Consider the following 144179-nt stretch of genomic DNA (forward strand, 5'->3'; position numbering starts at 1 on the left):
GCTATGTGGAACGTACGTTCCGTTTGTACAGTATACGGTCCGGATCCGATCAGGCGGGTCCGGACAGCGAACGCTAATGTGAACCAGGCCTAACACTAAATAATTTATAAATTAATATTGTTAAAAAAATAAGCAGTTTTATTCATTATTTTGACTGCAGCCCCTCTTTAATTCCACGTGCGATGAAGGTCCAATTGGATTCAAAAACAGTTTTTATGTAAAAGCTATAAGTTGGGGGCGGGTCTATAGAAACAGCTCTCCCCAAGTGATCCCCTGTGCTAAAAGGTTCTGCAAACCTGCTTTGTTCTGAATGTACCAAACTCTCTGCACAGAATGCCATAGCTATACTTATTTGTGTTTAGGCTTGTCAGTGGTCCTCCTACTCCTCTAACCACAGCTAAACTGTAACCCAGAAGGAGAATAAAACATTGGACAATTCAGTGTAATTATTGATTTTCGGAAGATTAAGAGTGTTAATTCCTCCTGCCTTTACCAGATGGATGACAAGTATTTATAAAAAAGCAGAGGCTCTGTTCCTCTACAATAGGGAAAGGCACCATCTGCTTGTAGGCACATTTTGTTGCATGGAGAAAAAGGCAGACAAAGTTAAGGCGGAACTAGAACATGGAGAATTAAAATAAACCTTCTTATGCAATTTATTAAAGTAAAGATTAATAAAGTATGATAAAGTTACAAAAAGGCATAAAGTAAAAAAATAATAAAGCATCTGATGCACTTAAAGAGACTCTGTAACTTCAAAAAGATCCCCTGGGGGATACTCACCTCGGGTGGGGGAAGCCTCCGGATCCTAATGAGGCTTCCCACGCCGTCCTCCGTCCCACGGGGGTTTCGCTGCAGCCCTCTGAACAGCCGGCGACAGGCCCGACTATAATTTCAATATTTACCTTTGCTGGCTCCAGCGGGGGCGCTGTGGCTGCTTTCGGCTCGGAAATAGACGGAAATACCCGATCTCAGTCGGGTCCGCTCTACTGCGCAGGCGCCGGAAACTTGCGCCTGCGCAGTAGAGCAGACCCGACGGCGATCGGGTATTTCCGCCTACTTCGGAGCCGACAGCCGTCAGAGCGCCTGCGCGGGAGCCAGGAAGGTAAATATTACGTCACGGCTGTACGAAGGGCTGCAGCGAGACCCCCGAGGGACGGAGGACGGCATGGGAAGCCTCATTAGGATCCTGAGGCTTCCCCCACCCGAGGTGAGTACCCCCCAGGGGACGTTTTGCCATTACAGTTCCTCTTTAAGTATGGTAGAGTACTGTGGTAATGTGCGCGTTGTTATGGTAACTTGCATTACACCACACATTACCATAGCAAGGTGCGTGTTACTGTGGTAATGCACGTGCCTCTAATGGGTTAACAGTCGGTGCTCCCCCTGTATTAGTAATGGTAAAATTGTCATGCGCACCCTGCGCATTCAACTTTACTTTACTTAGTGCATCAGGCCCAAGGTAACCTAAAAATATTGTTGTAAGATCCTCAGTGTTTAGGCGGCGATAGAACGCAGAGACCCGGGCTGCAGCTCAGATTTCTGGGTCTCGGCGAGCCGCTGACGTCACTGGAGCGCAGGGTGGCTCTCAGGCTCCATTGGATAAGTGGAGGACGCGTTCCCAGTACGCGCTCCACAGATGTAAACATTAGTTCACGTGTGCCTGCGCGTCACTGATCAGCTGACACGGTGAAAGCTAGCGATTGGTTTAGTTTCAATTCTGCTTTATGTTGATTGGTTAGTCCTTGTATTTAAGCTCAGTGAGCGCCCCTAGTCATCACCCGATGATAGCATTAGCTGTGGCTTGTTGCTGGGTATGCACTCTCTTCTTGATTGATTCCTGTTGCTGATTACTGCTTTGTATCCTGACCACACTAACCTCTGATTGATTCCTGTTGCCGACTACTGCCTGATACCTGGACTACGCTTTCTAGCTTCCTGGATTGACCTCGGCTTGGACACGGACTTGCATGAACGCTACCTTGACTGACCTCGGCTTACCTTGACTACGCTATCTCTGGAAAGTAATATCTGGACTGCCTTGCCATTCTGAATGCTGTGCCCATTGCATTGCTAAGGTTATCAGGTTCTGTTGGTGGATTACTATCTGTCAGTCTGTATGCTACATCTACCTGCAGGGTGTATTGTAGTATTATGTTAGGTAGGAGTTTTCGCAGTTGTTATGGGCTGGGCTATAGGTCAGTCATATGGGCATACAGCCTGACCTGTAGTCATTGACCAGACAAGCCTGACAATTGTTATGTGTTTATATGGCATCTGCAATTCCTGCAGCACTTAGTAGAGTACAATGAATACGCAATAGAAAAGTTAAACTTACATTTTTGTACACAGTAGGGAGAAATGGCAGCACATCCAAAAGCAGGCTGCCTCTGAATGGCTAAACAGCAAGAGGTGTGCAGAGCCAAAACAGTTTGCATGCAAAAAATGTTGTACTATAGACCCCTCCACCGCAGTGAGGTCATCCAATTGGAAGGGATCCTCACCTCTATTTTAAACAACCGGAAAAGACATGCAATTGTCCATTTGACCTGGGAGCAGCTAGCCATTAAGGAAGAGAGAGGGGTGCAGCGTTGGCCGCACATACTCTTCCTACTGTGTACAGAGTACAATGAATAGTTTTAGACCCATGCTATGCAGGACTGAAATGTGTACTGTCACAGCAGATCAAATGTACAATCTGTTGTGTTCATCAATGTACTTTTTTTGTATGCTTGGTGTCCATTGTAGCACGCCTTTTGACTCAACAAGGGAGACCTGATTTGGGAGGGTTCGTAGGGTGGATTTTTGTTATTTTTGTCCTGTCCATTTTCCAAGAAAGAAGGAGAGCGGTTCAACCTCAGTATTGTCACCAGGTACCAGGTGAGGTTACACAGCAGTGCAGCTAGAGGTGCCAAACTCTTATGCAGATACAGAGGACAGGTCTCCACCTGCTTGAAAGCAATAGCTTCTTTACTGAAAAAGATTCAGTATGCAGACACAGGAAACAGCCCACAAAACCAATGCGTTTCAGATCATTAGATCCTTAATGATGACTAGGTTCAAACGATTTAGAACACGTTGGCTTTGTTCCTTTTCCATTGAAAACTACTTTCTTTTCTAGACTTCCTTTGTGTCCTCCAGCTTACATAGTAGTTGAGATGTCCCAAAAAAGTGGTGCAAGACAGGACTTTGCATTCCGCCACCACCATTTCGACAATGGATAAGTTGAAGATGGACATATCTCAGCGAATCCTGTAAAAAGCATAGAATGCGTTAACATCATCCTTTATCTACATGTCTGTCTCCATTCTAACATATCATCCGTTTTTATGTCTAGTGTGAGCTTAGCCTTTGTCACTGTCTGTCTCTCAGATGCGCTTTAAAGAGAATCTGTATTGTTAAAATCGCTCAAAAGTAAATATACCAGTGCGTTAGGGGACATCTCCTATTACCCTCTGACACAATTTCCCCGCTCCTCGCCGCATTAAAAGTGGTTAAAAACAGTTTTAAAAAGTTTGTTTGTAAACAAACAAAATGGCCACCAAAACAGGAAGTAGGTTGATGTACAGTATGTCCACACATAGAAAAATACATCCATACACAAGCAGGCTGTATACAGCATTCCTTTTGAATCTCAAGAGATCATTTGTGTGTTTCTTTCCCCCATGCACTGAAGTTTCAGGCTGCTCTTTTCTTCCTGCAAACAGCTTTGCCCTTGTTTGTAATTCCTCAGTATGTGAAAGCCCAGCCAGCTCAGAGGAGGATTTATCCAGCTTGTAAAAGATAAGAGAGAAGCTGCTCTAATCTAAATAACACACAGGCAGTGTGCATAGAGGGGCCAGGAAGGGTGAGTTCATAGCAGAACCACAACACTGAAGAACTTGGCAGCCTTCCAGACACAGGCCGACAAGTCTGACAGGGGAAAGATACATTGATTTATTACAGAGACAGTGATAGTAGAAAGTGCTGCAGTTAGCCATAACACATTAGAATAGCTTTTGGAACTTGTAGGATGATAAAAAACAGGATGCAATTTTTGTTACGGAGTCTCTTTAAGCAAATGTCCTTACTTCTAACATAGTCATTGTCTAATGGTGGCCATACACACTTTGTCCAGCTAGTGATCTTTTGACCCCAACTTACCAGATTGATTTTTGAAAGTTTGTCGGTGGAGAGAGTGATTAATCAGGCATGCTGGGAATTTTTTTGCTAAGTAGGCAAAGGGAGGAGTGGTGGGAGTTTAATGGAGCAGGGGCGTAGCAATAGGGGGTGCAGAGGTTGCAACCGCATCGGGGCCCTTGGGCCAGAGGGGCCTTCCCTCAACTTCAGTATTAGCTTTCTATTGGTCCTGTGCTCATAATAATCACTTCTATAGATACCTTGAATAGTGGTAATAATTAACAAGCTGCTCTCCATCCTCTTCATGCACCTCTGACACTGTAGTTGCCTCTGGCAGGTTTTGTTGAACCGTATCAATTGTTATGTATAGAGTGCTTGGGGGGCCCCATCGTAAAACTTGCATCGGAGCCCACAGCTCATTAGCTACGCCACTGTGGCAAAGTATTGTATTATATTGAGCTCTAGCAGGAATTGTGGTACAATAAAGTCTCATATTCTCCTGAATTCTGATGAAATAGGGCAAAACACCGGGGCCCATATGCAATTCACTTATTCTCCTAAGTTTTCTCCTAGGAAATAATTTTTCATGTTCTGTTTAAAATATCTTTTTAGCACTATACAGTTGAAAAGGTACTAAAAAGAAGTTGTAAAAGTACTGTCAAAAGAGTATCTTCTTGCTTTCTTGTTGCTTATGGATACCTAACTGCTACAAAAAGGCAGTTTTACTTACCTGGGGCTTCTACAGGCCCTCTGCAGTCTCCCTGTGCTTGAGCCAGTACTCTAGGATCCTCCGCTCCCCCGTGTAGTTCTACTAGACACTAAGCATCGTTCATAAAGGATCGTTTGGCAAATTATATCATTAGTGGCCACCTTAATGAAGAGATGATGCAGTGGCTGACAGCAAAGGTTAAAGGAACCGTGAGCAGTGAAAAAAAAAGGAAATCTGGACTTACCTGGGGCTTCCTCCAGCTCCCTGTAGCCTGAGAGGCCCCTCAGTGTCCTCTAGGTCCCCTCCGTGGTCCCCGGGTGACCCCGTTGGTCTGGCAACTTCGGGTGAAGTCATGCGCAACTGTGCATGCCCAGCCCATCCACACACCCGACTTGATCTAGCGTGCTGTTAACCTACTGGAACCCTACGGATTATACCTGGAAATGGATCTATAACCAGAGGGTATCTTGCCCCTGATATACTGATGCACCCAGGGAGCGCTTGTTCCTCTTTTCAGTTTCCAGCTGGGAATCCTCTGTCTTTACGTTGTCCTGATTGTAACAATAACCCCTGCAACCGCTGGGGAAGGGGGGAGGGGGAGCTGGGGGCTGTAGGGACCCACTCCTCCTTCTCCACATGCAGAGTAGCACAGGTAGTGGAATAATGTTTACCTTCTCCAGCACTGTGGTACTCCTCCGTGCATCACAGCTGCAGACTTTCAGCTGCTATTTGCTGGCTCTCGGTCACATGACCGGTGCGAGTCACGTGACTGGCAGCTGAGAGTGTGTGCGGCTGTGATGCATAGAGGAGACCTGCAGCACTGGAACAGGTAAATATTACTCTGGTCCCTGTGCTAGTTTGCATGCGTGTCAGGGCAAGGTGTATGCATGTGGGTATGGGAATCGGGTATGGCGGGGAGAAGTTTGGATTCTAGGGGCCCCATGACAATTTTGCAGGGAGGGGGGGGGGGGGCAGATGGGCAGCATAGAAAAGTGTGCTTGCATTTGCGGTTCAGTGCAAATGACTGTATCAAAAAGTTGCATGGAACCACATCCAGTTTTCCTACAAAATATGTGAAGCAGTGCAAATTTTTTTTTAATAATAGTTTTATTTATTTTTTATCCAAGATAATCATAATCAACAAAGATCAAAGAAGATTGATATGTCTACATTGGCACTTCCAAAGTAAAGTACAAAAATTAAGCAAGAATAGATCAGCGGTACAGCATATTAACACAGTTTCCCCTTAGAAAAAAAACCCTACCCAACCAACCATCCTTCCCTATCCCCTAAATTTCTGTTCTCCCCCGCCCCCCCCCCCCCTTACTCTTCTCTTGTAATAAGCCTCGTACACACAAGGTACTCTTAAAAACAATAATGGTGCACAAGCCAGCCTGGGGCCCCAGGAACTCTCACTGCCCGGGGCCCCAGAACCAGCATGCAACACCATATGTGAGCGCAGCCAAGCCCTGGATCTGCCACACCCAGGAGCTTGTCCCCAACTGCTCTAAGACTTACCAAACACACAGGAGATACTCACTTCCCAAACAGTTCTCTGCTGCTTATATAAAGCCTGCAGGCTGCTTGTAAGCCAATCAAGAAGTGCACATACACATGACACCTAGTCTGCAGTGATTAATTCAAACAGAAGCTGAGCTACTCAGCTAGTAATTGGAGAGGGTTTCAGTTGCATATAGACAATGGCTATATGGCCAGCAGGGGGCACCAGCGTGCAGGATATACCCTCTCATCTGCCCCCCTCCTAACTAAACTGCATGGGAATCTACAATAAAATTAAAAACAATAATGGTGCACAAGCCAGCCTGGGGCCCCAGGAACTCTCACTGCCCGGGGCCCCAGAACCAGCATGCAACACCATATGTGAGCGCAGCCAAGCCCTGGATCTGCCACACCCAGGAGCTTGTCCCCAACTGCTCTAAGACTTACCAAACACACAGGAGATACTCACTTCCCAAACAGTTCTCTGCTGCTTATATAAGCAGCAGAGAACTGTTTGGGAAGTGAGTATCTCCTGTGTGTTTGGTAAAACACAAGGTACTCTTGTCTGCTGTTGCCAGCAGACAAGAGACCAGGGAGCGACAGCTATCCACACGTCTTGCCAGAAAGGCAGAGATGCGGCGGAAGCTGTCTGTGAAGGGAGCATCCCCCGGCCGGATGCTCCATTCACTTGCGTTTGTCTCCCGTCGCTAGTCCGCATACACACACAGTACGCGTGGCGGACTAGCGACCATTGCGGAGACAGAAGTTGCCGGCGATTGAACTTTTCAATCGCACGGCAACTTCACTTCCCGGCGACAGTTCGTGGCACCAGCGTCATACACACGGGGCAACTGTCGCCGCAACATGCGCATGCCACGTGTTTGTGGCGACAGTTGTGCCCTGTGCGTATGACCCATTTTTTTTTTAGGATATCTAAACATGAACTTAGGCATCAACTGTCTCCTAAAGTTCCTAATCGCCCCAGTGTGCCTTGCCTTGTTCTTCTATCCTCTTGGGTTGCTGTGTGCGTCCATCTGAAAATGGCGCCTGTGAATAATGGCGCACAGTGTTGCCGCTAATCCGTTTGCCGCTTATCGCTATTTAACGTTAAAGCCTTATTGTTATTTAACGTTAAAGCCTTATCGTTATTTAGCATTAACACACAGAACCCTCTCTGTACCTATCCCTAAACCCCCCCTGGTGGTGCCTAACCCTAACCACCCCCCTGGTGGTGTATATTGTACTGTAACTATACCTAACCCTACTCTCACACAGAACCCTCCCTGTACCTTTCCCTAACCCTAAGACCCCCTGGTGGTGCCTAAAATCCATTCACCGTTTTGCAGTTAAATAACGTCTGCAGTTTGGCTTATGTAGGGGGCTATTGATAAATAACGTTACTGTGTGCCGTTTTTCTTCTTTTTTCCCTGTGCGCCATTATTATGCAGTACTAACGATAAATAGTGATAAGCGTATCTTTTTAATGCGGCGCCATTTTTATGCATAGGCGCTGTGCGCCATTATTCACTGATCCCTGCTGTGTGGAGGCAGCAGTACATTTTAATAAAAACGCACATGCACTGGTGGAAATGAAGTGCATGGTTTCCAGTGAAGAACCGTGTGCACTTTTCTGCAATTGCCCGGTGGGAATGAACCCTAAGAGGTTTCATGTAGTAGTATTCTACAGCGCATGCAAATTAATCTATGGCAAAGCCAACATGTCTGGTAACAAAGCATATGGGAGGATGCATCATGCTTGTACAGTTAGGGCAGCCTTAGGAATACATCAGCAGTTTGCTGCACATATGCCAAGCCTGGCCTACACTGCCTAACCTGCAGCGTATGTACAAACCACCTGTGTAAATAACATGGAATCAAAGGTTTCACATTTCTAATACACATTATCATAGTAAGTCGCAGCATCGAACCCACCGTGCCCAGGTGACACGCCGTCCAGTGTTTTGCCACCAGCCGTCGCACTGTTTCATTCTAACGCTCACGGCTTTTATGTTCCCTTCCCTGCTTCTATTGTCTCTCGCTCAGCCTGATCACGACGTAGCTCTCCCCACTATTTTGTTGTCTCTGGTCCTGTGTTCCTAGTCGCTGGTTGCTAAGCAACAAGATACCGATGTCTGTTTCCCTGATCTATAGCACGGCCTCTGTTCATATGCAGGAAATCATGCAATCTCAAGTTGACAATGTGACTCTCGACAACCAACCAGGGGCCGCCGTCGCTGTGTTATTGGCTGCACGAGATTTCTCTTCTAGCTTATGGGGCTTGGAGACGGTGCTGCACATCATCTGATGCCTTTAAGCTAGTCACATCGCAGCAAGCATGGTTGTCCTGACTGCCCTGAGATCACCCTGTCTGGACGAGAGTAATGGCAATGAGAAGGTGCCCCTGGACTGGAGCGTGGAGGAGGACGAGCTGGGCAACAAGTAATGCTGAATTTTATTCATTTCATGACATGTGGCACAATTCATTCTAAAGCTTGGCGGTAATAAATAATGAACCTCTTTTGCAATGCATGCTGTTTGCAAGATTCTCAAACAATGGAATATCATTTTCTTTTAAAACGCATGCTTTGCTTCTGCATTAAATGAAGTCATTAAAATAAAAATGTGCTGAGAAAAAAAATCATATACTGCATGTTAGACACCCTGGTATCAGCTGGATATGCTGTTTCTTCACTGTGCAGGGATGTTTTCTATTACTATTGGTGTTGTTTTATTGTTATTGTTTATTATGCATTTGTGTTGTGTTGAAACACTCTCTGCAGTGTGTACATCTGATAACTCATGTCAGTAACTATCCCTCAGTGGGGCTCACAAGCTAATGTCCCTACGATTGTCTAGGGACAATTTTGGGGGTTCATTAAACTTCCACTATGTTTTTGGGATGTGGGAGGAAACCGGAGTGTCTAGAGGAAACCCATACGCTAAAGAGGATAATATACAAAATCCACGCAGAGAGTGAGCGAGGTAGGATTCTAAAGTCTACACACTTTAAATTATGATTGGCTAATCACGGACCAATTTTACCACCTCTATGTTGTATGAGGGTTTAACTACACAATCTGCTCATAATATTCAATATCTGTTGACTCTCATGCTACATGGAGGTGGTAATATTGGTCAGTGATTGGCCAATTATTATTGAAAGTTTGTACCATGCTTAATTTTAGCTTCTAGCGTATGTTCTGAGTACCGCTGGCAACACCAAGCAATTTGATTGAGCAATCTTGCCAGCCCAATTATAATATGAGAACCTGTCTAATAGTTGTGCACACATACATCCAATATTGATTGGCCAATCACTGAACAATTTTACTACCTCTATGTAGTATGAGGATCAACAGATTTCAAAAACTGTGTGCAGATTGTGAATCTAAGTGCTCATCATACATGGATGTGTTCAAATTGGCCAATAAAAATTGGATGCGTGTATGCATTCTATATAAATTCAACCTGGCTGAAACAGTTGCTCAAAATAGAGCACACACACCGCAATGTAGTTGTACAAACTTACAATCTCTTTATAACAGTGACATTTTCCTGTATTTGAGATGTGAAATATTTCGATATTTAAAGTAGTCAATTGAAAGATGAGGGCTGCTCAATCAGATTGTTGGGAGAGTGGCCAAGACAAGATTGTGCAGTCAGATTGCTGCATGTGTGTAGATTAGCAATAAACTCTGAGGATGTTTCACCCTTTCATTCCCCCACATGGACCATGGTCAGTACAGTTTCCACACTTCTGAGCAGCAGCATTTCAATCTGATGCACAAAGAAAGATGCAAAGACACCGACTACGAAAATCTGTTACCCCGAGCAACCCAATAGATGTCTAACAGATGAAGCCTTGCTCTGGCAGCCACTGTTGCTTTAGGTTTCTTTATACCTGTCTTCATAAATCTGCAATCTTCTCTAAAGAGTCTCACGGAAACACAGCCCTGATGGGTGAAAGATGGTGTAAATGGCTCTTATGCAAAAGTAAAGCTGTGTTGCATTTGCTAGGAAGCATTCTCGGTTTTAAAAAAAAAGAGATGAATAAGAATGAACCTCCAATTCTGGTCTCTCTTTGTTTGCTCGTTCTTTTGTGTTCTTCTTCGCCTGTCATCCTCAGTAGATAACTAAGATCTGCATTGTTATTATTGGTCCCAGATGACTGGTTTTTGGAGAATATTGGCAGTGGTAAATCATCCTTCAGTAGGTTTATATGTGTATTGACCTGCAGTGCACCAAAGCTGTGCGTCTGTAGCTGTTATCTGTGTGATATTACTGTCTGCAGGCTGCAAGTAATTAGAACCATCCTTGTTGTATTTGGTGTACATATGGTTAAAGCGGACCTGAACTCAGAACTTCCTCTCTGCTCTAAAACATACGCAACAGCATAATAACCTTTTGAGAAAAACATTTCTTTGTTACAGCCGATACAAATCCTGCAATAAATATGAAGTGCTTCTACTTCCTGCTTTCATGGAAGCATCCAGTGCTTTTAAATTAGCTTATCTGCTGTGGCAGTCAGCTGACACAGGGGAGAGATTAAATTACAACTTGTGATTAGACACAGATGAGGGGCATTTAGACAGGCTAAACTCTCCAAATACATACAGGGTGCATTTCTCTCTGTTTTCCTTCTGTCCTGTGCAAGAGTTCAGGTCCGCTTTTACCCAGGAGGGACAGCTCCATAGTGCAAGATGTCCGGTGTATCTTTACCACGCTGCAAGGACTGTGTATTACTGCTATGCCCTGACATGATGCCAAGTGGCACCCAGACACCACCATTAAGCTCCGTGATTTCCTTTTTGTAGCGTTAGTCATGTGTAAGCTACTCCCTTTGTTCCTGCAGGAAAAGATAATTACTGGAAATAATAATAATTAGCACAGGCAGAGAGATGTGATACGGTCTGTCAGAGCTGTGTTTCTAAGAATCTGTACTCTGCGGTGTCCTAGGTAACAGCCGCTTCACGTGCGGAATATATCGCTAATATCTATGACATGTGATGGCAGAATGTGATAGCTTGGATAACATGAGGATTGCAAAAGTTTCTTATAGCCCATCTCCTGGCAAACATACCAAAGACACACCGAGAGCCCAATATAGTGTAGTATGCAGAGGATAAGTTGGTGCAATGAAAAAGTGAGAAGATTATACTCACAAACAAGGGTCACCGCTAAGGCAACCACTGTAAATGCAGGTGAGGAGATTAAACCTGTCCTCACTCAGGGTTAAGATGTCGCTCTCTGTAGAATGGAAGAAAAGTAGGGGTGGGTCCCCCTTCCACCAGGAGTGGACGCTATGAACTCGTGGGTGAACAGAGGCGCCAGCAGGATAAAAACAATCATTAAAAGTTTTAAAACATGCTGGGAGGCAGTGCTGGACTTACCTCCGAAAACAGACTAGACAACTGTCTGACATAAATGCATAAATACTTTCTTGGTACCCCAATGGATGCAATGCGTTTCGCGGGTCAAAAGCCCACTTCATCAGGCAATAGGTAGGGGACAAAACTGCAGATGTCTCACAACACGTATAGCGCCTTGGAGACAGAGGCGCTACACGTTTTGTTAGACAGCTACTGTTTTGTCCCCTACCTATTGCCTGATGAAGTGGACTTTTGACCCGCGAAACGCGTTGCATCCATTAGGGTACCAAGAAAGTATTTATGCATTTATGTCAGACAGTTGTCTAGTCTGCTTTTTGGAGGTAAGTCCACCACTGCCACCCAGCATATTTTAAAACTTTTAATGATTGTTTTTATCCTGCTGGCGCCTCTGTTCACCCACGAGTTCCTGGCAAACATGGTTACCTAGCACTGTGAAGGTACGATGCTCTGTAGAGAATGATTTTTTTTTTTTAATGATTAGAAGCTCTTTGGTCTAGATCAGGTCGGCAGGCACCGCAACCGCCAGGTGTTTTACAGACGCCTGTGTTACATTTTAGCAATTGGGCGTCCGGCTGGTCTTTTGGGGCACCTGATGCAAGTAGTAGCCAATCGCCTTCTACATAGAATTGAATGATTGTATCCCATTGTAGAAGATCAGCTACAACTATTGGTAGTTTGGGCGCCCCGGTTTTACATTAGTGTTAAGCACTTTTGGGGGAGGGGGTTAAGGTTAAGGATTAGGTGTTGGGCACTTACAGGGTGGTTAGGGCTAGGCATAAGGTAGAGGTTCCTCTTTTTAGGCTCTTATGGGGGAGGTTAGGGTTGGGCACTAGGTGGGGGGTTAAGCTTAGTCAACTCCTGGTGGGAGGGGGTAGGCATTAGGTGGGGGGATAAAGTTAGTCAACTCCCGGGGGTTTAGGATTAGGCATTAGGTGGGGGGGGGGGGGGGGGGGTTGGGGGGGGGGATAAAGTTAGGCACTTAAACTGGAGGGTTTAGGTTAGGATAGGTGCCGAGTAAGGCATGATAAAATTTACATTACCAATATTTCACTATTAGCGGCTTATGTGGCACTGCGGTAATACATACTCCTTTAATCAGCTTATGTAAGATTACGGTAATTACTTTTTTTGGAGAGCGAGAGACACACATGCTCCACTTCTAGCAAAACAGATTTACAGAGCTGCACAATGTGATCTTAACAGCATGATGATGCTGCCAAACCAAGCAGTGGCAGCAGACCCAGTGGCCCCGCCCACATGACCCCTATTTGAAAAATGGGATTTTTAGCTTCTAAAGCTTCCCCCACCGCCAAGTGGTGTAGGAATAGGTGATGCAGTGGTTGCGACCACACCTGGGCCCTTGGACCGGAGGGGCCCACTAAGGGCCCTCCCTCGACCGCAGCATTAGCTCTTCAATGGTGCTGTGCTGGTAATGGTCGATTCTATAAATGCTTTGAATAGTGGTAATCATTCATTACCAAACTGTTTCCCTTCTCTGCTTACACCTCCCATACTGTGGTTGTCCTTGGCAGGTTTTGTTGCGCTATATGATTTGTTCTGTATAGAATGCTTGGGGGGCCCAATGTAAAACTTGCACTGGGGCCCAGAGCTCCATAGCTACTCCGCTGCCACACACTAAAAAAAGGTAACCTAAAAATGGTCATTATTTACAGACAGGATTAGTGCATCTGGGTTTTCAGTTTTAGAAGTCACTATATAGTATTGTTTCCTGTTACTGGAGGGACTACAGTTCCCAGCATGCCATGATTTACAGCCTGGAATGGTTTGCAGCGGGTCATATTAGCCCCCCTGATAATCGCAGAGTTGGCGGATTGAAAAGCACTATTGTAATACTCTCATAGCTGCATGTGTATGTGCCTCATTTCCATGTGACTTGCCTCAGAACGCTCATAGCAAAGCCAGCCTGAAAACACATGGAGGCCCGCGTGGCAGCATTACTCACATGGCATCAGTGGAGTCAGGTGAGCTGGAATACATAGAGGATGTGCTGCACGGTCCGATCTGCTGCGATAGCAATGTCCTCATCCATCCATCCATCTATCCATCCAATCCATCCATCCATCTGCAACCCCCCCCCCCCCCCCCAACTATTGATTCATCCATCAACCTATCCAAACATCCCCCTCCATCCTTGCCTTTTATCCATCCACCCCCCCCCCCCCCCATCCATCCATCCCTCCTTGCTTTTTATCCATCCATCCATGCTCCCTTCCTTCCTTCCATCCATCCATCCATCCCCCCATTTATCTATCCATCCATGCTCCCTTCCTTCCTTCCATCCATCCATCCATCCCCCCATTCATCCATCCATCTATCCATCCTCCCTTCCCTCCATCTTACCCCCATCTATCGATTGACACATCCACACACATATAAATCCATCCATCCTTCAGCATCCACCCATAGCTAAGGCATCAGCCAAGGCCTCGTCCCCATCTGTGCGTTGCTGATCGTGTTTTCAACTACACACTGTATACAAAATCCACAAATGCATAGGAAAATGCATAGACCTCACTGTGTGATGTTTCAATCTATGCGTTGCGACTCACAGTAGTATCGCAAGGCATGGTTGCGTGCATTTTTTGAGCAATGTAGTGAAATTCCATTCATTATAAATGAACGGGACTGCAACCATATTAAGGAGCAGGGCCGCGTGTTGCAACAGCCACCTGAAAAAAAAGGTGGCCCAGTATTCTGGGCGCTGGGGAAAACTGCTTGAAGAATATTGGTAAAACTTTCAATATTCTATTATTGGGCAGTGGCTAATTCCAATAGTAGACTAATCGGTAATTTTACTATCACCTAACCCTATTTTCACACAAGGCCTGTTCTACCAATGAGTGGCCAACACCACCCCGCTAACAATATTTATCCCTAAACCTAACCCTATTCTCACACTAACTCCCTTTAGCAACGCCTATTAATCACCTACACCCCTGCTGCAATCTCCACCGATATCAGCACCGCATACTCCCCTTTGCTGATATGTACTCTGGCTATTACTGTATTGATTGGGTGACGGCTCTATCTATTATGGTATTTATCAGGCGCCAGAAGCTCCCAAATTACATGATGAGTGACGTTATTAAGTTTGCGGACTATGCGGCGCACCTTTTACTGCATGCCCGCCAGTGCCCAAATTACCTGCGTTGCATACAGCGCACAAGTGAGGACAGGTTCTAAGAGAGGAATGACTACGTACTGTAGAGTCGCTTTTTGGTGTACAGACCTCTGGAGCATAACTGGAGCAGTTGCAGCCTTAGCCAATCAGGCTTCAGTTGGTAAACACATCATTGATTCTGATTGGCTGTTCAGGGCGACTGCACTACTTTTGTAGTTGTTTTCTTTGCAATCTTTTTTGATTAATCAATTTCTGCAACTTAAAGAGGAACTCCAGCCTAAACAAACATACTGTCATTAAGTTACATTAGTTATGTTAATTAAAATAGATAGGTAATATAATCTCTTACCCAACTTGTTTTAAAAGAACAGGCAAATGTTTGATTTCATGATGGCAGCCATCTTTTTGGTTGAAAGGAGGTCACAGGGAGCATGAGACACAGTTCCAACTGTCCTGTGTCCTGAGCACCTCTCCCAGTTGCTAGGCAACGTGAACAACAACATAGGAAATCCCATCATGCTTTGCACAGCATCAGGGAAAAAAAGCCCAGGCTTTTTTTCTTTGATGGGTGGAGCTTAGGTAAAAATGCAGCTACAAATGATGCTTTAGTAAGAAAAACAAAGTTCTGATGCTGTGAAACTATTAAAGAAACACCAAGCCTTTTCAGTTCTGCTGAGTAGATTTTTAGTCCGGAGGTTCACTTTAAGGATGAACTTTACCGAAAAATAGTACAAGGGGGAAAAAAATCAATACTTTGGTGTAACGATTGTGGAATTCTCTCCGTGGTCAGCGCACAGGATGTGCGCTGACACTGTGGAAATCCTCCACAAGCGTATAATCTGAGAGAACCCAGCAAGAGGTGCAATGCACCTGTAGAGGGGAATTCCTGCCAGCAGATGGAGCCGTGGAGTGCAGAGGAACAGATCCTCTGCACAGCCACAGATGCCAGTTAGGAATTGTACGAGAGAAACCAAATGAGAACGCAATCGCAAGAGCTGCGATTGCCAATGAGAATGAGCACAGGGACAGAATGTATGTGTGTGCACCAATCCAGTCGCCAACCCGCGACGGTGAACACACAACAGCAGAAACAAAGTAGGAACGCAATCGTGAGAGAAGCGATTGCCAGAAGTGACACAAGACTGAGCTTGACAGAGCACGAGAGTAGCAAAGGCACAGCAAACAACAATGAGAAGACAAGGAAAATAACAAACGCTAGCTAAACGCGAACACCGCACTCATTCGCAACAGCGAACGCATTTACGTTGCGGTCTCCGCACGATAAGCGCAACAGAGACAAGCACGCCACCCTAACTAACCAATGCCACAAAAACATGAAACAAGGAACGCGAACGCTTGCTTAACGGTTACCCCACTGAGCCTACAGCAAGCGTTCGTATCAGACAAGACAGAGAGAAGGAGCAGCCAGCAGCAACCGCAACTCTGGCCTACACTCCCAGACAGAGTACAAAAGGAACCACCGCTGCTACCGCTAGAGCGAGTGCAATCCAGACAGACAAATGAACAGAAACAGGAATAGGTCAAATAAGATCCACCGCTCTTCCGCCAGAGCGAGGGTGATCTAGGTTCAGAGACAGGACAGGAAGGTTCCACTGCTCTTTCCGCCAGAGCGAGTGTGAACTAAGTAGGGAAGCAGTTCGAGCAGAGTTAGCAGGATCCACTGCTCTTTCCGCCAGAGCAAGTGTGATCCAAGTACAGAAAAAGAGCTTAGCAGGATCCACTGCTCTTTCCGCCAGAGCAAGTGTGATCCAAGTTCTGGAACAAACGATTCACCATCGCCTACCGCTGGCGACAGTGCAATCGCAAGGACAAACAGAAGACAGAACAGGCAATACAAATAATACAACCTGACTGTACTAGAGGAATGCCTAAAACAGTCCCCAGTAATACTCTAAGATAATCTTTAGCAAACAACAGCAAGGCTGACACTCCAGGAGTGTATTAACAAACCATCATGACCAGCAAAGGATTGTGGGAGAACATGGCTTTTATACTGCCAGCCTTCAAAGGAGGCAGGTAGGCGATTTGCATAACGAATGTATGCAAATTCCTCAGCAGCAGAACAGGTCTGAAACCTGCAAAGCAAAGACAGGTCTCTCTTCCAGAGACCTGCAGCCCACAGACTTGAGGAATGGTCAAACAGCTGTCTGCCTGTGCAGCCAGCTGAGCGGATCATTACAATTGGAAAGTGAGAAGTCAAAAAAGAGAATAGAGACCAAGAAACAATTGATATTCGCTATGTAATTCGTTCAGGTTGTTTGATCCACAATGACCTGAACGTCATCATCTTTACTATTGGCAGACAACAAAAAACTAGAGAGCACCAACTGCCATTATCTTTAACCACACCCCCTAACAATGCGATAGGCTAAAAGGTTACTAGTTACTTGGCCGTTGGAAACAGCTGTTATTTCCCACATTGCAAGAAGGTTCACAGAGAGGAAACTGTCATCACACTATGGGAGGGGTTTCACCTCAGCCATACAGACCCCTCTGATGATCTATTTGAGAAAAGGTAAAGATTTCTCCTGGGGAAGGTGATATCAGCTACTGACTGGGATGAAGTTCAATCCTGGGTTAAAGAGAAACTCCGACCAAAAATTGAACTTTATCCCAATAAGTAGCTGATACCCCCTTTTACATGAGAAATCTATTCCTTTTCACAAACAGACCATCAGGGGGTGCTGTATGACTGATATTGTGGCGAAACCTCTGCCACAAGTAACTCCTCCCACAAGAAAAGTTTGAACTTTTGTGGGAAATAGCTGTTTACAGCTGTTTACAGCTGTTTCCAAATGCCAAAAACCATGCAGCAGCTACATCACCTGCCAACAGTAAAATGTTCACTGGAGTTCCTCTTTAAAGTTCCTGAATTAAAACTTGAGGATCAGATCACGTCTGCTTCTAGATTGTTATCTTTCCTGCCAAGGGCTTTTTTGCCACTTGCCTCAGTGCTCCCACATTATGGAAGTGCTCTGTACATAGATACCATCAACCTCATTTTGTAGTCACATGCAGGGTATCATTAAACTCCCATTACATTGTCTGGCTAATTGCACCCCAGTATGCTAATGAGAGAATAAGGAGATGGGCTCAGAGCCAGTAAAGCGGATCACATTTCTTCAGCAAAAAAATGTTCTATATTAAAAATGTTTTAGCGTTAGGAACAATATGGTATTTTTTTTTCAGTGGCAATAAAAAGAAGGTTGAAAACTGTATGTGAAAACACTGATTCTTGCAGTCTGACAAAGAAAATCTCTGAAGACAAAAAAAAAAAATTACATGCAGCCCTCAACCCTTATTAAAGCCAGGAGTGTACTAACACGGCTATAATTATCTCTATAATTACCTATCACTTATTGTGATACTACAGAAACTGTGGTACCGAAATTGTCCACTAGATGGTGGTATTTCAGCAGTTAAGAAGAAGGCTGAGAATGTCAGGATGACTAGAAGACTATAGTGACATGAGGAGGACACTTGGATGTCAAGAAAGCTCATCCACTTCTTATTTCCGATATTTCTAAGCTTGCCAAAATGTCTTGAAAAACAAACGCAGTCTATTAATTTTGCCATAAGATTCAGCAGAAATAAATTCCTATTTTGTTTCCTTTAGTGCAATTTACAGTTATGTTGTATAGTGTGCATAGTTATGTGATAGGTAGGGATGATCAAAGATATGCAAATACTTCCAAGTTGATGCAAATTTATGCAACTCTGTATGAAAATATCTGCAGTTTGAAAATGGGCCAATCAATTTAAACCCAGCTGCATATATTTGCATAGAAAGTTGCATACATTTATTTGCATCAACTCGGAAGTATTTGCATATCATTGGTCATCCCTAGTCATGGGTGTGAAGGACCAGCAAGATTTTTGTAAGGGACTAAAAGAAATCTAAAGTTCCTTCACTATAAAAGTTATGCTAAATATAAACGTTCCTTCTTAAAACAGAAATTATATGGAATTAATCAGGTCTATGTGAGCAAGTGGGAACTCCCATGATGCATCACTGTGTGAATATGCAAATCATTCCTTTATGTTTGAACCCAGGTCTCCTGGGTCAGATGGCAAAGCCCTTAACCGTTACACGATCCAGCCAAAGCATGTCTATATAAAGGTCTGGGACACATCCAGATGCATAGCTATAGGGGGGCAGCCCAGGCAAATTGGGGAGGGGGCCCCTCCACCTACTATTTACTCAATCCCCAAAACAGAAATCCATCCTATCCTTCAGATTAGGTGTTGTGGGCGGGGGAGGGGGGGGGGGGGCATATTTGCAGATACTCCCATTCCCAGCTCTGCAAGTTGGAATGGGGTGCTACATCACTAGCCCCCCTAGACAGGGCCGGATTTACATCTCAGGAGCTTATAGGCACAGATGTCCTAGTACCCTAAATTTTGCCCTTCATGAACCTACAAACATCTGCTGAACCGCAAGTGTGCTGGCGGGCCCAGCTGTCTCTTCTCCCTTTCCTTGCCCATCATAGGTAGCTACAGGTGCCCCTTAGCATTAGGTAGCCAGAGGTATCCTAAGTATTAAGTAGCTAGTGGTGCCCCCGACTAAAGGGAGATCTCATCAGAGGAATGCAGAGGGCTGGATGAGTAACCTCTCATTTACGCTCTACATGGGTAAGGAGGAAGGGAGGCGCTCTGGGAGGGGATTGAGCCGCTTTTCCATCATTGTGCGCCTGTAGGCACTAGCCTACAGTGCCTTATGGTAAATCTGTCCCTGCCCATAGAACTACTCCTGACCTGGGCAGCTGCAAAAAGCAGCAGGGAAGTCATGTGACCCGCTTCTTCCAGTACTAGAAACTGAGCAATTCACTGATCCTTTCATGATAAGTAGATTTTTAGACTGCTAGTTGGCGGGAAGGGGTTAAAACGGAACGTTACTTGTTCTGTATTGAGCTGTACAATAATTCTGTACTTGTCAATTACACCTTCAGGTGTTTACATAACTCTGAGTGCTGCAGGTAATTGGTGCTAGGCTAGCTTGCATTCAGATTGGGACAACCTGTACCAGAACACAGCCTGCCACTATAGCGGCAGATAAGCGTTTTGTAGTTATGAAAAGACCCCATTATCTGCAGCAATTCATCCATTGGCCCGTGGGAATTCCTGCCTTCTTCATCTCCGGCAGCGGGTGGCACGGTGCCTGCACTGTTATTTTGCAATGTCACTGGGTCAGGGGGGCTGCCGGGCTGCAAAACAGCAACAATGGCTGTGCAATTTCGCATTGCGCAGGCCAACACTGTAATTTTGCTAGGCCTACTTAGTAATACTAGCTTACATTTTCCAAACTGCATCTCGGAGCTGGCAGGAGCTCGGCTCTGTATTATTCATCCGCTGTAAATAAGTAAGAAATCATGGCATGCTGGGGAATGGGGCATAAACAGATCCCCTATTGTATCCCCGGCGCTGTGTGCGCTCCAGTCTTTTCTTCACCAAACAGCCCCAATTTTTCTTTTTCAGTGGCGGAGAAGCAAACCGTGTTCTAAGGAACAACAGAAGCCTGCCTGCGGCTGTTCTTTCTGCTTTAACAAAACAGCTTTAGTTGGTACGCTTGGTAGAACACAAAAACAATCATGATGACATACACTGCACAGAGCGCTTGTACCATCTGCTGTCGACCACTAGATGGCAGTGTGGTTGAAGCCACACGTGGGAAGCTTTGTTAAATCTAAGCTATTGTCAAAGCTTGTTTAGGCATCTGCAAAGTTGAAGTAATTAAATAAATTGGGGGAAAGGCTGCAATTAAAGGGACAGATTTCATCAGAAAAGACGCAAAAGGTTATTATTATTAATACATCTTCCATCTCGGTTTATAAAGTACGCTGAACAGTTCGTATTGGTAAGTGTCCTTAGGGATCCAAGCATCTTTTCTTTTTCTGCACTTTATTTTGTCCTGGTTTTAGCTGTAGGAGCTGCCCCTTTACCCCACCCCTTCCCGGTGCACAACAAACATTTAAATGTAAAAAGAAGAGTTAGAATGTTTTTTTAGTGCTCAGTGCTTAAAGTGCTCAGTTCACTTTAAGAATCCAATGTTACCGCCATAGTTTAGGGCCAGTTTTGGGGGCCCAGAGACAATTCACACAAATTCCATGTAGGCGGTGCTCTGATCGGATTCAAAACAATACTGGCAGGTGATCTCTGCGGAATGTATGGTTAATGAGCGCTCCAAAGCCAGTAGGAAAGATGGTCTTCCAGAATGCTTGGGGCAGGGGGGGGGGGGGGGGGAAGTATAATAAAAAGCCTAGACTAAGCTTCAGTAGGAGGGCGGGGCTACATACCAGTATACAGCAATATATAGCTATAGGAAGTGTTTCTGATGCTGAAACCAGGATAATTACCATAAAACTGTGTTTCCTGAATAATTTGTGCATTCTACTAAGGGCTCTTTCACACTAGAGGCTGCGGTAGAAAAGGCTGAAAGTCAGCCTTTTGCTTAACGCCAATACATAGCGTTTTCAAAGCCTTTTGAAAGAGTTTTACAGCCCATATGAAAACGTCCTTTTTTTTTTCTTCTATAAAAATAAGTGAACAAGATAGCTGTAAAACGCTTTGAAAAGGCTTTGAAAACGCTGAAGTTGGCGTTTTCCATTGACTATCATTGAAACGCCAACAGCCAACTTCGGCTGTTAACAGCCCTGAAAAAGCTCCTGGGAGCGTTGAAATGCAACGCTCCAAAACGCCGAGTTAGATGTGAAAGGTAAAATGAAAGTCTATGGACTTTCTTTTACCTAGCAAAACGCCAACTTCGGCCGTGGCGTTAAAACGCCGAAAAATCCCTCTGGTGTGAAAGGGCCCTAAGTGACAAAACTATGTATCCTGCACAGCGCTGCGGAACATGTCTGCGCTATATAAATACTAATAATATCTAATTACAGGTCCTCTTTAACCAGTTAAGTACCAGCGGTCTCTGCCCCCTTAAGGACCAGAAACCTCTGACTGTACAGAAATGGCAGAATCCTGACAGATAATGACGAATTGCCGCACAATCGCCGTCACCGCCGCACATCGGGATCCTGAGCCAAACACTCTGCCTATGACGGCAGAGTTCCTGTGAGCCGGTCAGGAGCCGCTTTCATTGGCTCCTGACCCTGTCTTTCAATGTAAGCCAATAGGAGCGGCTTACATTGAAAGACAGGGCCAGGAGCCAATGAAATCAGCTCCTGACCGGCTCACAGGAACTCAGTAAGCTACGGCGACAGACGGGGAATAAGCGGCAAGATCGGCAGGAGCAACGGAAATGGCGGGTGCAGGCAGCGGCGGCTGATTGAAATCTACGCCCTGCCAGCCAGGTAACCACCAAAACAGGGTGTAGATTTCAATCGGCTTGGTCCTAATGTAGTTAAAGTAGAGAGAAGGATATGGAGGCTGCCATATTTATTTCATTTTAAGCAATACCAGTTGCCTGGCAGCCCTGCTGATCCTCTGCCTCTAATACTTTTAACCATAGACCCTAAACAAGCATGCAGTAGATCATGGAGGTCTGACATTATTGTCGGATCTGACAAGATTATCTGCATGCTTGTTTCTGGTGTGATTCAGCCACTACTGCAGCCAAATGGATCAGCAGGGCTGCCAGGAAACCGGTATTATTAAAAAGGAAATAAATATGGCAGCCTCCATATCACTCTTACCTCAGGTTCACTTTAAAGTGAATCTGAAGGGAAATTTAAAACAAAAAACAGATACGGTACTTACCTAAGGAAAGGGAAGGCTTTGGGTCCTATAGAGTTTTGCCGTTCTCCTCGTTCCTCCACAGGCTTCTCGGTTTAAATCTCCCACCACAGGAGCACTTGGGCTTCCGAAGACAGGCGGCTCTGTACTGAGCATGTACGAGAGAGAGTGCTCGCGCGTGCGCAGTACGGAATGGCCTGTCTTTGAAAGCCTGAGTGCTTCCGAAGACTGCCAAAGCCAGCCCAGCCTGGAAGAGAGCATTCTACCACCCATGTGTCATAGACCGCTAACGGGGGAACGCGGGGACTGTGAGGAGAACGGGAAGGCTCTATAGGACCCAGAGCCTTTCCTCTTCTTAGGTAGGTACAACAGGATAAAAAGGTGCCCACAGAATGATAAAATGAATTAAAAACAATAAAATAAATAAAGTTTGAGGTGGCTTACCTCAATGGAGACAAAGTCATATAAAATGAACGTTAATAGCACTGGCAACGTGTTTCGTGGGTCCCTACCCACTTCCTCAGGCCAAATAAAGTGCCTCACTGTGTAAAGAGCCAAAGTTTTGAGCGCCTTTCTCCCGGTGTCTCTGTGTTTTTTTGTTCCAGGGTGACATTTCACCCTCTACTTTGTCTTCTTAGGTAAGTATCTGTTTGTTTAAAATTTCCCTTCAGACTCTCCGTGTAAGAGCTAAACTCAAGTTATTGCCCTTTTCGTCGACAAAATGTACAATTTAGCAAGGACAACACCAGCATAGGCGTGTTCCTGACAAGCTAGGAGGTTTTTTTAACCCCACTGCCCTTCATGTACTTTTTACCCATATCATCCACATCTGACAGACATTTTAGGAAGAAATACATGCATATTTCAGCCGCTTCTATCCAATTGCTGCAATCGCTCTTAGTCTGTAACAACGTTGGTTATTGTTTTAGAAAGGCACGGATCCGCTGTTGGGATTACCTTACAGACAGCGTTGGGGTATTTCTGGGTCAGTGGAATGAGTAGACTGCATTCCCATGAACTTCAACCCAGTGCAGAAGATGGCTCTAATTTAACAGGAAGACCTGTGGATGTAGCCAAATAAACATACACTAGGGCGACACCCCCACTGGATATTCTCTGGCAGTTTCCACTCTTAGCAGCCCTCTCTGCTCACAACAGCTGGTAGCAGTTCAGTAATGATCCCAGCCAATAGGAAAAGAATCGAATTTCACCCGTTTACCGCAGGTCATTACGGCTTGCTTCCTGAAATTAGCTTATAGGTGTAATTAAGACCTGCTCTTTTTCCACTTTTAGAAACTGACAAATAAACTTAGATTAAGAACTCATCCAGTTTCATTAGTCTGGTTCTCATGAATGGGTCATTAAGGCACAGCCTCATGTACGATGGCGTTATTCTTCTGCGGAGATTACAGCTTCCCTGCCAACAAGCATTGTGACGGAACTTATCACATAAGCTGTAACTTGCAGTGTCTGCAGGAATCTCAAAATTACCTCCATTACTTGTATAGAGGGGGTCTGATAACATCTCTTTAATAAGGCTGAACTCCAGGAAATGATTTGTGTTAGTTTGGAAGTTTTGAACCGTTTGGAAAGTGGTTAGAAGCATACTATTGGTTTATTGTCACCAATAAAAAAGGACACATGAAGCCCCAGCCTTACGCCTCCCAATTAGGGATGCTCATTCGGATTTCGTAGAATTGACATTTTCGAGTTCCCATCGGAAATCCGAATTTCCGATCGGAAATCGGAAAATGGAACTCGGAGATCGGATTTCTGCAGAAATACTGCATTACTGCAATTCAGTAATTTTAGCCCAATTACAGAACTCGAAATCAATGGACCAATCACAGAATGCAGAAACAACTTGGAAGTATTTGGCCAATCAGAGAATGCAAAAAATGACCCAAAAAACACTACTCGGAAATCGGAAACCGATCGGAAATCCGTGGAACCGCTAATCGGCATTGGCGGAAATCAAAATTTCTGCAGAATCGGGAATTGACATTTCCGACCATCCCTACTCCCAATCCCCACCTCTAACCTGACCCTAGTTATATAAATTACATCCAACTTTGGCAACAGTTGCCTCTTTGGAGAGCCGCACAGCCAAGCATGTGCTCCGACACTGATAATTAAACTGGCTTTACAGCAGCCAAGATGCAAACATGGTTCATAAAAACAGGTGGAAAACTACATAATCATGGGTTACTGCACTGCTTCTCTAAGATTTAATTTATTCTAGAGATTGCATCATGTTATAAGGTAAAGTGGAACTGAGTGAGGAGATAGGGGCTTCCACATTGGTCAGTGAAAACACCCTTCACATTCCATGACTAAAGGTACATACACACGTCGGATTTGTGCAAACGACCCGTCATTTGGACGTCCAAACGATCGGTCGTTCGGACGTCAAATCGGGCGTGTGTACAGTCTGTCGTTCAGCTGATAAGTGCAGACTTGAGCTGAACGACAGACTGTACACACGCCCGATTTGACGTCCGAACGACCGGTCGTTTGGACGTCCAAACGATGGGTCGTTTGCGCAAATCCAACATGTGTACACACCTTAACAGGCTTGTAAGGTCAAAGAGGAGGAACTATCTCATGTTGCTCATGGCAACAGTACGGATTTGCATATTATTCCCCTGGGCAAAAAAAGAAAAAATTAATGCAGTTGTAGCTGTAGGTATTTTAAAGTGGACCTGAACCCTTGCACAGGACAGAAGGAAAACATAGTGAAATGCACCCTGAATGTATCTAGAGAGTTTAGCCTGTGTAATTCCCCCTCATTTGTGTCTAATCACAAATTGTAATCTCATCCTCCCCTGTGTCACATGACTGCCTATGGCAGATATGCAGATAATCCCATTTGAAAGCACAGGCTGTAAACAATATGGGCTTGATTCACAAAGCGGTGATAACTCAGTTATCACGCCTAAAAGACTTTAGGCGTGATAACCTTTGCACCACTGAGTTATCACCGATTTGTGCTGCTCTTCGTCCCAAAGGGCTTAATAGGAGCTTCGCGCGAAGCGCCAGGTGCTGCGCGCGCGAAAACTTTGCGCGCGGAAAATTCGCGCTAGTTACTTCTTATCACGCCTAAACTGAGTTTAGGCGTGATAAAGGGCTTTTCACAGGCGTGCAAACACTTTGCACCGCTTTGTGAATCAAGCCCTATGTCTGCTTCCATGAATCAGGAAGTAGAAACTGCAGATTTATTTTAGGATTTGTTTCAGCTGTAACAAATTAATGTTTCTTGTTTAAAGGTTATTATGCTGTTGTGTATCTTTTAGAGCAGAGAGGAGTTTTGAGTTCAGGTCCACTTTAAATGACTCCAAAAATGAGAGGGTTATGGAGGCTGCCATATTTATTTACTTTTAAACAATGCACATTGCTGGCAGCCCTGCTGATGCTCTGCCTCTGATACTTTTAGCCATAGACCCTGAACAAGCACACAGATCAGATGTTTCTGACTAAGGGCCTGTTCAGACTATATGCGTTCCTAGCCGTTTTCAGGGAACGCGTACTGGTACCAAAAACGCATAGAAACGGCTCGTAATGCTTTTTAATGGGGTAGTTCACATGTATGCGTATGAGACGCATACGTTTCTCATCCGCATTGCTGCATGCAGTTCTGTGCGATACGCATAGAAACGGACGCAATGAAAGTCTATGGACGCGTATCAAAAACGCGTACTATTGCGTTTTTAGCCTCCGTTTTCCTCTGCGGTTCCCATAATTCTTTTTTTCCCCCTGGGTCACGTGTTTGTGCAAAACGCAATAGAAAACGCATTCAAACGCAAGAAAAACGCATGCGTTTTTCAACTTGCGTTTCTTTAAATTTATACGCGTTCTACAAACGCAGCAAGTATGAACAGGCCCTAAAGACTGGATTAGCTGCATGCTTCCAGGTGTGTGACTCTTTTTCAGCCAAACAGATCAGCAAGGCTGCCAGACATCTGGTATTGTTTAAAAGAAAATAAATATGGCAACCTACATAACCCTCCCACTTCAGGTGTCCTTTATCATTACATAGTTATATTGTTCAGGTTTATTTTAGAGTCACTTTAAGCCCCACCACGACAGTTCCCAAACTCATCTGTATTTGCCACATGTAGGTGGTGCTTTATAGAAACATGTTTTATGTTATACGAAACCTTTAAAATGTCAAACAATAAGCAAGCGCTAATATAAAGAAAAGTTAAAATAACTTAAATGCTAGTTTCACAGCCCAAAATAATTACTATGTGAAGAGACAAATCCATCCTTATCCCATTTAACAAATGAATGTTTATGTTTGAATGTATGAATTCATGGTTTAGATCCCTGGGCTGTGATAGAGGATTACATAAGCGTGAAACGCACTCAGAGCTGGGTGTGTTCGCTGAGGGATAGTCATATAATAATTCCGTGCGGAGGGATGCGTCTTTCTGTCTATGTATATAAACATTTGTGATGAATCATTGTTGCTGGCTAATCTGGCCTCATCACAGCCTCCCTACAAAACCTGTTGTAGGCATTCTTGTTGCTTGACCATCATAATGTCATCCAGAAAAACAGCTGCTCTTAATACATGAGGTCCAATCTGCACAACCCTCTGCCTGCGGCCCTCCGCTCTGAGTAGCACGGAACAGCTAAATGCTGCAGGACCACTATGCGAACTGTGTTTGCTAATAGCGGCGGACAGCTTCGGCTCCCACTATTTAGTGGTCGGCCAAATTTGTCTAAGTGGTTTAGGGTTGGGGGAGCGGAAGGGGGGGCGGGGGTGGTTAAAGGACATCCGAGGTGAAAATAAACTGATGATAAAAACAATTGTATCTATCCTCATTCTCCTAAAAATGACTAAGATATCCCACAGTTTTATTTTATATTTAAATCTAGTTTTGAAGTTTTTACTGTTATATTATATCTGCTCAATGACACCTTCATTGAAGTATGTTAGAGCTCAAATCTATGAACTGTTGACCAGTTTTATCTCTTTTCTGCTCTCAGAAGCCATTTACTGACAGGAAAATGTTTTATGGCTGTAATTACGCATCATTGAGGGTTATGCTGTAGTCTGACCCAGTCCAACCCGGTCCTGACCTGGACAGAAACTCTCACTTTAACTTTCAGGCAGAGAAAGAAAAAAAGGAACACAGTCTAGTTATTTGTGTGCTTGGTACTGTATATAGACGTCTATCTCATTATGTCAAGTCACCTCAGTTGTCCTTTAAGGCTAGAGGGGTTATGGTTAGTTGCCAACTGGGGGGTGTTAAGGTTAGGCACCCACAGGAGTTCAGATTAGTTGCACACCAGGGGGAGGGAGGTTTAAGGTTAGGTATCACCGGGGGAGGGGGGGGGGGTGTTTCTGTGTGAGAGTAGGGAGAGGTTAGGTCATAGAGAAATATCGGCAAATATTGCTGATACTTCACTATATCAATTAAGTAGTATAATATCGGCAAATTTACAGATATCCTACTACCGCTATTTCCTGCGCCCTTTCAACCGAATTTTTTTTTTGTTTATGCCGTGTCCAAATGAGCTTGCAGAACTTTTAAATGTATACTAGGCAGCAGGCCTAGTGTAAACTAGCTCTGAATGATCAAACAAAAATGCAATATACAGTCATAGTAAGTGTCATTCTTTACAGCGGAGGTCCACTTTAAGGGAAATTTTGTTGTTGGTACTAAAGGAGGTCAGAAGGTTCGGAATTTGTTTACCCCTTCATGTATATAGCTAATGCTCTTTTCACTTCAATTCCTCTAATAAAGAAGACTCGCAGTACCACCCGTTACTGACTGATGTATGGGAAGCAGCTTTTGTAATGACGTTGATGCCTTTTACCCGGCAGAATGCTTTTCTTTAAAATCTGGTGTTACATGTTCATGGCAGGAAATAATTATGAATCATTCCGGACCGCTTTACCAGGAAAGAAAAAATACATAAACCAGTCAACACATATACCTACAACATGGGAAGAAGGCGCAATCTGTCAAGGCGAAAATAAAGAAGCTGTTGGATTCTTCACATTTAGTTTACTTAATTACACAAAGGAATAATGCTAAGTTAATTTCTCTGCAGTATCTGTGGGTAAATCTGGCCATAGCAGTGAGACCTCGGGATCTGATGGGACCATCAAGTGTTCGCCGTATGGGTTTATCAACTCTTATCACCTCCATACCAAGACAGGCAGCCCCCAGCTGACTGACAGGGCCGGAGCTACCATAGGAAAAAATGGGCAATTGCCCCAGGGCCCCAGAGCCTGTAGGGGCCCACAAGGTGTCCCTCCCCCAACTTAACTGTTGCTCCCCAGGGACTCTGCAGAGTCTGTTAAGTTGGGAGGTGATTGGGGGAGGGTCAGCAGCCAGCTCAGGGGCCCAGGAGGGAAATTTGGCTGCAACAAAGGGCCTCTAATGACGCTTTTTGGTCGGGGGTGTCTGCTGGGGGGGGCCTCCAGGCTAATTTTGCCCTAGGGCCCAATTGTTACTTGAACCGGCCCTGCTGACTGATACTCGAGGAAATAGCTAATGACTGTATTAGACAATTCCTCATTTACCCTCCCCCACCCACGTACTGATGATTGACTGTGTAGCTTGATGGTTTGCAGGTTCTGGAGGATCTCTGAGCAAAATAGGCATTTTTGTGGCTGGCTAGTAATATGGGTGCTGCATAGATCGCAGTGGCGTAACCACAATCCATAGGGCCCGCCAGCTAAACTTTAATGCCCCCCCCACCAATATTGACACCCCTTCCCTTGTCTCCCCTTGGTGCCCGAGGCCCGAAGGGCCACCTCACAAGGGTCATAAAACAAGTGTGGCCCTCACGAGCTTCATACTCATAACAGGTGTAGCCACAAAAAACACCTGATCTGAAGTATAGTCCCCTGTATCAGAGGAAGGGAAGGTTCATAGTTGGGCCCCCCCATAGCTCTGGGTACACTGTGATCACATCCCCTCTAGTTACACCACTGATCGCAGTGTTAATTGTGGCTATAGCAGTGCCCAGTGTATAATTTGGGCACCAGAAAACTTAGCAGCCTCAAACAGCAGCATTAGGTGGTGCAGATATCAATGGAGGGCAAGTTTAGCCACAGAGATTGTAACACAGATATCACTGGGGGTAGGAGTGATGGGTAGGTTAGGTGAAGTGATTGTAGAGTATTTATCCACATAAATTGGTAATATTAGCTTGGAGGCTCTCCTTAATTTTTAACCAGTCCCTCGACAGCAGGGCCAGCCCGCCCATGAGGCGGGGTGAAACTTTTGCCTCAGGCGGCACTTCTGGGGGGGCGGCACCCGCCCGTCCGTGTGTGTGGGGGGCCGCCCGAGCTGGAGGGGATAGCGGGCAGGAAGGGGGGTATTGGGCCTAGCGGCGGGGAGGGGGGTCGGACCCCCCCCTCCCTCGCCTGGGTCCCCCGTCCTCCGCTCCCCTCCAGCTTTAAAAAGGTCCGGGCTGGCTGCAGCTATTTGTAAGAGGCAACGGGCGGGGATTACTCACCTCTTCCTCGTTCCAGGTCAGCGTGCGCTCCACTGACGTCACTTCCTGCTACGCCGCAAGAAGTGACGTCAGTGGAGCGCACGCTGGCCTGGAATGAGGAAGAGGTGAGTAATCCCCGCCTGTTGCCTCTTACAAATAGCTGCAGCCAGCACGGACCTTTTTAAAGCTGGAGGGGAGCGGAGGACGGGGGACCCAGGCGAGGGAGGGGGAGTCCGACCCCCCTCCCCGCCGCTAGGCCCAATACCCCCTTCCTGCCCGCTATCCCCTCCAGCTCGGGCGCCCCCCCACACACACGGCTGGGGGGGGGGGGGGGGGCGGCGATTTCTTTGAGAATTGCCTCAGGCGGCAAAAAGTCTAGGGCCGGGCCTGCTCGACAGGCAAACCGTGTTTCCTCATTCATTGTTAGGCCCAGTGCACACCAAAACCGCTAGCAGATCCGCAATACGCTAGCGGTTTTGGGAGCTGATTTCAGAGCGATTCTAGGTATGTTTAGAGAGGTTTTCTAAACATACCTAGCGGTTTTGGGTGCGTTTTTGTGTAGCAGATTACACATATTGTTACAGTAAAAGCTGTTACTGAACAGCTTCTGTAACAAAAATGCCTGGCAAACCGCTCTGAAGTATCGTTTTTGAGAGCGGTTTGCGTTTTTCCTATACTTTACATTGAGGACGAAACGGTTCAGAAAACCGCAAACGCGCAGCAGGAGGCACGTTTGCGGCTTGGCAAAAACCTCAAACCGCCGGTGTGCACCATCCCATTGCAATACATTAGCCAAGCGTTTTTCCAGGCGGATGCGGCCGGCGGATCGCTCCAGAAACCGCTCGGTGTGCACTAGGCCTTACATTGCCAGGCCTGAACGCACCTGGAATGGTTGGGTTTCTGTGTCTTTAAGCAGCAGACCAGGATGTAGTAAACAACAGAATGCAGATTTTCAGACTTCTCGCCCAGCAGTGTGATTGCCAAAGTGTGATCACATCTGTAACGTGTTAGCAAAGTGTCTGCAGTGAAGCTCGGTGCTGGCATGAGGCAGCCAGCTTTCTAGGCAAGTAAATATTCCTCGCTGGCACATCACGTCATCACGAGACGTGCTGCTGGATCTGTTTGCCATTACGCCAAGCGAAGAGTTAATAAAACTCTGGAGGAGCAGATGATAATCTCAGACCACATGCTCAGACTTGAGTTGAGGAAATAGACGTGCAATATATATACATTCTATAGGCTGAAGCCTTGGCTGACCTCCTTGGAAGAGATCCAAAGGCCGACCCCCACCTTCCCCCAGGCTTGTTACACATTAACCACTCACCTCACAAAGGGGTAGCTTGCATACACATCCATATTCAAGAGGAGGTTCAGCCACTGGTCAGATGTGCAGTCCAGGCTGAGCCAAGAGCAGAGTAAGGGTCGCACACCATTTCCAAGGTTCTGGACCATAGTGGTAGCAATCCAAACAATCCAGAAGGTCTGCATACTCAATCTCTCAGAATAAGGCTTAGATTATTCACATATCGTGACAACAGTCCATTCAAAACAAACCCATCACCGTTTCGGGAGCCACAACAAGTCCACTTTGTCAAGGTATCAGAGCAGAATCGTTACCATTCTCTTCTGATACCTTGACGAAGGGGACCCGCTGTGGCCCCAAAACGGTCATTGGTTTGTTTTGAATGGACTGTTGTCACGATATGCGAATAAACTAAGCTTTATTCTGAGAGACTGAGTGTGCGGACCTTCTGTATTGTTCAGACTGAGCCAAGGATTCTTCTTCGGTGAAATGGCTAGCAGCTCATCTAATGTAGCCGGCTTGCCACACATGGGCATGAGCAGCTGTTTTCTTTGGCCTGTAGACATTGCTGTGTGATGTATAGCCTAAAATACAGGTGCATTTAGTTGGGCACAAGCAAGGGGCATAACTACAGGGGGACACCCCTGGGCACAAGGCATTATAAGGTGAGCACATGCACCGAAAGTGTCACCTGTCAGCAGTGAGTGCAGGCAGCAGCATAGGAAATAAGTGCTGTACAGAAGCATCGCATCAGTACTCCAGAGCAACGGGTACTGTTGCTATAGAGGGGACAGCCGAGAGGACAGTGAAGATTCACCATTTAGCATGTGCTTTATGTTATTAAAGTGAACATCTACCACAACCCACTACAGCATCCAACAACACTGAACAGCTAGTAGCAGCGTGTGGCACCACCCCTCAAGGAAGGCAGCAGACCACTCATAATTACATACCTCCCAACTTTTTGAGATGAGAAAGAGGGACACTTAAGCCACCCCCCTGCCACACCTCCATCAGCGCCACTATAGACTTTAATAGGAATCACATCAATAGTGCTCTCAGTGAGTAACGTCGGCCTGGAGGGGGAATAGTAATTAACACGGCCCGGACTTGTGCAGAAGCAGGATCAGCCATATACCGGCTGTATCCTGCGCCCAAGTCTACCGGCGCCCATTTCAAATGTATGCTCCTGAAGAGAAGGAACATGACAGAAACAGAGGAACTTTAACCAAGGATTGAACTCCATTCCAATCAGTAGCTGATGCCCCCATTTTCATGAAAAATCCTTACTTTTTCTCAGATAGATCATTAAGGGGTAGTCTGTATGGCTGATATTGTTTCGAAACCCCTCTGTGAGAAAACGCGGAAAAGCCGCCGCATGTGCTCAGAACAAGGCGGCTGATTCCGCATCCAACGCGGCGGTTTGCACGCGTAGGCCTACATCTGCCAGTATGGCTGAACGCGGAGAAACCGCCGCATGCCCTGATAGCGGTGCAGCTGGTTCCGCGTCCAGCGCGGCGGGTGGTACGCAACACATGTCTGGTGTGGCTGGGACTGATAGTCCACACAGGTTCAGAAGGACGCGCGCGCGCGCTGAGAGGCAGAACTTTTATGACAGCCAGAAGGGAGTCAGCTGACCAAGCCGGTCAGCTGACGATTCAGCCAGTTCCCATTGGTCCAGCACTTAGGGGAGGCGCTGGAGAGCGCTGTGCTATATATACCGGGCGCTGGTCATTCGCTGGTTGTCTGCCGTTGCGATCACTACGTGGAAGCACTCAGACCTTATTGTCAGAATCTGTGTTATCATTCTGTTATACTTCAGACTAGTTCCAGGGTGTTGATGATCAAGGACCTCACACCCAAGATTAGGGACTTGTGTTATCATTCTGTTATACTTCAGACTAGTTCCAGGGTGTTGATGATCAAGGACCTCACACCCAAGATTAGGGACTTGTGTTATCATTCTGTTATACTTCAGACTAGTTCCAGGGAGTTGATGATCAAGGACCACACACCCAAGATTAGGGACTTGTGTTACCATTCTGTTATATTTCACACTAGTTCCAGGGTGTTGATGATCAAGGACCCCACACCCAAGATTAGGGACGTGTGTTACCATTCTGTTATACTTCAGACTAGTTCCAGGGTGTTGATGATCAAGGACCTCACACCCAAGATTAGGGACTTGTGTTACCATTCTGTTATATGTCAGACTAGTTCCAGGGTGTTGATGATCACGGAGCTCACACCCAAGACTAGGCATTGTTCATTATCTGTTATGACTTACTGCTTTCCTGACCACTCTTCTGTTCACTGATTCGGTACTTTGCTATATCTGATACTCTGTTGTCTAACCCTGCGTGCCTTAGGATTACCGAATCAGCCTCCTGTCTTTGTACTTTGTATGTCCGTGTGTTGCCGACCTGGCTTGTCTGACCTTGAGAGCTATCTCCTCAGTTTAGAGATAGTTCACAGATCAGTCAGTGACATCCTCCTATTGGTGTCACTCACGCTCTGGTCCTTTCCTCTCCCAGTCTGACTCCTCCCTGCGGGAGATTCTCAGGCTGCTGGAAGGTACTCATTCCCTAGTGCAGTATTCCTTACTGCCTTTGTACCTGTCCTCCAGATATTGTTCCTTAAAGTATTACTGTTGCACCAAACCAGTGGCGTAGCTACAAACCTCTGGGCCCCGATGCGGAATCTGGATGTGGCCCCCCCACGGCAACAACAGCCCCCCTCCCCTGGCAACACCCGACGCACACACATATCCAAATCCCTATAGCCAGCTATAGGTCCCCCCAGTATAGGTAGCCAGGCATAGGTAAGCCAGTATAGTTGCCCCCGGTATAGGTTAGCCAGGTAGGTGCCTCCAGCATAGGTAGCCAGTATAGTTGCCCCCAGTATAGGTTAGATAGGCAGGCGCCGCCGGTATAGGTTAGATAGATAGGTGCCCCCAGTACAGGTTAGCTAGTGGGTGCCTCTAATATAGGTAGCCAGAATAGGTGCCCCCAGTATAGGTTAGTTAGGTAGGTGCCTCCAATATAGGTAGCCAGTATAGTTACCACCTGTATAGGCTAGCTAGGTGCCCCGAATACAGGTTAGACAAGTAAGTGCCCCCAGGTTAGATAGGTAGGTGCCCCCCAGTATAGGTTAGATTAGGTAGCTGCCCCCCAGTATAGGTTAGATGAGGTAGGTGCCCCCCAGTATAGGTTAGGTAGCTGCCCCCCAGTATAGGTTAGGTAGCTGCCCCCCAGGATAGATTAGGTAGCTTTCCCCCAGGATAGGTTAGATTAGGTAGCTGCCCCCAGGATAGGTTAGAATAGGTAGCTGCCCCCCAGAATAGCTTAGAGTAGGTAGCTGCCCCCCAGGATAGGTTAGAGTAGGTAGCTGCCCCCCAGGATAGGTTAGAGTATGTAGCTGCCCCCCAGGATAGGTTAGAGTAGGTAGCTGCCCCCCAGGATAGGTTAGAGTAGGTAGCTGCCCCCCAGGATAGGTTAGGTAGCTGCCCCCCAGGATAGATTAGGTAGCTGCCCCCCAGGATAGATTAGGTAGCTGCCCCCCAGGATAGGTTAGATGAGGTAGGTGCCCCCCAGTATATGTTAGGTAGCTGCCCCCCAGGATAGATTAGGTAGCTTTCCCCCAGGATAGGTTAGATTAGGTAGCTGCCCCCAGGATAGGTTAGAGTAGGTAGCTGCCCCCCAGGATAGGTTAGAGTAGGTAGCTGCCCCCCAGGATAGATTAGAGTAGGTAGCTGCCCCCCAGGATAGATTAGGTAGCTGCCCCCCAGGATAGATTAGGTAGGTAGCTGCCCCCCCAGGATAGGTTAGGTGGGTAGCTGCCCCCCAGGATAGGTTAGGTGGGTAGCTGCCCCCCCAGGATAGATTAGGTAGGTAACTGCCCCCCAGGATAGGTTAGAGTAGGTAGCTGCCCCCCAGGATAGATTAGAGTAGGTAGCTGCCCCCCAGGATAGATTAGAGTAGGTAGCTGCCCCCCAGGATAGATTAGGTAGCTGCCCCCCAGGATAGATTAGGTAGCTGCCCCCCAGGATAGATTAGGTAGCTGCCCCCCAGGATAGGTTAGGTAGGTAGCTGCCCCCACCCCCCAGGATAGGTTAGGTGGGTAGCTGCCCCCCAGGATAGGTTAGGTAGGTAGCTGCCCCCCCAGGATAGATTAGGTAGGTAGCTGCCCCCCAGGATAGGTTAGGTAGGTAGCTGCCCCCCCAGGATAGGTTAGGTAGGTAGCTGCCCCCCCAGGATATGTTAGGTAGGTAGCTGCCCCCCCCAGGATAGGTTAGGTAGGTAGCTGCCCCCCCCCCAGGATAGGTTAGGTAGGTAGCTGCCCCCCAGGATAGGTTAGGTAGGTAGCTGCCCCCCCAGGATAGGTTAGGTAGGTAGCTGCCCCCCCAGGATATGTTAGGTAGGTAGCTGCCCCCCCCAGGATAGGTTAGGTAGGTAGCTGCCCCCCCAGGATAGGTTAGGTAGGTAGCTGCCCCCCCAGGATAGGTTAGGTAGGTAGCTGCCCCCCCAGGATTAGGTAGGTGCCCCCCATAGTGAAGGGGGAAGCCGCAGCCGCGGCGAGGGCAGCCCGACCTCTCCCTCCCTTCCTCTCCCCGGGCCCCCCCCCCCCTTCAAATGCAGAGTGCGCGGCGCACGGAAGCGCTGTAGCAGGCAGAACTCACCTCCATCCCTGCGTTCCAAGCGCCGCTGATCTCCTCCCGCTCTGTATAGATGTTGTTACACACTGCTTCCTGTTTAGCCGGAAGCACTGTGTATCAGCATCTATACAGCGGGAGGAGATCAGCGGCGCTTGGAACGCAGGGATGGAGGTGAGTTCAGCCTACTACAGCGCTTCCGTGCGCCGCGCACTCTGCATTTGAAGGGGGGGGGGGGCCCCGGGGAGAGGAAGGGAGGGAGAGGTCGGGCTGCCCTCGCCGCGGCTGCGGCTTCCCACTCCCAATAGCGCGCACGGGCCGCACGGGCCGCACGGGCACCACAAAAAGACATGGGCCCCCCCGGGCCCCTCCCCCGCCTCTTCAGGAGCCGGGCCCGGTCGCCGTGGCGACCGTTGCGACCACAGGCCCTACGCCCCTGCACCAAACACTCATATTACTCAGGTGTCCAGAGGTTAGTAATATATCTGATTATCGGTGATACTGCAGATCATCAATAATCAACAACAACAACAACAAATAACATTTGTAAAGCGCTTTTCTCCCGTGGGACTCAAAGCGCATAAGCATGGCTCCGACCATCGTGGTACAGAGGAAGAATTTTATAAATCTGGAAATGCCAGGCTAAACAGGTGGCTTTTCAGTCTGGATTTGAATAGCTCCAGGGATGGTGCTGTCTTTACTGGATGTGGTAGGGAGTTCCAAAGAGTAGGGGCAGCATGACAGAAGGCTCTGTCTCCAGAGGTGTGGTGCAGCTTCAGCAAGTCCTTCATGTATCCAGGGCCCAGATTGTGCAGGGATTTGAATGTCAGCAGTCCGGTACGGTAATCAGGTACGGTATATATCTGTATTTTTGGTGATACTGCAGATCACCAATAATCAGACCCTCTCTGTGTTACACCGATCGTTACACCCTCCCACAGTGTGATGTCATCACCAAGGTCCTGACAGCTTGCTGTTTGTGAACCTCATTGCATTGTGGGAAATAACTGCTTTTTCCAACTGCCAAGCAAGCAATGCCTCCCTCTGTGCATAGAACTCTCAGTAATGAACATTCCGTACAGATCACCTGGCTGGACTAAAGATGTCACCACCAGTGATAAATTTCAGAATGTAAATCAAGAAGAGGAAAGATTTTAGAATGGACAAACATTTACTTAATAATATATAAATTAATATTTTACAAAATAAGCAATTTTATTCATTATGTTATTTTCACTACAGTTCCTCTTTAACAGTTCTCTTGCTGAGTTCCCAGATCTGTATAACTGGTGCACGTTGTAAAATGTTTTGATCAGTTCCACTTGTGGCCTGACGTTGCCCTTTAAAGGGTTACACTTTTAGAAATGGAGATGTGGACCCGTGGTAAGTCTGGTTCCCATCATCCTCTCTTATGCTATATAGAAACATACATTCAGTCCATACATCAAACCCTCCATGACCTGATGCGGTTCCAGCTCTGTATGCTTTCCGCTTGCTGTAAACCAGATGTATCTCCGCTCCCTCTCCGACAAGACTTCACAAACGGCTTGGAACCGTTTCTGACCCAGAACAGAATGAAGAGTACGTTTTACACATGTGTACATGTTTAGTGATGCACAGAGTGAGATTCTGGCTCATCTCCTCAGCCTAAAGCCCCAGTCATGTCTGCTTTCACCTAGACAAGTTCAACATGTTGCCTAATCCCACTGTTTTTACAACAGATCCCATTCTGATGCTAAAAGTAATTGCATTTCATTTCAAGCAATGTTTGTGCGACCTGGAGGTACGAGCTTTGTGTCAGTAAGAATGCCTGCAGGGATCTCTTTCCAAGCGAAACCTGCAAATGAGTTTCGTCTTGATGGGTGCATTCCTCAGTGTGGCCTTCTAGGGAAACATTTCATGATTAAAATATATCTCTATCACTGAGAGAGATCGGTATAGCTCCCCATGTGACAGGGCTGAAACCCAACGCTAATTATTATTTATATACAGTAGCGTCGACGTCTTCCACAGCGATTTACCAAGTCGAATGTAGTCATTTCACTAATTGTCCCTCAGAGGAACTCTACCATACCTCTATCCAGACTCAGAGCCGGATTTATAACTCAGAGGCCTGTAGGCACAGGCGTTCTGGCATCCTAAGCTCCGCCCCTCAACACAGGCCACACCCCAAGTAAAAATATTCTGAACTGTAATTCCTGCCTTATGTCACTAACTGTCCTTAGAATCTTACACTCTAATCACTGTCTCATGCCATCCTTAGTAACAAGAGACGAGGATTAAAGGACAACCGAGGTGAAAAGAAACTAATGAAATAAACAATTGTATCTATCCTCCTTCTCCTAAAAATGAATTTTTAAGATATGCCACAGTTTTATTTTATATTTAAGTCTACTTTTTAAGTTTTTACTGTTTTATTGTTTTTGCTCAATGACACATTCATTGAAGTATGCCAGAGCTAAAATCTATGAACTATTGAACCTTTTTATCTCTTTCCTGCTCTCAGAAGCCATTTTCTGCTAGGAAAGTGTTTAATAGTTGTAATTTCTTATCAGTGAGGGTCACACTGTTGTCTGACCCATTCCTGAACTGACACTTACATACCTGATATTTAACTCTTTCAGGCATAGAAAGAAAAAAAGGAACACAGCCTAGTTATTTGTGTGCTAGGCACTGTACATACCCATGTCTATTTTATCATGTCACATGTCACCTCTGGTATCTTTTAAGGTGTAAGTACTTGAGGTCAGTGATATGAGGCAGGATTAGACTATAAGATCCTGAGGTCAGAGTGATCTGATGGGGGGGGGGGGGGGGGGGAGGGGGCAGCCTCTCCCACATAAGGCGCCCGTAGGCATGTGCCTACAGGGCCTTATGGAAAATCTGGCCCTGCCTCTACCAATCGAATCCCTATCAAACACAAGCGAACATACAAACTCCTTGCAGATAGTACCCTGGCTGAGTTTCAAACCAGGGATAGCACTGCAAGGCAAGCATGCTATCCACTATGCCACCATGCTGCTGAGCAATTGCAAGTTGTTATTATATCTTGCATAAAACTTGTTTATAGAGACTATTTTGCATAGGCTTCTTTTTTAACCATCTTATTTTCTGTGGGTGCCTCCTCCATTGAATTCCGGTCTGTGGCTATCTGGTCACATGGAAGTGCTCCGGAAAGCATGGAAGTGCTCCGGAAAGCAGACTCAAAATACTGTCTGAATTAAACAAATACATTTATTATTGGTACCCCAAAAGATGCAACGCGTTTCGCAGGCACAGCCCGCTTCATCAGGCAATAAGATAGGGGACAAACAGTAGGTCGTCAGTAGCACGAATAGCGCCTCTGTCTATGAGAAAAGGACAACGCTAACACGAACAGATCAGCTACTCATTTATGTAATTCTGACAACTTTGTGTTCCATTTGCTGTTAACACCTGTCTGGTTTTAAGTTTTGCTCAAAAGGCGGATTTAAATATCTGTTTGGCAGAACTAAGCTTGTAAACATAAATGAATAGAATGCTGTACATTACTCTTAAGAGTACAATGACGCATGTAAGACTTTGACTGTTTCATTGATTATACTTAATCACATGGGGCCAGCTTATAAAGATCTGGTTGATTCAAGTGAGAACAGCATCCACCTTTTTTTTATTTAATTAGTCCTTTGTTTTATGAGAGATCATTCCATGACCTTTTATGGGGCAATGGCCACTGTCTCCTAAGGTAGGGCAACTCAATAGGTTATATTGCACTTGATGGTTGCAAGTATTGTCTCATTAAGCTCATTAAGGTGGAATGTGATCCATTGTTCACTGCTCCCTACTGATCAAAGCACCCCAGGCACACAGTACAGCACATGCACATAAAGCACTAAACACCAAGTTGAATTCCTGAAGGTGAGGCACTCATGACCTTTAGCCTTAGCAGTCCAGCACTATTTACTGGTTGATCCGAGGAAGCAGGGCAATGCCATGAAACATGTTACCTATTACTACACATGCTGGGCCGTGCTCTTGCGGGTGCAGCACGCTCATGCTTGAAGAGGAACATAGCCCAGATCTTCTAGACCCTAGGTCAGGGGTCAGGAACCTTTTTGGCTGAGCGAGCCATAAACGCCTCACATTTTAAAATGTATTTCTGTGAGAGCCGTACAATATGTTTCAAACTGGCACAGTGCGCATGCGCAGCAGAGGGCTCACGTCCCTGTTGCCATGGTGAGGTGTATACAGTTGATCCGCCGGGCAGCGGAAGTGTCAGACACGTCTTCAGCTTCTCTTGGGTTTCAGTAACATCAGCAATTTCCCTGAGAGCCAGACAGGAGAAATACCGACTAACAGCTTGTACAATTAGCTAGCTGACTTGGGGGTTGATCCACTTTGTAGGACAAGATCCCTGCACTTTGATTGGCCCAATAGGCTGCCTGTCACTTGACAGGCAGCCTATTGGGCCAAAGTGCGAAGATCTCATCCTACAAAGTCACTGGACCTGACAGGGTCCAGAGTGGGACAATTAGAGCAGCCGTTCGTTTTGGGGTATCGCGAGTAAGTTAGTAGCGCATGCTACAGCAGTCTCATAAGCCTACTTTGAAAATTTTATTTGTGATGCTACATTAAACTACTGCTTGAGCAGTGTAGCTTAGTAAATCAACCCCTACTGATTTGTATGTGAGCCAGAGGTAGCCATCAAAAGAGCCTCATCTGGCTCCCGAGCCATAGCTTCCCTACCCCTGCCCTACAGGGTATCGGTGAGCGTGGGGGTGGAGGACCAGAGAAGCCTCTACAGGATCCAGAGGCATCACTCTTCTTAGGTATTTCCTTTTCGATACAAGCCTCGGGTTCACTTTAACAGGACAGAAGGAAAACAGAGAAATGCACCCTGTATGTATTTACAGAGTTAGCCTGTTTCTAATCACAAGTTATTATTTGATCTCTCCCCTGTGTCACCTGACTGCTAAGAGAGATAAGCTCATTTGAAAGCACAGGATGCTAACAATACGTCTGCTTCCATGAATGCAGGAAGTAGAAACAGTGCAGATTTATTGCAGGATTTGTATCGGCTGTAACAAAAAAAATGTTTTTCTTTGAAAGTTATTATGCTGTTGCTTATCTTTTATAGCAGAGAGGAAGTTCTGAGTTCAGTTCCGCTTTAAGTATTTTAGATTATTTTGGGCATTCCAGCTGCTTCAGTTTCTTTATCATTACACCTCTGTTAGGGAGGTTATTTTTTAGTTTTCTGTACCTTAATAAATTTAGTGAAATGTATTGATAAGGTGTGATGTGAGAAAATCAGTTAGGAGAATACTAAGGAGAACATGGGAATTGAATAAGTGCTGTTTTTTTGTGTGTTACTTTTCTTTCTGTTGCTGGCAAAACTGCTCACATCATCCAGGAACCTTCTCTCTCAAGTTGTCCTCTAAGGCAGGGCTTTTTAACCTTTTCACTAATTGTACCACTTGTATCGCCTGAAAAATGTCAAGTACCACCACTGTGCCTGTGCAGTAGATCTGACCCTATCGGGCTCGGCTGTTTCTGCTGGAGCCCAATCGGATAGCCGCTGCTGCGCACGTCATGTCAACAAGGAGATCCTTGGGGGCCCCAGCGCTGGATCCCCTCTACTGAGGAGGAAGGGGGAAGCCTATTTAAGATCCAGAGGGAAGTACCACCCAGGGGCAGTTTTTTCATACAGGTAGACTTTAATAAAAAGGGGGGCATATGGGAGAGAAATTGCAGGAGGCATTGGTGGGAACAAGGACTAAAATTAGATTGCTTGCCTACAGATTGCCAATATAGGTAGCCTTTCCAGTTCCTCGATCCCTTCCCTTCTTCAGTATAAGTAGCCTCTCCCCACCACCAGATACCTGGGCAGTGATTCACCACAAAGTTCAGTTCCCCCTTACTTACTCCTTGCTGTGCTGTCCTGCGGAATAGTTCAGAGCTCAGATCAGTAGGAACCCGGCCGCAGTGAAGAGATAACCGGGCGAATGGTGCTGTGACGACACGAAGTAAGCAGTGAAGTCACTTCCTGTGTTTGAAGTTTACCCGCCATCACTGTGCACCATTCACCTGGCTGTCTCCTCACTGCTGATCTGAGGTTTGAATTATGTTGCAGGGCAGCACAGTGAGGAGAGAGCAAGGGGTAGTCAAACTTTGTGGAGACAGGACGGGACCAGGACAAGCAGCAGGCAGGCAGGCAATTAAGTGGCAGTCAAACTTGGAGTGTACCACCTGGCCAACAGCAAATTATCACTGGTGGTACGCATACTACCGGTTGAAAAGCCCTGCTCTAAAGCTGGCCACTAACGGTCCAATTTCTAGCAAAAAATCGTTTTGGGGGGCAGGAGGGGTCGCAGCATAATAGGAGAGTGTGGCAGATCGGTTGGGGGGGGGAATTCCCCTCCCTCACCTCGGGCTCTCCTCTCAGCGCTCCCCCTCCTGCAATCATTGGTGGTGTTTGTGGCAGCAGCGGCGGTGGCGGCAGGATGACTCATTACCTCCTTCTCGCCGGAGCTCTTCCGTTCTCGAAGTTCAATTTCCTGTTTACACAGGAAGTTGAATGAAGCACTTAAAGAACGGAAGTCCTCCGGCGAGAAGGAGGTAATGTATTTATCCTGCCGCCACCGCCGCTGCTGCCACAAACACCACCAATGATTGCAGGAGGGGGAGCGCTGAGAGGAGAGCCCGAGGTGAGGGGGGGGGGGATTTCCCCCCTCCCCACCGATCTGCCACACTCTCCTCTTATGCTGCGACCCCTCCTGCCCCCCAAAAGTCCCTGAGGGGGGCCCGGGACCCCCCCGCGTCGGCAGGGGTCGCATCCCCTATTGTTACGCCAGTGAATACATCGTTCACTACACCATCAACGAACCAATCTTTGCTTCCTATCTATCACAACCAACAAGAAAATCCAAATTTTGGTTAGACGAAAAGTCATTCGGACGACATTTTTTTCACTCGTTCATAATCAATTGTGTCCACCAATGGAGATTATTTACAACCAATCCGATCAGAATTTCTGATTGCTCTAACGATTTTTCGCTAGAAATTGGACCGTTAGTGGCCACCTTAAGGGACAGTAAGTGACATATCTGCATACTTAATAAAGTACTGCAGATGATATCAACGCTCTATAAATACACAATAATGATAATAACAAAATCGCTCTCTGCTTTGCCTGAAACTACTATTAACGTTTGGCTTTGTTGGGTTATCCACTTAAATGATTAGTAAAACACATGTTAAAATACTGCAGACTTGGATTTGGGAAAGCAGAAGCAGAAAAAGCAAAGTGTCACATCCAGGCTGTCTGTCACTTCTGCACTCACATGCTAATTATAGAGGTGCAATATCATGGATTTCAAGTGCCTCTGTGCAGCCTTTGTGTTGGCAGCTTCCACAGTGACATTTTAGCTGGCTGCTCTCTACATCCCATCACAAAAGGATGCTAGAATGTTCTCCTTCCTCCAAGGAAGACCCTTGATATGGACTGCCTGGTGCTTCATAATTGGACAAGACATGAGGGAATAATAGGCAACGTGCATAATGGCCAGCTACAGAGGCATCTGAAATGTGGGAAAAGGCTGTTATTTGGTCCAAGCAGTGGTGCCATGCAGATTCTGTGTGGGCAGCCCTGCTAGTCAGACCAGGATTCTGGGTGCTCCATCAAATGCAGGCATGCTGACTGGACTGTGCAAAGAAGCAGTGCTCTGATCAAGATACAGTACATTTAACCACTTAAGGACCGGGCTGTGTTTGGTTGATCTGTGCTGCGTGGGCTCTCCAGCCCGCAGCACAGATCGTGGTTTAGGCAGGGCGAACAGACTTCCCCCCATTTTTTCCCCACTGGGAATGGGGGATGACCTGCTGGGGGGGAGAGGAGTCTGATCGCCGCCGCTCCATGTGGCCGAGCGGGGGAGCTCCTCAAAGCCCCCCTCCGCAGCGTTATTGCATGCTCCCTCCCCTTACCTTCCTCTTCCTCCGGATCTGGGCGGCACAGGACGGCGATCCGTCTTGTACCGCCTCCAATCAGAGGCCGGGGATTGCCGATCTTCTTTACGCCGCTGCTGCGCAGCAGCGCCGTATTGATGTAAACAGCGGGGATTTCTTCCCCGCGTGTTTACAATTAGCCCACGAGCCGCGATCGGAGGCTCGCAGGCTATTTACGGAGACACCCTCCGTGAACTGACATGGAAGAGCGGCCGTTTCCATGTAAAACCACAAACGACCAGCCGCCGCCTATCGGTGTTAGCTGGTCTTTAAGTGTACTCTTCTCCTTTCTGACTCAAAGTGCCAGAGCAGCAGCCACTAGGACACGCTCTATAGGCAGTGGTGGTGTTAGGGAGTCTTGCCCAAGGTCTCCTACTGAATAGGTTTTGGCTTACTGAACAGGAAGAGACAAGATTCAAAGCCTGGTCTCCTGTGTCAGAAGCCAAGTCCTTTACCAGTACACTATCCAGCCACTGGATAGTGCTATTTGAGCTGTGCCCTTCTGAGGGTGTCAGGCTACATTCACAATGAGGCAATGCGTTGGAAAATATAATAACAATGCAAGTATATCCTAATGGTGCCTTCACATCAATGCATTAGCAGTGCTGTGGGATCCGTTGGCATAAAGTGGTGCATGCATTGTGGTACTACCAGGGCTGTAGAGTCGGTACAAAAATCATCCGACTCCCACTCCTCAGTTTATGATACCACCGACTCCAGGTACCAAAAATTGCTCTGACTCCTACTGTATACTCCGACTCCAGATCCCTGGGTTACTTAAGGTGCGCATTAACAGTTGCAATGAAGCATACTTTCTATGTATCGTAGAAAGTATGCTTCATAGTAGGGCAACACAACGACCTACTATGAATGTAGCTTAAAGCTACCTACCCATATTCAGTGGTTGCTCCTAGTCTGACTGTTCACAACTGCAAGTACTGCACTGCCGAGACCCACCCCCCCACCCTCCAAATACTACTTTACAACACTGTGAGGGCCCTTTTCCACTACAGCGTTTGCGATTGCTTAATCGCAAAACCGCAAACCGCTAGTGATTTGTCAAATCGCTACAGTTTGCTTTTAGCATAGGAATCGCGGTAGGTCATTTCCACTACCGCGATTCGTTTTTGACCGGATCGCGATCGCGCGGCGGAGCGATTATTGCCGCGATTTTGCTATGCAGTGCATAGCATAGCAAAATCGCGGCCGCGAACGTCGGGGAATCGCCGGTAATTGCGATTCAGCAATCGCTAGCGTTCAGCGTGAACGCTAGCGATTGCTAGTGGAAAAGGGCCCTTACTGCTGATGCCCTAGCACTGCCGCTTCTATGTTGGAAGTATAGAGGCAATGATTAACTCTTTAAATGCTTCACATAGTAGTAATTATTACAACTGCCTCCTACTGAACCAACACCAGGTTGCAGCTCTCTCCAACCACAACAAATTCAGTGGCATATTTTGGAGTACACTATTAAAGTTTTTGTTGCTAAAATTCGTGTTGACTTCCATGAGGAGGTGAGTAACAATTCCACAACTTTTTATTCATTTTAACATTGTTTTACCCTGATTGGCGCCTCTGTTTCATTGTGATAACAAATTCAGAGGCGTTCCCGCCTTATGTAGAGCACAGCACCATATGTGATCACATCAGAGCAGGATTATCCACAGGGTAACCTAAGCATGTGCCTGCGGCCTAGTGGGTGTAAAAGCACTTAAGCCACGCCCCTGCCACACCCCTGACCACGACCCATCACAACCCTAGTCACGCATACCATAAAGATTTCATAAGATAAATATGTTTTATCATTCAAACCACACTGGTCCTTTCTATCCTGGTTCATTTTCCTTCATAGTAACATTTTAAAATTAGTCATATATCAATTTAAAGGATGGGAATAAAGCTTAGAGTCAATCAAACACATTTTATAGTAGAGAAATATATATATTTACATAGAAAGACTAGAGACAAATGAGGAGGACAGAAGGACAGGGCTCCCAAAGAGGGACTGTCCCTCCAAAAGAGGGACAGTTGGGAGCTATGGAAAAGGGCCCATCTGCCACCTTCTCTGACCCCTCTCCACCTCAGATTACCAAAAGGACCATAACTTGGAATGGTTCACAACCAAGCCACGGCTCTGAATCCATATGTGCATGTTAAACAATACATGTATAAGTCTGCTTTGGTACGTATGAGAATACCACCTGGTAATGATGTTGCACAGGTTGTTAGGCAGACGCACATCAGTGTGGCCTGTCGCAGTATCCCTGTGTAATCATCCTACCTATTAGGGAACAAGCCACTTACTGCAGCCACACTATTTACATTCATTATTTTCTCAGAGCTGCCGAGTCACAACCATTAACCAGAACACCCTGTTGTTAAAGTGTCTGTTGACCTGAATGAAACATAAATGTAAAGCCAGCAGCATTTCCCTGCTCTTATATATGTTTAATAGGAGCCGCACTTAGCCGGCCACAGCCTCGCGCTTCGGCCCACGTCACGGCTATAAAGCCGTCACACAGCCAGCGGTAGATATTTGTAGACAGGGGCCTATAAAAATACAGCCTGCCTACAATTAGCCGGTAAATTACACCGCCGCTCACCAGCCGCGCTGCTTACAAAAATAAGAAGAAAAGAAACAAGTGGTTGGAATGAGAGGGCAAGAGATGCTTTATTTACCAACCTAAATGACAACCACATGGATGTACTCTGTATATTATGGCCCTGTCTGATGTTATACTTTCAACTGCCACCGTAAAGTTGGCCCTTTGAGGACTGTAAAAATGGAAGATTTGTTTCTGGCCTCTCTGATGTCACTACATCACAAATGCTAAAGTAATCCGTTTAAAGCGAACCAAGCATAATTTTTTTCTGCCGTTTCTCCTGGTTTCTACTAGCTATAGGAGCTGCCATGTCCCCCCCCCCTTATTTATCCTGGGGAAGGTGGGAATATAGCAACTGTGACTTCTCTAAACTCTTTGAAGAACAGTGTCCTATTCCCCCTCCTGCTGATGAAAGCTATTGTTTTGTTTGCTCCATGATAATGTGTGCAATAAAATAATTACATCAGTCCTTATCTGCCTGAAATTTCTGCAGTCCGGCCCAGAGGTAGGGTAATAAAACCCTCTGCTAAACTTTTAAATGTAAAAAGAAAAGGTAAAATGTAAGGTTTTCTTTTATTAATGAGCCACATTGTTAGCTTGCATTTTTAATATGCTAGTGAGATGCCCTGGGTGCTAAAAATGGTGCTCAGTTCCCTATAACCCCACCCACCTGGCTGATCAATAAATGTCTGATTGATTTCAGATTTCAAGTTTGTCGTGTCGCTTGATCTTTACCAAGCTGACAGCATGAAAATGGATGAAGGAGAAGAATTTTGTAATATTATTATTATTATTATTTATTGTATTTATAAAGCGCCAACATATTACGCAGCGCTGGACAATAAATATATACAATGATACAAGGATGTAGGGTTATACACATAGAACAAAGTTATACATACAAATTGTACAAAATACATGATCATGCAATATGGGCTGGTTAGGTAGGCCCAGTAATACAAGTACAGGCTGTCATAGGACAGGAGCACATGATCCTGTAGATTACACTAGGGAGTGGAGGACCCTGCCAGAGGCTTACAATCTACTCTTTCTCCTGTAGAATAGAGAGAATAAGTTAGATGTTAATTTTCAGAGTTGTGGATAATGTGTTGCCTATTGCATATAGTTTGGAAATCTGATACAGTAGCTGATGATTTTGACCGCTTATTTACAAACTGCAATTTGCAATTAATACTGATATATCCACATAGCCCAGTGATCTGCAAACTTGGCTCACCAGCTGTTAAGGAACTACAAGTCCCACAATGCAATGCGGGAGTCTGACAGCCACAGTCATGATTCATAAAGGCAAATGCATTGTGGGACTTGTAGTTCCTTAACAGCCGGAGAGCCAAGTTTGCAGATCTCTGACATAGCCTAAGGTTATTAGCCTACCTTGCAACAGAGAGCTGGTCAAAATAAAGAGGAACACTGAAGTGCTATTGACCTATGTATGGCTGGCTTTAGGGCCATACTGGTTCATCTTAATACAAGTATTAACAGTAACTACAAATCATGCCTCCCCCAGCAAGACTTTGATGGGCCCCCAAATGTTCACACCCTGTCCCTTGCCTACCCCTATTGACCCTCACAGTGTGGGAGGTCACCTTGCAAGGGTCATAAAACAAGTGTGGTCATCAAAATCTTCACACCCATAACAAGTGTCACCACAAAACACCTGACCTGAAGGATGAACCTCTTTATCGGAGGAGGTGAAGTAATGGTTGGGGCTCCCTTACAACTCTGGTCCCCCCTGCGGTTGCCGTGGCTGCTCCCCTGTAGTTTCGCACCTGCTAGTATAGGCATAGCAAATAAACAGCTTCTGCTGCTAATCAGATGTTGGGGGTACTAGAACTGCTTTTGTGTATCATTATTGTCAAACATTGCTGTTGCTAATGTAGTCTTTTGGCCAAGACTCAGAACAGCTGAATCATCCAGAATTGGCCAGTGTGGCGCGTATGAATGGAAGAACATAATGAGAATGCTGAAGGCTTGCTGGGCATTTTTAAAGCAAATGGACAATTGCTTTCATTACGACATTTCTGCCTCTGTTTACCCTTCCGCTCCGCATGTGGCAAATAGAACATATGGCAGACTGAGAAGCCGATACGATACTTTTCTGGAGATCTGTAAATTGTCCAGTGTTCTCCCCATCATTTTTTTCCAGCTGGGTGGCACGAAAAAGTACCTGGGTGGGGCATGATGGGGGAATTCAGGGCTGGCGCTACTCATAGGAGGAGGATGAAGGGATGAGCTGATGTCAGACGGGTGCTCAACAAAATCAGCCGGGTCCAGCACCCGGCTAAAACGGCCTGGGGAGAAAGGTAAGGGGGAAGAGGTGCCCAGATAAGATAAAATACGTTAAAACCAAATAAAATAGAAAAAAGTGAGGTTGCTAACCTCAATGAAGACAAATTTATTTATTAGATGATTTTTTTTATTTATTATAAAGCACTGTGTCGGTGCTTTATAATAAAAATTAATCTAATACATTTCATGACCAGATGAACTGATCGCCACATTTATAAGGGATTGCGACTTTCAATGATCGCCTTCATTGGTAGTGATTATTGACCATAAAGTGAATATTTCTCATATTTATAAATTATCTGCTAATGCCAAAGTCTTGAATGGAGGAAAGGGGAGCTTGTTTTGAAAGTGGTGATCTCTGGCTACAATGTGCAGGTCAATAGCTTGCAAATCGTAACTTTTTATGTTGTTGGTAAACAGCCCATTCAATTGAATAGCGTTTTGAATATTCACATTATGTTAATTACTAAAGCTGCTCTGAATCATCCTTTGGCCCTGTCTTGAGCCATGTTGTCTTTTGGGAAAAGAGGCGTGGCCTGTCCTGCTGCTCAACTGCATCTCTGGTAGGGGTCAGTGAAGGGGGGAGGTGGCATAGAACCCTGAGGTAGGGGAGTTGGACAGTAGGCAGGGCCAGAGCTACCATAGGAAAAAATGGGCAATTGCCCCAGGGCCCCAGAGCCTGTAGGGGCCCCCAAGTTGTCCCTCCCCATCTTAACTGTTGCTCCCCAGGGACTCTGTAGAGTCTGTTAAGTTGGGAGGTGATTGGGGGAGGGTCAGCAGCCAGCTCAGGAGCCCAGGAGGGAATTTTGGCTGCAACAAAGGGACTCTAATGACGCTTTTTGGTCAGGGGACCCAAGCTAATTTTGCCCTAGGGCCCAATTGTTACTTGAACCGGCTCTGACAGTAGGATGTAGTAGTCCACAGACAACAACCAACCAGTCATTGAAATACGCAAAGATCCAGTGTGGTCAATGCATGGACAGATTTCCACCCCTAGGACATCTTTCTTTTGGCTATCCTTCCATTTTCACAGCACATGTGACATCCATGTGAACTGGTCCTTTTCTTTCATGTAAAGCTGCTCCATGTGTTGTTCACCATTTGTTGCCTCAGGTTTTAATGTATAGGCTCCACCTCCGTATAGAGCAAACCCTCTTCTATGCCCAAGACCCAGGCCTTTGTAGCCGTTCCACAAATATTGTGCGACAAATGCTTGCAAGCAGGGCTTCTCAAATCCGGATCCGGAGACATCCGGATAGTTCTATCCGGATATCTCCCAGTTACCTGTGTGGGGTGGGCGGGGGTCAATCTTACCTGTCTGACGTCTTCTTCGGTCCGTCCCTCGGCGCCTCCCACGATGCGGTTCAAGCGACGGTCACGTGATTACAAACACCTCCTCCTTCCGGGTTGATTGTAATCTTGTGACGCACGTGGAGCGCATCGTGGGAGGCGCCGAGGGACGGACAAAGAAGACGTCAGACAGGTAAAATTGATCCCCCCGCCCACCCCGCATAGGTTTACTGGGGGATATCCGGATAGCAACTATCCGGGTATCTCCCGGATCCGGATTTGAGCAGCCCTACTTGCAAGCAACCATCTACATTTCACGCTTTCATCTTCTCTCCCGGCTGGTGTCCTCCACCTACACGCTGGTTACCGTAAATGCTGTAACATGGGGCCATTTGATACAGGCGCTTGGTAACAAGGGTGACAGCAGATGACACCGGAAAGAAGGACAAGTGAGAAATTACACAAATCGATCGAATCATGGATCGGGTGGACATGTTGCTGGCTGCACGATTTCAATAGAATTATTGAATCGGATGGTCGATTGGGCTGTAAAATCTCTAGATGTACGACCACCTTAAAGCAAAACTGAAGTGAGAGTGATATGGGGCTGCCATATTTACTGGCAGCCCTGCTGATCTATTTGGCTGCAGTAGGGTCTGAATCACATCAGAAACAAGCATGCAGATAATCTTGTCAGATCTGACAATGTTTTAAAAGCGCTAGTGTAATGTAAAGTATATGGCAGTGATCCCACTTCTGCGATTGCCGGAGATTCGTAATAAACGTAAACGTGGTGCATGAAGCTTTTTTTTTGAGATTTTTGAGCGATTGCAATGCACAAAAAGCGCTTATTGCGATTGCTTTAAAAACTGCAAAAATGTACAGCAAAAAATACGTGTTTACAACAACAATAGCGTTTTGTGATGCAGCCTCCATATCCTTCTCTCGCTACAGTTGTCCTTTAAGTATCTAGAAAGTTAGCTAACGCAGAAAATAATCTATACTGCATAATCTTCATATGTTAAATAATTGTATTTTTTCATGACGGACTAGTTATGCAAGTAAACTAATTATAGCGTCCCTTTAGCTTTTTACCCTAACTTGAGAATATGCAGTCAGTGCATTATTTATTAGTAGCTATTCCTGACTGCCCCCCACAGGTGAGGCGTGTAATATCTGTGTACATTCCTGAGCGGCCAGGCATTAGGGACAGGGACTGACCATTGCGCTGTCTGTCTGCTGGCCTCTCCGCCTCCCCGCGGAATAAAGAGGTGACTCAGTAGTGTTGGGAGGCAGCCGAAGCTTTGCTTTTGGCTGGCTGCAGAGGAGAGGAGGGGGCAGATCTGTGCGGAGATCACATCTGTTCCCCGCCGCCTGTGATGGCATTACATTACTTGCACATGGGGAGTGAATGAGGCTCTATAGACACCTCTGTCCTGCCTCCCTCTCTCCTGCCTGTGCATTCATTGCTTTGACTCCAGGCGGCCGGGATCATGTGCATGTAGTGCAGCCACCCACTCTTTCTCAGCCTGCTACACTTCATTGATAAAAAGCACACTGAGCAAAGCACGCTACTGGCTGCCTGGACCTGTGCATACTGTGCTGCTGCCTGGACCTGTACATAGTGTGCTGCTAGCTGCCTGGACCTGTGCAGAGTGTGCTGTTAGCTGCCTGGACCTGTGCATAGTGTGCTGCTAGCTGCCTGGACCTGACTGATGGTCATTTCCCCCTGGATTCTGGAGATCTATCAGGTCAGTGGAACTCTCTACCACTGTGAAGGGCTGTTGGGTGAGCCAGGACTTGCAGACTTGTGGAATTCATTCTTCCATACACTGTTGATCCTCTAGAATTATTCACCCATTGATGTGGATTGTCTAGGGTGGACTACCGAAATGATCTTGTACTGCATGTGGACCTTCTAGAACTGTCAGGGTTGTGTGTATCCACTAGATTGCTCATTGCTGTGGATCTTCTAGGGGTGCATACCAAGGAGGTCGCTCAGTTACTTCTACTGTTTAGTCCTGTCACTGCTTTGCCCCCAGTAGGTGTCTCTTTGCTCAGTACCCACTACAGCTCTCATTGCTGTGGACCTGCCAGGAACACACACCCACTAGATCACTCAATTATGTGGACTCTATAGATCTGCCAGGGGTGTATTCCTAATTGTAGTGGCTGTGCCAGTGCTGGAGCCATCCAAGCTCCCATTGCTGTGTGTTTCATTTCTGTAGGCTGATTAGATCTGTCAAGGCTTAGCATCCACTGGATGTCTCATTACTGTGCATTTACCAGGGCTGTGCACCCATCTGAGCTCACACTGCTGTGCGTTTCTCGGACCTGCTAGAATTTCAGTTGCTGTCTAATCTTACCCAGTGGATCCAGCAGGACTTCTCTCACTTGTGGCTCCTCTCTGTCTCCTCCAGGATGCCGGCTGCAGCTGGGGACGGGCTGAGTGAGTCTCCCCCCAGGTTCCTGCTTGGTGAGAAGGCTCCAGTGCAAGTGGAAGAGTCTTTCCTGCCAACCTGTGTGAGCAACGTGTCCCGGGAGACCCTGCGCAACTTCCAGCACACCAAGAGAGTGGGCAACTACCTGATCGGGAGGAAGCTGGGAGAGGGCTCCTTCGCCAAAGTCCGAGAGGGTCTCCATGTGGTCACCGGAGAGCGGGTAAGTCACTTTCCCCCAGTATTCTATCTCTAGCATATTGTTATCTGGTGATGTACCTTCTATCATGGTCATTTGCTGTTTCATTGCTTTGTTAATATCCAGTTGTAATGATTAAAGTTGTATTGCGGAAAACGAATGACCAACAACGCAGCGTGTAGATCTCGACGGGAAGAAATTTAGCAAACGATGGGTTTAGCCAATCCATCTGTGACAATTCTCGTGTGTTTTAAATGACTGCCATAACAGATCACATTGGTACATAATCGTTCATTGTTTAATAAATGTTCACCATGAAACAATGTGTTAGCGAAGTCTATGGCCCTTGTTGCACATTACGCATTGTTCAACGATCAGATCATTTATCGTATAGCCTGTCAACGCATTGCCTCGTTCATGTCACATAGTTATCGTGAAGGATAGATAATGGAACGATCATTCATTGGCCGATTCACACGATCTGTCTCCCAGCATGCACTTCACTTTATAGTCCATTTATTGCTTGTTCTGACAAAGCTATCAAGACTGCTGCAATACTGAGCAAGCAGCATTGATCAGTGGATCACATTGGGTTTAAGGTGAGAGTAATATGAAGGCTGCCATATTTATTTCCTTTTAAACAATACCCGTTGCTTGGTAGCCCTGATGATCTATTTGGCTGCAGTAGTGTCTAAATCACACCTGAAACAATCATGCAGCTAACCTTGTCAGATCTGACAAAAATGTCAGAAACATCCGATCTGCTGCATGCTTGTTCAAGGTCTATGGCTGAAAGTATTAGAGGCAGAGGATCAGCAGGACTGCCACGCAACTGGCATTGCTTCAAGGGAAATAAATATGGCAGCCTCCATATCACTCTCACCTCAGGTTTACTTTAATTACTTCTCAATTTCCACCTGAAATTGGAACTGGTCGGTGGCCACTGCTCGAAGGCTCCGGCAGAATCCGACAAAAATGTATAAAATTATTTTTTGGTCTGGTCCCTTGAAGAGGATCATGCAATTGTTGATTGACTGGATGGAAATAAGTGAACTTTGTCAATTTCAATCAAAATAAACCGAACAAGGCAGATCTAGATTATAATGCTCTGCGCTGCTAGACATGAGTTTGTGGAAGCTAAAGACTGGACAGCTTTTACCTTAGAAGACTACTATAGATGGTGACAAATGATTTTAGTCTGCCAGAGAGATCAGTGGATGGGTTTTTCATGTTTTTGTAATGTGCCGCTATGGCTGATGGGTAAAGTGAATTCCTTATCATTTTTCAAAGTGCCTTGAAGTTACTGTATGTTACATTCCTATGTGTGCCCTGCTATTGGCTGATGGTATCAGCTGACAATCTTCCCAGCCATTTCTGATGAACAGGTGATTGTCACACCAAGCTATCTGCGATTCAGATGGTGACAGATCCGTCTATTGCATCTGTGGGGATACACACAGCCCAGCATCATGCAGACTGGAACTGAGGAGGACAACTCACATCATTTGTACATGTATGGCTAGAGTTAACTGGAGTCTTTATACTGAACTTTAAAGTGGACCTGAACTCATGCACAGGACACAAGGAAAACACAGATTAAGCTACCTTGTATGCATTTAGAAAGTTTAGCCTACTTCCCCCTCATCTGTGACTAATCACAACTGTAATTTGATCTCTTAGCTGTGTACGCACAGGAGGCAGTCCTGGGCACAGCATCTAATTTGTAAACACAGGATGTTAACCCTATGTCTGCTTCCATGAAAGCAGGAAGCAGACACACTGCAGATTTATTGCAGGATTTCTATCAGCTGCAACACATAAATGTTTTTATGTCAAGGTTATTATGCTGTTGCTTATCTTTTAGAGCAAATAGGAAGTTCTGAGTTCAGGTTCTCTTTAAAGAGAACCTGTACTGAGTAAAATTATTTAAAATAAACACATGAGGTAACTTCAAATGAACATTACATAGTTACCTTGCCATCAGTTCCTCTCAGAAGCTCACCATTTTCTTCTTACAGTGATCCCTTCCAGTTCTGACAACATTTTGTCAGAACTGAAATATATCAGTTGCTGCCAGTTATATATCAGTTGCTGTCAGTTACAGCTGAGAGGAGAACTGATGTGTCCATGTTTCCCTATGGCTCAAGTGGGCAATGTTACAGTTTGAACAGTGTGCTGAACCGGAAGCTGTTATGGGGTAATAGCCATTTTCAAAATGGTGGACGGAGAATTCTATTGATCACAGTGGACAAACAAGACGCAGGAGAGGAAAAATAGATTGAGGAGTAGACTACACAGGAGGCAAGTATGACTTGTGTATGTTTATTTTGACTTTTAATTTTCAGTATAGGTTTTCTTTAAGGGACACAGTTACAGGGTACCCAGTTTAGATACTAAGAACCAAAACTGTCCCCTTAGCTGCTGAAAAGGCACCGCGGTGCATTAGCAGTTCCCAGTGGCACCGTGCCATTACAGTATGATCACATTGCGTTTGCTATGCGATTATATTGTCTGACAGCACGCAAAGTGTCAGTGTGAAAGTAGCCTAACACTCCTCAATACTCCATATAACAGCTACCATATGTAGCATTGGTTGGTTAGTCAGTATGGAAGCAGCTTGTGGCATAGAGAGCTCCCACTTGGGGGTTCGCTGTGTATAAAAAGAACATGCAGCTGCATCTAGAGATATTGTTTCAAGCACCACTGTCTCAAAACATTTTTAAAATACACTTGTACACATACTTATGAGTAGTATATTTCTCTCAGGGCTGGAACCCAATAGAGTGTTTTGTTTTTTTTTTGAGCGTTTAGGGAGCGTGATAAATTGCTAGCGATCTCCCTAAACGCTCCGCCAATGTAAATGTATGGTGCAAATTCCACAGAAGCGATTAGCAAAATCGCAAACGCAGGACATGCAGCATTTTGTTAGCGTTTGTGCTTCAATGTAAAGTATATAATCGCTCATCAAAACCTGCATGGAGCGATTTTGCTAGCGTGTTGAAGTTACTGCACACTGTAACAAAATTAAAATGAATTGAAAGGACCAATCAGACTTTAAACCACTAATCGCTTACACAACTGCTGGCAAATTGATACACTTTTTAAAATCGCTCCCTAAACCGCTCAGGAAATCGCTTACAAACTGCTCAAACAAAACGCTAGCGACTGCGATTAGCGATAGCGTTTTGTAGTGGGTTCCAGGCCTCAGATTAAAATTCAGTGTAAGTTACTGAAGTTACTATTCCTGTCCATTACAGTAGGCAGTAAACATATGACAGATCTGACAGGTTTTGGACTAGTTCATCTCCTCATGGGGCGTTCCCAGTATCTCCTTTATTCTTTATAAAAGCAATCCCTGGAAAGAATCTACACAAAGATGTCTGTCATTTGCGCACTTTTTGTCCGTTGGATTGAGCAACTACCATTCACTAAGTGCTTTTGAAAATAAAGAAAATCCTGAGATTCACCCTTGAGGAGATGGACTAGTCCAAAACCTGATAGATCTGTCAGATTTGTACTGCATACTGTAAATGACAGCATCATAGGAGGAAAGTAATGTATAATTCATTTTATTCTGGGAGAAATATACTTCTTATAAGTATGCATATACATGTATTGTAAATTATATCATTTTATTATATAATTTTTGCGATCGTGGTCCTTTCATTTACCCAGCCGGGGGGTCATGTTTTTAAGAGGTGGGTGTGACTGCTGTTACAGATTTAATTTATAGTTTAATTTACTCTTCGGTGGTCCCTGCTAGCAGAGATGTGCCTGTAGCTCTTTTCCGGCCTCTCAGCACATGCACACCTTGTGACACTTTGTACACCGCACACCTGGCCGAACAATGGCTGTTTAACAATGTGCTGGTGGGCGTATAATTAAGTTCCAGGAACGCAACGCCCTGCACTTCACAAGCCTCTTCTGGCTGAGTCAGAAAACAAGAACACTGGCCTCTATAGTGGGTTCATTCATTGGACCAGGCAGTATCAGATGATGAGTGCTGGTGTGGTACATAGAGGGCCTTGTAGGTAGGTTGTCACCAGAGTCATTTGAAATGCAGGAATTTCATGTTTGATTGCAGCGCACCATCTAATGCAATCCATGAAAGTCACAGCCGGATCATTTTTCTGTTCTGAAGAATGAAGTCAGTGATACCTGTTTTTCGTGATCACGTTTCTGACCCCCCGGCAGTTGCTGGGGTCATGCACAGGCCGCCTCTTCACGCTTTCAAAAGAGTTTTGCTTCGCTGTGAGTTTTATGTAACTACAATTAAATCGCAACTCCGTTCACCGATCTAAAAATATAATCTTGGAAGTAGAAGATCTGAGTGCTTCCTTTATTTTGTGTCAGAGCTATATCAGCAGTTGCAGATATTTTTTATTTTTTTTTTATTTTGAATATTTGTTCTTGTGATCTGGAGCAGTATCACTGACGGAGTTGTATGAAGCATAAATAAAACAAAATAACAGATACTCACCTAAGGTGAGGGAAGGCTGTGGGTCCTATAGAGCCTTACCATTCTTCCAACGGTCCCCGCATTCCATCGCTGGATCCACTGTTAGCAGTCTCCGACCGATGTGTCAGACTGCGAGCCACTCTGTACTGCGCATACGTGAGTATGCAAGAACAGAAGTTGTACAAACAGCCATCCCATCTTCTCTCGTTTTATCTGTGTATATCTTTGGGATGTCGTTCAAGTTTGAGGTTAAAGTTACTCTTTGAAAATAAGTTTCTAAAGTAGCCAATACCCCCTTTTCCACGATCATTCTTTAAAGGGACACTGTAGGGGGGTCAGAGGAAAATGAGTTGAAGTTACCCGGGGCTTCTAATGGTCCCCTGCAGACATCATGTGCCCGCGCAGCCACTCCCCAATGCTACGGTCCCGCCTCTGGTACACTTCTGGAATTTCAGACTTTAAAGTCTGAAAACCACTGCGCCTGCGTTGCCGTGTCCTCACTCCCGCTGATGGCACCAGGAGCGTACTGCGCAGGCCCAGTATGGTCTGTGCCAGCGCCATGCGCTCCTGGTGATATCAGAGTAAGCGAGGACACGGCAACGCAGGCGCAGTGGTTTTCAGACTGTAAAGTCTGAAATTCCGGGAGTGAACTGGAGGCGGGGCCAGAGCATCGGTGAGTGGCTGTGCGGGCGCAGGATGTCTGCAGGGGACCATTAGAAGCCCCGGGTAACTTCAACTCCTTTCCCCCGACCCCCCCCCCCCCCTACAGTATCCCTTTAACTTTTCTTGAACAGATCATTAGGGACATCTGTATGGCTGATATTGTGATGAAACCCCTTCCACAGTGTGATGTCAGAACCATGGCCCTGTGTTTGCTGTCTGTGAACCTCGTTGCATTGTGGGAAATAACGGCTGTTTCCGACTGCCAAGCAACCAGTATTTCCCTTTGCAAAATGTTTTACTGAGAGTTCTATGAACAGACAATACATGGCAGGACTAAAGATGTCACCACCTGCAAAACATTTCAAAATAAAAATCAGGGAGAGGAAAGATTTTACAATGGGCAAACTCTGAGAAAATCATTTATAAATTAATATTGTAAAAAAAAAAAATAAGCAATTTTATTAATTGTTTTCACTACAGTACCTCTTTAAAGAGTTTATATGAAGTTAGGCTTGATAACTATACCAGACAAAAGAAGGAAAATCAGCTTTTCTAGACCTGTGTTTAGGAATCTTAGGACATATGATGTGCTTGCTATGAAGCTTTGTTGGATTGTTTTATAAGTCCTGTCATTCTTCTGGGCCATTATGTAAAGTGATACCCTGTGTGCATCCTGTGCGTCGGCCCCATGGACCTCGCATAGAAGGCTCCAGCGCTTTCAACTTTTCAGTCCTTGATAGCTGTTGAAGTGTTGCAGATTTGCTGGCTGCTGAGCGCACCTCCTTTGTAATCCCTCACCTGGGAGTACTTACACTTTTTACTTCCCTGATCCATCCGATACTGTCTTTAAAGAAAAATGGGATAGTACTTTAATATGGGACATAATTATAAATGCGTACAGGATGAGGGCCAAGAAACAAGAACCAGCGTTTATCGGATTTTACAAGGATATCAACTGTTATGGGGATCTGAATGTTTCCAAAATGCAACAGAATGAAAATATTGAAGCTTATTCAGTATAACAGAGCGGTTAATAAAATCAGACATGTTCACTAAGGTTTCAGCAACCCTTATTGTGGTTTGATATTACTTAGGCAATATGATTTTGGTGAAGCCCAGGGCCTTTTCCATGGTTACTAGGGCTATGTTCACTAGGAGGGCTGTCTGTTGGTCTCATGTGAAAGTTGTCATTCATGGGTGGTTAAGGGTGGCGGTGTGGCAATTGAAAACTGTCATACTCATGCAGTAACATGACTACCATCTGTCATGCAATGGCCCCAACCGTATATGCGTACAACTCTATTCTAGCACAATGACAGCAACTGAGTAATGTTCGATCCTCAACTACTGTGCGTCAACCATTGATATGAACTTACATTTTTGATTTGCAGTGATCTAGACAGTGTAGGAGAATCCAAATGCTCAACACCTACAAGGCAAACGCTCACCATTGCAGGACTGAGCCAGCCAAAGCCCTCATGTGGGACAGTGTGTAGAAGGTTCGACGCAAACGATATTGAGGCTTCTAAAACTGAAACTCTCTTCTTCTAAAAGGTTACAGGCTCAAAAACACATGTTGGGCTCGAATCAACCCTCAGTCAACTATGTTTGTTTGTTTTTTTGTTTTGAGCCCAAGAAGAATGAAGGTTGCTGGTTTTAGGGGCTTCACCAGCGTTGGTTGCAGACCTTCTCCACATTAAACTAGACACTGCCATGGAAGATGCTGGAGCTGTATGAATGCTTAATAACAATACATTAGCAAATCTGATCACAATATGAATAATTCTGTGCACTACACGGGTCTGGGATTGCAGCATAGTAATGACTAGACACTATGCTACCACTCTTGGAACATAGCATTGACTTCCAGGAATCTGGAGATCAAAAACCAGCAGTCACTTGCCACTGGCCAGACAGTTTAATGAACCTCGGAGGTAAACCGTCTTCCTTTTTTCCTTTAGAACCAGAGTTCAACTTCACAGTGACTACTGGAATAGTCCAGTGGAAATTCGACCTCTCTTAAGTGACCATCAAATGTTGTCCTTTCAGAAATATGCCCTTTTGTGTGTTTCTCTCGCCTAGTCTATTTTTACATCTGCATCTCCCAAGGTAACCGAATGTTTCTTCTACAGTGATTCAAGAGCCCTGTTTAAATTAAATTGCTTCTAAAAATAAATTCCTGATACTTGAAGATAATGAGATCATTGAGAATAGACTGGGACGTGTGTCATATGTTCATATGAAATGGTCCGGCCTTCGATTAACCGTTGATGCCAGGTATGGTGCCTCACTGCCCACGTCATAGATGGAGAATGTCCTATTATGGCTCGGTAGAAAAGGCATGTTCAGTGAGGCTTGACATCTTTTATAGAATTCTCGGAATATTGGTAGAACGTCTCCTCAGTGCACTTATTATTGAGAGAGTATGTCATTTTGTTGGTTTCTAAATATAAATTCTTAATGCTAGCCTGTACGAGCTGTATATTTTTCCTCTCCACAAGCAAATTCTATGTGACAAGAGGTTAGCCTGATTGCTGTGGTTTTTTTGTAGAGCACTTAGAAGATCCACCCAAGAATACAGTTTGCCCAGTAAGTTTAATACTGAGATCTCTTCATCACAGAATCTTTCTGTTTCCACCCCTCTAGGAATATTGAGTGTTCCTGTTAACCATGTGGCAGCCTGAATCCAATAATTGCATTCTCAGTCTATAGGGACATTATGCATTACAACAACAGGCCTTGCATTACCTGAGACAGGAACTTGAATAATGGCCATTATCTACACACCAAAATTAGCAACAGACATTAGGATATACAACAGTCTCTACACAACTGTGGAAAATACCAGGGCTGTGAAGTCGGAGTCAAGGAGTCGGAGCAATTTTGGGTACCTGGAGTCTGAGTTGGAGTCAGTAATTTCTTAAACTGAGGAGTCAGTCGGATGATTTTTGTACAAACTCCACAGCCCTGATAAGTATAATGCTGGGAATACACGGTTCGTTTTTGCCTTCGTTTAAACCTTCGTTTCGATTGTGCCTTTTGTCCTTTTCGATCCCGAAATAATCGATCATACGGTTAATATCACCACCCACGGTTTCGGGGTTTTTTTCGATTCTGATGGTTTCGTTTTTCCAATGATCGAAGCCTGCAAAGAAACGAAACGAAAATCCCTTTTTACAGGGACGGACTAGCATAAACGAATATATAATCGATCTGAACAGCCATCAAGCCTACCAATGGCTCGATTAGATGGATAAAGAGAGATAATATCAAACATGTTCGATCACTAGTCGTTCGTTTTTGGGGTCTATTAATCGAAACTATAATGAGATTATGACTATTTTCACATACGTTTTCAACACTCGATTCGTTTACCGAACGAATCGAAGGCTAAAACGAAGGCAAAAACGCAACGTGTATTCCCAGCATAAGACTAAGGAGTCAGAGCAGTTTTGGGTACCTGGAGTCGGACGATTTTTGTACCAACATTTTCCCTGAAACCACCAGGGGAAACAGAGGAGCCTTATTCAATATAACACCAGGAACAATACAAGGTTAATATTACCAGTACCCCACCAAACAAAATATTTATTATTATTTTTTTTTTTATATAGTGCCAATGTCTTTCATAGCGCTGTACATAGTACAAAACAATAGTGGGGAGCATAGATACACAAGTAGTTCAATACACAGTACAAGCAGGACAACCAGCAACACAAGTACAAATAAATACAATTGATTGACCATGATGCCACAAGCCAGGCACACATTAGGCCAGGGTCTTTCAAACCTGTCCTCGTGACTCCCCAACGGTGCATGTTTTGCAGGCAGCCTCAATTATGCACAGGTGGAGTAATTAGTGTCTCAGCTACATGGACTCCACCTAGCTCAGACACTAATTACTCCACCTGTGCATAGGGGAGGTTGCCTGCAAAACATGCACTGATGGGGAGCCACGAGGACAGGTTTGAGAAACACTGCATTAGTCAGTAGAGATACGTTAACCATGACACCACCAAAAAGATAGTGTGTGCCCGTCTACAATTCCCAGTGTGTGTTCGCTCTCCTGCAGACCGTTTCTACCCATCCTAATCGTGTAGCTTGTGTTTTGTCCAATGGCCCTCAATGTGCTAGTAATATTGTAGACTGAAAAGCCATTAGGAAAGAGCTGTAGCTGAAGGGAAAAAAATAATTATGATTTGTATGTGTAGTACAGCTAAGTAATAAAACATTAGGAGCAGAGACATAAGTCTAATATTATTTCCAGTACAGCAAGAGTTAAGAAACTCCAGTTGTTATCTATCCAAAAAAGCCATTGAGCTTCACGACTTTCAAAGTCACAGAGAGATCTGTCTCCTGAAGCTTATTATCTCAAGTATCAGTCACTGTATTTTCTTTCTCTCTCCAGAGGACAGGTCAATAGTTCACTTGCCTGCTCTGTAAAATCATTTAGAATGTCGAGTAGTGTGTAAACTGCAAATATTAGAGAATGATGCAATGTTATAAAAAACACTATATAACTAAAAATAAAAATATGAGAATATTTTCGTTGCTACGAATGTTAGAGTAATTATCCGTACTACACAACCAATTGATTATATCATCATTTTTTTCGCTTCAGTGCCTCTTTAAAATGAGCATTCGACATTTATTTTGTGTGAGGAATTGCCCTAACAATCTATTTAAATAACATTCATTTCTTCTGACCCTCATATATAGTTACACAGTTGTTTGCTCAGTCAGATTGCAGTGTGTTGTCGACATTAGGAAGTTTAAATTTATATACAGACATTAGATCAACGCTAGGCAAATCCCAGGAGCCAGGCAGACAAAATGCCTGAAGATTTTAGCTGGCGCCTAACTTTTGCATTTTTCTCTGCATGCTATCGGCGTAACCAGATCTGAATAAATTACTTGTGGCTCCTGGATTGAAATCCACATTTATTTGTCCAATCCTTGCATTAGATGAGTGTTTTCCCATCCAGCGGGAGTTGCTGTTGCTGTTAAGAAATTGATGGAACTATTTCCAGACTTTCACTCATTAGAGGATGAGAGTAAAAGCTACGTTCTACTAGGAGAATAGGAATGCAGAGTGACAATCGCTGCACACTATGTCACAGCATGCCACAGATTGAGAGGAGCAACCTTAAAAATGTACACAAATTGCTTATCCTCTATACCTCTATTATTATTATTATTATTATTATTATTATTATTATTATTTAGTAATTTATTTAGCGCCAACATCTTCCGCAGCGCTGTACAGAGTATTGTCTTGTCACTTAACTGCCCCTCTGAAGGGCTCACAATCTAATCCCTGCTATAGTCATATGTATGTATTGTGTAGTGTGTGTATCAAAGTCTAAGGCCATTTTAGAGGGAAGCCAATTCACTTATCTGTATGTTTTTTTGGGGATGTGGGAGGAAATCCTAATGCCCGGAGGAAACCCATGCAGACACTGGGAGAACATACAAACTCAGTGCAGATAGTGCTCTGGCTGGGATTTGAACTGGGGACCCAGCGCTGCAAGGAGAGAGTGCTAACTCCTACTCCATCGTGCTGCCTAAACCCTAGGACTCGCCCCCTTTCATGTCCCCCATTTCCCCTTGCCTTGGTAATAATGCCTGTATGTATCTCGGTCATACCAATAAAGTTATTTTTTATTTGATGCTCCTCTCCCCCCTTCATCTCTGTGTAAATAAGCTTGCCAGCTGTGACTGGAAGAAGATAAGCTGGCTACAGGGCCAGAAGAAGCTGTTGTCTACCTCAGGCAGTGTTGGCCAGGGGGTGGGAAATACTTTGAACCAGAGGTTTAGCTTTACACTGGCACTATCAGTGAGATTTCTGCTTCCACACTTTTGCCTGATTGTAGTGGCGTTTTGGCTGGCTTTCATGAACACCAGTGTTTTGTCTATGCATTTTTTTTCACCCTGTCAGTCAGAGGTCTGGAATAACAGCGTGTGATATTTTGTGGCTGTATATTTAGATAATTACACGAGTTTTAGGCTGTCCTTGATGAGCAGCCAAATGTTATTCCCCTGTTAACTCTGGTCATGTTAAATCGTTTGTATCTTTTGCTTTAACATTTAAAACAAATACCCTACGCAAATAATTCTGAGACCAAAATTTACTATGTGTCTATGTCTGTCCCTACGTGATTTGGATTCTATTCATGTAGTGTATTCATACTTGAAGGGACCCTGAGCAGATGTGAAAAAAGAAAATCTGGACTTACCTGGGCCTTCAACCAGCCCCATGTAGCCCGCAAGGTCATTCGGTGTCCTCCGGGTCCCCTCTGTGGTTCCACTGGCGGCTTCAGTAAGTGCGCGACTTCGGACAAATTTGCACATGCGTGGCCCATCAAGGCACTCTGCGTGGGTCCTGCCTATGCCTGGTTCAGTCTTTCGAGTACCGGGCATGTGCAGGACCCTTAAGTTGACGGGGGTGATGAAGTGCCGGGTGGCTGGATGGCCGGGTGCCTGGACGGTGCATGCGCAAGTTTGGCCAAAGTTGCGTACCTACCGGAGCCTCCCAGCGGGACCACGGAAGGGACCCAGAGGACACCGAGGGACCTGAGGGCTACAGGGGGCTGGAGGAAGCCCCAGGTAAGTCCAGATTTCCCTTTTTTCAAGTCTATTCAGTGTCCCTTGAAATATTTTTAAAGCGGAACCCTGTCCAAAAATAAGTGATCTAATCTGGATATAGGAGTTTAACTGTCCATGGGCCCAATGCAATTCACAGTTTTCTCCTAAGTGATATTTTCACATCTTATTAAAGTTTTTTAAGCCACCAGCAAGCAAGAAAACCGGAAACGAGTGTAATCTTGTGTAAAGATTATTTACATGAACGTGGCAAAACCCGTGAAAGTAAATGAGGATTGGAACAGAGTCTGAAGAAGCTTTATTAGCCAAAAGCTTGCTCATTTTTTCTTTTAAGTCAGCTAATAAACGGTATCATCCTGATTCAAAATGTCTTGCTTTTATACTCAAGGTGTCCTAATGATGACCCCTTTGGCGGGATTTGACGGCATCATTAGAAAGGATCTGTGCTACTTATGAACACATCTCTAGTGTGCAGTGCTTGCATTTGGCCCGCGCTCCTCTTAGCTGACACGTTTCATACCTACATGCGTTAGAAGTATAATCCTGTTATATACAGTAACTGGGCACAGGTAGCCAGCGTATGGGATTTCTCTATAATCCTCTTGATGAATCGCTTCCTCATCAGGCTGTTTATGATTAATTCCGGCAGTTGGCCGACACGTGTTTACTCTGGCTCTATCACATACACATCTCACGGTCAGGACATGCCAGGATATTTCTCTCTTCAGCCTTTGGAGAGCAGGCCTCAGATCTGATCCCAGCATAACAGGCTGCAGTATAGGGAAGCATTCTGTGTAACTTTCTACACTCTGGGAAGGTCACCTGATTGACCCTTTTGCTCTAGAAGAAATTGATGCCAGTTTGTGTCTGTGCAGGTTGCATGGTCATAGGCAGAGGCGTGACTGCAACTCTTGAGGCTCCAAAGAAATACATGGAAATCCTTATTGTTGCTGAGAGTATGAAAGCCTCCGGAGTCAGGAGGACGTCTCTGCCCTTTGACCTTTAAGCTTATCTACTAGTCCTACATTGTGATGGGTGGCATCTTGGTTTAACGGCAGAGGTCATCTCCCTTCCTTCACTTCCACTTTGCCTTATAACATCTGTTCCATTCCATTGATGATTTAGGCATGCAGTTTCCGCCTTAGGTCAGGGTTGTCTAACTCCAGTTCTCGAGGGCCATATCTATGCCCGTGTTTTAGGATGGACTGAGAAATTGAGAAATATGTTCTACTTGATGAACCACACCTGTTCTGAGTCAGTCATATCGACTAATTTGAGCTGTGACAAAAATGTGTAATGACCTCAGCCCTTGAGGACCGGAGTTGGACATTCCTGCCCTAGATAATATACGATTATTAGTTTTATCACATTATGCTTTGCTTGTTCTGCTAAGGTTTCCTTCATGGCCATTTTGAAGTTAAACTCCGATCTTAATTTTTTTTTTTTTTTGATTAAAAAAATAGATCCAGTCAGTTCAGCTTTACAAATGACTTGGGTTGATAGAAACAAAGATGGCCAGGGAGGATCTGGGAAGGGGCATTACCCAGTGTTTACATGTAAGCACCGGCCATCTGATCTCATCCACCCTCTGGTGAGAGATTAACTCTTTGGGGCCAACACTGCAGCACTACAGCTCATCAGAGCTGTATTTACCTGTTACTGCTCAGAGTGTAGTGATGTCTAGGAGAACTCATGGAGAAGCATGTGTTCAGTTTGGTCAGGTGATAGTTATGCAAGTCTCTGATTTGCTAGTCATGATCATGTGCTAAAGCAGGATGTGATTACAGCAAATGAGAGCTTTGCAAATCTATCAGCTGATCAAATATATGCTTCTTCATGAGTTCTCCTAGACATGACTACTCACTCCCCGGAGTCCTTTATAAGGGGTGGGGCGGACAGCAGCGCTTATAACCACGCGTTGGAAGCACTGGCGATTTTAAAAGCGCTAGGCTAATGAAAAGCAATTAGGGCGATTCCATGGGAGTGATTGTGATTACCCTAAATACAAATTGCAGGTCCCGCAGCAATTTAGTAATTTTCCTGGAGAAATCCATTCACAACAGTTATGGGAAAATTACAGTCAGTCCAGGAAATCGCAATGAAAATCGCTTCCTGAAAATTGCAGTAATTTCCATCATTGGAAATGCCACTCCTGTAGGTCCGGGGCCTCAAAGTGTTAAATAGAAGACAGTGAGAAATGGTCTCTTATTGCAGGCAGGACAGGTTGATAAGAGGCCCACGTGTTTTTTATAACCACGTTGACTCAATGCTTAATTACATGATGAGCAAGGAGGAACGGTAGCTGCAGTGCTGGCCACAGTGAGTTAATCTCTTTCAGCGCAGGAAGGTGGGTGGGGCAAGGTGATCTGTTCTGTTTGTGGGAAGCAGCTCCCACTCTTCTGACACCAGTAAAATATTGGATTAGGCCAGGAGCCAGCCAGACAGGTATTTTAAATACAGTAGATTTATTACCAAAAGTACAGACATGCAAAACATAAAACATTGCGTATTACATACAAATCAATGCAAAATTGCTATCCAAAACTCCCAACTCTTTGAGATAAGAAAGAGGGACACTTAAGCCACGCCCTTGCCACACCTTTAACCCCTCCCCTTTCCCGACACCCCACCAAACCAAGTATACCATAAAGATTTCATAAGAAAAAGGTTTTATAATTCAAACCTTTCTGTCCTGGTTCATTTTCATTTAAACATTCGAATATTAGAAACAAATATATCAATTTAAAAGGTGGGTATAACGTTTAAAGTCAATTAAGCACATTTTTCAGTAGAAAAATACATACATTTACATTGATCTGTACATCATCTTGAAAATTGGACAAATGAGGAAGAAAGAGGGACAGGGTCCCCATAGAGGGACTGTCCTTCCAAAAGAGGGGCAGTTGGGCCAAACCAGGACTCATTTATTAAAAAGTCTGAGGGCTCATACACTTCAGGCAGTCGGTTCTTATCAGAGTCCAGTCAGATTGCTCCTTTCCAGTACACTCCAGTACACTTTAGGAGCCTTGTTATCCAGCCATGGAGACAGTCGGCTTGCGGACTCCACAGCAGGCATAGCAGCAGACAGCAGCCTATCAGGCCCCGGGAAGCATTGACATCACTGAGGCAATTTGCGGTGTTTGAGGACATGAAGCAGCGATCCAACATAAAAGGCTCTTTTTACAGAACACATCAGTGTACAGGCATGACATTTCACCGCTGCATCTCGTTATAGCTTACATTAGAAAGGCGGGCGGCCCACTCACAGCGCGCTCTCATCCCCCTCCCCCTGCTATCTGCGCCTAATGACTGTTTACAATGTACATTATTCTGATTTGTCTATTTTTCCCCTCCCCCTTTCCTATAATAGACTTCCATAAATAAACCTGTTATTATCCCAGATTAATGCATTGGCTAATTATAACAGAAAGCTCATTAAAATCAGGTTCTTCCCCCCCCCCCCCCCCAACTATTGAATAGGCAACAGAAGGTTAGGAAAGTTTACTGGTTGCATTGCATCATGGGAAAATGGTAGGAAGCATGTGCAGGAATATGTGGAGACAAGGATGAAAGCAAATCCCAGCGCTGCTGCAAAAATCGCTGTCCTTTATTCATCCAAATGATTGTAGATGTGACAAGTTGATGCAGTCATTAAAGGACCACTAATGCCAAAAAATGAATAATTGAAAATACCAGTAAACACATACAAATAAGAAGTATGTTATTTCCAGAGTAAAATGAGCTATAATTTACTTTTCTCCTATGCTGCTGTCACTACTTACAGTAGTTAGTAGTAATCTGACAGAACTGACAGTTTTTTGACTAATCCATCTATACATGGGGGATTTTTAGTATTTCATGTATTCTTTACAAAACCACTTCCAAGAAAGTATTTATACAAAGATGCAGCTGCCCCCTCCCCCCATATGCTTGGACACTACTGTATTCTGGCAGTTGGAATGAACAAGCACTAAGTGCTTTTGAAAATAAAGAAAACCCTGAGGATCACTCATGAGGAAATGGGGTAGTCCAAAACCTGTCAGTTCTGTCAGATTTCTACTACATACTGTAAGTGGCAGCAACACAGGAGAAAAGTATTTTATAGCTCATTGTAAATGTACTTTTACAATTTGTTTGGGCAATAGTGGTCCTTTAAAAAAGATTACGAAAACCTGCAGACTGGGGAGGAGATACAGTGGGTGGGGGCACTGGAGAGCCTGACAGCCGTTTCGCTCAGAGTGGCACGATGGTTGGGCAAGTTGATCCACCAGTTGACTCTGGCAAACAACCTGTTATCATTTGGTAATCTTGTTGTCTGCCAGCCATACACATCCAACTATCTTCCAACAGACCAAGTTTAGAAGATAGTTGGGCAGACGCGTGTACAAGCCTTTAGAAAGAAATATGGCAGCCTCCATATGCCTCTCACTTCAGTTGTCCTTTAAGGAACACATTTATTACTCAGAGTGTTTGTTTTCACCGTGGCCTTTTTTGAACACAGTATGCATCCTTTTCTGTGACTGGAGTTACACTTTAAAAAAATGAGTTCAGGTCCACTTTACGGTGACATCGTCTACAAGTATAATTATCAACAAAGTCTATTTTCTGGGGAGCAGGTTTGAAAATATGACTGGGGATAAGATTTGGATGTTTCTTTGGTCTCTTATTAAAGAATATAAGTCTAGCTTATCTGAAAGGAAATTGCAGCCATGCAGTACTCTGCAGACACAGTAATGACATTAATGAGTCTGTCCGCCAGACAATCTCTGGATTACAGAAAGCATGAAAGTGACCAAACCCTGCCACTACCGAGGAGGGCTCAGGTCACAGATCAGACGTGCTGGCTTATATATGCTGCTGAGTCAAAGAGTCACCATGGCTTATCTCCTGACGAGGATACAGCCGAGGTGCGACTGCCTAGGTGCACGAGAACGCTTATGCATTAAAGAGACACTTAAAGAGGAACTGCAGTGAAAATAATGTAAAAAAAAAGTGCTTCATTTTCACAATAATGATGTATAAATGATTTAGTAAGTGTTTGCCCATTGTAAAATATTTCCTCTCCCTGATTTACAGTCTGACATTTATCACTTGGTGACATTTTTACTGTTGGCAGGTGATGTCAGTGGAAGGAGATGCTGCTTGATTATTTTTTTCTGGCAGTTGGAAACAGCTGTTATTTCCCACAATGCAACAAGGCTCCCACAGTGTGATGTCAGAACTATGGTACTGACATCACACTGTGGGAGGGGTTTCACTACAATATCAGCCATACAGAGTCCCCTGATGATCTATTTGTGAAAAGGAAAAGGGAGGTGTCAGCTACTGTTTGAAATGAAGTTCAATTCTTGGTTATGGTTTCTCTCTTAAGTTTGTTAAAAAAACAAAACAAAAAAAAAACCCCAACATATTGAGAAATCAAAGTTGTGACAAAGTTATAAGACAATCTCCAGTCATTGATCTATAAAAATCAACTAATAGCTTAGAAATCGAGAGTTCTCAAATGTTACTTATTTGTGTGACGTGCTTCCAAAGCTAAAAATCTTGTCTTTAAGTTATGATCACATGACACAGAGCGTTCACTCAGTTAGTTTTTAGGCCCTATGGGTGTGGCTTCTGCAGCTGCCTTAATGCATCATCCCCACTGTTTAGACTGCCAGTGTGCTTGCACAGACTGAATCCCTGAAAAGATTGCAGCCTATAACACAGTCGGTCTGTGGTACAGGAAGTTGCCTATGCATGGCTTATGAGCTGATCCTGCATCCTCCGGTGACCACACGTTGGCGGACTTCGGACAGTTTATTATCCCATTATCAGCTTCAATATAGTTATCTCATTTGAGATTAGTGTGCTGCTTTTGACCTCAGTCGGCAGAACTTGTGCTGTAAATTATTGGAATGCTTTGATCTCTCTCTGCTAGCAGAAAATATAAAAACTGAAAGCTGTTATTTTCTCACACTGCCCCCTATTGACAAGTGGCCATAAATACACATTACAGCAGTACTAATTAGAAAGTAAGGAAATGTTCCCTCTGTATTAGAAATAAAAAAAAATGTGCTAAAATAGCTTGGCCTGGAGCATTTGCAAATAAATTGGCTGTTAAAGGGTTAAATGGGTGGGTCTTTTATACTAGTAAAATATTATAATAATAATAATAATAATACTCTGCTCAGAGTATCTGCCTGTTTGAGCCTCACTTGTCATGGCAATCGGCCTGTTCTTATGAATCAGAGTGTGAATTATTGTATCAGGATGGCCTGAAATGAAGGTTCACCTCGTCTTTGATTTAAACCCGCCGTGACTTCTTAATCTGAAAAATGCTTTTCAATGTGTGAGGAAAGCAGGCGGCCTGCAGAGGGAAAGGGCTCGGTAAATTCTGGCTGGCTTGTTTTTCTTTGGGATTGAATTTCCCCCGTAGCTGAAACCTCTTCATAATTGCTGAAACCTCTTCATAATTCCAGGCTATCAGGTTCCTGCTTTCCGTCTCATACAAAGGAGAGATTTTCCAAGGACTGGTCATACCGCATTATGCGCAAACCAGGCTGCATGGGAATGCGTGGAACACATCCAACCAGCGACACGCGCAATTACGGACGGGTGGGAGAAGTCCTTCATAGTGAGCTTTATTCCAGCATGTTCTCTCCAAAAAGGGCATGCAACGTTCAAGAGAGGTTATAGAGCGAAATTCAGCTCTCGCTAAAAATTAGCTATATAGGTGTATTGGAGCCGGACAAACAATTTTGGAGTTGTGCACGATTCTTGGTGAAGTCGCACAACCAACGGAGCCGCCGGTGGGAGCCCAGAGAGCGGCAAGGGACTCGAGGGAAGCCCCAGATAAGTTCATATTCCGTTTTAAGTTGTGCTCAGGGTCCCTTTAAAGCATACATGCCAAACTCCGGCCCGCGGGGCAAATCTGGCCCTCAGAGCCATTACATTTGGCCCTGAAGTGGTTTCCCCACTTTGCATTATGTTTGGCCCACTCTAGACCACCAGGGAAGCTATACTGGAGGTAAAGCCCTAGAACACTAGGGAAGCCATATGGGGGAGGTAAGGGGAAAGCCCTAAACACCAGGGAACTGTATAGGGGAGGGTGGGGGCCTCTAGGCACCAGGGAACTGTATTGGGAAGGGTGGGGGCCTCTAGGCACCAGGGAACTGTATAGGGGAGGGTGGGGGCCTCTAGGCACCAGGGAACTGTATAGGGAAGGATGGGGGCCTCTAGGCACCAGGGAACTGTATAGGGAAGGGTGGGGGCGTCTAGGCACCATAGAACTGTATAGGGAAGGGTGGGGGCCTCTAGGCACCAGGGAACTGTATAGTGGAAGGGTGGGGGCCTCTAGGCACCAGTGAACTGTATAGGGAAGGGCGGGGGCCTCTAGGCACCAGGGAACTGTATAGGGAAGGGTGGGGGCGTCTAGGCACCATAGAACTGTATAGGGAAGGGTGGGGGCCTCTAGGCACCAGGGAACTGTATAGTGGAGGGAGGACCACTAAACTTCAGGAAACTGTATAGGTGTGGAGGGGGTCATTCGACATCTGGGAACTTTATAAGGTAGGAATGTGGCCCATAGACATGGAGGTTGGCCCGTGACTAGGTCTCAGTGTACAATTTCGTCCCACTTTGTATATGAGTTTGACACCCGTGCTTTAAAGCAAACCCAATGTGCGAGAGGGTTATGGAGGCTGCCATATTTATTACATTTGAAACCATGCAAGTTGCCTGGCAACCCTGCTGATCTTGTGGCATCAGTGGTGTCTGTGTCCTAATCCTGAAACAAGCATAGAGCTAATCCAGTCAGACTTGAATCGGAGCCCTGATCTGCATACTTGTTCAGGGTTCTATGGCTAAAAGTGTATAGAGACGCAGGATCAGGGGGAAAGCCAGGCAATAGGACAGCATCACTCTCACTTCGGTTCCAATTAAAGTGAACCTGAACCGTGTAAAAATTTTTTTAAAATAAAAGCATGATGTACCTACAGATGAATATTACATACTTACCTCATCGTCAGTTCCTCTCAGAGGCTCACCATTTTCTTCTTATGATTCCTTCCAAATCTGACAAGATTTTGTCAGAACTGAAATATATCGGTTGCTGTCAGTAATATATCAGCAGCTGTCAGTTATAAGTGAAAGGACAACTGATGAGCAAAGTAATGTCCATGTTTCCCTATGGCTCAAATGGATGATATTTCAGTTTAACAGTGTGCTGACTAGGAAGCTGTTATGAGGTAATGGCTATTTTCAAAATGGAGGACAGAAAATGCAATCCATTATAGTGGACAAACAGGACTCAGGAGAGGAGAAAGAGATTGAGTAGACTTTGCAGGAGGTAAGTATGATGTGTGTATGTTTATTTTGACTTTTGTCAGTTCAGGTTTGCTTGAAGTGAGTGAGATCTTGTGCAGAGGCTGAAGATGAAGGCCAGTATGAAGCAAGTATAATATTATAATGCACAGCAGCTGTGTTTTATCTACAATGAGCTGAGCTGGGAGTTTCATTAGCTCCGGTATGAGTGATATGTGCCTACGTGTTGATACCGTGTGACGCGGCCTTGGTTTCCGGCTCACAGCCCAGTGTCTGGACAGCGCACATGTGGCAGACACAGGCTGATCCTCTTCTCAGTAAGCTCCTTTACATCTTCCCTCTGTTGTGGCCTGTTTGCCTTCCGGTGGAAAATCTTGTAAATAGTATTATAGACTGTGTCATTCGCTTGGCTGCTGCAGTCTCAGGTCACTTCAGTATTTGGAACTTGAAGGTCAGAAAACTGCTCTGTCTGCTTGAGGTTAGGAACACACTTAGCAGAAACGCTAGCGTTGTAGAAAAAGCAATGCCTGCAATGGCAGTTAGTGGGCCGCACCAAAAAAAAAATGCTTTTTGTATGCGTTTTCAAGCATGCATTTTTAAAAACAATGGTTTTGTTGCATAATTTTCAAAAACGAACTACAAACGTGTAAAAACGCACGCGGAACTCTAGAATACCACATATGCAGAAAAACAAATGCAAACGCACTTAAACGCACAACAACAACAAAAACCTCATCTCATGACAGAAAACGCAACCTTTCACGCACAGCCATGTGTACACCCACCTAGCCTGAAGGATGGAGATGGTTATTATTGTGTCTTGCATGTCAATTGCTTGCAGCTTGGAAGTGAGCCATCAATATCAACAGGAAGGGTATTTGATTGGCAATAATTTGCATGAAATCTGCATAAATTATTAACGTCATTCTTCATCTCTACAGCTTGCAATCCTTGGTGAAAGCAAGTTGGTCATGTGATTCTTCCTGGGTCTTCAAGTGGCTGCGGGGCTTTCCTTAAAGGGGTGTGGCCCATTCTACCACTCTGCTTCACTTTTGCTTTTCTGTAATGGAGAGGAGGGGCATGACTGTGACTAACCTGCACCCTCTTTCCCGCTGCTTTAGTAGTGGGGGCATAACTGAGGCCTTGTTACCACTTCAAAACGTTAAGTGAGGGGGAAAATGTACAAGTTTATCTGCTATGGTTCTATTCTATTGCTATACAATTTTTTTTATTGGATCAGATGCTGCTTTGTGTAGTTTTGCTCACATTTTACTTTCCTTTTCTGGGTTCTCAGTGAGTTCCTGCCCGCATCACTTTAGTTTAGGGCAGGAGGGCCAGAGAGACTAAATGAAGCCTCTGGCTGCTGGGCTGTGAGGCCTCTGGGACAGTGGTGTAGCTAAGGAGCTGTGGGCCCCAATGCAGATTTTACATGGGGCCCCCAAAGCACACTATACATAACAATTGATACGGCGCACCAAAACCTGCCAATGGCAACTACAGTGTCAGAGGTGCAAGAAGGGGATGGGAACAGTGTGTTAATTACTGCTATTTAATGCATCTATAGAAATGAATATTACCAGCACAGGATCAATAGAGAGCTAATACTGCGGTTGAGAGAGGGCCCTCTAGGGGCCCCGATGTGGTTGCAACCTCTGCACCCCTTTTTGCAGCGCCACTGCTCTGGGATGTCAACATCAGATAAGACATAGAATATTTATATTGCGCTTTTCTCCTGGAAGACTCTATAGGCAGTAGCAGTGTTTGGGAGTCTTGCCCGAGGTCTCTGAATAGGTGTTGGCTTACTGAACAGGAAGAGTTGAGATTCAAACCCTGGTCTCCTGTATTAAAGGCAGAGCCCTTAACCAGTACAGAGTCCATCCAGGAAGTAATATTTGTTATCCAGACTTTCACTTCATCATCTTGTAGTTGGTGAAGAAGTTTGCCATGAGCTTGAGAAGATCCTCTAGGCACATTTGTGAACATCTTGACAATCTTATGCAAAATTGGTGCATATTTGCAAATTAAATGATAAAATCGCATGCCTCAGTGTTGCCAGCAGACCTGTGGCTCAAAGGGGCACTTTTGCAGGAACCACATTTGGCTGCAGTGTTTCATTATGAGAGATGAGAGTCCGGAGTTTCTCCCAAAGGAAGCTTCTCTTTTCTATCACATTAATCTGGCACAGATCGTATCCGTGTATCATCATCAGTCGTCCATTTTGTAGCTGTGTTTTGTATTTGCCAGAGAATGTGATGTTTCTTTTCTTGGCACATGACAGTTTTCGCAGTGTAGCGGGTGTTTGTTGCCGATGTTAACAGAATGTTATAATGATCCCAGCAGTGGCTGCCTTCCTGCTGGGCTCGCCACGGCGGGAGATGCATCTGTGAGCATTCTGGTGTATGGCGCTCTCCATTTTCAAGTCCTAATCTAAAACAGCCAAAGTGTATATAGTTTAGAGTGAAAATACACAGGGTGCAGAAGGTACAAGTGTATCGGGGCCCCATCATGACTGGCCTTTCTTTTATACCTGCGGTGTTCTCACATTACACAGCAGCAATTCATTTGCATCTTTATATTTCTCTATTATAGGGATGACAAAGTACCATAGGATTTAGTAGTCATTTCAGTAGAGTTGATTTTAAAATGTTCCTAGGGTACCAATGAGCGTCACCTTGGAGCAGGACTGGTTTTCTATAAAGGCCACAATGGCCCAGGCGTTGGGCGGATGCAGTTAATGGGAGGCGGCTGGACATGAAAGAGGGTGGCTGCACATGGAGTACAAGGCTGAAGATATAAAAGGGAGACTGCAATAGGGGAACAACACATGGAATAGGGGGTGCTGCTTCCCAAGAGAGCAGTACATGAAAGAGACACTCTGCTGACGGGACAATAAAAGAACACTGATGGATGAATAATTACATTGTCAACAATTTTAGCGGGCACAATCACAAGCGAAGCTTATGTGCAGTAATTAGTGTTGTGTGGAAAGCTTTAGAATGTGATTGGTGGTTGTAAGTTGGTAATTTCGCTGAGCACACTTGGCTTCACCTTGACCCCCGCTGTTAGTGTGATTGCTGATTTTCACAGAAGACCTCTCTGCGCTGATCCTGTCATTCTGTTTGGTGACAAAAGCAGGATATTGTGATCTTTACAGCGCCAGGAGCCAGGTTTAATCGTAATCACTTCAGACAGCCAACCTAGCCATCACCTCCGCACCTGAACCTGTGATATGATTGAGTGTAGCAGGCTGGAAGCCGGTCCTCACTGAAGAGTCTTACTTTCGTTATGTGCCTCATCTGGACCAACGCGGAATAATCATTTATAGATTAACGGGATCGCAGTGCTGCAGCACTCACAGGCTCTTCCACTGGAGACTGCTACTGACAACAACTGTGAGAGGAGACGGCTACTGACAACAACTGTGAGAGGAGACTGCTACTGACAACAACTGTGAGAGGAGACGGCTACTGACAACAACTGTGAGAGGAGACGGCTACTGACAACAACTGTGAGAGGAGACGGCTACTGACAACAACTGTGAGAGGAGACGGCTACTGACAACAACTGTGAGAGGAGACGGCTACTGACAGACGCCAACCTGAGGCATAGCCCAGCTCACTGCCGCAGGGTTTATTCTTGTGTCTCATCGAATTGTTAACAAACGCTGAATAAATATCACCGATTCACTTTAGGCTGGATTCACACATAAATCTGTACAGTTCCGATCCAATCCTGTCAGTTTTGCATCAGTTTTTTTTATCAGTTTTACCTGACAGGATTGGAACTGTACACCTTTTATGTGTGAACACACCCATAGAAAACTGATAAAAAAAACTAATACAAAGCTGACAGGATGGGACTGAAATGGAACAGTGCACCTATTATGTGTGAACCTAGCCATAGAAAACTGATACAAAAATGATGAAAACTGACAGGCCAGGGCTGGAATGGAACTGTAAACCTTTTCATGTGTGAACCCAGCCTTACAGAGCACCAACAGTGGTAGTGTTCGTTAAATAATAAATAAAATAACAACATGGATCCTGTGAACGCACTGCACAGATCATGTAACAGCACAGATCCTGTGACAGCACAGCTCCTGTGATCACACAGGAAAGCTCCTGTGACTGCACAGTTCCTGCGACCACACTGTACAGATTGTGTGACCATAAAGCACAGCTTCTGTGACTGCACAGCACAGCTCCTGGGACCGCACAGTATAGACCATGTGACCACACAGCACCAATCCTGTGACCGCACAGCTCCTTTGACCACACAGCACAACTCCTTTGACTACACAGCACAGCTCCTGTGAGCGCACAGCACAGCTCCTGTGACCGCACAGCTCCTGTGAGCACACCGCACAGATCTTGTACCTATAAAGTGAGTGTGAGAATCTGGCAGTGCTCCTTGCTGCTGTAAATTTTCAGTAGGTCACAGAGTTTATCCATGGCGTGACCTGAGACATACTGAAGAGACTTGGCCCAGCTGTTTTCAGGATGCTGCAGCCTTTACCCTGTCACATCATTGAGCTCATTATTCTAGAGATCTGAGCAACAGTCTGAACTCAGGACACTGATATTACTTCTACTTGGCATCTAAAAATCCGGCCTGGAGCCACCTGGAAACTTGCCTGACTGTATAATTTGCACATAGGCCATAATGTCAAATCACTTGGCCGGGCTGTGTAGCCATTACCCAGTAACCTGAGAGCTTTCTATCGTTACTTGTCACGGAGAGAAATACACCTGATTCTGACAAAGTCAAGAGCACCTGTCAACTTTACTCCTAAAATTCAAGGTGAAAGAGCATCTGTTAAACATTTGTTCACATAAATGAACCTTGGGCTGTGAAATTATTCCTGTATTACATATAGTGCCATCATCATTCACCTGGGCAGCACCTGAGTGGCATGTGTTGTGCTGGCACTACGCCCCCTCTGCATAATATATCGCTGCTCAGTCTCTACCTCCGATTAGTCTGTTACATTCTGTGCACATTATGTCATTGCGCTGTGTGCTGGAGGTATTATTCATCATCCATAATTGGCAAAGCGTGAAGTCAAATGTATCCTCAGAAAGCTGCAATGTGCTCCAGACTGCCAAAACCCAAAATGTTTGGATTCCAATGCATGTCCAGCTGCTGAGTTTCGCTAAACTACGCTCATGTCTATTTGTTCGTCTTTTTTCCCCTTACAGTAGTTCTTGTCTGTCTTCACCACAACGTGTTCTCTTCAATCGGTACTCTTTTTGGCCCATCTGATAGCTTAGTAAACAGGGTCCAAATGTGGTGTTTTTGCAAACGTGGATTCTAAGCTAAATTTTTTTTTTCCAAAAATAAATAAACTGGAGGGAGCTCAAAGAGGTGGAAAGAAAAAAAAAAGCGTGGGGGGGTTGGGGGCACTACTGCTACTTCTTGTGTAGACTACAAAGAGGCGGGGCATAGACAGAGCTTCCTGTATGTTTGCCGTCTGTAGCTATAGAAGTCTAGAATGCAGGAAGTGGCTGGTGAGCGGCTCTTGGCCAGGTTCTCTGTCAGTGCAATTGTGCAAGGATTTCATGAAGCTGATTCTAGGCAGCAATCATCTACTTCATCTAGCTCTATATAAAAGCAATGCATCTAAAACCCCTCTCCAATCAAAAATATTTTTCTTCTCCTCATCCTTTAACCCCAACATAGCTGATAAACATACTAGGTTTATTTTTACATATTTCGAAATACCAGTGTTAGTCTACGAAATAGCGCAGTCACATGACTTTTCTGCTCCCTCTTCTCCTTGGTTGAGATGGATGAGCTCATTTGACCAGGGCCAAAAATGTTTCTGCTACCGAGCAGAAAAGTGCTTGGCATCGTTTCCTGTTGATTCCTCGTCGCCTTGCGTTTTGAGCCCCTAGGGGGGATACGTAACCAAAAACGCCACCATTCATCTCAATATGTGAGGCGGTGGATCCCAGCGGTAAATGACAAGGACATTCGCCGGCAGCAGTCTGCCTGAACTGGCCCATAGAGTCTCCACAGCATCGTCCCTTTTGAGATGGATGAAGTGGGCGTGGCCGGTGGAGGGGAGTGGTTCTGACGGGCAACTTCCAGAGAGTGCAGGAGGCAGTTTGCGCATCAGTCGCTGAAGTCGTAGGACTGGTGAGATAAGAGGAGATAAGAGGAGATGGGCACCATGAAACGCTACAAAGCACAAATTAACATTTTATGAGGAGAAATTTCATAATGATTAACAAGTTTAGCTAAATTCTTCATACACCCATCAGTAAAACGGTTCCCTGAATTGGGATTTTAATATCACGTCACCCTTACCCATGGCCATCCCATTTCCTGAACGCAGCGATAGAACAGGTCACTGAGAGGTTAAAAGCAGATCTAGCTAAATTATTAAAATAACTCGGCGTCGGAGTAATAACGTCTGCTGGATTCATATCTTTAGAAGGGCGCTCAGTTCATTTAACACAAACACTGAATTATTAATAAAATCCACATGAAGCTATGGAGGATATGGGAGATTGAATGTGTTTGTGAAAGATTTATAATGGCCATGTGTGGAGCTGGCCAGCCATGCAGCCTCGATTAAAATAATATTGTGAATTGCCGTTGCCGCACTGTTAATTAAAACAATCGGTAGTTTATCTGCCACCGGTGGTCTGTAAAACCTTCTTGGCTCCCGTGGAGGAAAAACAGAGCAGTATTACATTTCTGTTTTCCTGAGGTGCTTAGATCCAGAAATAATAAACGGGTTTATGATGGGATCTTGTAATTGTTTTAGTGTTGGGTAACGGAGGGCTAGAATATGCCCCCTCTGGGCCCCTTTTACCCTGGATATGTGTCATATCTCCTGCCAGCACAGCCTATTGCAGCTTAGCTGATACACAGCTGGACAAAGCCAGGTGGAACCACTTTTGATATACTTTCCATGGTTAGCAGCTCACACTTGAATCGGGAGGTGCAGAGAAACCGACAACTGATTCAAATGTTAAAAGCTGGTATAGGTGAAAAAGAAACCGTGACCAAGAATTGAACTTCGTCCCAATCAGTAGCTGATACCCCCTTTTTACATGAGAAATCTATTCCTTTTCACAAACAGACCATCAGGGGGCGCTGTATGGCTGATATTATGGTGAAACCCCTCCCACAGGGAACTGTAAGGACCATGGTCCTGGCAGTTTTCTGTCTGTGAACCTCATTGCATTGTGGGAAATAGCAGCTGTTTACAGCATCTCCTTCCACTGACATCACCTGTCAGCAGTAAAAATGTCACCATGTGATAAATGTCAACAGAATGTAAATCAGGGAGAGGAAAGATTTTACAATGGGCAAACACTGACTAAATCATTTATACATCATTATTGTAAAAATGAAGCACTTTTTTTTTTTATTTCATTATTTTCACTGGAGTTCCTCTTTAAAGGACCACTATCACAAAAAAATGTGAAATACATACCGTACATATAAAATGTACATTTCTCCCAGAGTAAAATGCAATGCACTCGCATTATTTATTTAACACCATTTTTGCAGTATGTGCAAAATAACCTGTTGCTTTGTGCTTATCGTAAACAAACTGCAACTTGTGCTGATCTCTGCATAAATAATGTGCTTTAAAGCTATGTGCTTCTACAGGTTTAAATCGACTATCCCAATTTCATATCTCTGTGTTGATGAGATCTGCAGAAGCTGATCCCAGGTGTATACGCTATTCCTTACCCGTAGTTGGGGGGAGAGCTTGTGGTTTAGAACAATCGCAAGCCCAGCAAGTGCATTACATTATTGATCAGAGCCTCATTAAAAGTAATTGTAGCAATAAATTGTTAGTGGACACACACTTAGGGCTCGTTCACACTAAGGGCATTTTTGCCCTTTTTTCAAAATCGCCCTAAAAACGCTTGTGCAATGATTCCCTACGAGTGAGTTCACATCTGAGCGGTTCGTTTCCAATCCGCTCAGCGAAGCGGTGCCTGTACCTTTTTTGAGGCGATTCCGCCTCAATGGAAGGTATAGGAAAAAATGCAAAACACTCACAAAATTGCTTTGTGCAGCGATTGTGTTCGCGTTTTTAAGAATAAATACATTGTATTTTTTCTTTTACGGGTCAAAGAGTTCACTTCCTGACTTGTGACCTGTCAGGGAGTGAATTAAAAAGCCTCTGTGGAAAAGCACTTAGAAAAGCGCGTTTCACAAAAACGCACCGCCCACCCAAGCCCTGGGAATCACAAAAAAAACGCATCAAAAAATGCCCAATTTTAACGCGATCGGAACGCAATGTGAACAAGGCCTTACACGTGAGTAAAACTGCCTATGAGTCCCATTTTACACTACATGTGATTCAGATTTTTGATGCGATTAAATAGTCCTGCATGCTGCACTTTTTTCTGCGTTTTTTCCTTTTGTATTGCTAGCATCCAGTGAAAATCAGTATTGGAAGTTGCGGTTTGCAAGCCTAAAGAAGCCTAAGAGTGACTCCACACATGTAGGCCTTTATTAATATTATTTAGTATTTATATAGCTCCACATTATTCCACAGCGCTGTACAGAGTATATTGTCTTGTCTCTTATCTGTTCCTAATGCTGGGAATACCGCACACGTTACGTTTTTCGCATTCGATTCTCTGGGTGATCTATTAGCCATTCGATTCCCTGCTCGATTCCCTTATGTTATCTTCGGTTTTCTTATCTTCTTTCCATTCACTTCTATGACAAATCGAGCGGAACAGAATCAAGCGGAGAATCGGACATGTCGGAATTTTATCATCAACGGCATCTATCGGAACGATTCTTCGCGAAAAACTTAACGTGTATTCCCAGCACAAGAGGCGCTCACAATCTAATCCCTACCATAGTCATCTGTCCATCATAGTTTAGGGCCAATTTTAGGGGGAAACCAATGAACTTATCTGCATGTGTTTGGGATGTGGAAGGAAAGCGGTTTCAATTCACTTTTTCTCTTAGGAGATAATTTTTATTTTCCGTTTTAAAATAACTTTTCAACACTCTGCAATTGAAAAAGTCCCAAAAAGTAGGGGGAAAAAGTCCTGTCAAAATTATTCTGTTATTATATTTCTTTTTTAATTTTTTTTTTTTTTGCTTTCCGGTGGCTTAAAAGGCACTTCATTGATAAGGTGTGAAAATATAATTTAGGAGAAAACTTAGGAGAAAAAGTGGTATCAGCAATAGTTATGTAAGCTGATCTCTACTGAACTGCACAAGTGTTGTACTGGCCGACTTATGACAAATGCCAGTCCAGCTACCCACCCATATGGAGGAATTCCCTGCTGCCAAACCATTTGTAGGATAAATACATGGTAGCAGGGCCGGGCCGAGGCATAGGCTGAGAGGCTCCAGCCTCAGGGCGCAGTGTAGGAGGGGGCGCACAATTCATTCAGCTGTCATTCCTAATTGTGTATGAAGCAGAAAGAAATAAGAAAAACGGATACATAGCAGTGACTGCAAACCAGATAACTAGATATTAAGGTGTTGGGGAGGTTGTGGGCCTTGTGGCACCTCTTAGTCTAATAGCAATCAGTGTTTGATGGCTCGGGTGGCAGGGATGGAGGGGCGCACTTTGGTGTCTCAGCCTTGGGTGCTGGAGGACCTTGTCCCAGCTCTGCATGGTAGAATATTAGAATAATGAATTAGGACCTTAGGCACAAATTATATATTAATGTGATTTGTCATAAATGGCTTTGCCGATTTGCTACCATCCCGGGACATGTTTAATCACCGTTCCATACCCAACCTGGAGCCAAGCCAGAGCAGCATTTGTATTTGCTGAGTTAAGTCAATTTTCTAGTGTTGGAAGCACATGTGTCTTGGCGTTGGCAGTGTACTGCGGTTTATAGCCCTGTCCAATGTTGATGTTCGACGTGGAACAGAGGTTTGGAATGTGCTTTCTGAATTCTACAGCTTCTGTGATCTTGGCTGAAAGATCTATTTGATGTCATCATCTGAGGCTATTTTGATGATAATATATACATAGTATGTACATTTTATGTTTCCAGTTGCGGAAAGAGGCCCATGCAGCTCTCGGTTTGCCCAGAAGGAAATAAAATAGCCTATTAAGAAATGTAAATGGTTTTTTATTAGGTCATGCAGTTATTTTCTGGAAACCACAGTACAAGAGCCCTGTACTATGCCGTCTGATCTCACCACTCCTTCCATAGCTGCTATAAGGGGCAGGTCAGCAGACTAGGATTTAGAGTTACTCTGCGGTTGTACGTGACCCACCAGCGAAGTGAATTGAGCTTAAAGGGAACCTTAAGGGCCCATTCACACTTGAGCGGGAATCGCGCGATTTCCCGCTCAAGGCAAACCGCTAGCGGTTTTTTAAAAACCGCTGCAGCATGTAACACATGGCAGTGTTCTCACTGCCGCGTTTGCGGTTAGCGATAACCACAAACGTGTTACATGCAGCGGTTTGCCGGCGATTAGCGTTTAGCGATCGCGATTAGCATGCATAGCACCGCTAATCGCGATCGCGCCAAAACCACCGCGTGTCCAGTGATTTTTTTTTTCGCGTTAATCGCGGGAAAGTCACTCCCACAAAACTTTGCGATTTTTAGATGTGAACGGGGCCTAACTGAGGGGGATATGGATGTTTCTTTTTAAACAATACCAGTTGCTTGGCAATCCTGCTGATCTGTTTGGCTGCAGTAGTGTCTGACTCGCACACCTGAAACAAGCATGCAGCTAATCCAGTCTGACTTCAGTCAGAGCACCTGATCTGCATGCTTGTATAGGGGCTGTGGCTAAAAGTATTAGAGACACAGGATCAGCAGGAGAGTCGGGGAACTGGTATTATTTTAAAATGAAACATCCATATCCTTCTCAGTTTAGGTTTCCTTTAAAGAGGAACTGAAGTGATAATAACATAATGAATAAAATTGCTTATTTTTTACCATATTCCTTTATAGTCACAGTCAGTGTTCGCCCGTTGTAAAACCTTTCCTCTCCCTGATTTACATTTTGAGATTTAACACTAGTGCTGACCTCTTTAGTTCTGCCAGGCATTCTGGGAGATCTGTGATCTTTTCTGCTGGCTTTAGAACTCTCAGTAAATGAACATTCCGCAGAAATCACTTGCCAGTACTAAAGATGTGATACATTTTAGAACGTAAATCAGGCAGAGGAAAGATTTTACAATGGGCAAAACGAAATCATTTATAAATGAATATTGTAAAAAATAAGCAATCTTCTTCATTATGTTATTTTGACGACAGTTCCTCTTTAAGGTTGTGCTCATAGCTGCTGGGAGGTGTATTAAGCCAACAACCCATTAAAAAAACATGTTCCCTCTCCTCTCAGTTATGCTGTTTTCCTTGCCAATGATAGATCGGCTATAAAGCTCACTTGGCTCACAGGCGTTTCGCTTTCCATTCCTCAGCGCTCAGCCCTGGAAGTGCTCTGGGATAGAATGAAAAGGCAAGTTGCCTGATAATTGCTTCCCGAGAAAAGCGGCGTGCTAAAATCTGTGTGAGATCTGTGGGGAGGATCCCTGCGGCACGAAGCCAAACACAGGAGGAGAGCTGAACATCACAAATGGCCTTGGCTTCTTCATATCCATGTGACGGATGGGAGCCGGGAAGATGTGTAGCAGGGGACAGATGGATGGTTATAGAAAGATGCAGAGGACTTTAAAGAGGAACCGTAACGACATACAGTAGAATGCAGTAAATTATTCAAGATACTCACTTTTTTACGTTAACATGGTTTCAGCATCACAAACACTTCCTATAGCTAGATATTGCTTTATATTGTAGATATTGCTGTATATTGTTGTATACCCCGCCCTCCCGCTGAGGCATAGCCTGGGTTTTTTATTATACTTAATTCTCCCACCAGAGCATTCTGGGAGACAAGAGATTTTTTTCTACTGATGCTTGGAAAGTGTACTGGGTAAGGGCTCCGCCTCAGATACAGGAGACCAGGGTTCAGATCTGAGCTCTTCCTGTTCAGTAAGCCAACACCTATTCAGTAACGAGTCCTTGGGCAAGACTCCCTAACACTGCTATTGCCTACTGAGCGCACCATAGTGGCTGCAGCTCTAGCGCTTGGGTCCGCCAGCAGAAAAGTGCAATATAAATGTTCCTTGTCTTGTTTAGAACTCTCAGTAAATGAACATTCTGTAGGGATTACTTGCCAATACTTAAGATGTTGCTGTCTGTGCTAAATTTTGGAATATGAATCAGTGAGAAAATTTCCACAGTCCATTTAGCTTTTATAATTAAACTCACAATCAGTGGGGCACGTACATTATTACTTACTAAACTATCTATCTTTTTGTTCTTGCCAAGAAGTTTAATTAAAATTCTTCTGCCTATGGTCAGCCACTTGAAGCGAACACTGCTTTATTTCATTGAATAATCAGCTTATTCTACAGATATTCTCCTGAAGGATGTGATTGGCTCAGGTGATTGACTTGTAATGCTGATCATACAGGTGGCGATTTTTTCCTGCTGATATGATCACTTCAATTGAATCAAGCGGTGATCCATTGCCACCATTTAGTATTAGCACTATTTTCTAGGGATCATGGGAAGTGTAGTCCTGCGTCCTCAGGCAGTTGGTGCAGGAAGCTGCATCCACCTCACGCAGTAGTCCTTTTGCTAGGATAGTGCAGTGAGGATAACATAATGAGGCCACCAGGGTATTCAAAACTATTGCTAAGTATCTATAAGGTTTACGAGGTACATTTTCAAGTTGACCTAAGCAAAAGAGGGCCAGTGTACAGGAGTTTTTGTAGGAACTTGGACTTACTCTTTAAAACTGCCCTGTAGATAGTTGTAGATGGTTGTAGAATTTACATTAAATGAAGACTGTGGTTGCTGATGTAGTTTTCTGTTATTCTTGTATCTTGCAGGTAGCAGTGAAGGTGATAGACAAGAAGAAAGCTAAGAAGGACACCTATGTCACCAAGAACCTGCGGAGGGAAGGTCAGATTCAGCAGATGATCCGACACCCCAACATCACGCAGCTGCTAGATATCTTGGAGACGGAGAACAGCTACTACCTGGTGATGGAGCTCTGCTGCGGTGGGAACCTCATGCATAAGATCTACGAGAAGAAAAGACTAGAGGAGCACGAGGCCCGGAAATACATCCGACAGCTGATTCAGGCGGTGGAACACCTGCACCGTGCTGGCGTCGTGCACAGGTGAGAACAGGCACTGTTCTGCTACTGCTTGGCTTATTTTCCATGATGCATTACACGCAGAGATCACGTGATCAGCAATATGATCATGTGTCTCTTTTACTTACCGGTTTGGAAAAGACACATAATCAGATGATTTCAGCAAGCCAATCAGTCTTACAAATCCATCATGTACCACCTCTGCTTCCTGTTTTCTCCTGCAATCACAAACTGATTGTTTAGTGCCATAGTCTTTGATGTGCTAGGTATAAAATAAGAATATTGGATTAAACACCATCTATATTTTACAGCCACCATTTCATTTATGCCCAGTTTCATCTACTGTATGAGCTTTGATGGCTGACTCTTGCTCCTGCCCTTAGACAAAAGGAGGAGAGCTCAAAGGCGAGGCAACTATACAGTAAATGTCTTTTGACTGAGCCAACTTTAGTTTATTTTCTAAGCCTAGTTATGAATACTGGTAGTTCTCTTTAAAATAGTATTATAGGATGTCTCAAACTGGATTGGACCTTGTATTTGTAAATTATTTACCGCTCATTTATTTATTGTACTTAAAGTGTACCTGAGACATTACAAACACAAGAATATATACTGACCTACGGCTTCCTCCAGCCCCATGTAGTACCTGAGCTTCCTCGGTGTGTGTCTGGTCCCATCCATTCTATCTCAGTCCGCTCCGGTAAAGTCCCGACTACCAGGGCTGACAGCGGCAGAATGGAACGGCCCGGGTGGCCGTGGACTACAGGGGGCTGGAGGAAGCCCCAGGTAAGTATAAATCTTTGTGTTTGTAACACCTCAGGTTTACTTTCAGCACTTATTGGCTTTCGAAGTTCATCACTTGGTCGTTTGCTGTCCAACTCATTTACGTTTTTGAAGCTAGGGAATAAATAGTATAATTTTGAGGATACAGAGAATGCTTGATTGATGTTTAACATTTTGGAGTACATAACCTTTGAAGGACCAAGAGTTCCAAAAGTATTTAAAAGTACATTCAGATCCTATTGGTAACTGGAGTGAAGCTTAGCGTCAAGTTGGGAAAGTCAGGGACCTCTTAGCTTTCAAGATAAACAAAAAGTCATGGTTATCACCGAATTTGGCAAGACCGCAAGATGACTTGACTCTAACTTGTGGTAATGGCTGCACACTGTCTCTTGGCTGCTATCACAAACAAAGCTTTGCTGGGCCATGACGAGTCTCTGAAGCCTGATGACAACCTGCTACCAAGCGCATGCCACTTCCTTGACCAGTGTATTGCTGCCTGCATGAAGTGTGGAGGCGTGGCATAGGCAGGAGTGGACATCAGGAGGGAGGCAGGTGCTTAGCTAGACTTCTGACCTAAGAAGAAAGTAAAATTTGAGAATCCATTGAATAGGGCCCTACTAATACAGGGTTGGTAAAGCTGCATAGCAAGAAGCCTTACCATCTGTTAATCTTACAGCAACCCACTATAATGCCTGGTACACACCATGCAATTTCCTGCCAGACCAAGGGTCGAATCGATAATTTCCAACAGGTTTGATCTCTGATCATTTTTCTGATTAACTTTCTGATCACTTCTATACAAAATCGTTTAGGAAAACGATGGAAATCAGATGGACCTTTCGAGAGATTATCAATTCAACCTGTCAGTCTGACAGGAAATGTACATGGTGTGTACCAGGCTTTAGATAGCTGCTGCCATATCCTGGGCTGTGGAGTCAGGGCTCGTTTCCACTAGTGCGGCGTGCGTCTCGTAGACGCACGCCGGCACTGAGCGGGTGGGCGGGATCGCAGGCGATTCCCATCAGCCGTGCCATGCACGGCTATGGGAATCGCAGCCTCCGCCGCGAATTCTGTGGGGGTTTCCGGCCGAATCGCTACTGCAAGCGATTCGGCCGGCGGCGCCGTTGTCCCCTATGGCAGAGTTTCCCCGCGCGATTTGCCTGCGGGGAAACTCTGCGGATTCGCGGCCGTTTCCGCGAGAGTGGAAACGGGCCCTCAGAGTTGAGGAGTTGGAGCAATTTTTGGTTACCTGGAGTCAGAGTCAGTGGTTTCATAATCTGAGGAGTTGGATAATTTGTGTACCAACCACAGCCATGGTAAGTATTGGACTAAGGTGACTAAACAAAAAGATAAACCATATATCACAAAGGATCAGGCATAGCTGAAACTTGGTCTCAAGTTCTGTGCTGCAATTTCTTGTTAATGAGCTGCAGTTAAGCCGGGAGTCTCAGCTTGGCTGCAAGTACAAACATCTCTGAAAAGGGTAATTGCTATTATTAGACCTTACAAAAGCAAGAGGTGTAAAAATAGATGACAAAAACACATGGCGGATAATTGCCGGCCTATTAGAGCCCTTCCTGGGTATTCTGTACTCTTTTTAAACGTGTTTATGCGTTTCAGTTCCCGTGGTAGGAAAAAAAATTCTTTTTTTCGAGGATAAAAAAAGGCTACTTGTTTACGACAGCTGCCTTCAAAATGGCGCGGGGCAATTTTCCCCGTGAATGGCGTGCCTTTTAGATTTCTGTGAATGAACGTGTGACTCACACCTATTGTTAGCGGGAGTATCTCAAGTTTGTACGAAGATTCCATTATTCATAATTTTCTGCTGGAAAATAAGGTTTCAGCGGCGTGAAAGACGAGCGCTGTGAACACAACAGAGGAGAAGTCACGACTAGACAAGGATTTACCTGGCTTCTCACTGAAGCCAGGGAGGGTATAAATAGGAGAATGGATAAAGGAGCAAAATACTATTTCGGGAATGGGAAGCGCTCCAGCCGCTCTCAACGCACCGTGCGGATTTGAGCAGAAGCAGCCCAGACTGAATGAGAGGTCACGGACCTCAATTTGCTGTTCGGCTGAGATGAGTGCAATTTTTTATCAGCTGTGTAATTGCTGTCAGAGCTGTTCTGCTGAAATAACACTATAAACCGCTCGGTGGTCTGTAGTGTGGCAGGAATATCCATTACGGTCACAGTTTGGGGGGGGGGATAGATTTTCTTTCTGTATGGTTAGTTATTCTTGTTAGGGTTGTGTCACACAGGGGATCACTAGCAGAGATCTGTATCTGCTACACCTCTCTCTTGTAATTTTCTATAGTGCTCGGTTCCCAGATATGGAGTGGCTGCTGTAGCAGGCTAGGCTACAGTCTGAAGCTTAGTTGGCTATTCATTTCAGGGCTTGTGAATCTGAAATCTCCTCTGGTAAGGAATGGATAAACCCTCCAGACATGTAGCGGTTAAAGTGCATGTGTATTTATACTGTGTGCTTAAAGGGAACCCGAGGTGAGAGGGACATGGAGGCTGACATGTTTATTTATTTTTAAATCGTGCACATTTCCTGACTGTCCTGCTGATCCTTGGCCTCTAATACTTTAAACAAGCGTGCGGATCAGATGTCTATGACAGATCTGACGGGATTAGCTGCATACTTGTTTCAAGTGTGTGATTTAGACCCTACTGCACAGAAAGATCAGCAGGACAGCAAGGCAACTGGTATGGTTTAAAAGGAAATAAATGTCATCTTCCATAGGTCTCACACCTCAGGTTCCTTTTAAAATGGGGCCTTGTTTAGTACTGCAATAGAACTGCATTATTTATTTGACCACTATTTAGATACATTTTTGGAAACGACTGTAAAAGACAGTGATTATCGTTCTTGTAGTCTGATCGGTCCTGGCGCTGTTAGTTGTTCCAATCGAGCAATAACAAATGGTCGCTCAATTCCATCAAGTACTCAGGTGTGGCTAGTTACGCACTTCTGGGCCCTCATTTTAGCGCTCCCACTAATGGTCTGATTGGCAGACCGTCATTGTCCCGTCACTGGATTAAAACGTGCTCCGTTCGTCACTAACCGTTTGTGATCGTGTGTTTTATAACCTTGTCTATCGAGTGTGAGTAGGGAGCTAAAAAGTGCTATGAGGACTCTTCAAGTGTGCTGTTATGTCCTAAAGGCTCATACACATATCCAACAATTCCGCCCAGTTGTCATCTGATTTTGGTCTGTTGGACGATAATTTGGTCTGTTGGACAATAATTAGATGAGCAACTGATAACAAGCGGTTTTCCCGGTCCAACTGGTGGATCAACTCACACGACTGTTGGGCTGATAATGCAGTTGGCCTTGTGTGTACAATTCGTTTGAACGTTGTGCGCTTTTTTTGAATGCGGCCATATTATGCTGTCTGTCATTGCACTTTGCGCGCAGTATGCAGATGATTTGTTCAGTTGGTTGGCGTGCAGAAAATACAAATCGTGCAGTTGCGTTGTTGGTCAGGTCGTGTAATTGGTCGCGCACTTTGTTGAAGTGTGTATGAGCCTTTAGACCACGGCCCGTGAGCCAAATCTGGCCCTCAGAGCCATTAAGTTTGGCCCCTGGGTGGTTTCCCCACTTTGCATCATGTTTGGCCCACTCTAGATCACCAGGGAGGCTATATTGGAGGTGAATCCCTAAAACACCAAGGAAGCCATATGGAAGGTAGGGGGAAAGCACTAAACACTAGGGAACTGTTAACTGGAGGGTGGGTGCCATTAGACACCAAAGAACTGTATATGGGAGGGAGGGAGGACCATTAGACACCAGGGGACTGCATAGGGGAGGGAGGAGGACTACTAGACACCAGGGAACTGTATAGGGGAGGGAGAAGGACCACTAGACACTAGGGAACTGTATAGAGAAGGGAGGACCACTAGACACCAGGGGACTGCATAGGGGAGGGAGGAGGGCCACTAGACACCAGGGAACTGTATAGGGGAGGGAGGAGGACCACTAGACACTAGGGAACTGTATAGGGGAGGGAGGATCACTAGACACCAGGGAACTGTATAGGGGAAGGAGGAGGACCACTAGACAGTGGGGAACTATATTGGAGTTGGAGGGGAAGCCAATAGACACCAGGGAACTTTATAAGGGATGAAAGTGGCCAGTAGACATTGGGGTCGGCCAGCAACTAGGTCCCAATGTTTAATTTCAGCCCACTTTGTATCTGAGTTTGACACCTTAAACATTGCAACTATCCACTACGCAGATAACGTAAAGTAGTTACTAGTGGGGAGAAGGTAACAGACATGTTTGATTGTATTTATCATTTTTTAGTTTTTCTGTATTTGTAGCGCTGATGATTGGTCACCCCTGTCATTAGCCAATCAGATCCTGTTGCCCCACTAATGACTGGTAATCTCTATTACATAACCTCTTTAGGGGTCAGTGCTCCTCACCCTCATTAATTGTTGTCTTTCCCCTGCAGAGACCTGAAGATTGAAAATCTCTTGCTGGATGAGAACAACAACATCAAGCTCATCGGTATGCAAATTCTTTAATGAGACTCGCAGTTAGCATTTCATTCCACAGTTTAGGCTTGGTGGGGGGAGGTGAAGACCAACAGCAGCAGCAGAGCATGTCCCTCAGTGGGCCTGGCTGTCTCCATTGTGTTCTGTTGCACTGATTGTTCTCCACAAAACGCCACTGCTGACTCTGCAATCTTGTCTACCCATGGGAATATGTCCAGAAGAGTAACAAAACAAAACCGTGTTTAAAGGACAGCTGAAGTGAGAAGAATATGGAGGCTGCCATATTTATTTCCTTTTAAACAATACCAGTTGCCTGGCAGCCCTGCTGATCTATTTGGCTGCAGTAATATTTGAATAACACCAGGAACAAGCATGCTGCTGAATTTTGGATCTGACAATAATGTCAGAAATACCTTATCTGCTGCATGCTTGTTCAGGATCTATGGCTAAAAGTAGAGGCAGAGGATCAACAGGGCTGCCAGGCAATTGGTATTGCTTAAAAAGAATTGAATATGGCAGCCTCCATATCCTTCTCACTTCAGTTGTGCTTTAAAGGAGGCTGCCATATTTATTTGCTTTTAAGGCTGGTTTCACAGTGGGACGTTACAGGCGCACGTTAGAGCAGCCTGTAACGCAGCCCACCGCACAGTAATGAAAAATCAATGGGGCTGTTCACAGTGCGGACGTTGCGTTACATTGTAACGCTGCGTCACAAGACAACGTACTGCATGCAGTACTTTGGACGCGGCTGAGCCGCGTTAGACTGCTTGCACATGCTCAGTAATGTTGTGGAGGAGCGGAGAGCGGCCAGGCACATGGCTAATTAATATGCACTGCACGTTATGACGTGCAGTGTTTACTTCCTGGAGCAGCCGCTCTGTGCGGCGATTGGCCGGCGGGACCACGTGATGCCGCATGCGCACAAGAGTGCGCATCACGGCATCACTGACGCCAGAGTGAGCTGCACAACGCGGCTCACTCTGACGTCCAGATCCAGCACCACCAGGCGTTGAGTTAGGGGGACGTTATGCGACCTTAACGCCCCCTCTAACGCAACGTCCTGGTGTGAAATTAGCCTAAACAATACTAGTTACTTGGCTGCAGGCAGCAGATCAGATGCCCATGGCCTTATTGGCAGATCTTACAAAAGATGCAAGTGAGAAACTCCTAAAGCCGTGCCAAAGAGAACATATTATTTTTAGTATTTATATAGCGCCGACACCTTCCGCAGTGCTGGACACAATATGTATAGTCTTACTAACTGTCCCTTTCTTGGGAAGGGGGGGGGGGGGACTCGCAATGTAATCTCTACAAAATAAATAATTTTTAGTTGTTTGCATCAGTTTATACAATAGTGTAACATGAAATAACAAAAACAAATATATAATACCAAAAAAAACAGTACAGTACATGAGGACAAGTTTGCATGCTTGAGATGTTTGTAACTTGAGTGTTTGTAAGACTTTTTTCTCATGTGTACAATACTGTATATTTCATTTGTCCAGCCTTTCTGAATGAGGGTTTTGTGTTTTCAGATTTTGGGCTCAGTAACTGCGCCGGGATCTTGGGCTACACTGACCCGTTCAGCACCCAGTGCGGCAGTCCAGCCTACGCTGCCCCAGAGCTCCTCGCAAGGAAGAAATACGGGCCTAAAGTGGACGTGTGGTCTATGTAAGTATATTTTCTTCCCCTAATACTGTGTTACGTTATTAACCTGTGCACTAATAGCAGCTAGTGTAATAGCTCTTAACACAATGTTTTATAACAGAAGGGAGATTTTTGTAAAAAGTGTATGTAGCATAAAGTGCTTTGGAGTGATGACATCACTGAAATACCACTTTTACATGGTTCATAACACTATAGCTGATCCTGTAGATAACTGGGTCCCTGGTTCGAATCCCAGCCAAGGCACAATCTGTAATGCTGGGTACACACGGTACGATTTTCCGTGCGATTTTCCGACCCAATCGTTTTTTCCGCTCGATTCTGCACTAGATTCTGCGCTCAATTCACTTATCTTCGCTAGTTTTTCTTATCTTTTTCCATTCACTTCTATGAGAAATCGAGCGCAGAATCGATCGGGAGTAATATCGGATATGAGGGATTTTATCAATCTGATCCATCTATCGCACTGAAAATCGTACCGTGTGTACCCAGCAGAAGGAGTTTGTATGTTATCCCTGTATCGTCTGGGGTTTCCTCCGGGTACTCTGGTTTCCTCCCACGTCCCAAAAACATACAGATAATTTAATTGTCTTCTCCCCCTAAATTAGCCCTAGACTAGGATGGAATTATGACTATGGTAGGAAGTAGATTGTCAGGGACAGTTAGTGACTAGACTATGTGCTGTGTAAAACACTATGAAAGATGATGGATATATATATAGTAGATCCAAACTTCATAATAGGGATTTCTGGACACTGTGATGCAGCTACATAGAATACAAGTTGTCTCACCAATTTTATTATCGTGTCTTGGACCCTGATCCACTCTGGACGCAACAAAAGCATCAAGTTATGGCCTTGAGAAAATGAAATCCTGGCTCATTGGATTATCCCAGGCTGGCCCCCACTATGGGGAGAGATAAGGAAAGGCACTTTGTATCATAACACTGCTTACATGGCCATTCCTGTACACACAGCCAGACACACCGAGACATTGAGGAATGCAGATAAACAGTCTTCAGCAAGAGTAGCTGACCTTTTACATGTGCAGATGTCCTGCACCAAAAGTTAACACTCTGCTCTGACTTGCAGAGCTCAGATTAATGAGTAGGCCAGCTCAGCAACTTGCCATATGGCTGAACAAGCAGGGGGCTTCTGCATAAGCAAATGGTTCTGTGTCCAACACTAATAGCCTCCCGCAGACAGTTGATTGTCCCCAGATCTGGCCATTTATAATTGGACCAGGTGACAGTCTGTTGGCTATAAAAGCATTGACTGCACAGCACCCAACCTACTAGGGAAATAGTGATTAGCCCTGCAGATTTTTTTCCCCACTGTATGAAGCAAGGTTGGACTAGACCCTGTGCTGAAGTAAACCTGGCACTTCCTTCACCTAAATCAACTAACAACTACATCCCGGGCTCTGGCCACACAGTTAATTTGCCCAAGGGGGCATTTTTGTTGGGCTTTAGGGTACCTGAACACTGGCATGGGGTATACTTAGAGTGTACGGACACTTTCTCAGATTGTTCTACCACCGCATTCCTTTTCCGGGGCTAACAGAGTATATATGAGAAAACAAAATCACCTGTAGATCATTTTATTCTGGGTTTTGAAAAATTTCTTGATCTTAGCAGAGAACAGAAAACATCTATGTGGGAGTGTACTTTCCTCTTCCACTTCTATTTTCTGCAGGATCCTGTAATCTTATCACAAGCACAGTAGAGAAGAAACAAAGGCCTCATAAACACCTTTAATCCCTGTGGCCCTGCAGAGATTAGGACTCTGCAAACGTGTCACTAGCCTACAGGCTAGTGGTGCATTCTGGTGCTATGGAGGCGTGGAGGAGTGACGCACAACAAAGCATCTTGCTGCTGGATGTGTTCAGGCATCAGAGGTCGCTAAAAATCTACTATGCTGGATGTTTAGGTGATGTCGGGGGTCTTCCATACACATGCCATAGACTCATCCAAGGCGGTTTTTATAGTTTAATGTAGTGTGTCCATAACTTAAAGAGAAAACATGACCAGGGATTGAACTTCATCCCAATCAGTAGTGGATACCCCCTTTCCCATGAGAAATCTTTTCTCAAACGGATCATCAGGGGGCTTTGTATGGCTTATATTGTGGTGAAACCCCTTCCACAGTGTGATGTCAGGCCCATGGTTCTGACATCACACTGTGGGAGCCTTGTTACATTGTGGGAAATAACAGCTGTTTACAGCTGTTTCCAACGGCCAAAAAAGCAAGAAGCATCTCCTTCCACTGACATCACCTGCCCGCAGTAAAAATGTCACCATGTGATAAATATCAGAATGTAAATCAGGGAGAGGAAAGATTTTTACAATGGGCAAACACTGACTAAATCAGTTATACATAATTATTGTGAAAATGAAGCACTTTTGTTCATTACATTATTTTCACTGGAGTTCCTCTTTAAGACAGCCGTTAATTCAAATACAACACTTGAAGGTGAAGTTGGCAGGGCATCTCTCTAATTGTCTGCCTCCAGCACATGTGAATCGGGAGTTGTAAAGCCAGCCTTCTAAGTTATTACTAGCAGGAATTTATATAATAACTTATTATTGCCTTTTATATTGGGTTATTATTGCCTTTTAACAGGCTGTTGGTATGGGCAATTAAAATAGGTGTCTGTTAACTGTGAACAGTCACCTCCTAAGAACACGGTGCTGGCTGGCTGGATGCTATGGCAACCACATGAAGTGGGAAGAAAAAAAAGTCTAAAACTTTTACTCTATACCACTTGTGATTAAAAGAGGTGAGAACAGCTGGCATCAAGTGAGGATAAATAGATAAAATAATAGCAACATCTTGCTGTCCGTAAAAGCAAACAGTCTGCCTTCCTTCTCCCTGTGATAAGCCTCTGGGGCAGAATTATCAAGATCAATGCAGAAAAAACTGGAGCAGCAGAACAACCAATCAAAATCCTTGTTTCCTCACACAGCTGAAACCTGATTTTTATTATTTTTTTTTTTTACAAAACTTTATTTTGCTCATAGTTAATTTAACAATGCTCTACTAATATTAATTGCATATAAAAACAAGGTGTGAGCTGGGGATCTGAAGGATCTGTTGGTTACAAGTAAAGCTGGCCACTAACGGTCCAATTTCTAGCGAAAAATCATTCGAGCGATCAAATTCTGATCGGATTGGTTGTAAATAATCTCCATTGGTGGACTCAATCGATTATGAACGAGTGAAAAAAATGTCGCCCGAATGAATTTTCGTCGAATGAACATTTGGATTTTCTTGGTGGTCGTGATAGATAGGAAGCAAAGATTGGTTAGTTGATGGTGTAGTGAACGATTTTTCGTCCGATCAGAATTTCTGATCGCTCGAACGATTTTTCGCTAGAAATTGGACCGTTAGTGGCCACCTTAATGTGCTGCGTTCAGTGTTATTGCAGGCTTCTTATTTTTCTTTTTTTTCTTCTCTTTTATGAAGTGGAGTGAACATGTATGCCATGCTGACTGGCACCTTGCCCTTCACGGTGGAGCCCTTCAGTTTGAGAGCTCTCTATCAGAAGATGGTGGACAAGACTATGAACCCGCTCCCTTCTCACCTCTCTCCTGGTAAGTAGCACGGCCTCCCTAAACCTGGTCACAGGCCGGACCTTTGCAGTTCACACATTGCTGCTGGTGTGTACAGGGCTGGATTTACCATAAGGCACTGTAGGCACATGCCTACAGGCGCCTGATGATAGAATGGTGGCTCATTCCTCTTCTCGAGTGCCTCCCTCCTTTCTTATGCAGAGTTCCAAGTGGAGTATAAATGAGAGGTTACTCACCTGGCTCTCTGCATTCCACTGACTAGCTCTCCCTTCACTTGGGGGCACCTCTAGCTACTTCGTATTAGGTAGCCAAAGGTATACTCAGTGTTAAGGGACACCTGTGGCTACCTACACTGGGCAGAGGAGGTAAGGAAGAAGTGACAGTGGGGGCCGGCCAGCACATTTGCGATGTGGTTCAGAAGGGGTTTGTAGGTGTGTGGAGGGCGACGTTTAGGGTGCCAGAACATCTGTGCCTATAGGCTCCTGTGATGTTATTCCGGGCCTGGGTGTGTATGACAGTATTTATATCATGATGAACACAAACTAATATTCTCAAATATCCAACAGCCCTGGAAGAGAGCGTAAATAAACCAATCAAATCCAACAGCAGTGCTTAAAGAACACATGAGGTGAGAGTGATATGGAGGCTGCCATATTTATTTCCAGATTGCCTGGCTGTCCTGCTGATCCTCTGCCTCTAATATTTTTAGCCATAGACCCTGAACAAGCATGCAGATCAGATGTCTCTGATTGAAGTCTAACCAGATTAGGCACATACTCAGGTGTGTGATTCAGACACTACTGCAGCCAAAGAGATCAGCAGGACTACCAGGCAACTGGTAAATATGGTCGTCACCAGATGACTTTCACGTCAGGCTTCCTTTAACAGCTGGTGAAAGACTCGGTGATTGTTTATTTCCAATTGGTCTATGCAAGAATACACTTCCAATTCTTGGACTGAGTCGTTTGGACTGTTCATTGGATCAGAAGTGAATATTGGCCCATGTGTGCTAGACTAAAAATGAACTTCAAATTTTGGATAGGATCTTCTAGAGTAGCGTAACCTTCCCATTTATTTGCATTTTACATACTTTGCTTTTGATTTTTGTAGAAAGTCAGTCCTATTACTCTGCATTTTAAGTGCGTTTCTGATTTTGCACTCTGATAAGTTAAGTGGGTTGATCAGATTAAATGCTGTAGAAACCTAAAGGAATTATCTTTGTTGAATACAAACGCCTCAATGGTGTTGTTTTCATTCTCCGTTAGCTGCTGCAAATTTTCTCCGCTCCCTGCTGGAGCCCGACCCCCTGAAGAGGCCCAACATCCAGCAAGCACTGGCCAGTCGCTGGCTTAATGACAACCATCACGGCAAAGGCTTGCATACATACACCTATCCAAACAGGTGAGTTTAGAAAACACGTCTACCTAATGAATCTGCCTCTTTGTGTTTTATAGTGTCAAATTGCTGCATTTTCATGATTACGCTGTGTATATTTTCTATTCATTATATCCAGTATTAAAAAATGCCCTTCTAGCCTAGTTAAAAAGATGGGATGCAGTCTAAAAATAACATACAATATAAGCTTGTAAGCTTTAAATAACTCCAACTATTGCCATAAGATGGGTATACTATCCGCTTTACACCAGCACACACCTATCATGTGACATTGGTTAGAGTTCCTCTTTAATATATAAAATTATGTAATGGATCTTGCCTCCTTGCAGCCTTCCAATGACTGCACAGCTCTTGGTTGCAGGCTGCAGGAGCCGCACAAGCTTGCTAGTACTCGGGCAGTGAAGAGGTGACAACCACACTGAGTCACATCTGACCACTGCCGTGTTGCCATAGTGCGTCAGATGCTGTCACACACATGTCTGCTTTAGCAAATGGGAGGCTGAACTGCCCGTCAAGCATGCAGTTCAGCTCCCCATGTGAAGGAGGCCTCAGAGTTTCTGGTGTGTAGTAGAACTCATGAGGAAGCAGAAGACCAATTTGATCAGGTGGTAGATTTGTTAGGCTCTGATTAGATGCTTACACAATTCTGTTCCCTGAACACGCTAAAACAGGAAGGAGGTATAAATCTTTTACCTGGACAGACTGATCATGTGCATCTTCATTTTTTTTCCCTCCAAGCTGTACTCTATCTTTATTGACGGTCAAACAAGAAGACCTTCATGTTACTTCCACATTACAATTTAATGGTAGGGTAGTGATTACAACGCACGTGAAAGAACAATGAACAATGATGCAGATCGCTCTCACTACAGAGACTATTCTCCCTAACAAGCCTTTGAAGGATAATTATACCTTCACATGTGATGGGGACATGAATTTGTCAGTGGACATTCTAAAGCTACATAACCACTGTAGATGTTTGTAGCAAATGTTTGTGATCATCCCTGGTGACTTTATAGCACGAGTACAAGTGTAAACTCATGACCTCTAACTTCAAGGCTAAGTTCACGCGATGGCCCTTATTCAATAAACCAATACACTTTTAGGTGATATTTTCACACTTTATCAATATAATGCCTTTTAAAGAGAACCCGAGGTGGGTTTGAAAAATCCCATTAGGACACAGAGGCAAGTGCTGTATACAATGAGCAGCCTCTGTGTCCTTACAGACTGTCTCCAGGCTCCCCCCGGGCTCTGCTGTCCCCCATAAAAAAACCCGCCAGGCTAGCAACACGCAGATTGTCTCTAGCTGGCTGTTTGCCTAAGGCTGTCAGTCACCGCCGCTCCCCCGCCTCCTCTATAGCGCGGCTCCCTGCCTGTATCCCTTCCTTCCCCGCCTCCGTAAGCTTCCTCCAATCGGCTTACGGAGGCGGTAATGGAAGGGACACAGGCGGGGAGCCGTGCTATAGAGGAGGTGAGGGAGCGGCGGTGACTGACAGCCTTAGGTAAACAGCCGGCTAGCAACAATCTGCATGTCGCTAGCCTGGAGGTTTTTTTATGGGGGATAGCAGAGCCTGGGGGGAGCCTGCAGAGGATATGCCTGAGAGAGATATGCAGGCGGACATATTTATTTCCTTTTAACTGCTTGCGAACGACAGTGATTGAAATTTACGCCCCGTTTTGATGCTGTTATTCCTACCAGGGCGTAGATTTCACCTCACCGCTGCCGCGCATTTTTGCCACTCTCGTCACCTCCACTGATCGCGTCACTCTCGGTCCGTCGCAGCTCACTCACCCTGCCGTCTCTATGACGGCAGAGCCAGGAGCCGGTTTAATTGGCTCCTGGCCCTGTGATCAATGTAAGCAACTCCCATTGGCTTACAATGATCACATGGTCAGGAGCCAATGAAAGTGGCTCCTGACCGTCTCACAGAGCTCTGCCATCATAAAGACGGCCGCGGTGCAGAAGTGAACGACTGGCCAGATAAGGGAGCCCACATGCTTCATGGGGCTGGAGGAAGCCCCAGATAAGTATAAATTCACCAATAATTCACATCTCAGGTATACTTTACCAATGTTCACAACAGCTGTTGAGCTTCTAATATCTAACATTTCATTTTGGTTGCACTATTTTATTATCAGTAGTTGAAAAATGCTCAGACAGTGTAGTGAAGACTGCAGTCGCTATCTGCTTCTGTGAAGTCCCAAGTCCCCGGACTCATTTGCAGCTGAAATATCTCATTTTATGTGATGAAACAAAAATGCCGCTTGGCCCAGCCCTTCCCAGCTGTTAATGTGGCCTGTCACCAGCCTGCTCAATGACTCTGTTTACATGTAAACAAAGCTGGCAGAGGCCACAGCTGCTCACCTGCATCACTCCATTCAATCACAGCTTGTTTATTTACTGTGTAATGGAAACAGTCATTGGATAGGAAAATCCTGGGAAGGTCTGCCACCTCCTTAATTGCTAAATAAATGATATTTATAGGGGTCCTTCACATTTTTTCTGCGCTGGCAAAGGTTTACAGCAACACTCTGTTGCAGTGGTTTACTAATAAACCAGGACTAATCCATGTCATATTTCTATAGAGGTCGGAGTCAGCAGCAGACTGTCCCTTAATAAGAAATTCCATTCTCAGTAAAGTGCTGTAAGCATAAATCAGTGGTAGACTTCATTTTATTATTAAATGTAATTTGTATTTCTATTTGAAAGACTATACCCACTGTTTTGAGATTATCATTATTTCGTATTTATATAGTGCTGGCATCTTCCATAGCGCTGCATAGAGTATATATTGTCTTGTCATTTAACTGTCCCTCAGAGGGGCTCACAATCTAATCCCTACCATAGTCATTTGTCTATGTATCGTGTAGTGTTTGTATCGTAGTCTAGGGCCAATTTAGGTCGAAGTCAATTAACTTATCTGTATGTTTTTGGGATGTGGGAGGAAACCAGAGTGCCCAGATGAAAACCCACACAGAAATGGGGAGAACATACAAACTCTGTGCAGATAGTGCCCTGGCTGGGATTCAAAGCAGGACCCAGTGCTGCAAGGCGAGAGAGCTATCCACTATGCCATCGTGCTGCCCAATGCAATGAAAACAAGTCATGACAGCAGGTTTAATTGCCCTTATTCAATTCACATTTTCTCCAAAGGACATACTTGTCAAACTCCCACCCATGGGCCAGATTTGGCCCTCAAAGCCATTAAATTTGGCCCTTAAGGGCTTTCCCCACTTTGCATTATGTTTGGCCCATTCTAGACCACCAGGGAAGCTATATTGGAGGTGAAACCCTAGAACACCAGGGAAATCATATGGGGAGGTATGGGAAAGCACTAAACACTAGGGAACTGTATAGGGGAGGGTGGGGGACACTAGACACCAGGGAACTGTATAGGGGAGGGTGGGGGACACTAGACACCAGGGAACTGTATAGGGGAGGGAGGACCACCAGGCACCATGGAATTGTATAGGGGAAGGAGGAGGACCACTAGACACCAAGGAACTGTATAGGAGCTGGAGGGGGGGGGGGGGCAATAAGACAGCAGGGAACTTTATAAGGTGGCCAATAGACTTTGAGGTCGGTCCGCAGCTATATCCAAGTTTTCAATTTCGGCCCACTTTGTATTTGAGTTTGACACCCCCTGTCCTAGGAGGTCATTTTTCATCTTCTCTTTAAAATCTCTTTTCAGCACTCTGCAATTAAAAAAGTACCAAAAGTACCAAAAAGTGGAAATGGTGCTGTCAAAATTATTCTGAGTCTTTTCTTCCTTGCCGGTGGCCTTAAAGGCAATTTATTGACAAGGTGTGAAAATATTGCCTAGGAGAAAACTGAGGAGGATTGAACAAAGGCCCATGTATTTTTTTTGTTAGGAACATTATATCATTTCATTTCAGCACGGGCAGTACGGTGGCGTAGTGGTTAGCACTCTTGCCTTGCAGTGCTGGGTCCCTGGTTCGAATCCCAGCCAGGGCACTATCTGCAAGGAGTTTGTATGTTCTCCCCGCGTCTGCGTGGGTTTCCCCGGTCACGCTGGTTTCCTCCCACATCCCAAAAACATACAGATAAAATTGCCCCCCCCCCCAAAAAAAAATAAAAAATTGGCCCTAGACTGCACTACATTATATAGACATATGACAATGGTAGGGATTAGATTGTGAGCTCCTTTGAGGGACAGTTAGTGACAAGACAATATATATATATATATATATATATATATATATATATATATATATATACTGTACAGCGCTGCGTAAGATGTCAGCGCTATGTAAATACTATATAATAATTATAACTTTTAAAAATGACTAACTAATCACCCTCTGCTTTCTGAGGTGAAGGTCCTGCCCCTACAATGTCTCCAGTGGCAGCTCAGCTGATCACATGACTCTTGTCCAAGCTATGGGGACAGCAAGTCATCCACTCGGCAGAGAGTTTACTTGGCTATCAGGAGAGCAGCTGAGGTCCTGTGAACAGAGGCAGTGTGACTGTCCCACAGAGAGCCCTGTGAGGAGGGAGTCTAGAATATCTGGTGTGGCTTACAGGGCAGGCGGGAACTGGTATTCAGGAGAAGATCAGTGTGACTGGAGAGCAGCAGGTCATGAATAGAGGAGAAGATGGCCTTAGGGTGGTAATTTAACATTATAAAGATGGATGAATTATTGACACTGGCCCTTTGTTGAAAGCTAGTCTTTGTTACACACGCCAACCAGACAAGTGAACACAGTTCAAGTGCATGCACTGTATGACTGTCTTAGCTTACAGTATAAGCCGTTGTCCCTACCCAGAGAATTATAAAGTAAAGCTTGCAAGGGAGTATGAATGTGAGCTATTTTGATATAATAGCCCTTCTACTTTTCTACCATTCTGGAATTCTGCTAAAGGAAATCTGAAGCGAGAGGGATATGGAGGCTGCCATATTTATTTATTTATTTATTTATTATTATTATTAATTGTATTTATAAAGCGCCAACATATTACGCAGCGCTGGACATTAATTTAGGTTACAGACAATATTTAGGGGTGACAAACAGCAAAATGACAATACAGGAATACAAGAAAACCAGATCACCACACAGTATGAGTACAAGGTAATGCTTAGTCGGTCACTGGATGGGAGCATGGAGATTAGGCAAGTTGGGTTCACTCAAATGCAAAGCATGGTGCACAGTAATGGAGATGCATGATCAGGTAGGACACAAAAGGAGGAGGACCCTGCCCAAAGGCTTACAATCTACAATTTGTCTCCTTTTAAACAATACCAAATGCCTGGCATCCAGCTGAGCTCTCTGGCTGCAGTATTGTCCAATTCCCACACCTGAGACAAGCATGCAGCTAATCTTGTGTGAGATTTTTGTCAGAAACAGCTGATCTGCTGCATTCAGGGTCTATGGCTTAAAGTGTAACTGTCAGGCATAAAATAAAAAAATAAGTTCTTTATTTTGATTTGGTAAACAAGTAATAAGGATGCTAACCAGGCAATCCTAAAGTTAAAATCCCTATTACTTTTCTTGTTAATAAATGATCATTCCCCAGTTTACCTGACTCTTATTTGGTACACATAAAGGAAGTTGTAGGGCATGCTGGGTTGTCCATTTTTGCTTCCTTACTTCCCCTCAGACTTAGCTAATGCCTCTTTCCCTCCTGTTTTCCCCTCCCACACCTCTGTATCTCTCTGATTGGCCAATATTTCTCATGCTTAGACAATGCACTTTCTATAATGAAGGGCGAGCAAATCAGGCAAAGGGGAATAAGGGCGGAAATTACATCAGGATTGGCTTCAAAATAGCCACAGCTAAAATCAGAAATGCTAAGAAAGATTTTCTCTTTTTTTTTTTACTGAAGAAAAATCACTAAAATCTAAATGTGGACAGTGCAATACATATGTTATGTAAGCAGAGCAAGTATTTATCTACTTATAGATATGTTGTTTTTTTCTGAGATAGTATGGCTGACAGCTCCTCTTTAAAGTATTCTAAGAAGAGGATCAGCAGGACAGCCAGGCTACTGGTATTGTTTAAAAGGAAATAAAACATGGCAGCCTCCATATACATCTAACTTCAGGTTCCCTTTAATGCCCATCTCCAACAAAAGCATAATCATTACACCCTAGATGACTATGGACTATGGTAGGGAATAGGTATTAGACCAGGCATGGGCAAACTTAGCCCTCCAGCTGTTAAGGAACTACAAGTCCCACAATGCATTGCAGGAGTCTGACAGCCCCAGTCATGACTCATAAAGGCAAATGCATTGTGGGACTTGTAGTACCGTAACAGCTGGAGGGCCGAGTTTGCCCATGCCTGTATTAGACTGTGAGCTTCACTGAGGGAAAGCTAGTGGCAAGACTATATACTCTGTAAAGCGCTGTGTACAATGTCAGTGCTATATAAATACTAAATGATAATAATAACTTTTATGCAGCATATGTACATATCCTTTGACATCCGCATCTGAAATGAATGGGCCTCCTAGTTTTCTGTACTGCTTAATGTATCTGCCTTGTGTAATTATGGTAGATGAGTGAGTTATTGGCATACAACTAGTAAATAAGGTAAATATTTTGATTCTTTCTTGCTGATTAGAATCCACCTGGAAGATCTGAGCCAAAGCGTGATCCGTCACATGTCCGAGAAGCTCGGCTACAAGCACAGTGATGTCATCAACGTCATTCTGTCCAATCGGGCTTGCCATACGCTCGCCGTGTACTACTTGCTTAACAGGAAGATGGAGCGCTACTTGATCACCATGAGGGTAGGTTTACTTGTGAGGATTTCCAGCCTCTCTCTTCTGGTGGTGGGATATGCAGTGCGATGGGGGGATGGTCAGGGCCTGCTCAGGAAGGGGATTTAGCCAGGATTACTTGCAAGTAATGATTATCACAATCACGCTGTTCTGTTATCTGCTTTTACTGCAGAATGTGCTGCGCTCTGTAATTAACATCTGTTTCCTTTCATGCCAGAAACCCGACATTAATGACAACGTGTGCCACAAGAACCAGATGCATCCATTAGAGAGATACAAGGGCAATAAGAACTCCTACGAGGTGAGAGCCCCGAACGTCACAGCGTTCCCTCCGCAGAATGCCCAGAAAAGTGTAAATGCGTCACCAATGAAGCACATTGGACATCAAAGAGCAGCTAAACACAGAGTGGAAATGCTTATTGCTGGCTGAAAGGCTTGCGATACACGTAATATCCATCTGTGCTGATCTTCAGGCCCATACACACACTGGATTAACTGCTTCCGGACGACGCTAGTTGAAATCTACACCCTGTTTGGGACCGGTTATCCCTGCCAGGGCGTAGATTTTAACTTCTCCACCGCACGCTCCTGCCAATCACGCTGCTTTCTCATTACTAAAGCCCACTCGCCCTGCTTTTATGACAACAGAGGTCCGTGAGCCGGTCAGGAGCAGATTTCAATGGCTCTTGACCTCCCGTGATCACTGGGAGCCAATGAAATCGGCTCCTGACCGCCTTACAGAGCTCTGCTGTCATAGCGACAGCAGAGCGAGTGGGCTTTAGCGATAGGTGAGGATCGTGAATGGCGATTCCGTGCAGCGAGCCGTCTGTAAGCCCCATTTTTGGTACCAGCAGTCTCTGGTCCTTAGGGGCCAGAGACTGCTGGTACACAAGTGGTTAAATCCAGATAAGGCAGCCAATAACGACAGCCTCTGCTAATAATCCAGCATGTGTACAGCAGCCCCTCACCTCAAGCGATCAGCCAGGTGGGCCAACTCAGCTGAGTGACAGCTTTGTACTTGTCCCGTCTGCACCATTCCATCGGCTCATCCGCCCCCTGCATTGCAGCAGAACGCATTGTCATCCATTCGGCTGAATACGCGTCTTGACAGCCTGAGCCCAGTGATGTTGCCTGAAGGATCAGATCCCTATCCGCATCAGGAGACATCAATCGAGTGTGTGTACAGGCCTTCACACGCAGGGGTTCATTTTATAAAGCAGGGTACATAACTACAACTACTTGACCCAATCAGTAGTTTATAGAAGCAAAGTTGTGAATAGAATGCTTGTTTCATGGGTCAGTTGTGCTTGGAACTCCAGTACAGCTTTCCTCCTTTCCTCTTTTGTTACAACTGCTGGGCAGATCAGTCAGGTGTCACCATGTGACATCCAAAGTAGGAAGCTCAATGGATGCTGGACTTCATTTCCTGAATCCTAGCATTACAGTGTAAATGATTGTTTACATGAGGAGGTGTGACTCTGTAGTTCACAGGAAGAAGGAGGAAGAGGCGATAGAGCTCTAGAGCTCATTTTTTTATTTGAAAAGTTAATTTCTAAAGTGTATACTTAGAATTTACACATTTTACCATGATGGCTTTTAGAACTTGCCTTGTTCAGCTTAAAGCTCAACACACATCATACAATCTTGGTTGTTCAATCTTACCACTTTCATGTAGTACAAGAGCTTATCCAATCAATCATTCAAGGTATTTTAAATCTGTTGGCCCTTATACTACATAGATTTGGTAAATCTGTACAACCAAGATTGTATGGTGTGTGTTGAGCTTTAGGTTTAGTTGTACTTTAAGCCCATTAAATAAAATCCAGGTGGTTTGGGGTTTCCAGGGCTTTCATCTTTGACAATGTTCTGCCCTGTGCTACTGACATGCGGCCTTTTTTCGGGAATACACCCAGACCAAAAAACAAAGATCAAAGCAGAAGAAAGGCCTTCCTCGTAAACATCACAGAAAGTAATAACAGAGCAGTGAGGAAAGTTATCCAGGCAGGACAGGAGCCAGCTCTCCATTCATTGTGTTCCTGGCCTGCTGCAGATAAGGTGGCCTCTTTGTTGACATCTAGTATTACAAGCTGGGTTATTTCGGGAGAATAGGACCCCCGACATGATCTGGATGAGCGGTTTCTTGTTGGCTCAGGATGTAATACAATAGGCGAGTGATGAAATGTGGTGTAGGCTTGGCAGATGGAACGCGTGTCAGCAGTGGTCAGAGGAGAAGCTTCCTGCTCCATGGAAAGTCAGGACAGGCCCGGAAACCCCTCCTATGGCTCAACTTTCTACAAGAATGAAAGGAGAGGATGTGCCTGGTACACACGATACCAGAACGCTGCTCCTCTCTCTGCTGTACTGAACTGTGACATCGCCACGGAATACACTGACACCGGAAACCGACTCATTCATTTACAGATACAAAAACAGACCATTCAGAAAATGGGAAATCACTACAAATACTGATCTTTTTTTAAAACTAGATTCCAGGAATAGATATAAATGTACCATCTGCTAAGTCAAGCTGAGTATGCACTTTTCATTTTCTTTAGCCAAAAGATTCTGGCTGAAATGCTAAAGTGCAGTACAGCATGTATGTACAGCAGTTGCTCCAAAACTTTCAGCTTAAAGGACACCTGAAGTGAAATGGATATGATGGCTGTAAAATGTATTTCCTTTTAAGCAGTGCACTTTGCCAGGCTGTCCTGCTGATCCTCTGCCTCGAATACTTTAAGCCATAGACCCTGAACAAGCATGCAAGTTTGACTGGATTTGCTTATATTTCAGGGGTGGGGTTTGGACATTAATGATGCATGAAAGATCAGCAGGACGCCAGGCCACTGGTATTGTTTAAAACAAAATACATATGGCAGCCTCCATATCAGTCTCACTTCAGGTGTCCTTTAATAATACAATAATACAATAACATTTCTATAGCGCTTTTCTCCCATAGGACTCAAAGCGCTTAGGCTCTCTCAGATTCAGTAATTAGTAGGATGAAGTATTCACACAACAAAAGTTATATTTCTGCAAATGCCAAACTGAACAGGTGGGTTTTCAGTCTGGATTTAAACACGTCCAGGGATGGAGCTGTCCTGATCTGTTGAGGTAAGGAGTTCCAAAACGTAGGGGCAGCATGACAGAAGGCTCTGGGACCAAAAGTTTCCAAGTGGACTCTGGGTATGACTAGATTATTAGAACCTGTTGATCTGAGAATGCGGGGATTGCTACGCAGCTGCAACATATCTTTCATGTATCCAGGGCCTAAATTATTCAGGGATTTAAATGTCAGTAGGCCGATCTTGAATAGGACCCTCCATTCTATAGGTAGCCAGTGAAGGGAGTGCAGGACTGGCGTTATGTGGCAGTGACAGGGTTGGTTGGTTAGCAGTCTGGCAGCAGTATTCTGTATCAGCTGTAGTCGGTACAGGACCTTTTTTGGAAGGCCAGTGTAGAGAGCATTGCAGTAGTCCAGTCGAGATGTGATGAAGGCGTGGACTAAGGTTGGCAGATCTTCTGGGGGTATGAGGTGCTTGATTTTTGCAATGTTCTTCAGGTGAAAATAGGATGATTTCACCACAGCAGAGATTTGAGTTCTAAAGTTTAAATCCCAATCAATTAGAACTCCCAGGCTACGCACATGATCAGAGCTGCGCAGATCCGTGCCTCCTATTCCCAGTGGTGAAGACTGCAAGTTAAGTTGTTTTGTTATCATGCTCTGCCCTCCTATCAGAAGGACTTCAGTTTTGTCTGCATTTAGTTTCAGTCCACAGATGTTAGACTAACAAGGATCTATGGCTGCCTATCATCTAAAGACCTGCCCATAGTCTCTGCAGAGCAATGGCTGCCAGCACAGTGATTTAACGCTGTCTCAGCTGACATTTTATGCTCAACCCCCAATTTCCAACAGGAAAAATGGGGTAGAGACCAACCACAGGGGCAGGAGGTAAGGAATATTTCTCCAACAGAGACCAAATTCCAATAGGAAAAATAAGGCATAGACCAACCACAGGGGCAAGAGGCAAGGAGTATTTCCCCAACAGAGACCCAAATTCCAACAGGAAAAATAGGACATAGACCAACAATAGAGGCAAGAGGTAAGGAGTATTTCCTTAACAGAGACCCAAATTCCAACAGGAAAAATAGGACATAGACCAACCAAAGGAGCAGGAGGTAAAGGAATATTTCGCCAACGGAGACCCAAACAGCTATGAAACCTAACAAAGTTTCTAACCCTTCCTCAGTTTATTCAAAATTGAAATATAATATATAAAGTTTTAGTGTTTCAGAGGACATAACAGGTGATTGTAAGAGGAGCACGCCTCACCTGCAGCAAAGCAGCGACAAAGCTCAATAATATTGGAATGTAGGTCAAGCCATCTGCCAGCCTCAGATTTATGATGAGCCGAGTTATGTCAAGATTCTGCCTTAGGCCTCTACAAAAATGTTTTAAAATATAGTTCAGGTTTAAAGTGATGTCATGCTCTCTAATGTGGGTTTTGTGACCGTCTTCTGCAGATGCCATTGTAAAGTGCAAAAAGTTCAACCTACTTAAGACATATTCCAGTTCTCAGTGTATAAAAAGTGAACTAATCTATAGCAATCAATCCTTATACCATGCAAATCTCAGCTCACATGGAAGAGGAAGCCGTGGCAGGGAAATTAAAGGGTGGAGTTAACATACGGTACCTGCAGCCTTATGGAACAGCAGCTAGCGGCTTTGATTTGCCCACTGCAGCTTCCTCACTGTGAGCACAGATTTGCATGTTCTGTGATTTTTCTATTCGGTGTGAATGCTCATTGAATTCTGCATCCTGATTGGTTGCTCTGGAGGACTGCACGATGCACTTCACACACCTGCAGGACTGTTAGGTTCTGCGGTGATTAATGTCTACAGGTCATGTCTTTAGCAGTTGTATTGTATGTTTCTTCAGATTTATACAAACTTTTTTTTTTTTTTTTTTATTAAGTTTTCAAAAATAAACCTGCATCAAAAACTTGTTTTTACCGTGGACTCTGCTCTTATTTTCAGGAGAGAAAATCGAAGGACTCTGAAAAGCGAGGTGAGCAGCGCTCTAATCAGAAGAAGATGGAGAAATGCTCTCCGTCCCACAGGCAGCCCCTCCTGTCCCCGCAGAGCCAAAATGGGAAGCCGCCCCTCAAGGAACGGAAATCCTCCACCAAATCAGAGCGAGGTAAGGTTACTCCGCCTCAAGCCCGGACAATGGCCTCAATTCACTAAGCTTTATCGAACGTTTTAATATTTACCTCATGAGTAAAATCTAATTTTGAATTCACTAAGGTGTTACAGATTCATTGAATGTTTTAGCGATAAAATGTTCAGTACATCTTTAACACCTTAGTGAATTCAAAATTCGATTTTACTCATGAGGTAAATTATCAAATGATCAATAAAGTGTTCAATAAAGCTTAGTGAATTGAGGCCATCGTGTGCTGACTTTGAATGAGATGATGGCTTTCGTATTACAACCAACAAACATGATATTTAAAGGGAACCCGAGGCAGGAGTAATATGAAGGATGCCATATTTATTTCCTTTTAAACAATACCAGTTCCCTGGCAGTCCTAGTGATCCTGTGTCTATAATACTTTTAGCCATGGACCCTGAATACACATATGCTGATCAGGTACTGTGTTTCAGTTTTACTGGTTTAGCCATATGCTTGTTCCAGGGTATTGACTCCGACACTGCGTATGCCAGAACAGCAACTGGCATTGTTTACAAGAAAATAAACATGGCAGCCTCCATATCACTCTCAGCTATGGTTCCCTTTAAAGGATATTTAAAGGACATCTGAGACTAAAAATCAATGTTAAATGGAATACATACTTTTGTTAGTAATGGCATCTTTTGGCAGGCTGTGTCGTCTGTTTCCCCCCTCCACCTCCTTTCGTCCGTTTATAAGTCCTGTTAGTAGGCCCTGACTAGTACTAATCCGGAACTTTGAACCAGTCAGTTCAATTCCTTTAAAGTGGACCTGGACTCTTGCACAGAAGGAAAGCAGAGAGAAATGCACCCTGTATGTATTTAGAGAGTTTATCCTGTTCAATTCCCCCTCATTTGTGTCTAATCACAAGTTGTAATTTGATCTCTCCCCTGTGTCACCTGACTGCCATGGCAGAGATGGCATATAAGCTCATTTGAAAGCACAGCATGTTAACAATATATCTGCTTCCATGAATCAGTAAGTAGAAACACTGGAGATGAATTTTAGGATTTGTATCGGCTGTAACAAAGAAATGTTTTTTATTTAAAGGTTATTATGCTGTTGTGTGTCTTTTAGAGCAGAGAGGAGGTTCTGAGTTTAGGTCCACTTTAAGACAGATTGAATCCCAGTATATAATAATGGTAGGAGGCATAACTGAAGCTGAAATGTTTGAACTTTTTGAAGACAAATATTGACATTTTGTTTCTTCATGACAGAATCCATTGGTGGGTTGAGTCCATTCCATGAAGTCCGGTATAATAAACCTCCATGCATCACTTCCTGCTCTTTGGAATTCCTGGAAATGCAAAGTCCTGATCCAAGAACGCCGAAAATGATGAGACGCCAAGACTCCCACTCCCAAGAGACAGTGAATATTAACATGAGCGTCCGCATTAGGGAGCCTCATCTCAGTGTTGTGCGTTCTTTCGAATCTGTAAACCGAGAAGACCAAATTGAATCTAATTCTCCATCTCACCAGTATCGGGTGATAGGTTCACCTGTCTTCTGCTCTCCACGTCATTCCAGTGAAAGAACTCTGTCTCCTATCTTTCAGTTTGACAACACCACCACCCCTGTGAAGACCCATTCCACGTTGTCTTCCTTTACCTACGAGGACAAGAGCAGCCCCTCAAGCTCCGACTCCATGTCCCCTACTTCCCCGCATTCCCCATCTGGTAACAATAATGGAAACTTAGGTAGCCCAAACTGTGTCAGAAGTCGGGGTAGATTTCCCATGATGGGCATTGGACAGATGTTGAGAAAGAGGAGCCAAGTTACCTCTCCGAAACCAGAGAATGCCCTTGAAACTCGAATGCCAGCCTTACATCAAATGAGCCCTGGATATGCCAGTTTCAACTCCAATGACATGAATGGGTTTTGCTGATTGGACTTTTTTTTTTTTAAAGAACTGTGCTTTTACCCCACCCCCGAGGAATCCCTCATTTTAGAGAGAGAAGAAAATGTTGCTATTCTTGTAAATGTGAATTTTTGTAACATGACAGATCTTATACATAAAGTTTGATTTTGTTTTACTTTTTTTCTCATTTATTCACAATGTCACTTCCTTTATTCCTTTAATTGCACTTCTTTGGTATTTTTGATGTCGGTGAGTCTACAAGAACCCTGTCTGGTACAGTGTAAGGAAACCTTACAAAAGTGAGCCTTCCCCCGAGGACTACAAAACTGTGTGTTCTGTGCATCTGCTCGTGCACAAGTGTTAAGTCTGCTGTAATAAACTTTATTGACTTGAACAAAGCTGTGGTCAAGCCACACCAACTACACAGGGGACCTACCTTTTGCTGTTAACACATTTCTGCACTGACCTTGATGCACTTGACTCTGTTGAAAAAGCTGCAGAACTGGGACATATTGCACTGGAAACAGCCACTGTAAAAAAACAATCTTTTCACTTCTCTTTCAAAGAATAACAATGTTAATATTTCATGTTCCATTCATGGGTCCAAGTCACTGCTTGCTCCCTGCTGCACAAAGATTTGTTATATATCTGAGGTCGAGGGGCATCTCAATTTTTTTTTTTTTTTTTGAAGGAGGTATGAAAGATAGAAAGGTCATCTTGCCCGAAATTGGGGTTCGGTTACTGAAACATCTCAGCAGGGTTTAATTGCATGTATAGTGGAGGGAGGGTTGAGTCAATACAACTGCTAGATTAATTTCATATACTTGCTGCTCCGGTTTTCTGGTGCAGATGCCAAGTTGTAGCAGTGCCAATTGCTGTTACAGGTAGGACAGCTGGTCACTAGAACACCTTTAATGTGGTACCACATATGTCCTGCTAGCAGAGAAGTGTCTTCACTTGCTCCTCAATTAGCCAGCTAACCTAAAGAAATAGACACTAACCACTGGCTTTGGAGCCACTTGGGGCAGTGTTCTACACTTGATGTGGCTCCAACTAGCCTGTTTGTAGATACTTATTACCTCTGACTAGTTTCTGGGTTCTTCATCTCTCAGATGGCTACATAAAATAGTGTTGGTTATATTTTAGCATATTTCCCAAGTTTTTTGAGGAACTGATACAAGTTTACAGGTTGCTGCTTCAACTTGGTCTATTAACAGAAGTGTAGAAGAAGCTGTTTGTTTCTGTTCCCAGAGAGCCTGCTTACTGGGGTCCTGTGTGGCCTTCCTAGAAAACAAGGCCTTCATCTCAGAATAACTTGCTGGCTTGAGGTACAGAACATTGGAACTAATGACTTGTCTGGTTGGTCCTTTAAAGTTGTGTTGAACCAATCCAGAGACAGAATAGACAACACATGTATAATAATGACATCTGGTGTCTTAATGTTTTTGAGTCTCCTCTGTTTTCAGTAGAAGCACACATGCCCTAAATGTTGTCTGCAGGCTTCTAGGCTGAGTGCAAAGATGAGTAGAAGACACATGACATTCAAGGGCCTCTAATCTTCCTCACATGTCTTCAATTCACTCCTTCAGTATAGCACATTTACCAAACTCTGGCAAACATCATTTCCTGATAATTGCCTACAGGTGTGGGCCTCCTACCTCACTGGTTTCATAAAGTAAGCTTACCAAAAGCTGGAGAACTCAGCAAGCTTGTTCTGTGTTCTAGACTGGACTGGGACTAATTTAATCCATAATAATGTAGATATGGAGCAGTTGCCCAAAGCAACCAATCAAGCGTCAACTGTCAAATGAAACAGGAGCTCTAATTGGTTGTTCGGAATAACTGCTCCATTTTGCCCCAGATTTCTCTGCACCTGTGATAAATTAGATCCACTGACCCCTGAATTTTACCATACATTGTTTTGTCAGCAGTCTAAAGGCAGCCATTTTAATTCTCCTTTAAAAAGAACCAAGCACCACTTTTTTCCCCCTGGTTTCAAAAAGCTATAGGAGCTCCCATTATTTATCCAGAGGAAGATGTAAAGATGGCATCTGTGACTTCTGTAAAGTCTTTGAAGCACAGTGTGCCATCTACCCGCCCCTTGCCGAAACTTCTCGGGTCAGGCAGGCCTCAGAAGTAGGCTAATACAATCATCTGCTAAACTTGTAAATGTAAAAAGAAGAGGTAAAATTTAAGCTTTTTTTTATTAATGAGCCACATTGGTGGACTGCATAATAAATGGGCTCTTGAGATGCCCTGGGTGCTAAATATGGTGCTTGGTTTACTTTAAATGGTGAAAGACCAAAAAGCTACCTGCTAACCTTCCAAACGAAAATAAAGTCTCTTTATCAGAAAATCGTGAACACTTTTTTCTGACTTTGCTTTCTGAGTAAATTAGGCTGAACCTTTTTATTTTATACAGTAAAACATCCTTTAAGACCCGACATTCTTTAAATGATCATATGCTGTAACCATAGGATGATGATAGAACTAGGGCTCTGAGCCACAATAGCATTCCAGTAGTGTTCCGTTTACAACTGCACAGATGGGTGACAGTGAATAGATAGGTATGTCTTTGTATGTGTTTGTGTTGTGTTTAGAAACAGACTTTGCTGCCTTAATTCCATCCAATAAAAGCCAGCAGAAGTGTTTAGCTTATACTCCTCTAGAATTCTTGTTAAAGTGACACTTTGATATAATGAAGTGTATGTGTAGTAAGGATAACAAATAGAACATTAGCAGCAAAGAAAAGAGTCATATTTTAATTTTCAGTTATTATTTTCAGTTATTATTTTCTAATTTTTGCAGTTGACAAACTACACTCTGCATTTTCAAAGACAAAGCAAGGCAGAGCCAATGACTCTGATCTTTCCTGCAGTATATTGTTATCTGAAGTTATCTTTTACTGTTTCTTTGATGTGTAAGTGCTTCAGAAAATAGCACTGTAGCTGACCAAAGCTCAGAGAAGCTCTTTTGCATAGATAACAGCTGAAGTTTCTTAACTCTTCCTGTACTGGAAACAATATGAGATTCATATCTGTGCTACTAATGTTCTCTTTCGTAGCCCTACTACACATACAATTCATTATATCATACGTTTATTTTCACTTTAGATTACCTTTAAATCTTTATATTTCCATATTCCTACATGTTCATTTAAAGGGAACCTGAAGTGGGTGGAATATGAATGCTGTCATCTGTATTTCCTTTCTGTAAGAATCAGTTGCCTGGTTGCCGTGCTGATCTCTTGGCATCAGAAGTGTTTGCGTCACACTCATAAATAAGCTGATGGAATCAGAATCTCCATTTAAAAAAAAAAATGTGCACCTAAAATAACATTGCAAAAAAATAAAATAAATCAATGTCTGCAGTGTAAAAGCATTAATTTACGCCTCTTCACTGGCCAACTGTTGCCTCCATATTCATAGACTGTGGGTCAGTAAGTAGGTGTGGCTGCCGACAGGCTGTCTGTCACTAGTTAGGCGTAAGGCCTCTTTCAGATGGGCAGCTGGCAGGCGGGGAATTCACCGCCTATCAGCTGCTCTCCTGCAATGGCCGGACGCTTGCTAGAACTCAGTACCGGCCCTGGACAGGCAGTCCCCCATGGAGTCACATCTCAGTATTGTTGCAACATGTTGCAGTCCCCTGCCGCTGGGTAACACCATGGCGTATCAAGCGCGTGGTATGACTAATACAGGTTTATAGAGATTGGAGCACAGGTAACAATGCAAAGTGGAATAGAGTATATTGCCCTGAGCTTCCCTGTTGGTTAGTTACGCCACCATCATTTACAAGGGTCAATAAGCAGGCTTAAAAGGGGGGGGGGGGCAACCCCCTGACACTAAAATACTTCCTCTTTACTTTGCTCACATAAGGTAGCTTCTGATTAGGTCATTGATTGTCCTATGTTCTGTATTTATCACTCATGTTTACTACAGGGCCACTTTAAGAAAAAAGCATTATGCTGAATGAACGTAAGGTATTGAAAATAGTATATACTGTATAGCTAATACAGAGATCAAAGAAAATTCTTAAAATGACAATTTAATGTAGACCACAGTGATAAAATGGTAAACCGACAATCCTAAAACAGCAACACAATCATACCCCACAACAGCAAACCAATGGCATAATGAGGACTACCATGTTAAGAAGTGCATAAGCTGTTGTATGTGGGATCAGCAAATACTCCAAAGGGTATAGATGTGTTTCGTGGTCTGGGACTACTTCCTCAGAGGACCAAGGGGCAAAATATAAAAGCACCAATCCAACAAATTAAGCAGCACTAAGGATAATCAACCCTAAAACTAATTACAGTGGCTTCTTCATCTGGGATATATAGGCATTCCTTGATCCTGTATGTAAGAAGGCATGAACCAAAGTCATATTGGCCTCAATTCACTAAGATCATGCTGGAGATAATAAGGCAAGAGAAAACTTACCTCCACACAGTGAGAGAGTTATCTTATCTCTTCATTCCTTACGTTACCTCCTCTGTAGTTAATTTACCTCCTCTGTAGTTATTTTCACACTCAGTTAATTAACAGCCTGTCTTTAACTCTGGAGTTAATTTAAGGATTGGAGAGTTAACTTAAAGACAGAAGAGTTAACTTTAGGTTTGCCTGAGGTAAAATGTTTCATAAATACGACATGCCTTATCACCATGGTAACAACTCTAGAAACGTTATTAAAGACAGGAGATAAGCTTAGTGAATTGAGGCCAATGTCATAAAACTTCTCTGTCAGGATAGCTTGCATTCCACAGATGCATGTTGAGAATATAATTGGGTTTTGTAAGAAGATTTTGCTCACTCAAACATGGGCAATGTTATTTTTATCTGGGGAGCAAATACATTTGGAAAGTTTAGCTCCCATTTAAAGCGGGCTTGAATTCAGAACTTCCTCTCTGCTCTAATATATATAAGCAACAGCATAATAATACTTGAAAAACATTTGTTTGTTACAGCTGAAAAAATCCTGCAATAAATTTGCAGTGTGCCTACTTCCTGCCTTCATGGAAGCAGACTTAACATCCTGTTCTTTCAAATTAGCTGGTCTGCCAAAGCAGGCAACTGCCACAGATGAGAGATCAAAGTACCATAGTGATTAGGCACATATGAGGAATTAGACTAAACTCTGTAAATACATACAGGGTGCATTTCTCTCCGTTTTCCTTCTGTCCCGTGCAAGAGTTCAGGTCCACTTTAAGATTTTAGGCCCGCTACAAGAAACCCATGCATTGCAGTGTAAAATCTAGCCCCTCTGGTTCCCAGTTAGAATGCTGATTAGCATCTGAACTTTGGTCTCCTTTTGGCACCGATCCTGATGTCTGCTTATTGCCCAGGCTCCCATTTCTCTTGGTCCTAAATATCAGTGTTCTATAGCCAGCATTTTGAGGTTTTAGCGGGCTGAAATTCAATGGGGTCCATCAGCTGCCACACACAGCCAAGAGCTATTCTTCTGGATTCTGTTCTGTAGGTTCCCTCTTCACAATCATACATCCCTCCCACAAAGGCTATGTTTTTTAAATAAACAGAGGTTCCTTGCAGAGAAGAACGCTTTGCCTTTACACAGCTCTACAGCTTTTAAAAGGAGCTTGTGGAATTTAGCTGGAATTCATCCTGTTAATAACACCCTGTGTAGAGATTTTCTTTTTCCCTGCTCCTTTATGAGCGTGCAGACAGGAAGCTGAATCTGGCAGCGTCTCCAGCAGATCAGATCTGTCAGCTGCGAGCTACTCCGCCGCTAATGAATCCTTGTTCTCGGGCGCAACCAAAGACTGTTTTCTGAAGATGTCAGTGATTTGGGCAGAAATAGGGGAACATATTACATGAATATGTAATTAGCGCTTATTGTTAGAAGATGTAGCAAGAAGAAAATGTTCCTGGTGTGCTTTGCTTGCCACATGTAACATAAACCATCACAGGCTGTTTATTTTCTTGTAACATGAATGGTGTTTGAGTCTTTGTATCTTTATTTAATTCACAGATGTTCTGGAATTTTTTCTTTTGACTGTAACTGAAACCTTTTCATAAAATTGCATTTTGTTTAAGCATCTAGTCTCGTGGTGTTCATGTAAAAGTAGTCTCAAATTCTAACTCTGGGGCTAGATGTATTTAAAGGCCACAGTGGCCCGGGTCTAGTGTTGCTGCTGTTCAGGGGAGGAGCTGGAAATGGAAGAGGGGTTGTTGAATATGGAAAAAGGAGGCTACAGCAGGGTGGGGGCAACAAATCGATGAGGGGACCTGCTGCTGAATAATAGGGATGTTTAATTAGATGAACATTTTTAGAGTTTATGCAATTTCTGAAAAATGTTCTGCAAATATATGCAGCTTGGATATGGATCAATCAATTTAAACCCAAGTTTAAATTGATTGGTCCAATTTCAAGCTTGCATAAAAATTACATAAATTTGCATCAGTTTGGTAATATTTGCATCTCATTGATCGTCTCTACTGAAGAGAGCTGCACATGAAACAGAGGGGCTGCTGTGCATGGCTGTTACAAATGAAAGAGGGGGCTGCCTATGGAAGGGCTGCTGCGCATGGATTTTATACATCATTGGTCCTCAAACTACGGCCCGCGGGCCGAATGCAGCCACCCAAGGCTTTTTCACTGGCCCCACCAAACACAAAATGTATAACTTATAGATGCAGCTCACTGCACCTTAAAATATTGGCAGCCCACCTATAGAATAGCAGCACTGGCACCACCCATCCACATACTGTAGAAGCCAGTGAGCAGTCATTCGCTGGCTTCCAATCCAATTCTGCATCAGGTGATATTGCTGTCCAGCTGGGTATGCTCCACTGTCTGGTGCACAAAGACGTTCTTTGAGCGCCGCATGACTGAATGGCTGCTGCGTGACTTCTCCAGGCATGATTTGGGGGGAATCCATACCTTCAATGTATTGTTCTTCAACATCATTTTTTGTATGTTGCGGCCCCCCAGCAGTCTGAAGTATGTTGAGCCAGCCCTTGACTGAAAATGTTTGGGGACCCCCGTTATACATGGACAAGTAGACTGCCTATGAAAGGGCCCCCAGTTCTGCTGCTTCTCGATATATGGTATACGATCCTGTACTGCAATTTGGCACAAAGGTTGCTGGGGAAGGAGGGGGGGGGCGGTACTGGGGGGAGCTCTCTACCCTGATTTGTGTAAGAGGCCTAGAATTTAAGGAGTTAGGGGTGAATCTGAGCATGAGTGTGATGAGGCACAGTTCGGTGATGTAGGGCAGCACGATCAGACATTGAACCGGCATTTCCAGGCTACAAGTAATAAAGTACTGTATTTTCCGGAGTATAAGATGACCCCCCAACTTTTCCAGTTAAAATATAGAATTTGGGATATACTTGCCGTATAAGACTACCCCTCTTCCAACGCACACCAAATAAAAATTAAAAAAACATCATAAAGTGGTTCTATGTCTGAAGAGATACTGGTGCTGTACTGTATGTGGTACCCAGAATATAACAGTATAAAGGGGATTGACTGGTTGGATTGGTCAACTCTCCCTAAGAGGATTGGTCAGCATTATCTTTCTCCAAGCAAATTGGTCAGCTCTCCCTGTTTATTGGAGCAGTATGGAAGAATAGATTGCACTGTACCCATAAAACACGCCTCTATCACCCATCTTGCCCGCCCTTTTATCCTATTTGACTCTGGTTTTCAGGTCATCAGCACTTCCTGAGTGCTTTTAAAAAATCGCTCCCATTCACTTGCAGTAAAATTGCGTAAAAAACACCGCAATCGCGTACTTTTTCCGCGTTCGTGATTTTACGCGATTGCGGTAATTTTTACGTTATTTTTAATGCAAGTGGATGGGACCAATTTTTTAAAAGCGCTCAGAAAAGCGCTTATAGTGTGTCTGCGCCCATAAGCCTTATACACAGTTTCAATTATTTAGACAAAAGTTTGCTTTCTTAAAACAGGAAGAAATTGCGATAATTCAGGTTGGAGTGAGCTTGAGATGTCTCCCAGTGCATCACTGCTGAATATATGCAAATTAACCATTGTTACCCTTAGAAGCTAAACACACCTCCAGAACCGCTGGAATGCAATGATGTGTCAGCTTGTTATTTTGTACAGAGCCATAATAATCCAACGCGTAGTGGTTCGAATCCCAGCCAGGGCACTATCTGCAAAGAGTTTGTATGTTCTCTCCGTGTCTGCGTGGGTTTCCTCCGGGCACTCCGGTTTCCTCCCACATTCCAAAAAACATACGGATAAGTTAATTGGCTCCCCCTAAAATTGGCCCTAGACTACAGTACTTACACTACATAATATAGACATATGGCAATGGTAGGGATTAGATTGTGAGCTTCTTTGAGGGACAGTTAGCGACAAGACAATATATATATACACTGTACAGCGCTGCGTAATATGTCGGCGCTATATAAATACTAAATAATAATAATAACATGCATACAGACTGTTTCGGATTGTTTGATCCTCATCAGTGCATGGCATAGATTAATTTGGTTCTATGGAGTAAAGCTTGTAACACCGAAAGGTACAGACTAACCAGCAAGCTCGTGGTGACCCAGAACTCATTGGAGTGTGTAAGGGGCTACAATGGTCCTAAAATTAGACAACAGGGAAGAATTGGCAGCGCTCCTAAACCAGGTCGCATCTGAAATGACTACCAACAGAGGCGTGCAGAGCCCCCTAGAGGCAAATACAAGCCTTGTATTCAAAACAGATGCTAAACTATGCACTTGATCCCTAAACTCAGAATAAAAATGGAAAGCAAACTTGAAATAGCAATTGGGTACAGCTAGCCATAAAGTAAGCTTACATTTTTTTTATACAGCAGGGAATGGGGGCAGCGCTTCCCAAGACAGGCTGCATCTGCGTGACTAGCAGCATAGATGTGAAAAGCCTCAATTATAGGCAGGGTGCACAACTTGCATTCAAAAAAGATGAACCAAAATTAACATAATGGAAGATATTAGCTTACAAAAACAGTTTGCATGCAGAATGTCCCGTACTAGATTCTTCCACCACGATGAGGTCATACTTCATGAAAGGGACCCTAACTTCTAATTACCAAACAAACATAGTGTGAACCTGGGGGCAGCTGGCCATAAAATGGTTTACGCATTTTTTTAGACAACAAACAGAATTGGCAGCGCTGCTAACCCACACACACTTGATTGTGTTTGATTGATTGGCCAGTTTTACGAACTCCATGTAGTATAAGAATTTACCTATACAGTCTGCTTATAGTATTCAAAATCTGTTGACCCTCATAGTAGATGGAGGTGTTAAAATTGGCCAGTGATTGGCCAATCATAATTCAAGAGGAACTTTAGTGAAAAGGGGGAAAAAATCAATACACTGCATCAATTACATTGCAAAGTGAGAAGTTAAAAAAATAGAAGAGAGCTCAAGAAATGATTGATATTCGACATGTAATTTGTTCATATTGTTTGATCCACAATGACCCTGCATGTAATCATCTTTACTACTGGTAGACATGAAAAAAAGCACCAACTGCCATTATCTTTAACCACACTTACTAATAATGCGATAGGCTAAAAGATTTTTTTTTTATAGATATACATATGCACAGAGGGAGATACTGGTTGCTTGGCAGTTGGAAACAGCCATTGTTTCCCACAATCCAACAACTCCCACAGTGTGATGTCATGGCCGAGGTCCTGAAATTACACTGTGGGAGGGGTTTCACCACAATATCAGCCACACAGACCTACCTGATGATCTATTCAAGAAAAGGTAAATATTTCTCCTGGGAAGGGTGTATCACAGTGATGGCTAACCTTGGCACTCCAGCTGTGGTGGAACTGCAAGTCCCATGAGGCATTGCAATACTCTGACAGCACTAAGCATAACTCGGTGAGGCAGAGGCATGATGGGATTTGTAGTTTGGTCACAGCTGGAGTGCCAAGGTTAGCTATCACTGGTGTATCAGGTACTGATTGGGTAGAAGTTCAATCCTTGATTACAGTTCCTCTTTAGTGTGAGTATGTGATACAAAAATTCCCAGCTTCTCTGCATCACAGTGGAAACCACATGCCCTGTGTGAAGAGGTGCATTTGCCATTCAGAGGATGTAGATGCTGGGCAACCATATAGCCTCAATCTGCTAACAGGAAACTAATCAGCAGAAGAGGACTCCAGGCCTTTATGGGTAGTTTCATAGCTACAGGCAAGTAGTGCTACACAATGGGTTTTTGAATTCGAACATATTTCAGTTTCAAAAGTTTTAATTAACACTAATGGACATCATTACTTTGAAAGTTTGCCTAAAACTGTTTAGTTTATACCAGGGATCTATGCCTTAAAACTAATATTTTTCCTATGAAAATTGAGTAGCTATGACAAAATATGAGATCTACAGTTCTCGATCCCTGAAGTGAAAGGCTATAAATAATATTTGTCTGATATTCATGAGCAAAATGCCATTAGTCCAAACACCCGTGCGGGGGTTGGACAGATATAAACAAATGTTTTCTCTCTGCTTTGTCTTTCAAAATAAAGATTATGTAAAAAAAATTTTTGAAAGTTTGCCTTGTTCAGATTTGGGTTGGTTGGTCTTTAAGTTAAAGGGAACCTGAAGTGAGGAAAATTATTTAAAATAAAGACATGGCGTAGCTGCAAATGAATATTACATACTTAACTCGCAGTCAGTTTCTCTCAGAAGCTCACCATTTTCTTCTTACAGTGATCCCTTCCAGTTCTGACAACATTTTGTCAGAACTGAAATATACCAGTTGCTGTCAGTTAAATATCAGCAGCTGTCAGTTACAACTAAACGTGCAAGGTAATGTCCATGTTTTCCTATGGCTCAAGTGGGTGATATTACAGTTTAACAGTGTGCTGACCAGGAAGCAGTTATGGGGTAATGGCCATTTTCAAAATGGAGGACAGAGAAATCCATTGATCACAGTGGACAAATGGGACGCAGGAGAGGAGAAAGGGATTGAGGAGGAGACTACATGGGAGGTAAGTATGACTTCTGTATGGTTATTATGACTTTTTATTATCAGTTCAGGTTCTCTTTAAGTATGGTTTTCTGCATGATGTCTAGATTGCTGAGAGCATGAAAAACAGTTCATCTCTGAAATTGTGGGATCTCTTTAATGGAGAAAAGAAAATTTCAGCATGAGTTACCATGGTAACTTTTCTGCATCTCTGTTCCCTCCGCTGCCTTAATAACTGAATATAGACACTATGGTGCTGACTATAATCCATTGCTATAGATTCTTTTTGTACAAACTCCGATAATTAAGAAACCTAAAACAACCCCAAATGCAACTACTGCAATTGGTGTGGCATGGGTAGCAGCTGTAACTGGGCTCCTGGATAAGGGGGCCCACTATGTCCAAATAAACAATGCTCCTCCGGGTAGAGGCCTGCATTAGGTCGGGTACCCGTGAGTTATTCTAAATGCGGGTCGGGTTTGGGTACTCATTTTGATTTTAATCTGGTTGCGTGTCAGGTGCGGGTAGCGGGTCTGCGGGCCGAGTGCGGGTACCAGATTCACCAGAAAGCAGGTTGGGTTTGGGTATTGGGGCTGCGGGTGCGGGTCGGGTGCGGGGCTGAAAAATTAGACCCGCGCAGGCCTCTACAGGCTCCGAGCAACCTCGGCCAGGCATGCTGTCATTGACCATAAACTCTGGGTTATCTACTTAAAGTGACTCTGTATAAAAAAGAAAGTTCCCCTGGGGGGTACTCACCTCGGAAGGGGGAAGCCTCAGGGTCCCAATGAGGCTTTCCCCACTCCTGTAGCTGCAGGCAGTCCAGCACTGGCTACCCTGAAGTGTCCCGGAATCCTCCTTGGACAAGCCTGACAAGCGCTGATAAGCACCGATTTATTTACCTTTCCTGGCTCCAGCAGGAGCGCTGTTGCGGCTTTCCACACGGAGATAGGTGAAAATAGCTGATCTCCGTCGGGTCCGCTCTACTGCGCAGGCGTTACACCACTCAGGAGGTTTTGTTACTTTTTGCCCGATAGTTAAATAATTGTTCCAAATGACTGTAAATCCTTTAGCTAGCACTAGGCTTGTTAGTAGAAGTGTCCGGCACCCTCCGATCCCCGCCGCTCCCCCGTTTATACATTACCCAGCCTGGATCCAGAGATTGGTGCAGCCTCCGGTCTTCACTATGGGGAGGATCGCACATGACGTCATGCGCAAACTCGATCCTCCCCATAGAGAGACCGAAGCTGTGCAGGAAGGCTGCGCTATCGCTGGATCCACTGGGGGAAAACTGGAAACATGTCCAAGAGTGGAGTGCTCTTCAAAGTATCACAGATATGACTTCTAGGAGACCCTCCTCCGGCAGATCACAATCTTATATTATCCCCATGATACATTTACGGTATGTTTCAGCATCCAATCCAGTGCATTGGCCTTCTACAATCTGAAACTCCCCCATCAAGAGTTGGACTTTCACACATCTGCGCTCACTTAAAGCCTCGAGTTCAGTGTGTAAGGTGCCGAGGTGTTGGAGAACTCAGGGGAAATTCTTTACATATTTGTATAGTCATGGACAGTGTCAGTAATTCTGAGTGTTGAACTGACCTGTGGGTATAGTGAACTGACACACCGAATATGTTCAGGATGAATATAAATCCTACATAACACAACTGTGTTAGCGTGAGGCTACAACAAGTAACTCCGCTTGTCCGCATACTGAAATGCTTTCCAGGCAGTGGAGCCCTGTGGTGGATACCGTGCTGGAGCTTAAATCCCACCTCAGGCACACTTCTAAAATACCATATAATAGATTACTGGCTGTTATAAATAGCGAGAGAGGTCCAAAATGGGATAACCAGAGGCAAAACAATGTCACAGGTGGGCCAGGGGGAGCGTCAGTATTGCTTGAATAAATCATTACCTGAAATGTTAAGGTGAGTACACACATTTGACGGATGTTGCCTATCGGGAACCAGGACTTGATCCTTGGGCAACATCGCTGGGCCAGGCTGCACACACGCATCAGCTGTGTAGCTGCCGACCCTCTGTGTTGCTATGTGGGGGCAATAGAAGGACAATGAGCAGAGTGTGCGGGACTTCACGCAGCTAGTAGGGGAATGACACGAACAATGGGATTGATTGGGGATCGGCGTTGTTGGGGGTGGGTGATTGCAGTACACACGCCTGATTATCGGCTGAAGTGGTCATTATCGGCCTGCCGCTTCAGCTGACTTAAGTCAGGCATGTGTACAGGCTTTCAATTAGCCAAAAAATGGTTTCATGCTGATTGAAAACTTCCTTTCTTGTCTGAAATGTTTATGACCAACTTCACTTTTCCACATTCTCCCTCTCTACCACCTTACTTAGCAAGTTGCTGTACAGTATGTGAGGTTTTCCCTCTCTCTCTTTTCCATTACTTACATTCTTGCAATCAGAAAATGTTCTTACTTTATGTAAAAGCTTGGAAGTAGAATACATATGTTCAGGATCAAGACCGTTTTTAGGCACAGGCAAACAACGCAGGTGTCTTGCTGGGGTCACCAAAATCGAAGCAGGTGGTTTTGGTGCGCCGAGTGCCTGGGCAGGGTGCCGCTAAAGCACTAATGCTATAGTGCGCACCCCGCACAAAGGTAATTTGGGATTTCGGCAACCGGCAAAGCCCAAATTACTTCTCCAAGTTGCTATGGCTGGGATGGGGAATGGTATTTAAAGAGAAATTTCATCCCAATCAGTAGCTGATACCCCCTTTCTGATGAGAAATCTTTTCCTTTTTTCAAACGGACCATCAGAGGGCTCTCTATGGCTGATATTGTGTTGAAACCCCTCCCACAGTGTGATGTCAGGACCAGTGGCGTAGCTTTGGAGCTATGGGCCCCGGTGCGAGTTTTACATGGGGCCCCTCCCAGCACTCTATATATAACAATTGATACGGCGCAACAAAACCTGCCTTGGTCATACATAGTATTAGAGGTGCAAGAATCGGATGGGGAACAGTTTGTTAATGATTACTATGATTCAAAGCATCTATAGAGGTGATTATTACCACCACAGGACCAATAAACAGCTAATGCTTTGGTTAAGGATGGGGCCCCTCTGGCCCAAGGGCCCCGATGCGGTCGCTACCTCTGCAACCCCTATTGCTACGCCCCTGGTCAGGACCATGGTGCTGACATCACACTGTGAGAGCCTTGTTGCATTGTGGGAAATAACAGCTGTTTCCAACTGCCAAAATAGCAAAAAGCATCTCCTTCCACTGACATCACCTGCCAGCAGTAAAAATGTCGACATGTGATAAATGTCAGAATGTAAATCAGGGAGAGGAAAGATTTTACAATGGGCAGACACTGACTAAATCATTTATACATGATTATTGTAAAAATTAAGCTCTTCTGTTCATTACGTTATTTTCACTGGAGTTCCTCTTTTTTTTTTAACAGATAAATTTTATTGAGTTTTGTACATACAACTGAAACAGTATAGTGCAAGAAGTACAGCATGTCTGTTAATACAATCCTAAAAACACATTTACAGGGCATCAGGTTCGTATTTCTCCAGATTATATTATTAGTGTAACATGGTGCGTAAATTGTTGCATAGATTAGGATTGACGGATAATCACACAGGGTTGTGATACTAACTGTACTTCCTTAGAAGACCGTAAGGAAAGAAAGAGTAGATCAGTAGAAGAGAAGACAAGAAAAGAAGAAGAAGATAGCCCGTCTCACGTCGTCCCCCCCCCCCCCCCCCCCCTCCTCTTAGAAGCCACGGTCAGCCCCGGTATCTAATATTTGAGTTCGATGTTTTAATCCAATATAGGAATAAAATTAGGATCTGTGGAGTCCAAGATCTTGCTCTCCCATACTCCCCAAATCTTGCCATATTTCTTGGGGCACTTCCTATTCAAGAAGGTGGTTTTATATAAGGGTAATAATTTGTTTATTGCCTTGGCCCACTGACCCAGCGTGGGCACTACGGTACTCTTCCAATTCAGAAGGATTTGTCTCCTGGCTTGAAAGCAAAGTATGCGCACAAGCTGTTGTTGATGCTTGTTTAGGGATGTTTCTCCCAGATGCCCTAATAACATTAAGACAGGCTCCAAAAAAAAGATAGTTTGAAGTAGAATATTAATTATTTTCAGTACCTCTGTCCAAAACGGGACAATAGAGGGGCATGTCCAAAAGATATGTATATAGCTACCAAGTTGTATCTGGCACCTCCAGCACCTATCTGAGTTAACATTGTTATTCTGTGCATTCGCTCTGGCGTTAAGTAAATTCTGTGCAGAAGTTTAATTTGTTGTAGGTGATCTCTAGCTGATACAACCGTATTCGGGTATTCTTCTAATATCATGTCCCAGTCGTCTCTATCCAGGTCAGTAATATCTTTTGTCCATTTCTGTAAGGTTGAGTCTAATTTGCTAATGTTCATGGTTAGCAACTCAGTGTATATAGCTGACAATGTGTTGGATAGTGTTTGGGTCAGTAGTAGTTGTTCAAGTGGATCCATTTCCAACAATAGAGCTTGGGTAGTAAATTGAGCGTTATATGCGTGCCTTAATTGTAAGTACCTAAATAGGTGTTTATTGGGGAGATTGAATTGCCTTTTTAGTTCGCTAAAAGGGAGTATAGTCTGGTTGCTCTGTATGTGCGAGATATTCTTAATACCATATTTTGCCCATATTATTGGATCTGGTATGGAGAGAAAGTGGCGTAGTTGTGGGTTGCCCCATAGTGGTGTATGAGGGGACATCGTAGACGTGTTCAGTAATGAAGCCCTAGCCGCCCTCCACGTCTTCCACGTTGTTGCCATAAGCATGGTGGCGTCTGGATTAGATTTAGGTCCTCTGTAGGGGAGGTTGGTGAGTTGCTCATACGAGCCAAGAATCGCTGGAGTTCCTCTTTAACACCGCCAGGAATTTGAGTGGCGGCAGCAGGGTGAGCCATCATTTGGCTTACTCTGTGCCCAACTCACCGGCGCCGTACCAATACATGCGCCACCAAAATGGCCAGAAACAGCCCTGCTCAGGATCTGTCAAAGCGAATCACTCCCACAGCGAATCCTTCAATAAAGTACTGTTTCGGCTAAATAGAAGAAGGTTTACATACAGAACCCAACCTCTTGATTGGTGGATCAGCCTCGGAATAGAGGAAATGTACAGTGCATGACTGGGCTACCCTCTGCATCTGTAACACGTAATTCAGCCTATGTTGCAGACAGATGACAGCGGCTCTGTTTACTCTTCTGCTTTCCATATGTTTGGTCATGAGATGTGGAGCGGCTGGCTGCTTGCTTTATTAGCTGGATAATCAGTCAGTGGTTTGCCTTAAGCTAAGTACCCACGGGGGTACAATTGTAGCTGTCGCCGCACACGGGAGCGTGTGCGCGACAGTTCGGCGGCAGTTCGGCGACAGCTCGTCGCCAAATCCCTCTGCATCCACACGGCAGCAGAGGGATTAGCGATGCGGCGGAAGCTGTCGCCGAGTTTCCTCCCCCCCGCCAGAAGCTCCGTGTGGTGTGTGTGGGTAGCTGTCGCTAGCCCGCATACACATGCGGGGCTAGCGACAGTTCCGGCGAGGTTGCGGCGACGACTGTAGCCGGTGATTGAACAGGTCAATCGCCTGGCGACAGCTCCGACGGGCGACGGTTCGGGGCGCGCGCATCATACACACGGGGGAACTGTCGCCGCAACACGCGCGTGCCACGCGGTTGCGGCGACGGCCGTCCCCCGTGAGTATGGGCCTTTATGCAGGTTCAGTATCCGGGGTCAGACCTGTAATATGACCACCCTACATGATAGATTGGAGGCACTGCGCAGACATTTGTCAGTATCAGTAACAAGCTGTATCTGGAGAGGCTGTCACAGTCCAGCCAGGAGACCCCAAGGGAAAAAAAAATCAACATTTTTTTTCCTGGTTAATTGCACTGGTATGACTCTTTGTACAGTTCTAACATTTGTTTCTGAGGGACATGTTGCCTGTGATAAAGTGGCCTTCCATCTGCAGGCCATATTTCTGCAGAGTTCACACAGGCCATGGTGTAGGGAGAATGTGCAGTATGGAGAGGGGGTGGGGGGCTCACAAGGAAAATGATGATTGCTGCACATGGAAGACGGTCATAAATTGTATAGTAAGGCTGTGCATAGTGCAGGACAAAGGGGAGCTGAGGCCCATGAGGAAGGGGGCTGCACATGTAAAGGTGGGGTGAAAGCCAGGCCTGGATTTACATCACAGGAGCCTATAGGCACAAATGTCTTGGCACTCTAGACTTTGCCCTCCATTTACCTACAAGTGGTCCTGATGATGCGCCACGCTACATAGGCGCGAAACAGCTGTTGACCTTCTCTCTGCCTGTACCTCTCTCCATTTGTGTATTGCCTGGAAACAGTTTTTATCAAGTTTGGAATAAATGCTACGTTTTAGCCGGATGTGCACTACCACTGTTTTCTCTTCAAGCTATTTACCTACAAGTGTACTGGTTGGTCCAGCTGTCCCTTCTCCCTTAGTTCACTTGCCTGTCATAGGTAGCTACAGGTGCCCCTTGGTAGTAGGTAGACAGAGCTATACTCCGTATTAAGTAACTACAGGTGCCCCCAAGTATTAAGTAGCTAGAGGTGCCCCCAAGAATTAGGTAGCTACAGGTGACCGCATCTGAATGGAGATCAGGTCCGTGGAATGCAGAGACTCAGCTGAGTAACCTCTCATTTACACTCTGCTAGGGACTCTGCATTGGTAGGGAAGGAGGGAGGGAGGCACTTGGGGAGGGGAGTAAGCCGCCTTTCCATCATCAGGCGCCTGTAGGCACGTGCCTACAGTGCCTTATGGTAAATCCCGCCCTGGTGAAACTTGAAAGATTCATATGTAGAATAGAGGAAGTGCTGAGGATAGAAAGGACCAGTGTGGTTTGAATTCTAAGACAACACATTTTTCCTATGAAATCTTTATGGTATACGTGACTAGGGGTGTATCAGGGGTGTGTATCAGGAGCAGTGCTACATATGGCAGAACTAGTGTACAAGGAAGAGGAGTGCTGCACATGGGGGGCTCTGGTGCACATTGGAGTGTTACATATTGGATGGAGGGGGTTTCCTTGCATAAGGAAGAGAAGTGCGACACATGGGGGGCTCCGGTGCACATACTATTGCTACACATTGAGCGAGGAGGGGTTTCTTGCACAAGGAAGAGGAGATACCTATGTGGGCTCCGGTGCACATAGGATTGCTACACATTGGGCGAATAGGGGTTTCTTGCCCACGGAAGATGAGTTCTACACATTGGGGGCCTCTGGTGCCCACTGAAGAGGAGTGCTACACATGGGGGGCTCTGGTGCACATAGGAGTGCTACATATTGGACAGAAGGGGGTTTCTTGCTCGAGGAACAGGAGTGCTAAATCTAATGAAACAATAAAGTAATATCTTGGTACCATAACACTAAACCTTGTACTGGCCTACTGATACATCACACGCTAGTAGCAGGTCCGAGTAGAGGCGAGAGAGGCTCCAGCCTCAGGGCGCAGTGTAGGAAGGGGCGCACAACTCACCCAGCTATAATTCCCCTATTGTGTTTGAAGCAGAGGGAAATAAGAAAAGGATACATGGCAGTGACTGCAAGCCAGATAACTAGAGATTAAGGTTTTGGGGGGGGGGGGGGGGGGTTGGGGGCCCTGGGGTGCCTCTTAGTCTAATAGCAATCAGTGTGTGACGGCTGGGGTGGGAGGGATGGAGGGGCGCACTTTGGTGTCTCCGCCTTGGGTGCTGGAGGACTTTGTTGCAGCTCTGGCTAGTAGATTGATCACTCCTGATCTGGTTGGATTGATTCCTTCAGTATACTACACATGTTTTCAAAAGATTTCAGCATCAAATCTATTGAAAATCGACTGTTTGATGCTGGTCAGTGCAGCTGCCACTTTTGCCCCGCAGTGATTACTTTTCTTTTTTGGGTGACTCAGCCAGTCGATGGCCACTGTGCCTGCGCAGACCTGGCCGCGTGCGTTATTGATTGCGCTCCCATCGCCGGGAGCGTCCTGGGCCTGCGCAGTACGAGATTTTCTGTGCAGGCCCAGTGGCCATTGACTGGCCATCAAAAACAAAACTCAGCCACTGTAAGGGACTGGAGGATTGGTTTGTCCCTTTGCAGGCCCAGGCCGGCTGCAGGGGGCCAAAAGAAGCCCCAGGTAAGTTAAACTGTTTTGTTTATTTAAATTTACCTTAAGTTTGCTTTAAGCAATGAATATCTTCACTATACTAAGCTGAGGCCAGCAATTCACCTGCAACAACCTTGGTTGCTGAGATAGGAACTAATGAAGGCTGATCTCTGATTGGCTGGCCACAGCTCTTGGAACTAAGTAGTTAAATGAAGACCTTCTGCATCTTCAAAATGTTTTCTCGGAGTGTTATTGAACTCTATATAAGGATTCTGACAGTTGTTCTCTGCTAAATTTATCCTCGGCAGCGGCTGAGGGTAGTGCGTAAATCTGTGAAGTTGTTATGGCTACGCAGGGAAATGCTTTTCACATTCTCTCTTGCGTCTCTCGGCTTTACCATTAACATTCTGGTTCATTTTTTTGTTGCTCTCTATCCTTCGCATAGAGACATACTGTACGTCTGTGTGAATTAGGCTTTGTACGCCTCTCGTCAGCACCTGCGGGCGCAGGACACAGCGGCTGCTGCTGCTGTCAGGGGAGATTTCGTTCCTGGCTTTGTGTGAGCAAATTTTGCAAATGATATCTTTTTAAATGCAGACTAGGCTTCATTAGTGTCACTAATCATTTTTCATAGCTTGTTCAAAGACCAGTGCGCTGCATGCAGTTTATTCTCAGTGTAATGCTTCCAGCAGTCGGCACTGTATCCAGTGGTCAGGCTGCCAAGGCACACTTTAGTGATGATGGCCCCCTCTCCACTACCTTCTCCTACACATAGAGGCGCCTTTCTCTTAGTAGCTCAGTTACTACTTTGGCACTATTTTTTGGCCTGAGGAAGTGGGCATAGACCCACGAAACACGTTGTTGCCAGCGCATACAAATAAAATGTGTTTGTTCTATACACTAATTGTCTTCGTTGAAGTAAGCCACCTCATCCTTTCTTGTTTTATTGTGTTTAACGCTGTTTATCACATCCTGGGCACCTCTTTTCACGATTGTCTTCCCCTATACACTACATGTCAAACTCTGGCCCACAAGTAGGGCCGGTGCTACACATAAGGCAAAGAGGGTAATTGCCCCCGGGCCCCACAGTCCCTGGGGGCCCCCTTTGCCAGCCCAAGATGTACGCCTGACCCGGCCGCTGCTGCCATGGATGCTTTGGCCGGCTGCCACCTGCTCGGTGTGTGGTCTGACTTGATCATTGCTGTTGATGTGGTGCAGGCGGTGTTGGTGCCATTGAGGGGAGGGAGAGACTAGGACCACATTGTCTGTGCAGGAGGATGACAAGCCCAGATCCCAGTCACAACAGCATTTGCCCGGCAGTTGATGTAAATTGCTGTCTGCTTTGGTGCTGTTGCTGTACATTGTGAGATATGTCAGAACATGTGTTCGGTGTTAAGAGGGAACTTGCGTACAGCTATCCCGTATATGATGCTTAATTAGAAGTGAATTGTAACATGACCATAACAATAATCACAGCCTGGCCAGGAAGCGATGTGTCTCTCTTACTCTCCCGGGCTATAAATCCAAACCACATTCATAGAAGTATTGAGTTTTTCTGCAGTAATTCCAACCGACGGATGAGAAAATGAATTGAAGAGCGGCCCCATGACACCAATTATAACCCTTGATTATGCTGCGAATGGGCCTCTTCTGTTGATTTGTGATGACATTAAACTGAAGCAACTTCCAGCCGTAGCAATGAGTTCTCGGAAGCTCTGCCAGCAGCATGTCAGTGGATGGTCATTTCAGCCATGGGTAGAGTTGGGGCACTAAAGGGAGGCTGAGTTTATGTTGTCTTTATGATTATGGAGTGCTGTGAGTTTTATCAAAGAAGGCACTCCGATCATATTTTTACACACCTGTCTGCAAGTAAAAGGGCCCATGAACAGCACTAACAGCAAGGTTCCTCAGCGTTCTCTGGGTCCCCGCAGTGGGACCGGTTGGTGGCTCTGTTAACGTCACGCATGCAGGGCCTGTCCACGCATTCAGGACAGTCACGGGTCCTTCACCGTAAGTGTCCTGCGTGGTTCAGTCTTTCAAAAACTGTGCATGCGCAGGACACTTACTGTGACCGGCACGATGACGCACCAGGTGCCTGGACTGCACATGCGTGACTTTGGTCATAGTTGCTGGGTTAATGGAGCCACCAGCAGGGCCATGGAGGGGACCCAGAGAACGCTGAGGGACCTCTCGGGCTACCGGGGGCTGGAGGAAGCCCCAGGTGAGTTCAGATTCCTGTTCTGTTCAGGGTCCCTTTAAAGGATCACTTTAGCAAAAAAATGCAAAACGCACTATATGTTTCTTTTCGTCTATGTTCATGTTGCATACAGTAGGCAGTAGAAAGCTAACAGATCTGACAGATTTTGGACTAGTCCAACTCATCATGGGGGATTCTCACAGATTTCTTTATTTTCAAAAGCACTTGCTAAATCCAACTGCCAGAATAGTGTGTAAATGACAAGGAGGCCCAGCAGACATCTTTGTATAGATACACTCCAGGGAGTGCTTTTGGAAGGAATAAAGAAAATACTGAGAATCAACCTTGAGTAGATGGACCAGTCAGATTTTTACTGCCTACTGTAAGTCACAGCAACATAGGAGAGAATAAATGTATAGTGCATCTTAATCTATGAGAAATATACTTCTATTAAGTATGTGTTTACATTTTTTTTTTAAATTTTACAGTCTCTGTAATATGTGTGACAAGGGTTATGGTAGGGGTGTGGTTAGAGATGTGGTCAGGGCATGTCTTAAAGGTGGGTCTCCTCCTCGATAAATGCAGTTATAGCACTACTATATTGCACCATAGTGATAAAACAACTCAACGTTTTGGCCTGCTGGCCGAAACGCCGTGTTGTTTTATCACTATGGTGCAATAAAGTAGTGCTATAACTGCATTTATCCAGGTAGAGACCCAGTCTTTTTCTTCTTGTTGCTGTGGACTTTTGCACCCCAAGGGATCCGGGTGTGGACTGGTTGACTCCCTGGCTTAACATATAGCAACAGTTGAGCTTCTTGGACTGCCTTATTTCCTGCATGTCTTAAAGCAGATGCGAGATGGAAAACTAACTATAACAAGTAACTTGTCTATATATCTTATCTAAAAGGTGGCCCTCTTTTGTATCTGAAAGAGTTGTAAGGTATGCATATGCACATGGATGGATACAGGGACCAATAATAGCACATAGGGTAGGTTTAGAAGGTCCTTTCCACTCCTCTACTTGATGTAAGATGGAGCAGGCTCTTCAATAAATATCAGCTATGAAAGCTAATGACTCTTGTTTGGAATGTAGCACTATGGTTTGATGTGGTCCTCACTGCCCCTTCCCTTGTAAAGCGAAATGCTCACCACCTGACGGAGGTAGATGGATCAAGTGACGTACCCTTGGCGACAAGCGTTCCACGATACGTCTTCTGGCCAGCGAATGCGTCACACGACAGGTACAAACGGGAAGTCAAAGGATTGCGGAGTCATCGGGGATCTTAAAGATCCAATCCACCGTGATGGTCATTATTGCCATGGATCCCTAAACCTTGTTCGCGTAACCAAGCGCCTGTACCCAAGTCACAAGTTCGTGGTAATGATTGCTTGTCGCTTCAAAAATCGCTGGTGGTCAGAAAAAACCCTTTGGGAAAATCGCGTAGTGGGCACGGGCCTCTGCACTTATGTTGCCCAAGGTCAGATGATTCCAGGAAGCTATTTATCATCTTCCCACCCTAATCCCTGTGTTTTTACCTCCTGTAATAGCTTTATCCCATTATTACTGCAGCACTTGAATGATTATTCAGGAATTAACATAAAGCTTGTGGCATTTTTCAAAGTATAAACAACCATAATATCCTGTATGTACTGCAGACCATTGTGTTAAATCCTGCCCCGCCTAAAAAACAGTCACATTTGACAAACACATGTTCTCTAATCCAATGTTTAAAGGCTTAGTTACTCAACTAAATGACAATTTTCATGTATCGTCATGCCTCACATTTTTAGGGATTTAAATCACCTTTCTAAGCATCACTCCAATTTCCTACACATTACTTGTTTACTTTTTGGACATGGCAGGAGTCAAATGACCACTACTCCATAAGTATTCTACAGTATATATGCTCTGGGCCTGAGCCCACTGCTGCATTTTTAATGAGAATCTGTACTGTGAAAATCTTACATAAATAAAAGTACCAGCCTGTTTGTAGTCTTCTCCTAGTCCCCTCTGCGACATTTTCACTGTTCCTGCTGCCTTCTTGGTGATAAAATCACTGTTTTATTCATTGTTTTTGTAAATAATGAAGATTGCCGCCAAACAGGAAATACATCATCAGAGCAGGTGCTTGTTTGCAGAGGCTCCACTAAAATGTGACTTCACTGCTGTAATATTTCTCCCACTTGTTACCTTGGCTGCTTGTCTAAGCTTTGAACTGATCTTTCTATCTCTCTGAAGGTCTTTAACCATCTTAGTGGAATCACAGCTCCTCTTCATAACCTGTTGGGGTACCAATAAGAATGAGCTAGAATTTCTCAAAGTGAAATCTACATTTTTAACTGATCCAAATTTTTCAAGAAAATATAATCTAATTTTTGAAATATACAGATTTTCAAAAATAAGTACTTTCTTAAAAGTGCGTTTACTTATTTCCATTGGCTTCATTTTGGGAAATTGTATTTTCGCATTCATGTCCCTGCCTTTTTGCATACATAGTGATTTCTTTGTGCCGACACGTTACATTTTCTCAAAAATGTAGATTTAATTAAATGAAACAACAAATAGACTGCTCCATCCAACTGAAAAATGAACCTGGGAACAGCAAGGCAGGTTGTGCCTATCAAGCCATTTACCAGTAAACTAGGCTCAGATGTACAGCTCATTAGGTTTTATGACACCTCGCAGGTTGAAGAATCCATCATAAAGGCTGTGATTTATCTCACGACACTTATGTGTGCATGGAGCAACTTGTTGACTTTGCATTGCCATTGAGCGTGCTTTCATAAAGTCATCTCACCCCTCCCTCAGGCCTTGTGTGTGCCAGGAGCACAGCCACGGAGTCTACTAACGTTCTACACGAGGCAGGAATAACTCACCCTAATATAAAATGACAAGCCGCTTCCAAAACAACATGAATCTGCTTGGGAACGGGACGGGGAGTTTAATGGGAGCTACTGGACTGGAAATAAAATCTATTGACTTGTACTCAGGTTGTTTAATTCTAGGTTGAATCATGCCAAGTGGAAGCATTTTACGCTCTCTTGCTATTTAAAGGGCAGTTTCAACCAAAACCGACTAACTTTCCAAATCTGGACTGAGATGAGCAGGGTTCGGCGTATGTAGGAAAAAGGTGCCGGGTGAAGCTGCTAACACATACCTACTAACTTTTTTGAGATACGAAAGAAGGATGTGAATAAAGGTTAGAGTCAATTAAACAAATTTTTCAGTGGAAAAATTCATATATTTACATAGATCTGTACATCAGTCCTAAAAGAGGGACAAATGAGGAAGAAAGAGGGACAGAGGGATTGGTTTTCCAAAGAGAGACTGTCCCTCCAAAAGAGGGACACTTGGGAACTATGACTATCAGAATATTGGAAATACTGGTACTAAGTCTTTTACCTGCTCTAATTCTAGCCTTAGCTAATTCGTAATCTTGCCCCTACTGTAAAAACTACACCTAACACTTCTCATTCCCCTGTTAATGTACCGTAATTTGGGTTTCAGTCCTACCGTGCTCAATTCAACAAAGTCCAATTTAAAAAAAAATCTTGATGACACTTGGTGAGGGTTCACTTAGAGTGTAGAAAACGCACTTCAACAATAATCACACTGAATCAATTGCTTTTAACCTATTCTTCTGATTTTACATAGATGTGATTGTTTTATTGGATCTAAAGTACAATTAACAATCACAAATGAAACATTTGTGGTCATCACGATAAGATCTGAACCAGTAGTGATCACTCACTGGGAAGTTTATAGGCTTTTAAAAGGAAAGTATGTTTTCTCAAATACTCTGATGACAGAGAGAACTAAGGCTCATAAATATGTCTGTTTAGCAGGGCGGCTGAAGACTGTGAAGAATGTTACTGACATGTCATGAGATAATTTACAGGCTCTAAAGAAACCCAAGTGACAGGCCTGGACTGATTACAGCGAGACGTGACTGTGAGCTGCATCACTCACAGAGCTTTGAGGTCCAGTAGTGGCCATAAGCCTCAGTGTTGGTCCGAATTATGGTTTAATGAATCGATTGAGGTTTGAAAAAAAATTGGTTAACACTTTGCTACTGAGGTTATTTTTACAGTTCAGTGCAGCTCTGATGACTTTGGCAATAACTTTATATATATATATATATATATATATATATATATATATATATATATATATATATATATATATATATATATATATATATATATATATATATATATATATATATATATTAGTAATATCCTTGTTTTATAGAGAAAATAAGGACAAAAATAAAAAATACATTATTTATCCATTGTCATCTATTATACAAGTGTTAGGATTAATGCAAACAGTTTCATTAAACTCACACATTTTATTTGTCTATCTCTCCTGTTTATTTTTAGTCATCATGTATCAGGCACAGATTCTATACTTTACCCACTGTTGCCTCTTTCTTCTCCTGCTGTATTTATTTTACACATGTTTACTCTATAGTCTTGCCATTGAATTCCCTGGGGGGAAGATGAGTGATTGCTGTCATTCCTTTTCAACTCTGTAGCCTTTTTACCAGCTAAAAGATGATTAAACAGTGACAGCTAGGATTTTGTAGACAGGAGAGCACAGTGGCTTATTTTAATGTCCTCTGGTAGGAAGTGATTTAAAGCTCTTTTCACTTTCCACTGCAATATGTGACAGCTATCACCCTACAATGCAAGCAGGATTGTTTTCTACACTACAGAGTTTTTGTGCATTTTGGCACAATTTGATTGTTTGTTTTTATGGTGCCATTGGTTTTGTGTTTTTACAAACAATTTATTACATAAAAAATATAAATGTAGGGCAATCGCAAGAAAATCACATAGTGCCACATTTGGTATGTGATTTTCCTGGGCTGCCATTGACTTTAACCCAAATGCAAGCTCAGGAAAAATGCACCAGGCACTACGTGTGCCTTGTATTGCACTAATCCTGCTATTTACATTGTGTTACCCTTTCTTAGCATTTTCAGATCACAAATGACTCAAAGAGTGTGGAAAACTGTGGACAACGAGCCTAAAACCTGGCACTCTGTAAACTTTCTATTGCTTCAAGCTGTACAAAATGACAGACCTGAAAAACAATCCAAGGAAACTGAGCATCATGACTAATATTTTTCATAATTTAAAGTGGTCATAAATTTGTCAATCGTCAACAAACTATTTAATAGTTTGCATGTTTTTGCATGGGCTTCCTGCAGACACTCCAGTTTCCTCCCACATTCCAAAAACATACTGGCCCATATGCAATTCACTATTTCACCTCCTGGGTGATATTTTCAAACTTGTCAATGGAATGTCTTTTAAACCACCAGCAATCAAGAAAATACTCAAAATAATTTTGATAGTACTTTTTTACCTACGTTTTGATACTTTTTCCATTGCAAAGTGCTAAAAAGTTATTATAAATCGAAGATGAAAAATTATCTCCTGGGAGAAAACTCAGGAGAGAAAGTGAATTGCATATGGGCCCCTGTATTTTTTGGACTATAAGGCTCACGTGTTCTCCCTCAAAAAGTCACTGCATCTTATAATCCAAATGCAGGTTGTTCCTGACTTGTGAACGCCTGCCAATACGGATCTCCAATGTCGGGGACTCCCTGTACTGTGCCCATGCAGAGGAGGACACAGGGGGACAAACGGGGGACACAAAGGGGCATAGAGGAGGAAAGAGGCGGACACAAGGAGGACGGAGGATGGATGCACCAGGTTTAGTATATATTTTTGTTCCCTGGTTTTTGTCCTCTAAATCTTGGTGCACCTTATGGTCAGGAGCGTCTTATGGTACGAAAAATACGGTAATTCACCCCTCTAAGCTGGGTACACAATTACAACGAATGTCAGTGCAGTACATGTAACAATCTTACCTTCTCATGGCGGGTCCCGCGACGGTTCCCACGGCATCTCCGGCGGGACTTGCTCGCATGGGGGGGTCTGCCGCACTGTCATCCTCGGGTGGCGTCTCCGGCTCCATTGCGGCGAGCGGTCAGGACGCGCGCATGTGCAGTATGCTGAGGTGCACGCGCGTGAGTCAGAACAGCCTTTACAGGCTGAGGAGGCGTGTCTGAGGATAGACCATCCTATGGGCTGGGCTGATTCCCTTATCCAGGTATATTAGGCCAGACGAGTCATTCACTCGCTGGCCTTGATACTAATCAGTACGCTGGTTCCTGGCCTAGCTAGAAAGCTACTTGTGAGCTACATTTATATATTGTGTAGACGCACAATATATATGTACTCCAGTTAGTCAGTCTTGTATTGGAGTTATTTTGTATATTATATTTGTTATTCATTCGTAATATCCTCCTGATATTATTGAAGTTACATCTATTGTATATTTTTCTGTGTACCGACCGTTTGCCTGCCTCTCGACCTCGCTTTAGTCTGACCCTTCTGTACCGCTGCCATCTGATACACGTGTTTGACTCAGCCTGTCTCTGACTACGTTTTTGCTTCACCCTTACAATACAACTGACATCTGCCCTATGTGTATGACCCTGCTTATTTATTGACTACAATTTTGCTTACTACTCTGTACCTCGATATCTCTGACTACGGACCGGTCCGGACCACTCTTACATATCTATTGTGTGTTATATTGTACGTTACGCATCATGCATCAGCGTGACAGTACGTACACTACACACATCAAATTTTGATTGCCCGATGATTGGCCAATTTTACCACTTCCGTGTTGTTTAAGAGCTTACCTATAAAATCCGTTCTTAGTATTCAAAATCTATTGGCCTGGTGCACACTTCAGATTAATCTCACCCACCAGGGATCAGGGCATGATCCCTCTGACAACATTTTGTAAATGAGGCACAGCCACTGATTAGCATCCGCCACCACTATGCCAGCTGCAGTAACCACTGATCAGCAGCTGCCACTGTGTCAGTAGCACTATGCCTGCATATTGAACGGGACATGCTAAATGCACACGTTATATGGGTTATTTCACATGGAAATGCTCTATATGACAAAATGTCACAGGCATATAGTGTACCTAACCTCAATCAGCAAAAATTGTCACAGAGGCGCCTGGTGCGTCTTTGACTGTTTATTGTTTATACTCCCCCCTTTTATTGCCTGAAGAAGCAGGATTATACCTGTGAAACGCGTTGCAAAGCTTTGTGGAGTATCTAATAAATCTATGTCATTTTGAAATTGACAGTTTACATGTCTGCTATAAGGAGATAAGTCCACCACTGCCTTCCAAGCAATGTTTAACAATTTTAGTTCATTTCACTCTTTTGGCGCCTCTATTTACTACATTGCAAAAATTGTGTTTCATTTTGCTAGTTCCTCCTAGCAATATGGCCCTTGGCCTAAAAGGTTTTGGCACTCCTGGTGTAAAAGCACCCTTAGAGTAGTAAGTAAACATTTCGGATCACAGTTGCACTTTAAGTCATCTCCGGTCAGTGTCTGGCTAGGTTCACAGTGGGCGCTGTATTTCGTTCCCTGGAAAATGGGGAAGCCATATTTCCCAACATTTGTAGATATGAAAAAGGGACACTTTAAGACATGCCCCTGTCACACCTCTAACCACACCCCCACCACACCCCTCGCCATGCATATCGCAAAAAAAAAATCAGAAGCAAAAGATGTAGTTTTATCATTCCAACTACAGTGGTCCTTTCTATCATCAGTAGTTTTCCTTCGTTTTAACATTTGAAAGTAGAAATATAGCAATTTAAATGATGGTAAATGATGGGAATAAGGTTTAGAGTCAGTTAAACATATTTTCAGTAAAAATAGGGACAGTTGGGAGCTATGGGAAGCATACAGTCAATGGAAAGACTGCTTCACTGTCACTGTTAACACACGTTTTGCGTTAATCCACTGCATGCAGAGGAGCATACTGGGATTGTCGCTGCAGGTGGTGCAGTGCGATGTTCCGCGTAACAATGCGGCCATTACGTTGCACCGCAACTCCTAACTGTGAACGTAGCCTTAATGTGGCAAGCTAAAACACTTAAAACATATAGTGATGATTTGAGGATTGTGGATGTATGCTTACTGCGCTTCACTCATATTTCAAGCAATCATATGAATATATAAGCTATTTTCATATCTAATTAAGCTGGGTACACACTAACTTAATGAGCATGAAATTGGTTTCATTAACTACCTCGTTTTGTTCTACTAATTGGTTTTGTAGCTAGCACTGTCTGACTTTGCAAAGATTTGTTTTGGTAACTTCATAAAAGAAAAAAAAGGCTCCTGAAATAGTACAGCAGCACCACCTCATTACCATTCGCTTTATTATTGCTATGATTAAGTTACAAAAATTTTCTAATTTATTCCAACAAGCTTAAAAATAAGTTAAATTCTACTTTTGGGCGAGAAAGAGAAAGGGCAAAAAAGAGAGAAATAAAGAAATAGAAATCTACCGTATTTTTCAGAATATAAGAAGCATTTTTTTCTCCCCCAAAAGTGATTGATCAGAAACCTCTCCCTCACTGCTCCCCTAGTGTTGGTTGCGTATAATGAAGCAATGAGCAGAAGCTGGCACTAGGGAACCATTGAGAGAGCGGAGAGGTCTCTGATTGCCGTGGGGTCTCATGGATGAGGTGAGAGACTTGCTGAAGCTGCTTTTACCTATACACACTGGGGAGCGGAGAAGGACACTGTCAGGAACCGGCCCCGCGGCACACCTGCGTATACGGTTCCCGACTGCGGGTTTGACCAGATCGAGAGGGGAGCAGCCTTATTCAAGCTACAATAAGGCTGTCACCCCTTAAACACTTCTCGCTGCCACCACTAGCAACCTGCTAGACCCAATCCTCACTCTGATGTCGAGCTACTCGCACTGGCGTTTTCGTACGTTGGGTCAGCTGCGTGCTTTAGGCCAACGTATGACAAACGCCCCACACACACGCACAATTGCAATCTTACACTGTAGTGAAGCAAAACCACTAACAGTCGTTCCGAACTATACTGTTAGCCACAGGGGCGTAGCAATAGGGGGTGCAGAGGTAGCGACCGCATCGGGGCCCTTGGGCCAGAGGGGCCCCGAAGGGCTCTCCCTCATCTACATTATTACCTCTCTATTGGTCCTGTGCTCATAATAATCATTTCTTAAGATGCTGTGAATAGTAGTAATCACTAACAAACTGTTTCCCAGCCTCTTCTTGCACCTCTGACACTGTAGTTGCCATTGGCATGTTTTGGTGCGCCGTATCAATTGTTATGTATAGAGTGCTTGGGGGGCCCCATGTAAAACTTGCATCGGGGCCCACAGCTCCTTAGCTACGCCACTGGTTAGCCACTCCGAGACTTCCCACTCTGCTGACAAGCGCATAAGTGCCCCATACCCACAATGCAATTACAATCTTATACGGTAGTGTTGCTCAATCATACAATCAGGCATGGACTTATACACAGTTACACTTCAGTCTCTTCTGGGCTATTAGTGTTAGCTTAGTACAGCAGAAGTCAAACTTATTAAATAATGATTTAATATTCCAGGAAAAAAGTGGAACATTGCAGAGAATAATATATACAAAAGATTTACAAAAACAAAGTAAAAAGTTACAAAATAAAAGTTACAAGGATACGCAACAAGACAAGTTGCAAAAATAAAAGGGAAATAAAAAAACCGTTACCAGCATAGGTTAGAACGTGGTTGGCGGGAGAACGCCGTTTCCGATTCGCTTGGGATCATCCCTAGCTATGCGCTACCTCCAAGAGAAGATGATCTGTGACTGTCCTAGCTGCTGTTTTATAACAAAATTTGTGCCCCGGGGCCACCCCAATGTCTAGGTCCAGGAATAATCCAATTTCCTGTTTAACGCATGCAACTTCGAAGCGTTCCTGTTTTAGCTTATGAAGTTTGGGGTAAGACTATAGTCTAGTACATACATCAAAAGATTTTGGAGTGAGGCTTCCTCCTGTCATATGTAAATTCCAAGGCTTTTCCTGTCCACTTTGAACTTGGCAGACTCAATTAGTCAGATTGTATTTTGGCCAACAGGTAGCTGTTTACATGTACACAGAGTTCAAAGAAATGTTGTTATATAATTACCTGTACCCAGACACAGACAATCACATCTGAGACAGCAGATCAAAGGTGAAGACCTGACTGCTATTGTTCACCCTCAGATGCAAATGTACTACAGGAGATCCAATTAGCAGCTTCCAACTTCCAGAGGACTGAATACAGACTCAAGGTAGCAGCCTCCTTCAACCATACACATGTGACACACAATGAAAAATGAAAAATATGTTCCTGTATTATCCTTAACATCATAACTAGCTGCTATCATGACAGACACTGAGGAGCGGAGGACACAAAAAGGGCAGAGGACACAAGGGGGACAGAGGGCACAAGAGGGGCAGAGGACACAAGGGGGACAGAGGACACAATGGGGACAGAGGACACAATGGGGACAGAGGACACAATGGGGAAAGAGGACACGAGGGAAGGAAGAGGACACAAGGGGGATAAAGGACACAAGGGAGGGCAAAGGACACAAAGGGGACAGAAGACACAAGGAGGACAGAGGACACAAAGGAGACAGAGGACACAAAGGGGACAGAGGACACAAGGGGGCAGAGGAAACAAGGGGGCAGAGGACACAAGGGGGCAGAGGACACAAAGGGGGCAGAGGACACAAGGGGGACAGAGGACACAAGGAGGACACAGGACACAAGGGGGGGCAGAGGATACAGGGGGCACAGAGGACACAAGGGGGGAGAGGACACAAAGGGGACAGAGGACACAAGGGGGCAGAGGACACAAAAGGGGCAGAGGACAAAAAAGGGGCAGAGGACACAAGGGGGACAGAGGACACAAGGGAAACAGAGGACACAAGGGGGACAGAGGATACAAGGGGCACAGAGGACACAAGGGGGGCAGAGGACACAAGGGGGGCAGAGGACACAAGGGGGACAGAGGACACAAGGGGGACAGAGGACACAATGGGGACAGAGGACACAAGGGGGACAGAGGACACAAGGGGGACAGAGTACACACAACATTAGTGTTAGCAAATCTCAACTTCTAGTTGCTCATCCAGCTAATCAACACCAGTTTTACGTGTTCAGTTATTTGCTAGCCATGACTTCTCCCTTCTAGGTCAATCTAATTAGAAGGTTTTGAGAATGTATTTTCTCATCACTGGTGGCCATGTCTTTTTTCTTCTTGCTGTTTAGTCTAAACAGGAAG

At 44.5% G+C, this 144179-nt stretch overlaps 1 protein-coding gene across 3 annotated transcripts; it reads left to right on the forward strand.

Moving 5' to 3' along the window:
• The first annotated feature begins 8106 nt into the window (after window positions 1–8106).
• On the forward strand, window positions 8107–117764 carry HUNK (hormonally up-regulated Neu-associated kinase). Of its 3 annotated transcripts, none has more exons than XM_068270484.1 (11): window positions 8107–8767; window positions 52583–52823; window positions 85688–85980; window positions 91202–91257; window positions 92780–92915; window positions 96374–96501; window positions 97746–97881; window positions 104464–104632; window positions 104841–104924; window positions 109659–109821; window positions 111072–117764. In XM_068270484.1, the coding sequence occupies exons 1-11, from the start codon at window positions 8664–8666 to the stop codon at window positions 111737–111739; spliced, it is 2178 nt and encodes a 725-aa protein (XP_068126585.1). In that variant the 5' UTR covers window positions 8107–8663; the 3' UTR covers window positions 111740–117764. The 3 variants fall into 3 exon arrangements, with proteins under 3 accessions (XP_068126585.1, XP_068126586.1, XP_068126587.1); XM_068270485.1 differs by lacking the exon at window positions 8107–8767 and adding an exon at window positions 51481–51913; XM_068270486.1 differs by lacking the exon at window positions 8107–8767 and adding an exon at window positions 51927–51950.
• The last annotated feature ends 26415 nt before the right edge of the window (window positions 117765–144179 follow it).

Source organism: Hyperolius riggenbachi, chromosome 2 (assembly GCF_040937935.1).
Source record: "Hyperolius riggenbachi isolate aHypRig1 chromosome 2, aHypRig1.pri, whole genome shotgun sequence".
Classification (NCBI taxonomy): domain Eukaryota; kingdom Metazoa; phylum Chordata; class Amphibia; order Anura; family Hyperoliidae; genus Hyperolius; species Hyperolius riggenbachi.

Excerpts from the sequence above, each read along its gene's own strand:
- HUNK (XM_068270484.1), top strand. The coding sequence starts at position 8,664 with ATGGTTGTCCTGACTGCCCTGAGATCACCCTGTCTGGACGAGAGTAAT. Across the intron at positions 97,882-104,463 it reads ACATACACCTATCCAAACAG|AATCCACCTGGAAGATCTGA; the intron begins GTGAGTTTAGAA and ends CTTGCTGATTAG. Across the intron at positions 109,822-111,071 it reads CTCCACCAAATCAGAGCGAG|AATCCATTGGTGGGTTGAGT; the intron begins GTAAGGTTACTC and ends TCTTCATGACAG.